Below are 140,314 nucleotides of genomic sequence, written 5' to 3'. Positions count from 1 at the left end.
TTTTAAATGCTTTTTAGCATTTTCCATCTCTTCCTTACCTTAGTAGCTCTAGCTGTAGAATAGGTAATTTCTTCCTTTGACTGATTCTATAGGAAGCCTGCTGGCTATCAGTTGAGAATAACCAGCTTCGATCATTTGAACATGGGACATCAACTAAGACCTAGAATGGGAGAAAAGAAAAATACTGACTAGTATGTACACAATGGTAAAAACTAATGCAGCATCTACTTACAGCGCATGTAAAAGCTGAAAACAGCCACAAGAAGTCAGAGCAAGAATTACATTTTCCCCATATATTGGCAAACGCTTGAAAAAATCCTCTTAAGATTTCACATTTACTAAGGGGTAGAAACTATAGCAGACGAGTTTTTTTTTTTTTCCAGTGAGCTGCCTACTTCAAATTCAAGAGATCCCACTTTTCCTCAAAATCCATGTGATACAAAGTGCCACAGAGTGGAATCACCACAGTAGTAGTGTACATGTTTATACACAGACACCAATTCCATGAAAGATCTTTTCTCTGAACCCTCTTTAGGGACCTAGAAACACCCTTCCCCAAAATCTCAGGCCCAGAGAAACTACAATAGATGGAAAGGAGGGGAAGCAATATGTAGTCAAACAGTTAATATGCAGTAATGTTTACCTTGTCAAATGTTCCAGGCTGGACATCCCCAATCTCTCGTCCATCCAATTCGGACACCTTAATTAAATTAACCAAGGGTTGTGGGACAAAGGATTCAAGCGTCTTTTTCAGCCACCTTGATCTAAGAAGATCATATTCGTTACAATGAAGATGACCTATGGAAAAATGTTATAAGTCAGCACTCTTATACTAATGAAATCAGTGTTTGGCATTTTAGTCACTAATCATTATTTTATGGCTTTTTTTAGCTCTGTCTAGAAGGAAAAGTACAAAAAGTGTACAGTTCTGGCAAGATGACATTTCCCCTTCCCTAAATGTAAGCAACAAAAATCATTACAGGTGCCTAGGCCTATCTCTCCTACAGGTGAGACCTAGGAGATAAACTAGCCCATGACTCGGGCTCTTTATGAGAATAAAGTAGCTGGAAAAAGTTGTCAGTAGCTAGGCGCTGCCAGGTGCAACCAACAAAAGATGCACCCTGATCCTGCCGCAACCACCACACAGCAGACTAGGCGCAAGAGTAAACAAGACCTTGCTGGCTTGATTGCCCTAACTGTTTTTCCAGACATAACTAAGGCACAGTAAGCTGTTAAAGATGCTCAGAGTGGACGGCTCACAAGGCAGCCCAGTATCTGTGTATTATTTCCAACTCTGCTGTTGAGTCGCTGATTCAAGCACTTAAACCCTTCTTTGCCCCACACATACTTGCTATGCTTGCTTTCATGTTTCTCTAAAATCAGAATGGGAATACTACTAGTATCCTTCCTCTAAAGTGTGCTGTAAGGTTTACCAATGTACTGTTTTGGGTTACCTAGAAACCAACAAAAACAACAACAAACTACTAAACCTGTGGGCAAGTCACTTCACTTCTCTGTGCCTCAGTTCCTTCATCTGTAAAATGGGGATTAACACTGTGAGCCTCACATGGGACAACCTGATGACCCTGTATCTCCAGCGCTTAGAACAGTGCTCTGCACATAGTAAGCGCTTAACAAATACCAACTTTATGGTAAGCAGCCCTTACCGGGTGTATTCATCTATTTATATGTGCCATAATGAAAGGGAGTGATGTACCGTTCCACGGTTTGAAATTCTCTGTTCTGGTGGATTTTTCCCTTTCCTGTGTGGTGTGTGCGGTGAAATATTGGGGCTGGAACCAAATCTGGTTGCTCTCCTCATTGTCCAGACATAGCTGTGTGACTGTGGGCAAGTCACTTTACTCCTCTGTGCCTCAGTTCCCTCATCTGTAAAATGGGGATTAAGACTGTGAGCCTCGGTGGGGCAACCCGATTACCCTGTATCTCCCCCAGCTCTTAGAACAGTGCTCTGCACATAGTAAGCGCTTAACAAATACCAACAAATAAACCTGAATCTTTTTAACACATTTAGCACTGCTTTTGAAAAAGGAAGAATGTGGCTGTTGTCACACCTTTTTGTAAATTCTAAACTGGCCTTTCTTGGGCAAAAACCAGTTTTTAATCTTGCTCGGTAGTGTCACATAACTGACCTGATCAAAAGTTCTCATTGAGTGTAAAGGGAACACCTTATGTGCTTGAGCTGTACGACTGTGTAATTCAATCGGGGAAGTGCTACTGTTGTGATCCTCCATCTGATCATGCTTTGCCACTCTGTACCTTGTTAATTCCTGTTTATTTCTGCTACAAAATGTTCCTCTTAACCCCAAAATGATGTGGTGTTGAAAGAAGTTATATGTAAAACTCAGTGCTAATTAGTCGGTAGGGGGACCGGAAAAGAGAATATGAGCGACTTAATTATAAAACCATTGTCTTCTTTTATCATTGCAAACAGGTATTTTTTCATCCAAAGGTGTCAGTACTTTGGGTTTCTTTAAGACCTAGCAGTAGGTCTGAAGAAATCTGGTTCATAAATTAATTGCTAGTCTAGCTACAGTATCATTTGCAACTCCTGTCTCTCCCAACTCCAGTCTATACTTCGCTCTCCTACCTAGACCATTTGCCTACAAAAAGCTCAGGACATGCTTCTCCACTTCTCAAGAAACTCCAGGGGTTGCCCATCTACCTCCACATTAAACAAAAACTCCTCACCATTGACTTTAAACCACTCAATCACCTGCCCCCTCCTACCTCACCTGGCTCCTCTCCTAAAACAACCCAGCCCGCACACTCCGGTCCTAGAATGCTAACCTTCTTCCTGTACCCCCATCTTGTCTATCTCGCCACCGACCCCTCGTCCAAGTCCTGCCTCTGGACTGGAATGCCCCCTTTCCTCAAATCTGACAGATAATTACTCTCCTCCATTTCAAAGCCCTATTGAGAGCACATCTCCTCCAGGAAGCCTTCCCTGGTGAAGCCCCCCTTTCCTCTTCTCCTACTCACTTCTGAGTCATCCTGGCTTACTCTCTTTATTCACCCCCTCTCCCAACCCCACAGCTCTTATGTACATATCTGTATTTTTTTTATTTATATAATTGTCTGTCTCCCCCCTTCTAGACTGTAAGCATATTGTGGGCAGGAAATGGGCCTGTTAATTTTTCTACTGTACTCTCCCAAGTACTCTGCACACGGTAAGCACTCAATAAATATGACAGAACGAATGAACTCCTTTTAAAGCTGTGATGTGCAATCTAAAGTCAAACGCTGGAGCTAGAGCTAACCAAATTTGGGCTTTAGGCTCTCAACATTAGCAAGAAGACATTATTCCCATTAGTCCCCCGTAGTTGAAAAGCTACCGTTACTTGAGCCAATGCCTCTACCTCCCTGTCCCAGTGACAAGAAAGCAATAGTAGGTTCCTTTCAGTGAGGCTCTCCAAGCCACCCAATCAAGCCTACCTGTGAAGGCCTCCTCAGAGCATCTCATTGTTCATCTTTCTCATCTAATTCCACCAAGCAATGTCTATGTGCACACATTCATCTTAAAGTTCCTTTGTCTTCAAAAAGGTGACAGAAACAATTCCTTCCTAATCTGTATTATTTGTGTGCTCCTTTACCCCGAGCATTAAAAATGCTTTGAGTCCAGAGGAGGAGTGAAAGAAACACTAAAATATTTCTAGCACTATCGGGCTAATAGTTTTCCTCCTCTCAAATGCCTTAGCACTATAACAAAATGGTACTACTTTGTTCTCACTTCATCAGCATCCTTTCTGACCTCACAACCTCCTGTCTCCCCCTGCTTCAGTCTATACTTCACTCTGCTGCCTGGATTATCTTTCTACAGAAATGTTCTGGGGATGTCACCCACCCCACCTCAAAAATTTCCAGTGGTTGCATATTGACCTCCACATCAAGCAAAAACTCCTCACTACTGACTTCACAGCTCTCCATCACCTTGCCCCCTCTTACCTCACCTGCCTTCTTTCCTTCTACAGCCCAGCCTGCACACTCCGCTCCTCTGGTGCTAACCTTTTCACTGTGCCTCATTCTTGCCTGTCCCACTGTCGACCCCTGGCCGACGTCCTACCTCTGGCCTGGAATGCCCTATCTCCTCAAATCCGCCAATCATACTTCGCCCCTTCTAAGTCCAAGCCTTCCCAGATTCAGCCCCCTTTTCCTCAGCTCCCCCTTCCCTCCCCATCCCTCCGACTCACTCCCTTTGCTCTACCTTCCTCACCACCCCATAGCACTTGTGTATATATGTACGTATCTATAATTCTATTTATTTATATTAAAGCCTGTTCACTTGTTTTGATGTGTATATAGCTAGAATTCTATTTATTTAAATTGATGCTATTGATGCCTGTTTACTTGTTTCAATGTCTGCCTCCCCACTTCTAGACTGTGAGCCTGTTGTGGGCAGCGACTGAACTGTACTTTCCAAGCACTTACTACAGTGCTCTGCAAACAGTGAGTGCTCAATAAATACGATTGAATGAATGAATGAATGAATACAAGACCACACAGCATGTTTGCTAATGGACAACCTTCATAATCCTTCACTGAAATGCCCAGACCTTTTTTAATTGGGCACTTCTGTAGGCCTTTAGGTTTAGAATCACTTTAGGACCCCAAGCTTGTCCTGTTAGACCGTAAACTCGTTGTGGACAGGGAATGTGTCTACCAACTCTGTTGTATGGTACTCTCCCAAGCACTGAGTACATTGCTCTTTATACAGTAACCGCTCAATAAATACCACTGAGGATGAGGATTCCATTATTTAATATCTGTCTCTATAGTGGCTGAAAAATCACCTTACCTGGTAAAGCACATTGCAGGAAAGCTATGGATTTCCCCCCCGGAGCAGCACACATGTCCAAAAGTCTTTCTCCATCCTTTAGCTCGAGAGCCAGCACCGGAAGGAGGGAGGCCGCATTCAGGAGATAGTATTTTTTCAGGTGACCGAACTGGTGTCTCTCTGGAGGCATTCGGCCAGGAGTTCTGCTAGCAAAGCACTTTAGTGACTCGGGATAATAAGGTAAAGATTCTTGAAACAGCTGGTGATATCCCTTCAAATGTAAATCTTTCTCCAATTCAGAAGGATAGTTGAATCGATTGAACAGGACAGCATATTGCCAGGACAATGGAGAGATGAGGATGTCCCTAGATGGATAAAAATAAAAAACACAAGATTAACATTCTAGAGGCTAATCGAACCGACGTTTAAAGACATACTGCCTGAGGAAGCTGGGAAACTCTCTGGCCTATTCTGGCTCATTAGTGGAAGAGTGGAAGCGAGGTGCCTTTTTCCTGACTTGTGCCAATGACTGAATGACTGCCTTAAGTGCCTCTCCACAGTACCTCTCTCCAAGTAATGAAGCTTAATTTGCATAATATTCAGTTTTAAAATGCTTTAGGCGTTAAGTGCTTCCTAAAATGCTATCTAAAGGCAGCAGGTATCTAAAGTATGGACCACACCAAACCTGTTTCAGTAGTTTGAAATGAAAGGCAGTGGATACAATTTCTAGAAGACACAGGGGGGAGCATCCCACAGTTGTTACCTTTGCCTCTGTTTTGTCAGAGGCATTTAAAAATGAATCAAATCCTCATTCCTCTCAGGCAAAACTACTGTCATTTACAGTACACTGTAGCAGCTTTTGTTCTCTAATTAGAAAGCAAGGAAACCCACAGAATGTCATTACCAGGGCTGACCAGATACTAAGTTGAAGTAGTAGCAGAAGAGAGATCAGCACCAAGAAGTAATGACACTGGAAAGAAATATTTGAGGCCAGACTTTCCCTTTAGATTGCATTTGCACCTAAAGGAGAATAACACCTAAAAATATGGAAGGGACAGTATTTGCCACCAGGAATTTACCACTCTTTTGCTATCAAATTAAGTCTTTGAAATTACAGTCGTTTCCAACAATGTGTGGCATTTCCACTGAAACTTACCTTTCCTAAGTTTCTCACCCTTTTTAAGCTTGATTCCAGGTTGAGGAAATGGAGCTAGGCAAGCTAAATGGTTTTGCCCAAAGTGATTTCATATCACTGACGGAGTTGTGACTGGCTATTACATGAAATGAGGCCTGCAGCTTCCCTGTTATCAAAAGTGTGGGAAGAGCTCAATCTTAGATGCACTGCAGTCTTTTTCCAGAGAAGAGTTATGTGACGATCAGTAGTATTTATTGGATGCCTACAGTGTGCAGAGCACTGTACTTTGTCCAAAGTGATTTCATATCATTGAGAGAGATGTGAGAGATGTGATAGGCTATTAAATGAAATAAGGCCTGCAGCTCCCTGTTATCAAAAGTGGGGGAAGAGCTCGATTTTAGATGCATTGCAATTCTTTTGCAGACAGAGGAGTTATGGTGATGATCAACGGTATTATTGAGTGCTTAAAGTGCGCAGAGCACTGCACTAAGCGCTTGGTAGAGTACGATATAACAAAGGTGGTAGACATGATCCCTCCCCACAAAGAATTTCAGTCAAAGGATGAGGGGGAAGAGTTTGCAGGGAGGCAAACATTAAAATATATTACAAGTAGGGAAAAGTGTTAAGCTTTTTGTACCTCAAAAAGGGATTCAAGAAACTCCAGGAGGATGGTTCTGAGTGATTCTACAGTCCTCTCTCACAGTTCCTCAGGAATGGGCTAGATTCTAAGCTGCCTAAGTGGCTAAATAAAACTGTATGTACATAGGTCTGTCACTCCTTTTCTATCTCCTCTCCTTCCTCTTCCCTCCCTACCCTGAGTGTCATGGAAAAATGTAGAAAGGCTGGAAGGAAACATCACTTTCCCTGAATATTTCCAGACCACCACATCTGAAGCCAGAGCTTTAGAACTGGGGAAACATATTTGGGAAGAGGAAAGGAGAGAGAAATTTTTTCTTCACAACCCAGAAAACTCCCCCAGTGAGAATGGAGAGAGGAAGAGGAGGTCTCTTGGGCAAAGCCCAGCCTTCCTTCCAACTGACTCAGCCTGCTCCATCTGGATTCTAAGAATTTTCAGAGGAAGCATGCCATGGATGTGTTCAAGCCAAGGATCATAATTCACTTGCCACTGAGAGGCATGGAGGGAGGATCTACCAACTCTCAGTTATACTGTACTCTCTCAAATGCATAGTACGGTGCTCTGCACACAGTAAGTGCTCAATAAATATGATTGATTATGCAAGACTGGGAGCTGCCTACTGAGTCCTTCGATATTTCCCTACCCCCAGGACAGAAATGGCGGCCAGATCAGAGAAGAAGCAGGTGCCCCAGGGCTGGCCTGTCAGGAACAGTAGTTACGAAGAACACTCTTAAATGCTACCAACATATGTTACTTCAGTAGACTTCCTTCCCATACCACCTCATCCCCTAAAATAAAGAAATATTTTAAAGCAATTGCTATTTACTCCACAGATCATGTGCAGGAGGCTAATTTTCCTATCCTACCAGGATCATTTTCTTCTCTTCTCAAACAGGCATTTGATACCACCCCTAGAACTTCTCTGAGGTATCATATAGAGGCAACTGCAAATGGTCTTTGAAAAATTTGAGACACAACTGCAATGCAAAATGGGGATTCAATACCTGTTCTCCCTCCTCAGACTGTGAGCTCCATGTGGGACACCCTCCCACCTCATACCAGACAGATAATTGCTCTCCCTTGCCTCAAAGCCTTATTGAAGCCCCATCTCCAAGAAGGCTTCCCTAAGCCCTTTTCTCCTCTTCTCCCACTCCCTTCTGCACCACTCTTCCTTACTCCTTCATTCTTCCTCTATCTCCTCTGCACATTTGTATAAATCTGTATATAGCTGTAATTTATTTGTCTATTTATATATATTAATGTCTGTCTTCCCCTCTAAACTGTGAGCTCGCTGTGGGCAGGAATGTGTCTGAGTGTTGTTATACTGTACTCTCAAGCACTAAGTACTGTGCTTTGCACAAAGTAAGCGCTCAATAAATACAACTGAATAAATGAACGATTCTGTATCTTCCCCAGCACTTAATACGATGCTTGGCACACAGTAAGCACTTCACAAAATACCTCAATGTGTTTTAATTATTATTAATATTAATAATGCTTGGTGGAGAAAAGCTGAATTCATGGGAGGACTTATGTTATCCAATAGAGGGTACTTGTGCAACCAATTCAAAGCACCGAATTGTTTGAAGTTAGGCCTACTTTTAAACAGTTGTGCCTGGAGAACATCTCAAAATGAAGACAGGGTGGCCACCTGACTGCTAGCCCACCCCATCCAGCCCCTCACCTTCACCAGAGTCAGCAGGTGGGCAGAGACCTTTGCCTGGCCACTGAGCATCTGGAATGCTGCGAAGTTGGCAAGCGGTTTATCCCGAGGATGGCCCTGCCCGTACTGGTGATGAGCTAAGAACTACCTGCTCCCAGCCCTCCCCAGTAGCAACGGGCAGCTCTTTCTGTTGAATGGTGGTTGCCTTTGCTGATATTCTGTTATCCCTGCTTCCAGGTCCCTATTCTTTCAAGACAAAGCTACAAGGTCAAATGCCCTTGTATCCACCTCAGGACTTAGTACAGTGCCTGACACATAGTAAGCGCTTAACAAATACTATTATTATTATTCATTCATTCAATAGTATTTATTGAGCGCTTACTATGTGCAGAGCACTGTACTAAGCGCTTGGAATGAACAAGTCGACAACAGATAGAGACAGTCCCTGCCGTTTGACGGGCTTACAGTCTAATCGGGGGAGACGGATAGACAAGAACAATGGCAATAAACAGAGTCAAGGGGAAGAACATCTCGTAAAAACAATGGCAACTAAATAGAATCGAGGCGATGTACATTTCATTAACAAAATAAATAGGGTAATGGAAATATATACAGTTGAGCGGACGAGTACAGTGCTGAGGGGATGGGAAGGGAGAGGGGGAGGAGCAGAAGGAAAGGGGGAAAAGAGGGTTTAGTTGCGGAGGGGAGAAGGGGGGGTGGTAGAGGGAGTAGAGGGAGAAGAGGAGCTCAGTCTGGGAAGGCCTCTTGGAAGAGGTGAGTTTTAAGTAAGGTTTTGAAGAGGGGAAGAGAATCAGTTTGGCGGATGTGAGGAGGGAGGGCGTTCCAGGACTGCGGGAGGATGTGACCCAGGGGTCGACGGCGGGATAGGCGAGACCGAGGGACGGTGAGGAGGTGGGCGGCGGAGGAGGGGAGCTTGCAGGGTGGGCGGTAGAAAGAGAGAAGGGAGGAGAGGTAGGAAGGGGCAAGGTGATGTAGAGCCTTGAAGCCTAGAGTGAGGAGTTTTTGTTTGGAGCGGAGGTCGATAGGCAACCACTGGAGTTGTTTAAGAAGGAGAGTGACATGCCCAGATCGTTTCTGCAGGAAGATGAGCCAGGCAGCGGAGTGAAGAATAGACTGGAGCGGGGCGAGAGAGGAGGAAGGGAGGTCAGAGAGAAGGCTGACAGAGTAGTCTAGCCGGGATATAACGAGAGCCCGTAGCAGTAAGGTAGCCGTTTGGGTGGAGAGGAAAGGGCGGATCTTGGTGATATTGTAAAGGTGAAACCGGCAGGTCTTGGTAACGGATAGGATGTGTGGGGTGAACGAGAGAGACGAGTCAAGGATGACACTGAGATTGCGGGCCTGAGAGATGGGAAGGATGGTCGTGCCATCCACGGTGATAGGGAAGTCTGGGAGAGGACCGGGTTTGGGAGGGAAGATGAGTAGCTCAGTCTTGCTCAAGTTGAGTTTTAGGTGGCGGGCCGACATCCAGGTGGAGATGTCCTGGAGGCGGGAGGAGATGCGAGCCTGAAGGGAGGGGGAGAGGACAGGGGCGGAGATGTAGATCTGCGTGTCATCTGCGTGGAGATGGTAGTCAAAGCCGTGAGAGCGAATGAGTTCACCGAGGGAGTGAGTGTAAATGGAGAACAGAAGTGGGCCAAGAACTGACCCTTGAGGAACTCCAACAGTTAAAGGATGGGAGGGGGAGGAGGCGCCAGCGAAGGAGACCGAGAATGACCGGCCAGAGAGGTAAGAGGAGAACCGGGAGAGGACAGAGTCCGTGAAGCCAAGGTGAGATAAGGTATGGAGGAGGAGGGGATGGTCGACAGTGTCAAAGGCAGCAGAGAGGTCAAGGAGGATCAGAATGGAGTAGGAGCCATTGGATTTGGCAAGAAGGAGGTCATGGGTTACCTTAGAGAGAGCAGTCTCGGTGCACAGAAGCCAGATTGGAGGGGGTCTAGGAGAGAATGGGAGTTAAGGAATTCTAAGCATTGATTGTAGACGACTCGTTCTAGGATTTTGGAAAGGAAGGGTAGTAGGGAGATAGGGCGATAACTGGAGGGGGAAGTGGGGTCAAGAGCAGGTTTTTTTAGGATGGGGGAGACGTGGGCATGTTCGAAGGCAGCGGGGAAGGAGCCATTGGAGATTGAGTGGTTAAAAACAGAAGTTAAGGAAGGGATAATTATCATTACTATTATTGTCGCTGGCCTGACAACCAGCAAGGTTCAAAAGTAAAAAGACTACACCCAGCTGCCCCTTACACCTAAAGACATCACAGTTGACGGTGTGATTCCTCCATGGGCATGACTACTGCTGAAGAAAAATCTGGTGCCTTTCACTACCTACAAATCGAGTAGGGCAATATTTGACAGAACAGTAGTACTTCTTTAGTAGTGGGGTTTACTTTCTAACTTAATTTAGACTCTACTCATGACAACAATACTAATAATACTAAAAACTACGGTATTTTAAAAGTCTTTACTCTGTGTCAAGCAATGTACTAAGCCCTGAGGTAGATATAAGATAATGAGGCTGGATACGGTCCCTGTCGCACATAAGGGTCACAGTAACTATGCAGACTGGGGGAATACAGGTATTTTATCCCCATTTTGCAGATGAGGAAATGGGAGTCACAGAAAACTTGGGTGACTTGCCCAAGTTCACACACTGCAGGACAGTGACAGAGCCAGAACTAGAACTTAGGTTCCCTGACTCTCAACCTCATGCCATTTCTAAAGCAAACATGGGGTTTGTTTATAATTGCAGCATGATCTATCCATTTTTTCACACATGTGGACAGTAACAGCCTTTTGAACTTAACGTGGAAATATGTGCAAAATGATGCATCAGCCTCCTCACCAGAAATTTGAAAAAAGTACCAGGTCCTTTTTCTTCCCTTTGACCCAAGGATGTTTCCCACAATGAAGGAGAGGCAAAGGAACAATATGGACTGCCTACTTCTTCTCACTAAGCAAAGACTTTTCTGCCCTAACTTAACTACAACAGGCCCTAATTCTTTCTTCCTACAAATCATTTCAGAAAAATCCAAAGAACAAATCCCATTTGAGTTCCAACCTTACCCAACTAGTAGCAATTTTCCCTTTTTTTTTTTCCAGACACTCTTGGGGTGACTGCATGTATTATCAAGAGATAAATTATAAAGACCTCACTGTGATCCATGCATCTCCAAGTTCTCTGGTGTATTGTTTGTCAAAATGGTCCAACACAACTTTGCAAATCTGCTTTGCCAGCTTCCCCTCCGTCTTTATTTTCAACTAGAAGGGGGAGAAAAGAAAGATAATTTGGGATCAGAATTTTAACAACAACACTCAAATAAGCACATTTGAGAAGCAGTGTGGCCTAGTAGAAAGAGCACGGGCCAGGGAGTCGGAGGAACTGGGTTCCAATCCAGGATCTGCTACTTGTCTGCTGTGTGACCTTGGGCAATTCCCTTGCCTTCTCTGTGACTCCATTACCTCATCTGTAAAATGGGGATTAAGACTGTGAATCCAATGTGGGACACAGTCCATATCCAATCTGTAGATCTTTTAACACCCCAGCAATTAATACAATTTCCGCACACCGTGTTTAACGAATACCACCAGCAGTTCCAGAAACCTTGCCTCCCGAGTCCCTACCCATTCATCCAAAGCAACCCAGCCAAACACCAGTACGGCTACAAGCAGTGAGGCCTATTGGAAAGAGCACGAGCCTGGGAGTCAGAGGTCCTGGGTTCTAATTCCAGGTCTGGCAATTGTTTGCTGTGTGACCTTGGTCAAGTTACTTAATTTCTCTGTGCCTCAGTTTCCTCAACTGCAAAATGGGGATTAAATACCTGTTCCCCCTCTTAGACTATGGGCCCCATGTGGAACGGGAACGGTGTCTGACCTAATTAACTTATACTTAGCTCGGTAAGCCTAACACTGTCCACAAGGAGCAATCTAGGCCTGCTCTTTAATCTAAGGCCTTAGGCTTAGGCTTAGTTGGGGAGCGAAGACGGTTCTCCTACTGCCAGCAGGACATACGATTTGAGTTATTACGATGACTACTACTACAACTGATAATAATAATGACAGTGTCTGTTAAGCACTTCCTATATGCCAAGCAATAATGTACTAAGGGCTGGTCAGAAAACTGGAGAAAGCCAGTATTCAATCCCCAGATGACGAAACAGAGAACGTAAGGGCCTTTCTCCTTTTGCTGTTATATCGACAGGTCACCCTGAACCATTTGAGTCTTGCTGACTCCCCTTGGGATGGGAGATAGCCTGTGAGATGGCCCGTCGGGGCAGTCTGTGACTCTTTTAACAGTGGGAATGCCTGGGCTTCCTACTCAATTCATAAGCCCATTTAGAGTGTGGAACTGGGGTTACTGATATGGCCAGTTCTATATAATCTCCATCTAACTATAATAGGTGCTTTCGCTGTGTGGGCCCCTAATGAGTAATCAGGGAATGTTCTTCCAACAACACACAACTTGCCTTTACAAAATGCAATGAAATACCCATTAACCCTATGTATCTCAGCATGGCTCAGTGGAGAGAGCCTGGGCTGGGGAGTCAGAGGTCATGGGTTCGAATCCCGGCTCTGCCACTTGTCAGCTGCATGACTGTGAGCAAGTCACTTCACTTCTCTGTGCCTCAGTTACCTCATCTGTAAAATGGGGATTAAGACTCTGTGAGCCTCATGTGGGACAACCTGATGACCCTGTATCTCCCCCGGCGCTTAGAACAGTGCTCTGCACATAGTAAGCGCTTAATAAATACCAACATTATTATTATTGAGCAGGGCACTGTACTGCACTGTACTGAGCACTTGGCAGAGACTGTAGATTCGACCGTAAGCCCGTCAAAGGGTAGGGACTGTCTCTGTGACCGATTTGTCCATTGCAAGCACTTAGTCCAGTGCTCTGCACATAGTAAGCGCTTAATAAATACCAACATCATTATTATTATTGAGCAGGGCACTGTACTGCACTGAGCACTTGGGAGAGACTGTAGATTAGACTGTAAACCCGTCTAAGGGCAGGGACTGTCTCTATCTGTGAAGGATTTGTCTATTCCAAGCGCTTAGTCCAGTGCTCTGCACATAGTAAGCGCTTAATAAATACCAACATCATTATTATTATTATTATTGAGCAGGGCACTGTACTGCACTGTACTGAGCACTTGGGAGAGACTGTAGATTAGACTGTAAGCCCGTCTAAGGGCAGGGACTGTCTCTATCTGTGACCGATTTGTCCATTCCAAGCGCTTAGTCCAGTACTCTGCACATAGCAGGCGCTCAATAAATACTATTGAATGAATGAGTGAATGAATGAATGAATGAGAGGACAATACGGGCAGTCCGCGCGCCCTCTAGAGGCTGCGGGGGGTAACGGCGGTTGAGGGGGCGGGCGGGCGCGCGCCCCCTGGCGGACGGCGGCTGCACGAGGCCCCCTGGCGGAAGGCGGCTGCACGTGCACCGCCCCCCTTCACCTCCCCCGGCCGGGGCGGCGCTACGCTACCTTGATTGGCATCTCCGCGGAGAGCCGGCCGCGGCGGACTTCCCGGTTAGGACGGCCTGACCGCCCGCCGCCCCTGCCCAGCTCGTGGATCGCTCCCGGACAACTCGACGGACCTACCCAGCTCCCGGGGACGGGGGCGGCGTTTCAAATGGCGGCGCGGGGGGGTCGGGGGGGCCGACCCAAGCAGGGCGCCCTCGCTGACCAATCAGCGGGCAGGATCCCGCGCATGCGCGGTGGCAGTGCATGCTGGGACTTGTAGTCCTCTGCACGTGCTTAGAGGTGCAGCGTGGCCCAGTGGCAAGAGCATAGGCTGGGGGGTCAGAGGTCATGGGTTCGAATCCCAGCTCCGCCACTTGTCAGCTAGGTGACTTTGGGCAGGTCATTTGCTTCTCTAGGCCTCAGTTACCTCATCTGGAAAATGAGGATGAAAAGTGTGAGCCCCACTTGGGACAACCTTATGAGCTTGTATCCCCTCCGGCGCTTAGAACAGTGCTCTGCACACAGTAGGTGCTTAACAAATGCCTCCCCCTCCCTTTTACTTGTCTCCCCTTTGTGGAAAGAGCCCGGGCTTGGGAGGCATGGGAGGTCATGAGTTCGACTGCCGGCTCTGCCACTTGTCAGCTGTGTGACGGTGGGCAAGTCACTTAACTTCTGTGTCTCAGTTACCTCATCTGTAAAATGGGGATTAACTGTGAGCCTCACATGGGACGACCTGATGGCCCTATATCTACCCCAGCGCTTAGAACAGTGCTCTGCACATAGTAAGCGCTTAACAAATACCAACATCATTATTATTATTGTCTCCGATCCACGGCGACCCCATGGCCCCACCTCCACCCTCAATCGTTCCCACTAGCTCTCTTCCCTCTTCCCAGCCCTCCTGAGCGCTCACCTCCTCCAGGAGGCCTTCCCAGACTGAGCCCCACCTTCCCCTCCTCCCCATCCCCCCTTCACAGCACTTGTCTCTATTTGTACATATTGATTGTTCTAAACATTTAATGATATGTATATACCTATAATTCTATGTATTTTGATGGTATTGAGGCCTGTCTGCTTGTTTTGTGGTGGTGTCTGTCTTCCCCATCTAGACTGTGAGCCCGTTGTTGGGTAGGGATGGTCTCTATTGCCGAATTGGACTTCCCAAGCGCTTAGTAATAGTAATAATGTTGGTATTTGTTAAGTGCTTACTATGTGCAGAGCACTGTTCTAAGCGCTGGGATAGATACAGGGTAATCAGGTTGTCCCACGTGAGGCTCACAGTTTTGTTTTTTATTAATAGTATTTGTTAAGCGCTTATTGCGTACCAGACACTGTTCTAAGCGCTGAGGTCAGGTTAGGACACAGTCCATATCCCACACGGGCCTCCCTCTTAATCCCCACTTTACACGAGGTACATTTCTGTAATTTTATTTATTTTTACTCATGTTTGTTTCCCCCTTTAGACTTCTCATTGTGCCCAGGGAGTCTATGTCTGTTCTACTGTTATATTTTATTCATTCATATAATCGTATTTATTTAGCGTTTGCTGTATGCAAAGCATTATACCAAGCGCTTGGCAGAGTACAATATAAAAATATACACATTTCCTGCCCACAACAAGCCCACAGTCTAGAGAGGAGATAGACATTTCCAAGCACTTAGTACAGTGCTCTGCACACAGTAAACACTCAATAAATATGACTGAATAAATATAAACTGTATTCTCCCAAGTGCTTAGTACAGTACTCTGCACACAAAAACTGCTCAATAAATATAAATGACTGTCCGCCTGACAGGTAACTGAGACACAGAGGGGGTATAAATTGTCCAAGGACACACAGCAGCCAAGAGGCAGAGCTGGGATTAGAACCCAGCGTCTATTTTGCTTTACACTGAAACCAGTTTAAGCAGCTCAGCTTCATTCATTCATTCATTCAATTGTATTTATTATGCGCTTACTGTGTTCAAAGCACTGTCCAAGCACTTAGGAGAATACAATACATACATTCCCTGCCCACAACAAGCTCTCAGTCTAGAAGGGGAGACAGACATTAATATAAATTACAGATCTATACCTATGCTGTGGGGCTGGGAGGGAGGATGAGAAAAGGGAGCAAGTCAGGGTGATGCAGAAGGGAGTGTGAAACAGTAAATGGGGGCTTAGTCAGGGAAGGCCTCTTGGAGGAGATGTGCCCTCAATAAGGCTTTTAAAGTGGGGAGAGTATCTGCTGGATTTGAAGAGAAAAGGCATTTCAGGCCAGAGGCAGGGTGTGGGCAAGGGGCCAGGGAAGAGAGTGAGACACAGTGAGAAGGTTAGCATTAGAGAACTGAAGTGTGTGGGCTGGGTAGGAGTAGGAGAGTAGTGACGGGGGACAAGGTGACTGAGTGCTTTAAAGCCAATAGTGAGGAGTTTTTGTTTGCTGCAGAGATCCAAATGCATAGGCAACATAGGAGAGACAGGGAGTAGGGGAAAAGAGGGCAGAGTAGAGAAAGGCCTCTTGGAGAAAGGTGCTGGAGTTTTAATTATTCTCAGCACGTCAAAAAGACTGATTATTTGAGGAAGCAATATGTGGTCTCCATGTTGCTTTGGTGTTCTGAGTATTGCAGGAAAAGAGGGAGGAGGCCAATGTGGTCAAAAGGCTGCTCCATGATTGGGAAAAATGTCAAGGGAGAACAAAGTCTTGGGTTTCTATATGTCATGCTCTACCGTATATTCCTCTAGGGGGATAACTGTTCCAAGCAACATAGTATTGTATTTACTCCAGTGCTTATTTCAGTGCTTGCAAAGCTCTTGCAAAGCTCCTTGTGGGCAGCGAGCATGACAACCAACTCTGGGTATAGTGCTCTGTACATAGTAAATGTTCAATAAGTATGATTGATAATCCCTGGCCCATAGTGGGCTCACAGTTTAAGAAAGACAGCATGTATCTTTTCCCATTTATGAATTAGGAAAGTGAAGCTCAGAAAGGTTGTGACTCACATAAGGCCACCCAGCAGGCTAATGGCAGAGCTGAGCCTAATCTTGTGTTCTTTCCACTAGGCATGTAGCCTCTCTGGCTGGGTGATCCAACACAAACTTGTACAAAAGGGCCTAGTGATCACTAGAATGCTTCTGGGCCTGTTCTAAGCGCTGAGGTCAGGTTAGGACACAGTCCATATCCCACACGGGCCTCCCTCTTAATCCCCACTTTACACATGAGGTACATTTCTGTAATTTTATTTATTTTTACTCATGTTTGTTTCCCCCTTTAGACTTCTCATTGTGCCCAGGGAGTCTATGTCTGTTCTACTGTTATATTTTATTCATTCATATAATCGTATTTATTTAGCATTTGCTGTATGCAAAGCATTGTACCAAGCAACAAACTAGAAATATCTCATCTCCATGAACTGTCCATCAAGTAAAAAATGATTGGCAATAATATTAATTCTAACATCAATTCTTTGGAATCAGGGATCCCTCACATTTACGAATATTCCAACGACGGCTGAATACTCATAGCGATTGCTTCAGAAGGTAGGTAGGACCTCTTCAATTGGAGGTATCCAGGAAGGTCTCCCTTTTTTGGTTCCAGGCATGGAATATTACTAAATACAATGTTGGTAGTTTTCCTGTGGCTGGAGGACAATAAGTCTTAGATGAATGGGTGTGTACACTGTAGGACTGTAAGCAATTGATGAAAATAGAAATTGAAAGCAAATGATCATTGGAAAACAATGTTCAGGATAGTCACATGTATCATCAGGTAGAAAGACCCAATAAGTTGTGCTACAAAATTCACTGTGATCCTTTGTACCTTGGTATGCTCCACTTACCTGAGAACTTCATTGAAACACTTGCCAAATGAAATTAAAGCCAATGATAATTAAGAACTGGAGCTTCAGGTTTATTGGAACAGTGATTCTGACTTCATTGAGATAGCTACAGGTAATAAAAGTCAAATAGGGGTAACTGGTCTTTCTGCTGCTAAATGGTGCGAGGTGCTTTATCTCTTCCCCAAAGACCTCTGCCAGGGCTAATTCAGCACAGTTTAACTGCTTTAGCACTCCTCTGACCTTTGCAACAAGTATTTAAAGTGAAATCTCAGCCTCTTCTTGGCTGCCAATATCAGGAGTTTCTCCAACTTAGAAATTTACGAACCTTTAGCAGGAATAAAGGATATATCATGGAATATGGAGCACATTAGCAAATCAGACAAATTTCTGTCAGGAGGCAAGTCAATGAAAAAAACCCTTCAAGTACAGAACAGTTTGGGGACTTCTATTCAACTGGATATATGTCTTTTTCTTAAAGTTCTAGGGCTTAAATTAACGCTTTGGGTTTTAGGTGACCCTCAAACAACACAATTGAAAAATTCACCAGTAATGTGGAGTTTTATCGTAATAATACAATTCACTTCAAGACCAAGTGCTCCAAATTAAACTACTAGTGGTCAAGGAGAAACAAGGAATTTTAATTATTGTCAAAACTGTATATTCAAATTAATAGTTTATAAATCATATGAGTAATAAAATTGGAGAAAGTTTGGCAAGCTGAAGCTTCAACAGTGAGCTTGGTCTGCTCTAGGAGTGCCAATGACTGAACACTTGATATGTCAATTTAACACTGCTTAAATCCAAAACTGTTCAATTACCTTAAAGTACCAATAATGTTGTAATAAAATGATACAATAAGAATGAGGAAAACTCAAACTTTCTGTGCTGCTCTAGATTCTCAAATCCTGCATCACATGAGATGTCTTCTAAGCATCCATAACGTAACAATTTTTCCTCATCCATTATAAAATGCTTTGGGGTAAAATAACTCTAAATATAAAATGGGACACAATGTAAAATGTAGCAATTTGAAATCCCAACTACAGGACTCTCAACTGTATTATTAAATCTCCAAAAGGTTTCAAAGACATAAAAATAAAATCATAGAAACATGATTGATATGCATTACTTTTATTCTTTAAATGAAATATCAAGGCTAATGATATCGTTAACAGTATAAATTTGGGACTGGCAAAAAAAAAAACGTTTAAAAATTAAACCCTATTTGTATTTACAAAATTTCTTTAAAAATATCTTGAGTTTTTCAAAATAATTATTAAAACAGGAATCACTTTATATGAGATAAATATTAAACCTTTAAAGTTCATTTTCTTCTGATGTATTGTACTTCTTAATCAGTTCTTCATTTTGTTATATTTTCAAACTAAATTTTAGAAACCTATAGAAAAAATGTTGGTTCCAGACTGACAATGAAAACAGAATATAAAGGTAACATTTGAAAAAAATGACACCAAATCATAACAATACAAGTGAAATAAGGCACATTTCAGATTAAAAACAAACCTAATCTATTATCTTGACCCAAAGCAGTGTTCATCCTCTTAAATTCAAACTGTCACCAGCTTTGGATTGCTCCAAATAATGGAATTTTTCATCGACTTGCCTGTTTCGATGCCTGTTCTCCCCACTATTTAGACTGTGAGCCCCAAGTGGAACAAGGAGTGTATATGGCCTGATAAACTTGCATTTGCCCCAGAGTTTAGAACAGTGCTTGACACGTAGTAAGCACTTAACAAATAGCATAATAATAATCATAACTTAATTGTTCTTTTCTTTGCTCAACACTGCCAACACACTGCACATGACACATATTAATGAACTCCATCAACCTACTGTGAGTAGTGACTGTAGACTTCAAGGTACTTAATCCAGAGGGTGCCACTGATCAACAGTGAAGGTAGTCAAAGTTCAACGATGTGAAATTTATTAGTTTTTAAACTGCTTTGGCAGTATTGATTAGTGTTTCTGCTTAGATGATAGCTAGTTTCAGCTTCCCATTCAAGTAGAAAGTAACTATTTCAACAAAGTTAATTTAGTCATATCATTTTCTTTAGGGTCATTCCAACCTATCAATACAGAGGTTAGAATGAACCTATAGTCAAGAGCAAAATGTTTGGTAATGTTTACATACCTATACATACAATCACACTCAACACTGGATTATTGCCTAAACTTAAAACTACGCTATGTTACTTTTAACGTGAAGTATCATCTCTATTTGCTTTATAGTTGGGGCAGTCAATATATTTGAACAATCTATAGTCCACCACCACCACTTTTATTTCTTATCACACTGCATTCTGGATGCACAGGTTACTTCCAGGTTTTAAACTGTGCTTTTCGAAGATGTAATAGCTGCTCTTTCAGGGAATTGCTAAGGTGGTTTTTGATAGACACCTTTCCAGTTGCTCTTACCCCGAAGTATCTTATCAGCAGGGCTGGAAAATTCAGCACACAGTGCAGCAGAAAAATGTCATTCAACCCTGGCTAAGGAGACTCTCCAAGGATCCTGGCTCAAAGAAGCTAGAGGATCTGATGGGGATGAAGTGTGTGGGGAAGGAGCTACAGGTCCTGGTCCCACTGGGCAGTCTCTGAACCTCACCTGAGTCTTTAGGAACATGTGAGCAGGGGAGCCCTAAAACCACTTACGCTCTCTGGAGGTTTACTGGGCTGGAAGGGTCAGTGGACCTGAACTTCTGAACTTCTCTTAGGAATCCCTAAAGAAAAATGGTGTCATCCAACAGTTTCAAAAATACTTGCCCAATTTCTCAGCCAATGGCTTTAAGCCCCCAGCATCACTGTTATGCTGTTGGCAGGGGAGACAAGTCTTAGCACTTCTCCCTTCATGCAGTAAGTAGTAACCTAGAGGCAGAATTAAAGTAGCTTTAAAAAAGTAAATATCTTACAACTACGGAGGAGCTTGGACAATGGGAGAGTCCGGCTCATTATTCTGAAACTCATTCAGGAAGGGCACTCAAATAGGAATACAGTTTAATTTATGAAAAGAAAAGGTACTGATTGAAGAAACTCCAAATTTCTTTCATTTATTAAAAAAACAGTTCAAATATTAAACACTCTTTGGGTAATCCACTGAACTAGCATAATTTGGAATAGGATATCTGTTACCAAATGCAGGCAAAGCTAGTCTTCTCATGGGAATGTATTATTATTATTGGAAAGAAAATACACAAGCAACATAAATATGTCTTACATAGAATGGTTACACCATAAGTCTGTATCACTTTCTAGACTCCATTAAGATGATGACAAAAAGAATCCCTATGGCTAGAAATCAGTATCACCTAAGTGAATACAAATTCGCCAACATAAACTTTAGAAAAAAATATAAAAATAGAGTTAAAAACTTTGTCTTAGAATTCCCAGGCTTTCCCTTACCATGCAAAGAATATCCTATAAAATTACCTAAGTACAGAAATAACTGATTATTCAACAAATGAGCTACAATGTGCAGGATTCAACGGCTCTTGGCTTGAAGGTACGTCCATCATAACTTTGGCCATTAACGCTGTTTTATAAACCCAACGGTGAACACTAAAGTGCCAGTTTGTTTCCAGTCTACACATTCACGTGAAGTCTATTATTGATTTTGTCCTTTTCCTTTAGTCTAAATCACAAAGAGCCAGCGTATGTTCTGAATGATAAGTCCAGTAGAAAAATTAAGTACAACTGAACCTGTGGTTGAAATACCATCCCGAGGGATTCAAATGTGTCCTCTTGATGTAATGGCAATTTCACTGTGTAGTGTTTTTACTGTTTTGTTTTTAAAGATATTTGTCTTAAATTAATTTCACCATTAAAAACCTGTTATTCTTGAAAAATAAATATCACTAGGGATTTGGTTAGTGGATGACATCATGGGTCTCGATGTTAGGTCTTTGTCGGATAGACAGCGGAGGCAGAGGCTTCCCATAGAAATCTTTGCGAAGAAAAAAGAAACCAAAACAGTCGTCAGATTTTCAGCATCACTCCTTCTCTACAACCTACTAATAATAATAATGTTGGTATTTGTTAAGCGCTTACTATGTGCAGAGCACTGTCCTAAGCGCTGGGGTAGACACAGGGGAATCAGGCTGTCCCACGTGGGGCTCACAGTCTTAATCCCCATTTTACAGATGAGGTAACAGGCACAGAGAAGTGAAGTGACTTGCCCACAGTCACACTGCTGACAAGTGGCAGAGTCAGGATTCGAACCCATGACCTCTGACTCCAAAGCCCATGCTCTTTCCACTGAGCCACGTCTATACAAGGCAAGCACCCTGGATGCTGGGACCGAAAAAAAAAATGGATGAAAGCATTCTACATCAATTGTGCCCAAAGGTCCTTAGAGAATTGTTTAAGTTCTGAGAACTACACTACACTCTCCAAGGGTCCTTGGGAAAGCAATTTGGCCTGGGTCCAGATTGGATGCTTCCAAGATGGCTGTGGGCTTCCTAAGGCAGATACTGAGAGGTTCCAAAGCTTAGATCAAAGAGTGTTTGGAGAGGTGCATTTTTTTGCTGATAAATGCCTCAGAAAAAAAATGCCTGGACCCATCTGAGGAGTGGCATTTTAACATATTATTCAACTACGCCTCTTACTCAAAACACCTATTAAATGAGTAGTTGATTCAGTACCTTTTGTTGAACGAACGTGGTCAATTATATTTGGAAATCTTAGCTAACTAAGGGATTATAGACTGTACCTCCCCAAACAAGATTTCCTTTGTATTCTTTTCACAGAACCCATTAAAAACAAATCTGGACCTTATCTTTGTGCTCAACTTTCTCCACAAAGTGAGTTAGACACTTTGGGAGGAGCATACATTTTTTCAGGTCACTTGGAATGTCTAACAGTATAATCCGGCCAAGTCGGATCTCTTAAGAGTTGAACTTTCACCCAAGGAATAATGAACACTATTTGGGGATTTATTATTATCACTATCATTTATTATAATAATAACAATAATGGTGTTTTGTAACTACTTATTATGTGCCAGCCCCATAATAAGTGCTGGGCTGGACACACTGGCAAATAGGGTTGGACACAGTCCCTGTCCCCCGTGGGGCTCACAATTTCGATCCCCATTCTAAAGATGAACTAACTGAGGCACAGAGATGTGAAGTGACACTTCACAACAACCAATAACTTGGTTTCTTTGCTCAAGGCTACTCAAGGAAATGAAAATTGTAATAATAGCCATAAGACAAACGGAGTTGTAACCCTAGACATTACATACATATAATTGAGAAGCAAAAACTGCTAAGAATAACAGAAATACCCAGAAATCATTACTTCTGTTAGCATCTGCCTGAAAAGTCAAGCAGCATGGCTTAGTGGAAAAAGCATAGGCCTGGGAGTCAGAGGACATGGGTTCTAATGCTGGCTCCGCTACTTGTCTGCTGTGTGACCTTGGGCAAGTCACTTAACTTTTCTGTGCCTCAGTTACCTCATCTGTAAAATGGGAATTAAGAATGTGAGCCCCACGTGGGACAACCTGATGACCTGATATCTACCCCAGTACTTAAAACAGTGCTTGGCACATAGTAAGCACTTAACGAATATTATCATTATTATTAACTGTACTACATAGGCAGGATTAGCATTTCTGGAGCCACATAACACTCCGTCCTTTATCGAAGAACCACTTTGGGGATTTCACAAGGTGGACAGGCCCAGCAGGAATCCTGAAAAACAGACAGCTAATTTAGGAAGTTACCAGGCCACCACTGATAGGTGATGACTGTGGTGGCTCTGGCCATAAAATGGCCCTGTTTCTAAAAAGTCTCCAAATGCAATATGAAGGTGCTGTGCCCTATCTGCCTACTTGCTTGCTGCACTTCACTCTCAATGAGGACCATGACTGGCAGGAAGGCAACTATCCCTCTGAAAAATCCTCCGTTCAGTTTCCCCGTCTTGAAGTCTCAGGGCCAAAGCTTGTCTTCCCATGGTGGGGACTCCACCATTACAAATTCCACAAGTTGGAAGGGCAGGAGGAGAAGAATGAACCCAAATCAATTATGCCAACAGCTCTGGACAGAATCTTGTGGTGGACCAGGCTAAAACCAAAGGCTATAAAGAAATTTGGGGATTATTTGTACATTGTATTTATCCATGTTCTCTTTTCCCTCCCTTAATACCAACTGATATTTTATGGTTACGTATGCAGACATTTTTGATTACTCAATAGCAATAATTGTCATTCAAACTATAGGCAGATAAGTAAATACAAAGCATGCTTACATAGAAACAGAAAAATGGTGTGTCATGAACACAAATCTATAGGAATGAAAAAATAACGACATTTAAACATCACAAACAAACATTTGCAAAGCTGAATTAAGTGATTTATGAAACTCTCTGAAATATATTTTCTGTATCATTAAGTTATCTGATTTATGCTTCAATTGAAGCAGTCCCAAGCAAAATCCCCCCTACCCACCCCTGCAAAGTTACTCAGTAGCAAAAGGAACACTTTATCAGAAAAACAAAATATTTTGTCTCCTCTCTAGGCAGTTACTTATCTTCAAGTGCAATGAGCCATATTTAAAGCAGTGTAATGTTTCAAGTCAACCTGAAATTATTTCTTCATTCTGGTTTGCTGAGCTGCACTTCATGCTTTCTAAAAGGTGAGAAATTAAAATCTTTTAATTTCTATGGACCTGTTTTATTAAAAATGTCTACACCTAACAGTTCTCACTGCCTAACACAATCGGGATTCAAAGAAACTGAATTCAGGACATTAAGTTACAGGAAGCTACCAATGTTATTTACAGTCAATTCTTGTTTTAGTGATTTCCACAAAAATACCTTTTTAATTTTAAGAATATTTTAACATTAACCTGTCTGTAAGTGTTATAGTAAAATTAATTCTCTAGTGAAACATAAGTTTAAAAATATTTTGAAAACCAAATAGCCTACTGGTTAGAGAGAAAATCCAAATTTTGGTTTCTTGGTTCTCTCCCGAATTCTGCTTCAGACTTGTGTGACCTTGAAGAGTTCATTTAATATTCAGCTTTTCATTTTAAAACAGGAGAGAAAACTCTATTATATTATTACCTAATATGTATGCAGCACTTTGAGATCATTTAATACTACATGCTTATTACAAAGGCTTGCTTTTCATTTTAAACATTAAGATATTTTCCCATTCCTTTGCCAGCCCAAGTTAAAACTAAAACTAAGTACAGGTGTACTTCTACCATCATACACAAAGTGGTTCAGAGAGAAAAATAGACATCACATGGAATTTTGTAGTGGAAAGGTGAAAGAATATATGGGAAAACATAGTAAAAAGCTTTGGGATTTGACGAGTCAAAAGAGGTGTTTGACTTCAACAGGAAAGTGTTAGTTTGTTGCAATTATGAGATGTCATGTGCACAGGTAATATCAAATAATGTGCTTTTTGAATTACCATTGTGACGGGTTTCACCAAGAGGCTCAAGTTTTGGAAGTCTAGTGACTTTGGGGGTTCCCCAGCCAACTAAAGGAAGACAAAAACATTTAAAAATATAACTGAACTTTCAAACAGTGATTCTCAGAGGCGCCCTTCCCCCATCAGGATTCAGTAACACTGAGGTCAAGTATAATAATGGAAGCAACGATTCTGGATTAGGTACAAGCCTATTTACAACAGTCACCTCTGTTTGTGTTCTTCCTGCTAAAAACTAGTATATTACAAGTTTACATGTATTTTTAATTAGAGATTTATCCTTAACAATAAAAACCTGGTTTTCTCATTCTGTTCTTGATTTATAACATATCCGTTCCCAGCAATGTTTTCTTATTTGTGATAGCAAAACAGAAAAATTAGTAGCATGCATTTTAAAAAAATCTCAAAAGGTAGAGGAAGATTGTCTTGTCGTCACACACATCTTGCGTCCTCACAGTGATGGCAACAGTTCTGCAATATTCCCCCAAACTCTCATTTGTTAGAATTTTTGCCATTTGTCGTGACTTAGAACACTAGGTGATCAAACTCAGCAGTGAAAGTGGCTATCTCTACCTTGTAAATTTTAGAATCCAGAAATGGATTTCTGGACCAGTCCAGAAAGCTGCACTTGTGAATGTAAGTGTGTTTAGGATTTCAGCCTAAATTATATAGCATAATAAGTAGATAGAGAAGTTTTCTTATTTTAAATAGGCCTAATTGAACCCTTCACATACCATCTAAAGTCCATGTAATTTCCACGGTATGTATCTTTGAAACATAGCTGGCGGGAAAAAAAAGGACATAAAAATTATCTTGTTCACCTCCCAGGAAATAAGGTTATGTGCTTGGGACAAAACTGAAAATTTTTAAAGTTAGAAAATTTTAAAAGTCAGAGTTTTAAAATTCTCCAAATATATTTAAGAACTCAAAATGAAACATGGCTGAAAATGACTATTCATTATATTTACTAAACAAAAGAGACATAATTTTCTTATTTAAAATCTTAAATAAAACAAGTTCATCTATTATACACCATATTTACTCACCAGGAAGAGGTGGTGGAGGTGGTGTTGGAGTTTTAGCATCAGATGCTTCAGTATTGACAGGTTCTACCCGATGGCTTCTTTTTAGTCTCAATTTCTTTGTTTTCTTCTTACTGTTATCTAAACATAAATATGAGGACAAAAATTAAACATCTCAAAAGGTACATCATGGTGGAGGAATAAACACCACTTTGTTTTCCTTCTTTTTTGCCATTTGACATTAATGAGAATTTCCATGGAGATAATCAGCAATTATTCTTAATTCAAATTCACAATTTCAAGAGTGCCAACTGAATTATATTATTACGAATGAAGTATTCCTCTAAATGATCATTTGCTAAGCAAATGCGACATTCATCAACAAACTCAAAAGTGCAAAACAGTCTGCTAAGTAATGCCTCAGAAAAACTGTTTGAAATGAAAGGAGCAGAAAAATTCCAAACAAAAGGAACCTAACTTATTTGTAATCCTAGTTCTCAAGCTGTATTAGCAGATTTTCATTTTCAGGGTCTCCGTCAGCATGAAACTTGGAACAGGATGAGGGAAAAGAAATTCTCTTATTTTAGGAGTTGTTAATCACATCCCAGTGGGCTAGCTGGAGCTTTAGGTAATCTTCCTGGGTCTACCTAAGACCCATAAAATCCAATATGCTTTACAAATTTTTTTTAGAATGCCCAATTCTAAGAACAGACCCTAATGGGTCTAATTTTTTATGCTTTCCAATGGGATTAGGTAACAGATTTCCACTGGAAATACACTCTGCTAATATCTGACTATTCACTCAGAGTTACTCTTAACAACGTGGGATAACTACTTGTAAAGGAAAAAAAAACTTCACAAAATACCACAATATGTGAGTACACATACACATTCCTGGGAGATATTATATGGCAGTTCCAAAAGGTTAAGCCTAGATTCATGTTGTGGAAATGGATCTAGCAGTGGCTAAAGTATACCGAAAAATTAAACAAAGGAGCTTCGCAATGAGACAAATTAGCTGCAGATTTTGCAGACTTTCAACACCTTGGTTGTCACCTGCCAATCAGTAACAGTGATACAGACAGATATAACATAAAACTTATAGTAAGAATTTATAGTTTGTCCAAATGACTGTAAGCTCTGTGTGAGCAGGGAAAGTGTCTGGTCACTGTTGAACTGTACCCTCCCTAGGGCTTAGTACCAGTGCTCTGAACACAGTAAGTGCTCAATAAATACAATTGAATGAATGAATTTGGGGCTAACAGACAAAACTCAAGAAAATATTTTACATTAGTATTCAGTACAAGAGGTAGGCTAGCAGTAGGGGAAATGTATTGCAGCTTCATGATCAAACTGAGAAAGACTTCAGATTAAAAAAATGAAGAATTTAGAATTTATAGTCCTTAAATATACTGTATAAAAATATTTTTATTTTATTTTTCAAACTACATTTTTTAGTATGTTTCTCTCATACCGAAGAAGCTGGTAGTTTGGTATATTTGATTGTTGAAGCTCTGCCTACAATACCCAAAAAAGATACAACAATTTGGAGTATAACAATTTTCCAACTATTTCATCCAACAAATTATATTTTAAAAGCATTTACAGTGTTCAAGGCACTGTACTAGGTTGGAAGAATACAAGACAATAAGTATATACTATCTCAGCCCTCAAGGAGTTTATAATCAGCATTTTCTTAAGGAGTATTTTGGATAAAGATGCAATAAAAAGACTTGGGAAGATCAAGCAATTTATAAGCCACAGAAAAAACAAGTGGGCAGGCACATACTCACGCTGTATGACTCAAGCACCCAGAAATCCTCCCTCATAAGGTAATGTGATAGCTTGAAAGCTAGTAACCATGTTAGTTGAGAGGATTCGAAGTTAAGCCACAAGATACTTAATGGGCAAGTGGTTAGGAGGAAAAGTGGGAACGTAACCTTTTAGGACTGGGCTTGTTATAGAATCTCCCTCAAATGGTATATTCTTAGTGTCTATACTAGTCAAGTAAAATTTAGAGACTATACAGAGATACCTTTAATATTTCGCGTCCGATATAAATGGAATTTAAGTGTTAGTTTTGCAATTCTCAAGAAATATATGTGTAATGGTTGAAATACGGGCTGGAAGGATTTGGAAGTCTACTCTACTGATACCCTCTCTAGGCAGTTGAGGAAAATGCTTGGAAACTCTCCGAAACCATGGAACTACATTGCTAATTAATGCAGACTGAGTTTGTCAGGAACAAAAAATAGTCATGTCTTTAAAATTTAGGACAAGGCATTAGCATGGGAAATGAAAAGAAAAATGCTTAAAGCTAGCATATGTATCTGGAGATTTCTGACTGACTTCCACAAAGGCCGGTGTAGTCCAAGCATATTGGAATTAAATTTAAATCTACAGAAAATTTTAATAAATAAAAAAGGGGGCAGGGAGGAGAAACAATCCAACAGCATCATGAGCTCTCATGCAAAGATTTCCTTCACTCGGGGAGAAATGGATGAGAAAAATTGGCTACTGATGATTATATCCAAAAGACGTCCCAAGTAAATTCTGCTTTAGGGCAGGACTACCAGCTACAAAGTAGCCCTGTACATCTAATGAAATGCAAGCACAAAGGTTCATATAGAGCAAATGTGAAAACCTCAAAATACCTTTGGAGAAAAATAATCCCACAGTTTATGATAAAGGGACCCAAAGCAAGAAAAATAGAACATATTCAGTATCAAGTGCGGGTCTTTTCAAATCAGAGTTATCACCTGGGTCAAGGCAATCTGAGGACTGTTGGTCAATCTCATCTTCATTCTCCAATTGCTGTGTTAATGCCATTTTATAAGTCTCTACTAGTCCACACTCATTTATTTTTTGGCTACTACAGCTGGTATGGCTCTGTGTCTCCATTTGTTCCTGCTCAGGATTAGATTTCAGAGGAGTGTCGTCTCTACCACTCTCCATCATCTGCTTTTTTTTCTCTTTTTCAGTTTTTTTTTCATTCTAACAAAAACAAAGCATATCAGTTTGCTGTGTGTGCCTCGAGTAGCTCTAGAATATTTGAATTTTAAAACGATGAGGGTGAAGGTGAGAAGGGAATATAATTAAACTCTTGGATCAAAAGCTGCACCTTAACATGTTTCTTGAACAGAGCAGAAAAAAGCAGACTTGGGGTACCAGACAACTTAACCCAGGAATGTGAACACTGGGATAATCCAAATGCAATACACTTTTCTCAGATGAAAAGCATATGTGAAAAACAATTATTGGTAGATAGGGACTTAGTATTTTAGAAATAAATTGGAAAAGAAATCATACATGGAAACAATAGCTTATGGCAAAATCTCAGTTGAAAGTAGAGTGAAGGTTTTGCTTTTTCTAAGAAAGTTATACTTTCTCAATACTGCAGTTACCTAATCAGAATTAGTACTTTAAAGATATGATACCTAGAATTTCACCAAATTACCATTTCTTTTAAACTTTATATATTTCCTATGTATCATACTATCCTACTGGTATGCTAACTTCTTAATATAGCATGGCAAACATGTTTGTGGAAGGATTATGGCTTTCTATCTAAATAGATATTACATTGGCATGCGGCTTTATATATTCATTTATGCCATTTACAAGGACCCACTTGTAGAACCTTGCATTGAACCCTCTCGATATTTTTGCTTCACTAAGCGAAAAATAAGAAACAAAAACAGACACAGTATTGAATTCAAAAAGGCAAATGAAGTCAGTTCATGTTACAAGGCTGATTTATCCACCTTAGTATTATAGCAAATGCTACATGTACATCACTGAAGGAAATAACTGGTGCAGCATTAAAATTAATAGTACATTCGGTAATACATTCAAAAAATACTTAGAAAACTATTTATGGGGTATAATATACTTAAGTTATATGTGAATACTGATCGAGCAAACATGAAAATGGCAACACCAAAATAGAAAGAGAGAGGAATATACTCAAATGGTAATAGATCTCAATTGTTCCTAGAAATAACATCAGACACTAGGAAAGGACACACTTCCTGGAAGTAATGGTCCCTTTCTGTGACCATTTTTCCTGATGAATCTTCAAGAACATCACAACATCACAAGAAAGGATGCAGAGTAAAGAAAGATTTTCATTTCACCTCGTATATAAAACAGCTGCTTAACTTTTTCTATAGTGTTTTGTGTGACTATTCAATTTAATATGAGATGCTTAGAAGCCAAGGTGACAAGTATTAGTAGTTGGACACATCCAGATATGGGTGGGGGGGAAAAACACACTGCTTTGCTACAAGTGAATTGGGATGCTGAATCTAGCAGAAATACTTTTTCTACATTAATCATACCTCAAGTATTACAGCAGCTATAGGCTGAAAGGGATTATTAACGATTGGCTCTGTTTCCACCTCAAAAGGTCTGTTTCTCCCTTCATGTTCTGCTTCTTCTCTTTCTCGTTGCTCTCTATTATGTAGAAAATCAAGAAGAAAATTGAATCCTTCAGGTAGAACATTAAGAGTCCTCCAAATGAGTTCATATTTTTATAGCATATGTAATTGCACATCACAGATATTCCACCTTTGACAACCGCATTTGAGATATGATTGTTCAAACAATAACATTGTCGTAACGGTTCTATTCCTTCTATACTAATGTTTTGGAAGGGAAGCAGGGTAAAGGAGGCCATGCCCATGTGAATCATGTGACAGATTACCCTACAGTACCAAGGCCTTGCCATTCTCATTCAAAAATGCAATGACTCAACATTTTCTTACATCATCTATGGAGGTACAAGCTGCTGAGAGCTGGGATAATGCAAGCAGGATCAGTAAATATGATCCCATTCTCCAAGAGCTTAAAATCTAGAGGGGGAAGCAGACACTAAAATAAACTGCAGATAGAAGGAAAAAAATAGAGTATAAGGCTGTGGAAAAATGCTTATGAACTTGCCAGCCTGTCACAGATTCTGTCTGTTTCTTGACTCTGGATATTGTCACTGTGGAGACATTCTGACTTTGCCACATCCAGTTTAGCACTGCCACTACCGTACTGCAGCTGGTACTAGGCCAGGTTGACACTTTAAAGGCACGTACTGAGTTATCCAAAGCCAGACTCATGTTTTCTGGTCTGCTCATAGCTCCCCCCTGGGTAAAATGGAAATTGGAAACTCAGTGAGAGGTTACGTTCAAGTTTTTTTCTCAGTTATTTTTGGTTTACTGATAAACAACGTCAGAATCTACTGAAGCTGAGAAAATACAATTTTGCTTAGTGTTCCACAAGTCAAGAATGAACAGGCTTGTTCTTTTTTTTTTTGAAAAAATTCAACTTGCCACAAGTTAAGAGAAATAAAAAGCCACGAGAGAATCCCAACAAAAACTCTAAGAGAAAAATCTAGGAATAGAAGCACAATGAGGAGTACCTGCCCCAGTTAAATTCTGGCAATGTATTAGAAACATTGCAAATGTATCTGTATCTTCCAAACTTGGTATGAATTAAAACCATAGAAAAATCCCTACCCACTGGCTTCTGTCATACAGAAAGAGAAAAGTGAATGGACAAAAACAGTAAATACCAATTATTCTGAAAGTTTTCATTCACTTGGCATTGAGATATATTTTTAAGCAGATGCACTATAGTACCTTTCTTCACGAAGCTTTTTCACTCGTTCAGCTCTCTCCAGTTTCTCTTGCTCCTCATAAGCTCGTTGCTCTAAAGTATCTTTCTGGATGCGCTCATTTAAGGCATCAAAATCTTTTGCAATGATGTGCAGAAGCCAATAAAGTCCTTTTCTTATGGATTTGTCAATCTTCTTTCCATAGCCCATAACTGCTGAACAAGGCTCCTGAAAACATTACAGTGAACTTGATGCCAGACTTTAAAATTCAAACTTACAACCTCAACTTGACATAACAATAGTATCTAAAAAGGTGAATGAACTATATGAAATAATGCTTCAGGGAGTTAGCCACAATACAGTTAATAAAAATTAATGGCATGGAAAACACGTGCTACTATAACTCTCAAAATTTTATATTTCAAAAAATCACTGAATGGAATGTCATTTTTGTATTAAATAAATTCTTTATGGCAAGACTTCTAGACAAGTAACGCTACTTGTAATGACAGATATACTGGTGGGCTGAAGTTCTACCAATAATTCAAAAAATAACACTTGCAATAAAGAATCACTCCTCCAAGAGACAAAGGCTACCAATTACTTAAATCACAAGGAAGGTACAACCACTGACTCAGATGAAGCAGAACTCCAAGTGAGAGGGCTCTGACTATTTTGTGAACCTGGGTTTAAGAATTATGGTTGAACCTATTTAACCTTGAGTGAAGCCAGTATCTTTTAACTAAGTTCACAGCTAAATCAATCTCTCTTCCTAGATCAAAGCCTTCTAACGAGATATTATTCCTTTATTCGTTCCACTGTCAATGGGAAGAGTTGTCAAAGCTTAGAAGGTGAATGTTGTCAAAGCTTGGCACTCGATTAGACTGTAAGCCCGTCAAACGGCAGGGACTGTCTCTATCTGTTGCCAACTTGTTCATTCCAAGCGCTTAGTACAGTGCTCTGCACATAGTAAGCGCTCAATAAATACTATTGAATGAATTCTTCACTGGCACAGCTGTCCAGGCAGTACTCACACTGGCATTATAGTGAATAGTTAGCTGCAATAGTGAGTACGGGCTTTTATACTTCTGGGTTAAGTTCCCAGTCTGATTCTAACCACCACCACCACCACCACCACCACCATCACTCCTTGTATCAGTGAGCATTTATCGGGCATTCATGTGTACAATGCTAGTAGGCACTTGGACCACTTACCAAATTAGAGAAATACATGACCCCTGCTCTCAAGGATCTCACAATATAACCTACTGATGAATTACAGTGCAGAATGGTAACTAAGTCCAGGCAAGCTACCTTGGTGAGAACAAAGGATTAGGTGATTTGGGGGTATCTAATTTTGAAAATCTTTGCAGGCCTCATGTTATAATTTTTAGTCAGCATTTTCACAGAAAAAGATAAGAAGTCATTTGCTACTGAAGCGTGTAGAGGGATTAAATGGCGTTGATGGAATCACTGTTAATGAATCACTGTTAATTAAGTGTACTGCCACCTTTATAGTACAGCAATTTTCATAACTGATAAAAGACATGAGAAAATACTTACTATTTGACACAGGCATTTATGTTCATTGACAAGTTTTTCCAGAGATAAACATTCTATTACATCTGCTTCTGCTAACGCCCCTTCTTTGTCTTGCTTATTTGCCAATCTAGAAAACAGAAAATTAGACATTATTTCACAAACTATCTTAACTAAGACAAATATGGATAAGGAATAAGTGGCAGAAAAAAGTGATACACATCAACCTCATTAATCAAGAACTATTTCCAAAATAGTCTGCTCATTGAAAATTGTCAACTTTTAAACCCCTTGTATTAATCCACTGAACTAGAAGTAATCCACATGTAAAACATTGTTCCTCCATTCTCCAGAGAGCCTTTGGGGGAACTCTTAAGTGTAACAGACTTTTCTATTTCTAAAAAAACCAAAAAAAATTTTAATGAACAGGGAAAAAAACTGATCTACAAGCCTGGAATGACTCCATAGAAAAAAAATTTAGAAGGAACTCAGTAAGAGTACAAAACCACTAAAAGTTATGATCCAAATCAATTTCACAATCAAATTCATTGCACATATTGTCAATTATAAAGTTTCTGACAAATAAATTTGGATAAAAATAGACAGAAGTTTCCTGGTAAAGGATGATACAAGTCCAAATACCATACATAACGTTTCCTTTTCCTTTCTTTTTCTTAATAGCATCTGTTAAGTGCTTATAATGTGTCAGGCACTGTATTCAGCACTGGGGTAGATACAAGCTAAGCAGATTGGACACAATCCATGTTCCATAAGGGAGTTCAGTCTTAACCCCCATTTTGCAGATGAGGTAATGAATGGAAGCACAGAGAAGTGACTTGCCCAAGGTCAGACAGCAGACAAGTGGCAGCCTCAGATTAGAATTTAGGTCCTTCTGATTCCAGGTCCATGCAGTAATCACTAGGCCATTTTCTTTGAAATTGATTCCTTTGAGTCATTAAGAGACAAGTTGAAGACAATGACAATTTTTATGTTAACAATATCTTCGAATATTTATTTATTGTGGCTCAACAATTCCAAGCACAAAATGGAAGACTGATTTACAGATCAAGAAATTGAGACTCAACACTATCAAATAATTTTTCAGCATAATGCCTCAGCGGTGACAATGGGCGGAAAAACCTAATATTTCGATGTTCAGTCCTTGACTTTAACCTACTAAACAACACTGATATTTAAAGTAGTTATTTTGCTTGACTTGATGGAACAGATTGAAGTGCAAACCTTTAATACGAGTTTGCACACAATATGAAATGGCATTTAGATACAATCTCTTTCTGCTCACCTATTTTTCACCAGTTTTAAAAATTAATAGAAATGTATGTCATTTCCTTTCATTCAAATTTGCCTTTCTAGTCAAATCTGTGATTTTGAAGTACAAAAGCTTTATACCGATTCTGAACTTTGAAGCCTGTATCAAATACTGAATGTGACAGTCCTAACAAGCATTTCCTGCTATTGGCCAGCTCTAATGGAAATGATCACCTTTAAGCTAAAGGGCGGCTTCCAACAGGCAGAACCGGATTCCCCAAGTGTGAAGTAAGCAATTTGCTCTTCTAATTCCACAGCCCAGAGGAGAGCCAGGCTTCCACTCCCTCTATCTTGTGAGGTAGAAACTAGACAGACTTTCAATTAAAACCACTAGAGGAGAAAGCATACCGAAATTGGAATGTAAACGGCAGCCTCTTTATTTAAACAACTTACTCAAACCAGTCAAGTTTACTCTTAAAGGCAGCAGTCCGGAACTGCGAGGAGAAAAACAACAGCAGGACAAGATTTCAAGGTACAGGATTTGGTTTTATTTTGAATTTTAAGCTGCAAGTAGTGACTGCCCATCAATTATTGTTGCTACAAAATTATCAAAATAATCAGTGTTTGTGTTGGCTAAGCTTTGGTCCTGTCACAAGTAAACACTGTGTTTACTCTTTAATATTGCTAGAGATTATAAAGCTTGATGCTTTGTGAACTTTGCTTCGGATCAAAATCAAACTGATGGGAAAGAACTTGTTTTCCAGTTTTAAGGCAAGGGAGCCTTCTTAGGGAAAAGTCGGACAGGCTCAAAACCATGCTTAAGATAGTTTCCTACCTGTAAAAAGCATCTTGAGAATGTCTAATAACATTCTGAATTCTGCTTAAGCTTTTAAGTAAGTGATTTTTAAAGGTATGAATACGGGAAAAAAAGCTCAAAGCTGTGCTTTATTCTCGACAAAAAGTTTAAACTTTCACTAGTCTACAAAAACCTTCTTGAGCATAAAGTCTCCTATGAAATCACTGGACATTTATTAAAAATATTTATTTACATGACATGTACAAAAGTGTAATAAATTTATTTTAAAATGAAACTTGGTCAAACCTTTATTCTTGATTGGTTAGGCTGAAGAATATAATCCAGTGGCATAAAAATCAGCTGTCAGAATACTTGCAGCAATATCTCTAAATGTCTTTCACTTATTTTTCCTCTGACAAGGAAAACTTTCATTATTGGTATTAAATATTCACTTTGTCCGAATTGACTAATTTTTTCTGAGGGCTAAATTTATATAATTTCTAGCAGCCTCTGGGCTTGCTAGTGGAAAGAGCATGGGCTTTGGAGTCAGGGCTCACGAGTTCGAATCCCAGCTCTGCCACTTGTCGGCTGTGTGACTGTGGGCAAGTCACTTAACTTCTCTGTGCCTCAGTTCCCTCATCTGTAAAATGGGGATCAAGACTGTGAGCCCCACGTGGGACAACCTGATTCCCCTATGTCTACCCCAGCGCTTAGAACAGTGCTCGGCACATAGTAAGCGCTTAACAAATACCAACATTATTATTGCTAGATAAATGGCTACACGTTTTTAAAATAACATCATCTACAAGTCCCTGGGGTAACCTAGATTCATTAGGTAGGTAAGAGATAATATTAGGCTCTTTAAAAAACCATAGAGAGATAAGGAGCTTTTACAATCTAAATTTAGGGCATTTAACACAAAGTAAATAAAATATGCATAAGATTCATTTTTTTCAATACTTAGTTCTTCCTATAACAGGGGTTGGGTTCTTCAAAGCCTTGCACTAAATAAAAATAGTGTAATAGTCATTGTTTGACGTGCATAGACACACACACACACACCTAATTGTGCTGTACCCAGACAGAACTGTGTTAGAAGGATACTCCCTAATTCTGCTGTCACGTCCCAGTCAAACTACAAAGACAAAACATGTGTTCCAGCAGAGTGGAGTGTAGGAGAACCACTTCAAACCTACCAAAAACTATTTGAAACAGTTAATAGGTAGGTGCTGGGGTGTATGTAATACATGCAGGTCAGGTACAGTCTTTGACCCACAAGAAGCTTTCAGACTAAGGGGGAAGGAGAAGAGATAAAATTGCTCTTAGTGAAATTTAACTGATTAAAGACAAGATTACACTGGATGTCGGATTGCTGACATTGATTTCTATATAAAGAACTGAAATTTAGTTTATGTGTCTGGTGACCTGAAAAGAAAAATCAAAACTGCTCTGATTTTATTAATAACTGAAATGAGTTGTCACTCTAATGAAACCTTAATCCAGCTCCCAAATGAAAGGTGTCTTCATCGCAATTGACAAAAAGTGGCCACCCTTATGATTAGACAACTTTTTTCATTGACTACATTTCAAAAAAAACCAAAAACAAGAAGACAGATGGACATAGTCTTATTGTTCATTTGAATAAGAACCTAATAGGCCTTCAGTAAACAACTTTGCTTATTATTCAAATTCCTCACCAGGTCCAAAGTCCTGAAATTGAGTAGAATGGTATAACAATGAACAAAGCAGTATTTAGTGGTCATATTCTATAATATTTTCAAAAATTAACCAGTTACAAGCATTCCCATTTTAGTCAAAGAATATGTATGTATATATATATATATATATATATATATATATATATACACACACACACACGCACATATATATATATACACATTTTTATGTGTTTGTGCTTGCATATATATATACACACACACAAACACATAAAAAACGGAAAAAGTCAACATCTATGAGCATTCTGACTGGCAGACACATATATTGACTCCATTGACTGCAACCAGTAATAAAAAATGTTATCACTACTACTGCTGAGGTCCTAGTGGGCAGGGAACATGTCAAACAACACTATTGTATTGTACTCTCCCAAGTGTTTAATACAGTGATCTACACCCAGTAAGCACTAGATAAGCAGCATGGCCTAGTAGATAGAGCACGTATCTCGGAATGAGAAGGTCATGGTTTCTAATCCCGGCTCCACCCTATGTCTGCTGTGTGACCTTGGGCAAGCCACTTCACTTCTCTGTGGCTCAGGTACCTCATCTGTAAAATGGGGATTAAGACGGTGAGCCCTAAGTGGGTCAGGGGCTGTGTCCAAACCAATTACCTTGTATCTATCCCAGCGCTTAGTAGAGTGCCTGGCAAATAGTAAGCACTTAACAAATGACATTATTACTAATAAATACCATTGACTGATTCAAACAATTCCAACAATAATTCGTCAATTCAAACAATGATTGGCTGAGAGGGCTGGAGTCCAAGGAGAATGCTCTCCCTACTTGCCACATTCTAACCTCCCTGAGGAAGGACTCTAAGAGGTCTGAAGGGGCTAATCACTGACTGGTCTTTTTCTTCTTTCTTTTTTCCTTTCCTTTGTTGCCCCAAATCCAGTTCCTGCATAAGCACGGCAGGATAAATCCAAATCATCCACCTTTGCCCTCTTCTCCCTGGCCCAACCAATTAGGTGTCACCCCAGCCATCCCTTCATAGACACTCTTCAGAAACTTCCCATTTGCTCAGGCAACCTCCCCATGACATCACAATGAAGAACAAGGGAGTCATGCTATTCCATCCCTTTCTGTCCAGTCTGACTACGTGCCTGATAATTTCCCTTTGTCCTAAAGCGGCTCTCAGCAATTTCTTCCCTTCTCCTTTAGACTAATCCCTTCCCTCCTGGAGCTTCATTGATTTCAGTGATTCTACACCACCTCTCCACCCTTTTTTTTCTCTTTTTGAGACATGGGAGATTGTGGGGAATTTTCCCCCACCCCTCCAAAAACCCTAATTCAGTATATTAGTTTATACCACTACAATGATATGCTCTTAGTTAAACTACGTACTCAGTTTTCCTAAAATGCAGAGGTTTGCATTCTCGCAAAATCCTACAGGAAGGAAAAATCGGGCTGTAATGTTTTCACTGTATCCAACGACACTAGCCTGCACATAAGCCATTTCTTCTACTGCCACGGTGACCTGTATCCAAACAAGGTTGGACAAACATTTTCCAATTCTCTACAAATGTTCTAGTCAGAACATGTACTAAAAATATATGTTCTGGCAGAACTGGGTACATTTATGAAAATTTGGGAGTTGAGTCATTTTTAAAGGGTAACACAGAAATTTATCTTGCAACATTTTCCTTTCCCCAAAGAAAACCTTACTCTTTTTGCAACTGCAGAAAAAATTGAAGTTCATTCTTTTATACCCACCGCATTTTTTTTTTTTTAATTACAGGCTTGTTAAACCAAACAAAATTATGACGGGTTGACAAATGTTTTAGACTGTGCTGAAACTGATTTTCAGGTCACTTCTCTGAATTCTTAAAAGACTATAGGATTATTTTCACATGCCTTCCAAAATGAACTTATTGGTGGTCCTCAACTGACAGCAAGCAGCTCTGAAATATTCCCAAAGAATATCTTTAATAAAATCATGACTTCTACTGTGGGTGACATGACTGTCATGGTTTAGTTTGTGACAATAAAATAGGAATTGTGTAGCTGTTTGAGAAAAGTAAGTTATCTGTCTGTAAATAGCCTACCTTTCCTAGGGAAACAAAATAATGACCTAAAATGACTGGATCATCACAATAAATTGAATAAAGTACTTGTAGCATGCTGGCAAGATAAGTGGCAAAGTTAATTACTTTAGCATTCGTCGGACCTTATAATAGGATCTTCCAGAAGTTCAGGCAGAAAACATGAACATGATTTACAAGCTTGCACATCGTCACTTCTCCACAGCATTTTGGAGCCACAAAAGGACCAAAAGTAGACACAAAATCTCAGCCCCAAGGACCTGCATGGTTTTGCTTATCCTCTCAGGGATCCCAGGTCGAATCAGAAGCTCTCCTAGGCCCTAGCCATGAGTCCAGTAGAGCCAGCCAGACACCAGTCTCATACAGGTTCAGCGGGGAACTTAGACTACTAAGTAGTAATGAATGGAATTAACTGAGCACCAATTAGTGCTTGTGGAAATTCAGCTGAAGAATGAGAAGCATTCTCTATCTACAAGAGCTTAAACTGTATATGATCACTGGATATAAATGCTGAGGAAGGGTATAGTTAATTAAACAGTAGTGCTGGAGGTAATGGATGGAATGATGTGATTTGTGTGTTGGGAGTTAAGTGGGGAAGTCAGAGAGTGTAGGGGGCTCTGAGGGCTGAAACGGCTATGGTTTGCCCAGCTGCTGTGCTGCTCTTCTAACCAAGAGCTCCATTCTCTGTTGCCACTTCTCAAGCAATAGCATTCCTAGCTCGGCTGGCCCATTTCTATGTAGATGAATCCCAAATCTACATCTCAGGTCCTCTATCCCTCTCCTACACAGTCTCACATTTCCTCCTGCCTTCAGGACCTCTCAACTTGGATGTCCCACTAACACTTCAAACTTAGGTCCAGAAATAGAACTCCTCATCTTCTCACCCAAACCCTGTCCTCCCCTTAACTTTCCTATCTCTGTAGACCTCACCACCACCCTCCGTCTTAAGTCTGCAGCCATGACATCATCCTCAACTTCTTTCTCTCATGCAACTCACATATTCAATCTGTGCCTAAATCCTGTTGATTCCAACTTTACGATATCACTAAAATCCACCCTTTTCTCTCCAGATCTAAAAATTTACCCTATCCCACCTAGACTACTGCAACAGCCTCCTTGATGACCTCCTTGCCTCCTGTCTCTCTCCACTCTAGACCATACTTCACTCTGCCCCCTCCTGTCTTACTTCATTGATTTCCTACTTACAACCTAACACATTCACTTAACTCCTCTAATGCTAACCTACTTACTATGCCTCAATCTCTTCTTTCTTGCCACTGACCTCTCGCCGACTTCCTGCCTCTAGCCTGGAACACCCTGCCCCTTCATATACAATGGGCTAGCTATCATTCTTCCCACCTTCAAAGTCTTAATAAAATCACATCTCCTGTAAGAGGCCTTTTCCAACTAAGCCCTCATTTGCCCTACTGCCTCTCCCTTCTGTGTCGCCCTTGCGCTTTGATCTGAATCCTTTAACAACTTGATATTCACCCCACCCTCAGTACCACAGCACTTATGCACATAACCATAATTGCTTTTAATGTCCTCCCCCTCTAGACTGTAAGCTCCTTGTGAAGATATAATTTCTACCAGATCCATTGTAAATGTACCCTCCTAAGCGCTTAGTACAGGCTGTTCACACAGACACTAAGTGCTCAATAAATAAAATTGATTGATTTTTCTGGCCTAAGCCCATACTGCTGTCACTTCGTTGGTGCTGGTGGACCCAGATGGTAAGAACAGCACATGAGCACCAAGTTCCCTCTTCCCTTTCTTTCCCTCAATCCTTCCCACTTCCCCTCCTCCTGCTATTTCCCCCCCTTTCCCACCTCCCTTTCCTTCTACTCTACCCCTACTCATACATATATCGGCCTAGTACTTTAAATTATTGCTTTTCAAAAATTAGTAATTGCTCTTACTGCTAAACCTATTGTATGGTTTGCAATTTGTTCCTGCTTTTCATCCCCATTAAACTGTCAACTCCTGAGAAGCAGGGACTATGTCTTCTACATATATTGTATGAATCCAAATGCTTAATATAGAGCCCTGCACACAGAAGACTCTCTGCAAAATTGGTGATAGTGATGTTTCCCTATTATAAACTGAGTTCAGAAACTGTGTTTATAAACTGTTCCATACCAATGCAGCCTCTAGACTACAATGTCCAAGATTTATTTAGGTAACAAAATCAGGGATGGAAAACATGAAAATCTTAGAACCAGTTAGCATTGTGAGGAACCAACTATCAATCCATATACCTTAAAAAAATACTTGAACCACTGTATTGTACAGTTCTTACTTATAGAAATTCTAGCAGCAAATATTCATTGTTTGCCTAGGTTAAAGAGGTCATTAACCACTTCATATTTTCTTTCCTTTCTGTTTTCTCTCTCCTAGTGTTCTCTTCATCATTTCCTCCTTCAATTTCAATTCTTCTGTCTTCCTGCTCTAGGTGGACAGGGAATGTGTCTGTTTATTGTTGTATTGTACTCTCCCAAGCACTTAGTACAGTGCTCTGAACACAGTAAGTGCCCAATAAATATGACTGAATAAATGAACGAGGTGTTTATGTGTGCCACTGTGTTTCACCCATGGGTGTGTTTTCGTAAGCTTACCTCTCCAACCTGAGGTTTCTGTCTGTGTGTAAACATGTTTCTGTCTCTGTACACTTATAGGTCTGTGCACTCCAAGGTGTATGCTTTTGTGTGGGCTGTGTGCTCATCTTTATTTCTTGCTTTTTAAGAAATTACAGCAAGGAGCTCAGCTGAAGCAATTCCCATGCCCCAATCTAGATGATCTCTTATAAAATATTATGATTAAAGGTATTCATGTAAATTGCATTCCATTATTCAAGGACAGAATATGTGAATATGTTTGAGTTCTCAAAACTTTCAACTGAGTAATATCATTCTAATATTACCTGAAGTTTACCAAAAACTTAATCCTTTCAAAATATTTTGTACTAATTTATAGAGGTCTGCATATTTCAGGAAATTTAACATTAAAGGCAGCATATCATTTTTCATGACATAATTTTACCTTCAAAAGTAGGAAAATAGCTGTGTTGGATTTTCTTGCCATAAAAACTGCCACTAATTTTTTTCTTTTACCTTTAACAGCATCCTTACTTCTGCCTCCAAGGAATCCATCACGTGTCCATGCTATTTCGATTTCAAGTCTCTGATGGACTGTGTGCCCTGAGGATGTCTAAGATTGAGTCATGTGAAAAAAGAGGTAATATTCTGCCTATTTCATTCCTATATGTCCCTTTTCACCTTTTCCTATTTTGGAAGGGGAGTGGGATAGTTTTACAATACATTTTGGCCATTTTTCCTCACCCCTTTTTATCTCTTTGTAAAATAAAATCGCCAAGTTTTGCCCTGGGAAGTAAATCTCTGTGTGTATATTGTTACAGGCAAAACACATATGCATATATATACATATATTGGTTTACAGGTGATAGTGACCCTGCATTAGAAAAGGAACAAACCACTGAATTCATTCTGGCTTCTTAGAAAGAGCAAAATGAAAGACCGCCTACAAGAGCTGAAGCAGCGCTCAAAGGAATTTGAACTCTCAAGGGTGAATAGTTGCATAGCTTCTGTGGGGGCAGAAGAACAAGGGGAGTTTCCACAACAAGCTGTCATTTATGAACGAGAGCCTGTAGTTGAAAGGCATCTACATGAAGTCCAAAGACTTCAGGAGAATATTAATACTTTGGCAGAGGATGTTCAAAAATTTGGTCAGGAGCAGAAGAGCTTGGTGGCTTCAATGAGGAGATTCAGTGTTCTCAAGAAAGAGTCCAGCATTGCCAGAGAGATAAAAACAGAAGCAGAACATATTAATAAGGGCTTGGATGATTTTTTGAAAGAAGTTAAGAAGTCAGAAGTGGAAAGCGGGCCATCATCAGCCATGACAAGGATTCTTAGGTCTCAACATGCTGCCATGTTCCGACAATTCCAACATATAATGTTTATGTACAACAACACCATAGCAACAAAGCAAGAAAAATGTAAGACATTTATTTTCCGTCAGCTTGAAGTTGCCGGAAAAGAAGTAACTGAAGAAGAGGTGAATGATATGCTGCAACAAGGGAAATGGGAGGTTTTCAATGAAAGCTTGTTCACAGAAGTTAATATCACTAAAGCTCAACTATCTGAGATTGAACAGAGGCACAAAGAACTTATTAATCTGGAGAACCAGCTAAAAGACTTAAGAGATATTTTTATTCAGATCTCTCTTCTGGTGGAGGAGCAAGGAGAAAGCATCAACAATATTGAAATGATGGTAAACAGTACCCAAGAGTACGTTTACAAGACAGAAGAGAAATTCAGACTAGCTGTGAGATACAAAAAGAGAAATCCCTGTCGGGTGCTGTGTTGCTGGTGCTGCTCATGCTGCAACTAATGAGCATCCGACATCGTATGATCTTAAGTCTACCCTGCAAAGATGGAAGAGCAGAAATTCAAACTCCCCAGGCATTCAATATGGAACCCTCTCACCCAATTTTTATCTTGGATTTCAATAAGTGCTTAGTACAGTGCTCTGCACACAGTAAGCGCTCAATAAATACAATTGAAAAATTAACCACGACCATCCCGGACACCATTATCAAAAGAGTGGTCCTGGAAAGCTATGTTAAAGCACTTTACTTCCAAATAGGTACAGACAAGCATTTACATTATGATTATTATCATCTGTTTCTGAAGGAAAATAAACAAGTCATGGAAGTCTGACCGCGTTTATTACTCTTGCAGCAGATATGCCCAAGGACAGATGAGCACAGATGTTAATGCCAAATAGTCTGAAATACCATAAGGACCTTTAAATTTTTCAATGAGACACCTTTAGTTGACATTTCATCTACTCTACATAAATTCTGTATTACTCACTCTTTCATAGTAAGCATTTAAGTTAAAAGTAGTTTCTAAGGAGCATGTTAGAACATGGAGTAATTATATTCTCAGTATTTCAAATATTATGACTTACTCTAACACACCTACAAATTCATAAGGAGCATTTAAAACAATGTTGGATGACTGATCTAGCTGTATGCTAACAGCTAACTTTAGAATTTGGGTCAAAGTCTGGATCTCAAAAACACTTTTACACCAACCACTAAGTCCATTTTATGCTCAAAGAGCCATGTTTCAGTTGTCTAGGAGTAGTAATAGTTATTTATTAAGCATTGACTGTGTGCAGAGCACCACACTAGGTGCTGGGAAAGAGTACATAGATGGGAATTAAACATAAACCCAATCCCACATAGGGCTCACCAACTATAAAAAAGCACTTATATGGGAGCCGCTTGCTCCAAGGGAAGCAGCATGGCCTAGTGGGTAGAGCTGGGAGTCAGAAAGTGGTGGGTTCTAATCCCGGCTCTGCCACTTGTCTGCTGTGTGATCTTGGGCAAGTCACTTCACTTCTCCGTGCCTCAGTTCCCTCATCAGTAAAGTGGGGATTAAGGCTGTGAGCCCCATGTGGGACAAGAATGCTCTCCCACCTGATTACCTTGTATCTACCCCAGTGCTTAGAACAGTGCTAGGCACATAATAAGTGCTTAGCAAATATGATTATAAATAACAGTATGTATTAAGCGCTTACTGTGTGCAAAGGACTATACTAAATGCTGGGAGGAAATACACTGGTAGGAATTACACATGCTCTCTGTCCCTTGGTGGGAGAGGAACTCTGTCCGTGTAGGCAGGAAATGTGTCTACCACCTCTGTTACATTGTATTCTCCCAAGAGTTTAATCAGACAGTCAGTCGATCATATTTATTGACCATGTACTGTGTGCAGAGCACTGTACTAAGCCTCTGGAAAAGTACAATATAAAAGACACATTCCCTGCCCACAGCAAGTTTACAGTTTAGAGGAGGTTAGAGTCTAGAGGATTTAGTACAGTGCTCTGCACAAAGTAAACATTCAACAAATACAATTGACTGATATTCAACCTGTACCTATCCCAGAGCTTAGAATAGCGTTTGACAGAGGGTAAGTCCTTAACAAATATCAAAAAAAAAATAATAATAATAATCTTAAGTGTCACAATGTAACACATTAGGCAAAAGCAGCTTAAACTGGGAATTTTCCTCATTTTGAAATCACAGTTTACTGTCCTATGTCAAGGAATCCAGAAAAAAAGGCTTTTCCCATTTTTCACTTTCTCCTAATCACGGAGTTGTAAGCATACGATTTTCCTGCTTAATTGTATTCTTACTGGAAAATCATTGTCATTATTATTCTTGGAGAATAGTGGAAGGGCAGTTCTATGATTGTATCTCTCCTTAGAACAGAAAGGATGACAAGGTCAAAGTGGCAGGCAAGAAAAATAAGGGAGCCATGCTGGATGCTAGCAAGAAGGACACCAGCAGTGGCAGCATGGCTTCGGGCCTTGGACGCCATCAGAGAACAAAGCTTCCATGTGAAACTTCCAAGTGTGGATACTACTCCCCAGCTCTCCTGCCTCCCTCCCTACCCCCCACCATACACACACCACCCACTGCATCACCCTGGGGCTCTCTCCTAATCTGCCTTCCCTGAGCTGGGTAGGGCAAGACTCCAGCAGTGACAGTGTTTCTCCACATATTTTTTTTTTAAATATTGGGGCTGTGGCTGCTGTGTCACCTGAAATCTGGGTAGCCCAGAATATGAGCCCAAGAACGCTCCTTCGATTCCAATGTTCTTGAGCTCTTATTATGCTCACCTCTCTTTGTGTTCTATTGTTTTTCTGCCTACGTATTTTAACCATTTTTATGTGATTGTTGTCAACCACCCAGCTCCCCCTCTGAGCCCCCTGAGGGCCAAAGACTTTGTCATAATTACCTTTTGTATATTCTTCCTCAATATTTAGTACAGTACATGACACACAGTAGGCATTAAATTCATAAGTGGAACAAATGAAAGTTTTAAGTCCTGAAATAATTATCTTTTCTTAGCACAGCTACAGATATACATGCTGCCTTATACAGGTTAATTTTACTTCTAGCGTCCACCGCAGAGAATTAAAAAGTGAGCAGAGTCAAAATTGTATTAAACAGAATATCTAACAAATTTTTGAAGATCTATACCAGTGAACATTGGGAAAATAATGGTTAACATTAGCTAAGCCCAAAGTGCTTCCTTAGAAAAAGGGAAATGGATTTGTTTGGATGGTGATAATAGCATCTACATACCAGGGACATCTGTCATGGATTTGTAGCTGGTTGTATTATCTATCCTCCAGCTTCATGGGGATTAAAAAGCAAGAGACATACAAAGCACAATTACGGCAATGCTAATTTTATGAACTGCCTTCCTACACACTCCATTCCAATGGTTGTTGGCATGTTAAAAAAAAAAAGGTGAAATCATAAAATGATAGAATGAATAGATGCAGCGGACCAAGAGTCTTGGGTCACAATAATATAGTCAGAGGAAATGGGCTTTCAAAGAGTTAGGGCTAACAGCCTACTACATGATTCACGACGAGTCACTATACTATGAAAGGAAGATACCTGTTCTCCCTCCTTACTTAAATTGTGGGCCCATGCAGGACAGGGCCTGTGTCTGAGCTAATTAAGTTATACCTACCACAGTGCTTAGAACAGTGTTGAACACACATAAACTCTTAACAAATGCCATTAAAAAACTCTGCTGTTCTAGTAATTTAGATTTCTTTTTTCAAGTTGTGCAGCAGTTGCATTACCTTGTCAAAAATGCATGACTCAACACTGTCTAGATTTTATTGATATACATGGGTGTAATCACCCAACAAGATTGATGAATGAGCTTTCAAGACTAAGCACGTACCTGAAGGAACTGATTCTAGTGACAGTGGTACCAAAATAAGTAAAATAAAAATATTTTTAAATTATGTACAGTTCTCTAACAAACCAGAAACATGTTTTTGGGAGTTATTTTTAACTTTAAAAAAATTAACTTTTGTCTAAAATTCACATGAGGCAAGCCTAAACTAAGTACATAATCTGTGGTGCCAGGAAGCAACTACTCAGGTTCTTAGAATCATGAACATTTTATCACCCAACAATGCAAGCCTGACAGAGCTTCAACTTCAAGCTTTCAATTCCACAGATCCATCTCTCCCAACTCACTACTACACCAGTAACTTCAGGGCAGTCTTCACAGTACCAGAACAAATCATCCTACTTTTAATTGCTTGGTTGAAGACATACCATTAAGCATTCTAGTAGAAGTTAAGTTGTTATCATTTTTGCTGAAAACACAAAAAGGTTCTCTATGTGTCTAGGTTAGCAACCTTGACATATAAAAATTTCTTTATTTTAGAAGCCCATATACTTTCTCTAAAATGTATACGTTCCGCCAGGGTTACTTACACCAATATTGGCTTTCCTGATATCCTGGGATGTCTTAGAACTTCAGTCATTGTCTCTCTTGTCTCCTCCATTCGCTCTTCATCACTGGAATCCACCACAAATATGACTCCATAAGATTCAGCATAGTAATTCTTCCAGATGCCACGAATTCTCTTTCCTCCTCCCAAATCGAAGATGGTGACTTCAAATCTTCCTTGTCTAAGGTCAATTTTGGAAAATCCAACAGTTGGAGCTACATCTTCAGGACACTCTGTTTACAATGAAAGAAAACATATACTTTAAGTTTTAAGTCACTGAATTTAATTAACATCGAACATGTGAGAATACAACATGAGTCCTCTAACAGTGTTTTGCAAGAATGCAACCCTTATGTTATAGAACTGGGAATCCCCTGTTGGGACTTCTAAAACCCTAGCTAATAATATTAGGGTAATAAAAACAAGGGCCCTCATATATACATATGGTACATAATGTATAACTGAGTAGATTAAAAGAATAAATACATAGGCTCTGGATTTTGAATTAGCCCTGCAAACTGTGGTCTACATGGGCAAGTCAGTTTTCTGAGGAAGTTAACTTCAACAATTGCATTGTATGAACTAAGTTTTAATGTGACACACTTATTCAAAACCAATGCACTGGAGAAGAAAAAAGAGCATGCCAAATTTAGCTAACCATTATTACAGCTGAATTTTGATATTTTTTAGGAAAATTAACTCTGCAAGAACAATTCCCTAATACTTAATTTAATAACACACTTGACCATACTTCTGTCCCTTGGCAGATTTAGAAGCTCAGCTTTGAGTTTCTGGCACTTCCAGAAACACCACTGAACATCAACTTATCAATACCATTCAGAGAGATGAACATTGTCAGAAAAACTTTCTCCTTAATTCTGCTGTCGTATTCAATACAAAATGCACAGTGAAAACCCATGTTTTGGCAGATCAAAGTGCCTTTATTAGATTATTCCACCTCTGGTACCAAATCCACAGCCTTGGTGTTGATTCCTACCTTTGCTTTAAATTAATCAATGGTATTTAATACATGCTTACTGCGTACAGAGCATTCACTGTACTAAGCGCTTGGGTGAGTACAATACAACAGAGTTGTTAGACAAGTTTATTGCCCACAATGAGTTTGCAAGACAAGTGATGCTCAGTGCTGCCACTCACATCTCACTTTTGAAAATGACAAAATAGTAAGTGGGAAGGAATTAGGGACAGGGGAAATGGGGACTTACATTTCATAAACAATAATAAAAATGGTCCCAACCCTCTCTAAACCTATACTGCAATACACAATAATGTGTGTTCATAAATTAGCATAAGGTAGGAAATAAGAAGGGACCTTCAGATTAGAGTCCCTTCTGCCACAGAGGAATTCAGTTGACTGCGTAATTAAATAAAAGGAAATGGGAAACTTTGTAAATAACAATAATTAGTAGTATTATTATTATGGTATTTGTTAAGCGCTTAACTATGTGCCAGGCACAGTACTAAGCGCTGGGTGGATACAAGCAGATCAGGTTGGACACAGTCCCTGTCCTGCATGGGGTTCACAGTCTCAATCCCCATTTTACAGATAAGATAACTGAGGCCCAGATAAGTGTAGCTTACCTCCTTGGATGCCTTTTGCTGTTGCAGTTTTACCAGCATTATCGAGTCCCACCATCACAAGGGTCACCTTTCTTGAAATAATAACATTAAAATAGTCACTTTAGAAACATATTTGGGTTTTAAAAATCATATTTGCCATCAAAAATTATATTTCAACTGGAGCTTCAGGATAATCTGATTTCTGAAATCAGAATTCAACATCAGGCATGTTCCATCAATAAACTCATACTTTTTTTGCAATAATGTAACCACTAATAGAAGTCAAATTAGAGAAGAAAAAGAGCAGATTTACAAAAAATACACAGATTAGCAACCAAATGAAATCCTCAAAGACATAAACTGGAAGGAATGCCAGGAAAATAAATGGAATAGGAATGGTTCCAACAAAGGAACAAAACTGGGTTTGGGTTGCATTAATTCTTTCTGTTTAGGTCTTAAATATTCAAGAGAAACACAGAATAAATCTTATTAAGAGAGGACATTCTCAAAAGCCAAAAAAAAACCAAACCAACTCAGATCTCTTTCAGCTCACATTTTCAATCCATATTTTCCTTCAAACCAGTGTGAAAGTGTACTTTTGTCCATTAAACAGACTAACAGAGGCAACTGAAATCAGAGAGGCCTAAAAATACCTAACATCTTCAAAACGGATAGGAGTCATGTTTTGGAGCAATTTATGAAAATCTCTTAGGGAAAATGAGAACTGAATCAGTTCTGCACATAAACTTCTATTGCCCTTCCAAAGACAAATAGTTTGGACTTGGTGAAACAGAGAGCTAAAATAAAAGTCTGATACTTGTTGGTTGCATTCATTTAGCTAGAGGGGTCAAGGCAACTTTTAAACATTAAGATAGCTAAAAAAAGAGTGTTTAAAGGATCTTGAATTTAAAATTATTCCCCTTGGATAGGTGTTCATGAACCATTAGATTACTAATCTCAAAGGAAATGCAGATAAATTTACACAGAATTTTGAACGGCTTGATATAACTTCAGTAGTGGCAAGGGCCCAACAAAATAAAACTGAGAAGTTAGTAGGCAAGAAAGCCAATCACGCATTTGAACACACAGTATTGCATCTTACTTGGGAATCTAGTGGTTTTAAGTATCCTGCCCTCCGATCCCTGGCTCAAAAGAAATAACTGATTTCAAGAAGAATTGACTATAGCTCCCAAGCTATAGCTTGCAGATGCCTGCTCTACAGCATACAGGATTATTTTTGGCGCTACTAGATACTAAAAGTTAATTTTTTTTCTGATGTGCTACTTGGTCACAATATCTGAGACATTCCTTGGAAAGAGGGCGCTCTGCAAATCGGACATTTAGTACAACCTAGTGGCCTGAGAGTATAAACGCAGCTTTGAAAGTTCTTGAATCAGAGTTGTCACCATTTTTTTCCCTGTAGGGATTTGGTCTTTAAAACGTTTGGAAAATGTAGAAAAACATAGAGAAGCAGCCTGGCATAGTGGATAGAGGACAGGCCCGGAATCAGAAGGTCACGAGTTCTAATCCCAGCTTCTCCACTTGTCTGCTGTGTGACCTTGGGCAAGTCATTTCACTTCTCTGTGCTTCAGTTATCTCATCTGTAAAATGGGGATTGAGAATGGGAGACCCATGTGGGACTTTGTCCAGCCGATTTGCTTGTATCCACCCCAGCGTTTAGTACAATGCCTGGCACACAGTAAGCACTTAGCAAATACCACAGTTATTATTATCCTCACCCACTCCTCTGCTCCCATGCCCCTGGGTTCTCAAACTTCAATAATGTGCCCAGCCCCGACCAACAACAGTATTAACACCAATTTCAGAAGGCAAAAAAATCCACCAGAAAGGGTGCTGCAAGGCAGGGAGAATTAGCAAAGACCTTGAAAGGTTACACAAGAGCCGTCTGAAGATTCTCTCTAGATTGGGAAAGTGGACTCCAAAGTCTCTGGAAGGAGTGTTTTGGGAAGGAGTGTTTTGGGAAGGAGTGTTTTGGGATGGAAAGGAGTCAGTGAGGTCATCTATCACCTGCTCAGGTTAGGGAAGGTGGGGCTAGTCCCAGAAGAAATGCCCTGCACTGGAGGGATGACAGGAAAGCCTTTGGATTGCATGATCTGGGCGGAAGAACGGGAAAGATACAGACGGTAACAGAAAAAAAACCTAGACAGAGCCCTTCACGCAGGGAAGAGGGAAGAAGAGTTCCCAAACTGTCATTCCGTGTAGGAAGGAAACTGAAAGCTCAGCACATGCTCCAGGTTTAGATTTGGGAAAGGAACAGAGAATGGGTAAGTCCACATCCAAGAGAAAGGACTCCGGAAAGGAAAAGAGATATGCTCCAAAATACACAACCACACATTACCTATTTTCGAATCACAGCTAGACATTGTTTCTGGGAGCTGGAAGGTGAAGTGCCTGACTTCTACAAAAAGCACCCTTCAGGGGTCTCCTCCAACCCTTGTCCCATCCACCCACACAAGAGTTGAGAGGGTGTGAGATGTAGAAGGAGCTCAAACGATAGACAGCTGGAGCCATCGTGGAAAATAGGAATTTTATTTTGCATATAAGGGCAAAAATGGATAACATCTACAATTTTATGAATATCATACATTTGTTTTGCCACCTCTAAGTCATCAAATCCCAATGAGATCCATGAAAATGGATTTTCTCCAAAAACAGAGTTGGGGCTCTTGGAAAATCTTGTTTGCTGTTTCTAAACTTTCATCAGACTATGACTTCAGAGCCATCATGAATAAATTAACTGTACTAGTAGTAATGATACTTATCAAGTGCTTACTTTGTGCAGAGAATTGTACTAAGGCCTGGGAGAGAATACACAGGTGGGAATTAGACACAGTCCCTGTCCTCGGGAATCTCACAATCCAAAAATAGAAAGGGGGAGAGGTGATAAATACATAAGGAAAGATTAAGCAAAACACAAAGAGAATATGAGGACAAAAAACAGAGGTCTGTAGGGTACTGGGACAAGAGGAACAGAATATCAAGCTCTTCATAGCTCAGAGCCCACAGTCACAACCACAGCCACAGTGACCACCAAAGCCGCTGACGCCAGGCTGTGACTACTTTTCTCTGTGCTGCTGGAGAGGTGTGAGGTAGGTCGGGATGGAGGCTTTCAATGACACAGAAAACAGTCAGGGCGGGATCCTGGGGAAGGAAGGGTAGAGGTCTGGCAGAGGATGCCGAGAGTCCTTGGAGCTGCAGTAGGGGCCTAGAGGAATCCCACAACCATCTGGTGGAAAAGTCTGGGATATGATCAACAACGGTGTGAGTCCACAGGAGTATTCTGTGGTGTACAGCCCCTCCCCCAACCCCCAATTGCAGCTCCGGGGTCCTGCTCCGGGCATTTCACCTTAAATGCTAAAATTGGGGTCTTTATATCTTCATTCCCTCCACATGATTAGTTTAAAATATCATAAGAACAAAAATAAACAACCCTGAAAATAATTAATTTAACACACTGATCAGCTGAAAAGCTGAAGAAATTAAATAATGGTGACAAAAGTTATTCAGGCTATTTATAAGCCTCTTTTTAATCTGGGAATATAGTCTAAAAATGTCAAATTCTCTATTTATCATTACAGTAGAATGCCAATTACTTGAAGCAAATGCCAATTTGAAAGTTCATAAAATACATTCCCTCCACCCCCCATCTTGTGCTGAAGTGCCTTAACTCCCATTCTCTCCTAGACCCCCTCCAATCTGGCTTCCGTCCCCTCCACTCTACCGAGACTGCTCTCTCTAAGGTCACCCATGACCTCCTTCTTGCCAAATCCAATGGCTCCTACTCCATTCTGATCCTCCTTGACCTCTCTGCTGCCTTTGACACTGTCGACCATCCCCTCCTCCTCCATACCTTATCTCACCTTGGCTTCACGGACTCTGTCCTCTCCTGGTTCTCCTCTTTCCTCTCTGGCCGATCATTCTCGGTCTCCTACGCTGGAGCCTCCTCCCCCTCCCATCCTTTAACTGTTGGAGTTCCTCAAGGGTCAGTTCTTGGCCCTCTTCTGTTCTCCATTTACACTCACTCCCTCGGTGAACTCATCCGCTCTCACGGCTTTGACTACCATCTCTACGCAGATGACACGCAGATCTACATCTCCGCCCCTGTCCTCTCCCCCTCCCTTCAGGCTCGCATCTCCTCCTGCCTCCGGGACGTCTCCACCTGGATGTCGGCCCGCCACCTAAAACTCAACATGAGCGAGACTGAGCTCCTCATCTTCCCTCCCAAGCCCGGTCCGCTCCCAGACTTCTCCATCACCGTGGATGGCACGACCATCCTTCCCGTCCCGCAGGCCCGCAATCTCGGTGTCATCCTTGACTCGTCCCTCTCGTTCACCCCACACATCCTATCCGTTACCAAGACCTGCCGGTTTCACCTCTACAATATCCCCAAGATCCGCCCTTTCCTCTCCACCCAAACGGCTACCTTACTATTACGGGCTCTCGTTATATCCCGGCTAGACTACTGTGTCAGCCTTCTCTCTGACCTCCCTTCCTCCTCTCTCACCCCGCTCCGGTCTATTCTTCACTCCGCTGCCCAGCTCATCTTCCTGCAGAAACGATCTGGGCATGTCACTCCCCTTCTTAAACAACTCCAGTGGTTGCCTATCGACCTCCGCTCCAAACAAAAACTCCTCACTCTAGGCTTCGAGGCTCTCCATCACCTTGCCCCTTCCTACCTCTCCTCCCTTCTCTCTTTCTACCGCCCACCCCGCACGCTCCGCTCCTCTGCCGCCCACCTCCTCGCCGTCCCTCGGTCTCGCCTATCCCGCCGTCGACCCCTAGGTCACGTCCTCCCGCGGTCCTGGAACGCCCTCCCTCCTCACCTCCGCCAAACTGATTCTCTTTCCCTCTTCAAAACCTTACTTAAAAATCACCTCCTCCAAGAGGCCTTCCCAGACTGAGCTCCTCTTCCCCCTCTACTCCCTCTGCCATCCCCCCTTTACCTCTCCACAGCTAAAGCCTCATTTTCCCCTTTTCCCTCTGCTCCTCCACCTCTCCCTTCCCATCCCCACAGCACTGTACTCGTCCGCTCAACTGTATATATTTTCGTTACCCTATTTATTTTGTTAATGAATTGTATATCGCCTTGATTCTATTTAGTTGCCATTGTTTTTACGAGATGTTCTTCCCCTTGACGCTGTTTAGTGCCATTGTTCTTGTCTGTCCGTCTCCCCCGATTAGACTGTAAGCCCGTCAAACGGCAGGGACTGTCTCTATCTGTTGCCGACTTGTTCATCCCAAGCGCTTAGTACAGTGCTCTGCACATAGTAAGCGCTCAATAAATACTACTGAATGAATGAAGTGCCACTATAGAGAATTTAAAGTAAATTCCCATACATGATCTCATCAATCCTCCCAGCATCCCTTAAGTAAATAGGACCAGTGATATTATTCTCAGTAGTAGACGGCACAGAGTGGTTCTGTCCAAGGCTGCTTAGTTAATCAGTGGCAGAGCTGGTACACAGAGTTTAAATGCAGTATTATCTCATGCATTCTGAATGCAATAGCACAAACTCAACTGAATTAAAATTTCAAAAGGTATACCACTGACCACATCAGTATGACTCAAAACTAGGTTCTTCTTCTAATTGGGAGTAGCAGAAGATCCCACTTCTGAAACACCACTGACATATTTCATTTAAATATATTTTCTAATTTCTCACTTCTATGTTAAAAAAAATCAAAGGTTTTTTTTTTTCTTTAAACCAATAAATTTAAACTTTTCCCAACAGCCTAAACTTAGCATCTGTAATTTGGTAATTTAGCATTTCCTATTATGAAATGAAAAAAGATCATTAATACAAAACATGAATTACTTTTGTATTACTTACTTTTTAATGCCTTTCAGCATCAGCAAAAATATTGTCTACCCTGAAAGAACTTGGTTAATAACTTGCACTTTGTAAAATGGAGCAAAGAAAAGAGACGGTAAAAACTAAAATAAAATATCAGGGCCGCAGACATCAAAAAAAAGACAAAAATTTCCATATGCTAGGAGCTAACAGTATTCTGATACACTATCCATAAATAAATCATTGAGTTGGGACTCACTAGAAGATAGAGGTTTACCACTGTCACTTCCATCTCCAAAAAGGGTTTCTAACTCTCCTATCCCAGCTAACTCTACCTCCATTCTTCAAATTTAATGAAACCCACTACCTAGGCCTTATCCATGACCCCCCTCTCTCTCTTTCAACCTTCATATAGAATCTGGTGTCAGAAATCCTCCCCCACAATAATTTCAATTGAGATCCGCCCCTTTCTCTCCATCCAAAGGGTCAGCAAGCTGGTCCAGGCTCTTTTACATACTGGCTTCATACTGCATCTGCCTCATTCCTGATCTTCTTGTCTCTAGACTTGTCCCACTCGAGTCCATACTTCATTCCACTGACTGGATAATTTTTCTAAAACATCATACTCTACTCATTTCTCCAGTCCTCAAAAAACTCCAAGGCTTACACCCACTCCTCTCCATACCCAGAAAAAATTCCTGACCATTGACTCCAAATCACTGACTCCCCCCCCAACTAATTATCCACTGTTCATTCATACTAAACCTCCAGCTCAGATTCTTTGTTCTTTCTCAAATTAACATATTTACTGAGTCTCATTCTCATCTCCCCACCTTGAAACACTTGCCTGTGTCCATTTCTCTTCCTGGAGCTCTCTCCCACTTCATGACTATCAGACCCAGCTGCGAGTTCTGTGACAGTCCAGAGCTCTGTCCACCTTCTAAGTCTTTCTGAATCACACTCTTCCAGGAGGACTTCCCCAATTAATGTCTGTTCTCCCCAGGTTAAGCCTCCCATCTAACCTCAGCACTTTGGTGCCCACTACTCACTTTGTCTTTCATCCTCCTACAGGATGTTTAAACAGGTTTTAGATAAATGTATGGATGAGGGAAACATAATGGATCTCTAGAAGAAAAGTGAGTGCTACTGAGGGGACATCCCTATCCACGGAGCCGTAGCATAGAAGGGCAATCAGCCCAGAGTTCCGCCAAACACTCCATGGCCTTTGTTGAAGACAGAGTCCTGGGCTGGATGAACCATTGGTCCTTTGCATTATTTTTTCTTAGCTCTTCACTTGATGGGGTACAGCATCAGATAATGCCTCTACAGACTTATTTATCTGAAGAATGCCTGGAATTTTACAGCACTTGTCTATAAATGAAATATAAATTTCCATGCACAGATTTATTTAAAAATAAAAGTGCAGTTTCCTCAGTTGAAAAAGTCTTGTGTTAAATAAAATGCTTCTAAGATCACAGGGTTGTGGTTTACACATTTGACAAGAGTCTTAAAAATATTTGCATTATTCTGTGAAATAACTGATGAAACAAATGAAGTTTTCCAATTTTTGCAGTAAACAGAAAAATAAAGTTTGTTTAGGTGTTTGCCTAACGCCCATTACTAATGCACATTTGAGTTATTTTCTGACCTTCATGCATAGTACAACACAATGTCATAATCTGTACTAATCAGTATGAGCTGCTTAATTCAAATCCTCATTAGTTTCTATAAATACCATGCATGTTCAGTCCAGGATCACCTGAAATCGGGACTGAAAAATACCCAACTGCACCCTTACTCAACTCTGAAGCACAAAGACAGGCATTCAGTAGCAGCAGGAGGAGCAGAAAGAGAACAAGTAGCCTTTGGTCCATCATCTCCAAAAGAGATTGAGCAAACTGTGACAGCAAGCGTTTCCCCAAATTTGAGTTCAAAGTCTTAATGGAAAATTTTAGTCCAAGAATGAAATTCAATTACCACAAAAGGGAAAAAAAATATCAATACATCTGGTCTCCCTACCCTCTGTAGTCAATTATACTTAAAAGCAGGATCCCCAATTTATTCTGTTTTAGGGTTGGTCATATCCACAGGAGAGTGGAAATGGAGGCAGAACTGGATATGATTTTTTTTTTTAATTTTGATGCTTTCCTAGTCATCAGTATCATCACTATTGGTAAATTCGTTCAGAACAACTATTTGTCCGGGACTAGTTATGTTATATCAGTGTTTATCTTTACTGCTCTTAAAATCTATATATTTCAAGAAATATGGTGGGTGTAAAAACAGATCCCACAGAATTTTACATAGGGGCTGACTGACATCAGTGCCCTCATAAGAAACACAGGAGAAAGACATTAAGTTGTGACTGTGACAGCACTAGTGGAACCAGAGTCCACTTTTAGCAGTAACATCCAGAATCTAGCAGTCTACAATAGTTTGGTCCTTAATTTTTAAAAATCAGTTTATTCTCTCAAAAAGGTATACTGGCTGTACATGAAAGTAAATGATGTACACAAAATACTCCTTACCCCATAAGAATGGCTATTTGCAAGGCTGCTAACAATAAAGATTATGGAAACATGAGAAAGTATTTGCCTTTGTCCTTTTATAGCAATCCACAACCTTTATGGCTGTGGCTTTTTTTTGTTTGTTCGTTTGCTTTAAATGGTACTCGTTGGGCACTTAACTATGTGCCAGGCACTGTATCTAAGTGCTGGTCGATACAAGATGATCAGGCTGGACACAATCCAGGTACCTCATGGAGCTCAGAATCTTAATCCCTATTTTACAGATGAGGCAACTGAGGCCCAGATATATTAAGTGACTTGCCCAGGGTCACAACAGCAGACAAGTAGAGGAACCAGGGTTAGAACCCAGGTCCTCTAACTCCTAGGCCTATGCTCTTTCCACTAGGCTATGCTGCTTCTCAATGTTGTTCATTAAAGAAAGAGATAACATTGTGAAAAGGTCAAGGTTTGAACTTCATGGAGCACAATGACCCAATCTGCAGTTGTTTCCCTCATTCATTGTTTATGCCACTCATAAAACCAAAGAAACTTTTCTAGGTAGATCTCACCAATCTTTACTTCTTGGATCACTTTTCAACTTGCAGTAAGAGTTCAAAAAAACCACACTAAACCATTATTATTTTTTTCTTTACAGTTACACATTCGAATTATTTAACCTCCGGGTTTAACCTATGGCTGCTGTGGGGAGGAGTTTAACTGTTAAAGATTTTAAGAATCACAGTACTAGAAAAAGACTGCTTATGGGCTTTTGGCTCTTTGGAAGATCCAAAATGATAAAATTATCATGACCCTTCAAATATCCAGAGGGCATCTTACAGAATGCAGAATTTTAAGGGTAATGGAAAATACAGTTTATGGAAAAGCATGTGTCATCGACTGTGAGAAATTTAATCCTCCAACATTAGGAACAGTGGAGTGAGGCCAGGAGAAAGGTTATAAAAAATAGATTTCATAACCCTTCTACCCATCAAAAAGTTCCATTTGCATTGACAGAATCATTAGGACCTGGGCAAGAGGGGAGGAAGGTGCATGCCTCGAATTGCTCCAGGTACTAAAGATGTTATCAATCACATCTGGACCACCTCAGTTCCTTCAAGCCTGATCTATAGAGGTAAAACGGAGAAATCTTTTCCTTCCAACTGAATCTGTAAAGTCAGTGTCTAGATACGCATTACCTTTAATGACGCAGTTTTTCTGTGAGTGTGCTTCAATTGGTTAAAACAACAGTTCGATTCTATACTATAATCCAAGTAGCCTGATACCCCAGAGTTCAAAACGCTTTACCATATTTTGCCACCTGTCTGACTGCTGAGGGAAACTTTAAATCAACATTTCACTTAAGGGTAGCCACTGATTACCCACTAGACACATGAATGCAGAGAAGATGCTCCCTAAGGAAACAGAACACCTTGTCTCCTGACCTTTCATTCACTCAGTTCAATCGAATTTATTGAGCACTGAGTACTGAGTACAGAGCACTGTACTCTATTCGGAGAAGCAGCTTGGCTCAGTGGAAAGAGCACGGGCTGTGGACTCAGAGGTCATGGGTTCGAATCCCAGCTCTGCCACTTCTCAGCTGTGTGACTGTGGGAAAGTCACTTAACTTCTCTGTGCCTCAGTTACCTCATCTGCAAAATGGGGATTAAGACTGTGAGCCCCAGGTGGGACAACCTGATTCCCCTGTGTCTACCCCAGTGCTTAGAACAGTGCTCTGCACATAGTAAGCGCTTAACAAATACCAACATTATTATTATTACTAAGCACTTGGGAGAGCACAATACAACAATAAACAGAGACCTTCCCCGCCCACAACAAGCTTAGAGTTTAGAAGAGGGCTTACAGTCTTGTACCACCGATTTCATGCGGCTCAGAATAAGCCTTTTAAAAGTCACTAGTTAGCCAAGTGGTGATGAGTACTTGCAATTCTATAAGTATTGCAGGACAGAAATGGGGGAAATTCAAGAAAACCAGAAGAAATAAAGGTACTCCAGATTGAAGAGAAGTACGAGAGGACCCGGGGCTAAGCTCCTAGAAATGTAAATTATGTTTTCCCCTATATAGGCACCTTTGAAAGATAGGACAATATTTCCAACAGAAGTTGGAGTCAGCTGAGCTCTCTGGATCGAAAGCTGATCAAGGAGAACTCTTAGTACCAGAGGCTACACTGCTAACAATGTTTCCGGTAGCAGTGATAAATGGGAACGGTGTAGAAGAGTAAAGCGATACTACAGTACTGCTCTGCACATAGTAAGCGCTCAATAAATATCACTGATTGATTAAAGAGTGAAAAGGGGCTGGTTCGGCACAGGCCAACAGGTTGGCCAGAAGGAAGAGTTTATTATTCGGGTTTCTACTAAACTAGGTCATCCAGGTGTCTTTGGGACAATCCAAACACCTTCCACCAAGAAGCAGGTTCCTGGCGGGGCATCTCTAGGCGCCGAAATAATAACGATGGTATTTGTTAAGCGGTTATTATGTGCCAAGCACTGTTTTAAGCATTAAATATCATTTACATCCTGGAAATCCCATGATGGTGTTTACTAAGGGCCTACTATGTGCCAAGCACTGTTCTACATGCTGAGTATGAATTACATCCTGGGATTTCCACAATGGCATTTGTTAAAGGCTTATTATGTGCCAACCACTGTTCTAAGCACTGAATATGAATTTTATCCTGGAAGTCCCATGATGGCATTTGTTAAGTGCTTACTATGGTCCAAGCACTGTTCTAAACAGTGAATACGAATTACATCCTGGGAGTCCCACGATGGCTTTTCTTAAGCGCATACTATGTGGAAAGCACTGTTCTAAGCGCTGAATACGAATTATATCCTGGGAGTCCCACGATGGTGTTTATTAAGCGCTTACTATGCGCCACGCACTGTTCTGAGCGCTGAATATGAATTAGATCCTGGGAGTCCCACGACGGTATCTGTTAAGCGCATACTACGTTCCAAGCACTGTATGTGAAGAACATCCTGGGAGTCCCACGATGGTGTTTGTTAAGGGCTTACTGTGTGCCAAACACTCTTCTAAGCACTGAGTATGTATTACATCCTGGGAGTCCCACGATGGTGCTTAAGGGCTTACTGTGTGCCAAGCACCGTTCTAAGCGTCGAATATGCATTACATCGTGGGAGTCCCACTACGGTGTTTGTTAAGCACTTAATAATAGTAATAATGATGGCGTTGGTTAAGCACTTACTATGTGCCAAGCACTGTTTTAAGCATTGGGGGGGTAAAAGGTAATGAGGTTGTCCCACATGGGGCTCACAGTCTTAATCCCCATTTTACAGATGAGGGAACTGAGAGGCACGGAGAAGTGAAGTGACTGGCCCCAAGTCACACAGCTGACAAGCGGTCGAGTCGGGATTAGAACCCACGACCTCTGACTCCCCAGCCCGGGCTCTTTGCACTGAGCCACGCTGCTTCTCTCGTATGCTTACTGAGGGCATGAATACGCATCCCATCGTGGGAGTCCCACGGTGGTGTTAAGGGCTTCCTGGGTGCCAAGCACTGTTCTAAGCGCTGAGTAGGCATCCCATCGTGGGACTCCCAGGGTGGTGTTTGTTAAGGGCTTCCTGGGTGCCAAGCACTGTTCTAAGCGCTGAGTAGGCATCACATCGTGGGACTCCCACGATGGTGTTTAGGGGCTCCTAGGTGCCAAGCACTGTTCTAAGCGCTGAGTAGGCATCCCATCGTGGGACTCCCATGGTGGTGTTTAGGGGCTCCTGGGTGCCAAGCACTGTTCTAAGCGCTGAGTAGGCATCCCATCGTGGGACTCCCACGTAGGTGTTTAGGGGCTCCTGGGTGCCAAGCACTGTTCTAAGCGCTGACTACGCATCCCATCGTGGGAGTCCCAGGGTGGTGTTAAGGGCTTCCTGGGTGCCAAGCACTGTTCTAAGCGCTGACAACGCATCACATCTTGGGACTCCCACGACGGTGTTTAGGGGCTCCTAGGTGCCAAGCACTGTTCTAAGCGCTGAGTAGGCATCCCATCGTGGGACTCCCATGGTGGTGTTTAGGGGCTCCTGGGTGCCAAGCACTGTTCTAAGCGCTGACTACGCATCCCATCGTGGGAGTCCCAGGGTGGTGTTAAGGGCTTCCTGGGTGCCAAGCACTGTTCTAAGCGCTGACAACGCATCACATCTTGGGACTCCCACGACGGTGTTTAGGGGCTCCTGGGTGCCAAGCACTGTTCTAAGCGCTGACTACGCATCCCATCGTGGGAGTCCCAGGGTGGTGTTAAGGGCTTCCTGGGTGCCAAGCACTGTTCTAAGCGCTGAGTAGGCATCCCATCGTGGGACTCCCACGACGGTGTTTAGGGGCTCCTGGGTGCCAAGCCCCGTTGTAAGCGCTGACTACGCCTCGCAGCGTGGGAGTCCCAGGGTGGTGTTTGTTGAGCGCTCACTGTGTGCCAAGCGCTGTGCACATCCTGGGCGTCCCTCGTTTCCCCAGCTCAGGGGCGGGGGCCGGGGCCCGATCGGGGTCTTCCTACCTGACGGGGTCCCGCCAGCGGTTGAGGCAGCTGCAGCAGTTGGCCATGAGGGTCAGCATGGCGGGCGGGGGGGGGGGGGGGCCGCATCCAGCCGCACTCGCCGCTCCCTCCACCCCGACCCCGGCGCCCGACGCGGCCCGGGACGGCCCGGCCACGGCGGAGCCAAACCTCCCTCCAACCAGAAAGCAGCCGGGGGGCGGGGCTTGCACAACGAACCTATGGGCGTTCCATGGGGGGGGCGGGGACGAGGGGGCGGGGCCTCGCGGAGGAGCCTATGGGCGTGAAGGGGGCGGGGCCGGGAGGAGGAGGGACTCGCGGAGTGACCTATGGCCGTTCAGGGGGCGGGGCCTAGGGGGCGGGGCCTAGGGGAGGGACCTATGGGCGTCCAGGGGGCGGGGACTAGGGGGCGGGGACTAGGGGGAGGAGCCTAGGGGCGTGAAGGGGGCGGGGCCTGGAGGAGGGGGACTCGCGGAGTGACCTATGGGCGTTAAGGGGGCGGGGGTCAGGGGGCGGGGCCTAGGAGAGGGACCTATGGGCGTCGAGGGGGCGGGGACAAGGAGGCGTGGCCTAGGGGAGGAACCTATGAGAGTTAAGGGAGCGGGGATTAGGGGGCGGGACCTAAGGGAGGGACCTGGGGGCGTCCAGGGGGCGGGGCGTAGGGGGCGGGACCTAGGGGAGGGAACCTATAGGCGTTAAGGGGGCGGGGACGAGGCCTAGGGAGGGACCTATGGGAGTTAAGGGGGCGGGGACTAGAGGGGTGGGGCCTAGAGGACGGACCTATGGGCGTCAAGGGGGCGGGGACTGGGGATTAGGGGCGGGAGCTAGGAACACCGAGAGGGCGGGGCTTAGGGGAGGAACCTATGGGCGTCGAGGGGGCGGGGCTTAGGGGAGGAGGGACTGGCTGAGGGACCTATGGGCGTGGAGGGGCGGGGAGCAGGGGGCGGAGCCCAAGGGAGGGGGACCTATGGGCGTGGAGGGGGCGGGGCCTAGGGGCGGGGCAGGGCAGCCCCATCGTGGCCTGGGAGGCCGTGGGAGTCCCACGACGGGATGCCTACTCAGCGCTTACAACAGTGCGCGGCACCCAGGAAGCCCCTAAACACCATGTGATGCGAACTCAGCGCTTAGAGCAATGCTTAGCACCCAGGGAGCCCTGAAACACCACCCTGGGACTCGCACGCTGGGATGCGTATTCTTTGCAGGCCGCTCGTTGTCCTCCCCGCCCTCCTTCCCCCCTTTCCCCGAGCCACCCCCGGGGCCGCCACCCACCAAACCCTGCCTTTGCAAAAGGCACCGCCTCTGTTGAGCTCGGCTCCTTTTTCTTTTGCTCTGCCCTCCGTCTCCCCCCTTTAATAATAATTATAATAATAATAATAATAATGTTGGCATTTGTTCAGCGCTTCCCTTCTGCCACTTGTCAGCTGTGTGACTCTGGGCAAGTCACTTAACTTCTCTGTGCCTCAGTTCCCTCATCTGTAAAATGGGGATTGAGACTGTGAGCCCCACGTGGGACCACCTGATTCCCCTGTGTTTACCCCAGCGCTTAGAACAGTGCTCGGCACATAGTAAGCGCTTAACAAATACCAACATTATTATTATTATTATTATGTGCCGAGCACTGTTCTAAGCGCTGGGGGAGAGACAGGGTCACCAGGTGGTCCCACGTGCGGCTCACACTTAATCCCCATTTTACAGATGAGGGAACTGAGGCCCAGAGAAGTGAAGTGACTCGCCCACAGTCACCCAGCTGACAAGTGGCACAGTCGGGATTCGAACCCGTGACCTTTGACCCCCAAGCCCGGACTCTTTCCACTGAGTCACGCTGCTCCACTTCCTATGTGCAGAGCACTGTTCTAAGTGCTTCGTAATAATAATAATCATGTAATAATAATGTTGGTATTTGTTAAGTGCTTACTATGTGCAGAGCACCGTTCTAAGCGCTGGGGGAGACACAGGTTCATCAGGTTGCCCCACGTGCGGCTCACAGTTAATCCCCATTTTACAGATGAGGGAACTGAGGCCCAGAGAAGTGAAGTGGAGAGAAGCAGCGTGGCTCAGTGGAAAGAGCACGGGCTTGGGAGTCAGGGCTCATGAGTTCGAATCCCAGCTCTGCCACTTGTCGGCTGTGTGACTGTGGGCAAGTCACTTTACTTCTCTGGGCCTCAGTTCCCTCATCTGTAAAATGGGGATTAAGACTGTGAGGCCCAGGTGGGACAACCTGATTCCCCTATGTCTCCCCCAGCGCTTAGAACAGTGCTCGGCACATAGTAAGCGCTTAACAAATACCAACATTATTATTATTATTAAGTGACTTGCCCACAGTCACACAGCTGACAAGTGGCAGAGCCGGGATTCGAGCCCATGAACTCTGACTCCCAAGGCCGGATTCTTTCCACTGAGCCACGCTGCTCCGCTTCCTATGTGCAGAGCACTGTTCTAAGCGCTGGACACTGTTCTAAGCGCTTCCTGGGAGAGCGGGGCAGACTGGGACTCGGGTGGGAGGTGGGGAGAGATGGGGTGGCATGCCCGAGTTGGCCAAGCTGGCAGCCACAACTGTTGCTAGGAAGCTGCAGTGGCAGTTCACAACGTGACGGAATGACTAAACACACTGCACTACTGGCAGTACAAAGTAGAGAAGCAGCGTGGCTCAGTGGAAAGAGCTCGGGCTTGGGAATCAGAGGTCATGGGTTCGCATTCCGGCTCTGCCACCTGTCAGCTGTGTGACTGTGGGCAAGTCACTTCGCTTCTCTATGACTCAGTTCCCTCATCTGTAAAATGTGGATAATAATGATAATGTTGGTATTTGTTAAGCGCTGACTACGTGCCGAGCACTGTTCTAAGCACTGGGACAGATACAGCGTCATCAGGTTGTCCCACGTGAGGCTCACAGTCTTCATCCCCATTTTACAGATGAGGGAACTGAGGCTCAGAGAAGTTAAGTGACTTGCCCAAGGTCACACAGCTGCCAAGTGACAGAGCCGGGATTCACTGTGAGCCTCACGTGGGACAACCTGATTATCCTGTATCTACCCCGGCGCTTAGAACAGTGCTCGGCACATAGTAAGCGCTTAACAAATACCAACATTATTATTAACTTTGAATGCTCTTCGGCACAAAAGGGTCGCTGACCCCAGCAAACTCTCCCAGTCTTCCCAGCCTTCCCAGTACTGTATGGAGTTTTTGCCTTTCTCTATTCCTGTCAGAAGGCCATGGGTTCTAATCCAGGCTCGGCCACTTGTCTGCTGTGTGATGGTGGGAAAGTCCCTTCACTTCTCTGTGCCTCGGTTCCCTCACCTGTAAAATGGAGATTGAGACTGTGAGCCCCATGTGGGACAGGGACTGTGTCCAACCCGATCTGCTTGTATCCATCCCAGTGCTTAGTACAGTGACTGACACTCAACAAATACCATTATTATTTTTATTATTATTACATTCTAAAATGCAGTTCAGTTCTTCTTGGTTTCATTATCAATAATCTTCTGAATGTGATTTTGGCTCAAGAATGTTTAATCGTCTAAAGTGGCAGAAAAATGAAAACTGAAATAATGTCATCAATGGCACCATCCACACTAATCTGTCCAGCACTCGATAATGCCAAAACAATAGTCCAGTCAGACATACACTATTTTCTCAGTGAACAACATCCAGAGCTATTTGCATTCACACGTGAACCTACTCTATCCATTTTTCCTAGTACAGCACTCAGAAATATTATGTTTTTTGATTACCCTAGAAGTACAACCTCAAATATCTGAGTATTTCATTTTAATGCGCATATTGTTTGGGGGTATGGGCTTCTCTTGATTGATCTGCGTGCCTGTGGGTGGGGGGATGGGGTGGGCGGAAAGGGTATTCACAGTATCTGATTAGTACTAGGAGTTCATTTAATTCCTCCCTTTACATAGCTTCTTTAAGAGAATGACCCTTCACTGGCTCCACTTGTTCTTTTAAAGTGATATCTCCAGACTGTAATAATAAAAATGATAAAAGTAACTGTATTTGTTGAGCACTTACCACGTGCCAGGCACTGTACTAAGCACTGGAGTCGATACAGCAAATCGGGTTGGATCCAGTCCCTGTCCCAGGTTGGGGCTCCCTGCCTCAATACCCATTTTACAGATGAGGTAACTGAGGCACAGAGAAGTGAGCACTTAATAAATACCATTGGTTGATTAATCCTGCAAGACCTCGCTGGATAGATAAGTACATCTCTATACTCTGCTCAATTGTATATATTTTTTATTACCCTATTTATTTGGTTAATGAGATGCACATCACCCTGATTCTATTTATTGCTATTGTTTTATTGAGATGTCCATCCCCTTGATTCTATTTATTGCTAATGTTTTTGTCCGTCCGTCTCCCCCGAGTAGACTGTAAGCCCGTCAAGGGGCAGGGACTGTCTCTATCTGTTGCCGATTTGTCCATTCCAAGTGCTTAGTACAGTGCTCTGCACATAGTAAGCGCTCAATAAATACGATCGAATGAATGAATTCTGGGCCTTGAGTAATTATGAGCCCCGAATGCCAGATATCTACACTCAGGGACTTTAGGCAGTAAGTTTATGGTTCACCCTAAAGTCAATATTAGCCTACAGTGAGAGTGGCATACCTAACGGGGTTGCTGGGAAGAACTGTTGACTGAAGTAAATGCTTCAGTACAAAAGATCACATTGCTGGCGAATAGTTCAACTTTGCCCCGTGATTCCCACCAACTGCTTTATTCCATCCTTGGGCCTTGGGTGGTCACAGGCCTGGCGTGAGCTGATGTCGGCCTCAATCATTGGAATAACGGTAGTTGTTAAGTGTTAAATTGTTAAGTGACTTGCCCAAAGTCACACAGCTGACAAGTGGAGGAGCCGGGATTAGAACCCATGACCTCTGACTTCCAAACCCGTGCTCTTGCCACCGAGCCACGCTGCTTCAATCACTGGCATTTACCGAGCGCTTACGGTGTGCGGAAGTACTGAGCTCTTGGGAGAGAGTTGGTTGACACGGTCCCTGCCTACCTTTCCCTACTAATAATAATAATGCTGGTATTTGTTAGGCGCTTACTATGTGCAGAGCACTGTTCTAAGCGCTGGGGTAGATACAGGGTCACGTGAGGCTCACAGTTAATCCCCATTTTACAGATGAGGTAACTGAGGCACAGAGAAGTGAAGTGGCTTGCCCACAGTCACCCAGCTGACAAGTGGCAGAGGCGGCATTCGAACCCATGACCTCTGACTCCCAAGCCCGGGCTCTTTCCACTGAGCCACGCTGCTTCTCTAACTTCTGTCTTCATTTGGTCACCGTCTCCCCCAGCTCCCCTCTTGTTTTCCCCCAAGTTTGACCCCCTCCCCTGTCTTCTTGGTGTCCCTTCTCTCTGGACTCGCGATGTCCCCGTGTCTGGCAAAGCACGACGACCGTCTTGCTGGGAAGGCAGTGATGTCCCTTATTACTATTATTATAATAGTGATGATGGTATTTGTTGAGCGTGCCAAGCACTGTTCTAATCGCTGGGGTGGTGGATAGAGCACAGGCCTGGACGTCAGAAGGTCATGGGTTCTAATCCCAGTCCCACCTCTCATTCATTCATTTAATGATGATGTTGGTACTTTTTTTTTAAGCGCTCAGTATGTGCCGAGCACCGTTCTAAGCGCTGGGGTAGATAGAGGGTAATAGGTGGTTCGTTCATTCATTCATTCATTCATTAGTATTTCTGGAGCACTTACTATGTGCAGAGCACTGTACTAAGCGCTTGGAATGGACAAATCGGTAACATGAGGCTCACAATCTTCATCCCTATTTTACAGATGAGGGAACTGAGGCACAGAGAAGTTTAGTGACTTGCCCACAGTCACCCAGCTGACAAGTGGCAGAGCCGGGATTCGAACTCATGACCTCTGACTCCCAAGCCCGGGCTCTTTTCCACTGAGCCACGCGGCTTCCCTCTATTGAGTGCTTACTGTGTGCAGAACACTGTACTAAGCGCTTGGAAAGTACAGTTCAGCAACAGATAGAGATAATCCGTACCCAACAATGAGCTCACATCTGCCGGGTGACCTTGGGCGAATCACTTCACTTCTCCGGGCCTCAGTTCCCTCATCTGTAAAATGGGGATTAGGTCTGTAGGCCCCACGTGGAACAGGGACTGTGTCCACCCCGATTTACTTGCATCCACCCCGGCGCTTAGTACAGTGTCAGCACATTGCAAGCGCTTAACAAATACCACAATTATCATTATTATTACTACTACAAGGTGGGCAGGTTGTCCCACGTGTAGCTCACGGTCTCAGAGCGCTCGACCCGCAGCAAGCGCTCAATAAATACCACGGTTGTGCTGTATTCCCCCAAGCGCTCAGTACAGACTCAGCCTGCAGCAAGCGCTCAGTAAGTACCCCTGTTGCGCTGTACTCCCCCAAGCGCTCAGTACAGCACTCAGCCCGCAGCCAGCGCTCAGTAAGTACCCCTGTTGTGCTGTATTCCCCCAAGGGCTCAGGACAGCACTCAGCCCGCAGCCAGCGCTCAGTAAGTACCCCTGTTGTGCTGTATTCCCCCAAGGGCTCAGGACAGCACTCAGCCTGCAGCAAGCGCTCACTAAGTACCACTGTTGTGTTGTGCTCTCCCAAGCGCTCAGTAAATCCCCCTGTTGTGTTGTGCTCCCCCATGCGCTCAGTAAAGCGTTCGGCCCGCAGCAGGCGTTCAACTGTACAATCCAAGCGCTTAGTACAGTGCTCTGCCCATAGTAAGCACTCAATAAACTGTATGGAATGAATAAACACACCACGGACGGACTGCTGGGGGTGGGGGGATTCGAACCCACGTTCTGGGACTACCAGGGCCGGTGTTGCCTCGTGTTGCCTCCCGTTGCCCCCTCCCGCCTTCCCCCGACATTTCCTGGCAATGTGCTGTTTCTGGGCTGGGGGCCCGGGGAGTCCCTCCATCCCCCCCCAACCCCCTCTCCATCCCCCCCCCCCAACCCCCTCTCCATCCCCTCCCAACCCCCTCTCCATCCCCCCATCCCCCCCAGCCCCTCCATCCCCCCTCCATCTCCACCCCCCCATCTCCATCCCCCCATCCCCCCTCCAGCCCCCCTCCACCCCCCCATTCCCCCTCCTTCCTCCCTCCCCCCTCCCTCCCCCCTCCATCCCCCCCTCCATCTCCACCCCCCTCATCTCCATCCCCCCATCCCCCCTCCAGCCCCCCTCCAGCCCCCCTCCACCCCCCCATTCCCCCTCCTTCCTCCCTCCCCCCTCCCTCCCCCCTCCATTCCTCCCTCCATCTCCATCCCCCCCTCCATTCCCCCCTCCATTCCCCCCTCCATCCCCATCCCCCCTCCACCCCCTCCACCCCCTCCTCCATCCCCCCTCCACCCCGTCCCTCCATCCCCCCCCCCCCCAGCCCTGAGGAGGCGGGAGCGGGGCGGGGCGGGGCGGGGGGGAGCCGGTCCCTCGGAGCCTCCGGGACAAAGTCCTCCGCAGCGACAGCGACAGCGACAGCGACAGCCGCAGCGACAGCGACAGCGACAGCGACAGCCACAGGGCCGGCGGCCGGGCCCGTCCGCGGGGGGACCGAGCCGTCCCCATCCCGCCCCCGCCCGCCCCATCCATCCGCCCTGGCCATGAAGACACTGAGCGGACGCTGCGTCGCTTTCCTTTGCTGCCTCTTTCTTCTGGCCCCCTGCTGCGGGGCAGGAAACTGTGAGTGACTCCCCCCTCTCCCCTCCAAAGGGGATTTTTTCCCCTCCCTCCCAAAGCCTCGTCCGCCCCCGGTGTCCATCCGGGCCGGGGGCATCGGGGTCCGTGGGGGACGAGGACCGGGCCCGGGGAGCCCCCCGCCCTCCTGACGGCTCGGGACGAGTGGGGTGACCTCTCTTTGTTGCCCAGCTGCCCTTCCCGAGCGCTCAGTACGCCCCCTCCCCCCCGCCCCCCCGCACCCAGGAGGCGCTCAGGACATGGATGGAATGATAGGCGCTCAGTACTGAGCAGCAGCGTGGCTCAGTGGAAAGAGCCCGGGCTTGGGAGTCAGAGATCGTGGGTTCTGATCCCTGCTCCGCCACTGGTCTGCTGGGTGACCTTGGGCGAGTCACTTAACTTCTCCGGGCCTCAGTTCCCTCATCTGTAAAAATGGGGATTAAAATATGGGAGCTCCACGTGGGACAAGCTGATGACCCTGTATCTACCCCAGCGCTTAGAACAGTGCTCTGCACAGAGTGAGCGCTTAACGGGTACCATAATTATCACATGGAGGGAATGATAGGCGCTCAGTACACGGATGGAATGAGAAGGAGAGGTGGGGGAGGAGGAAAAGGAAGAAGAGAAGCAGGAGAATAATAATAACGATGTTGGTATCTGTTAAGCGTTTTCTATGTGCAGAGCACTGTTCTAAGCATTGGGGTAGATAGATACAGGGTCATCAGGTGGTCCCACGTGAGGCTCACAGTCTTAATCCCCCTTTTACAGATGAGGTAACTGAGGCCCAGAGAAGTGAAGTGACTTGCTCACAGTCAAACAGTTGACAAGTGGCAGAGCTGGGATTTGAACCCATGACTCCTGACTCCCAAGTCCGGGCTCTTTCCACTGAGCCATGCTGCATCTCCCATGCATGAGAAGCAGCGTGGTTTAGTGGAAAGAGCCCGGGTTTGGGAGGCGGAGGTCGTGAGTTCTAATGCCACCTCCGCCACTTTACTCTGTGACCTTTGACAATCCACTTCACTTCTCTGGCCCTCAGTGACCATGTCTGCAAAATGGAGATTAAGACCGAAAGCCCCAAGTGGGACAACCTGCTGACCTTGTTTTCTACCCCTGCTTAGAACAGTGCTTGGCACCTAGTGAGCGCTTCACCAAATACCATCATTGCTATTATAAGACTAGGAGGGGGAGGAGTGGAAGCACAGCGTGGTTTAGTGGAAAGAGCCCGGGCTCGGGAGTCGGAGGTCATGGGTTCGAATCCTGGCTCTGCCACTTGTCAGCTGTGTGACTGTGGGCAAGTCACTTCACTTCTCCGTGCCTCAGTGACCTCTTCTATAAAAGGGGGATGAAGACTGTGAGCCTCACGTGGGACCACCTCATTCCCCTGTATCTACCCCAGCGCTTAGAACAGTGCTCTGCACATAGTAACCCCTTAACAAATACCAACATTATTATTATTACATAGTAAGCGCTTAACAAATATCATAATTATTAGTATAAGACAAGGAGGGGGAGGAGTGGAAGGAGTGCAGGAGAGGGCGTGGATTATCCCAGATCTGGTTTGGGGGACCAGTGGCTCACTCTGCTCCCCACACCCCTCTTTGAACCCTTAGCTCCTCCACCAGCCGCCCCCGGCCCCTTGTGTAACTCCTGTACTTTGAGCCCTGGTTCTCTGCATGGCCCAACTAGCCTGGGCGACCGCCAAGCATCGTGAGAAGTTTGGCTGTTGGTTTGAGATCACTCATTCACTCAGTCGAATTGATTGAGCGCTTACTGTGTGCAGAGCGCTGTACTAAGCACTTGGAAAGTACGATTGATCAGTAGACAAAATCCCTGCCCTTGACGGGCTTACAGTCTAAAAGGGGGGAGACGGACATCAAAACAAGCAAACTGGCATCAAGTCCCTCGAGCTCACGGATTGTGGCTACCAACTCTTTTGTACTGTAGTCTCCCAGCCAAAGCGCTTAGTACATCACTTTGTACACAGTGGACGCTCAGGACATACCTCGATCAAAATAAAAAAATGTTGGTATTTGTCAAGCGCTTACTACGTGCAGAGCACTGTTCTAAGCGCTGGGGTAGATACAGGGGAATGAGCTTGTCCCACGTGAGGCTCACAGTCTTCATCCCCATTTTGCAGATGAGGGAACTGAGGCACAGAGAAATGTAGTGACTTGCCCACAGTCACCCAGCTGACAAGGGGCAGAGTTCAACAGGCCCCGCCTGGTTGGTTGCTGCTCAAAGTTAGGAAATCTACTCAAACTTCATTTGCAAACTAGCAGTGGCAATTTAAACCTTGAATAAGGAACAACACCGTAGGGTTCCTAGGGAGGCATTTTAGACTCCAAGTCCAAGGGATTCCCATCCTTGACAGATGTATTCATTTGGTTTCTCAAATCTAATTATTTCTCTCAGGAGGTTGGCTGACGCGCATCACTCTAAAGCTGATTACTTAGTGATGTTTTCTAAATAGGCAGGACCATGACTAGTAATCTTGTGGCAGGGAATCAGTGGATTAGAACAGGAGACCTGAGCCTTGTGTTTGGAGCTTCCAGTGGTCTTAAGGAAGCTACTTTGTCCAAAGGTTGTGGTCACCTCAGGGGGGCCTGAGTGTCCATTAGAGAAACTTCACTCACTGGCACGGTCCATCAGGGTGGGGATGCTAGTTAGGAATAAATCATTTGAGCAGAAGTGGTCAACTGGGAAAATCAGAGGGAAGACAGGGTTGGTTTTGGACACGTGGGACAGCACCACCATCCTTTCTGCCTCACAAGCCTGTTACCTTGGCACCTTCCTTGACTCATCTCTCTCATTCAACCCACATATTAAATCTGTCACTAAACTCTGCGGGTTCGGCCTTCACAGCATCGCTAAAATCTACACTTTCCTATCCAACCAAACTGCTTCCAAGTTAATCCAAGCTTTTATCCTATCCCACCCTGATTACTTCATCAGAGAAGCAGCGTGGCTCAGTGGAAAGAGCCCGGGCTTGGGAGTCAGAGATCATGGGTTCTAATCCCCACTCTGCCACTTGTCTTCTGTGTGACTTTGGGCAAGTCACTTAACTTCTCTGTGCCTCAGTTACCTCATCTGTAAAAATGAGGATTACAACACGTGAACCCCACATGGGACAATCTGATTACCCTGTATCTACCCCAGCGCTTAGAACAGTGCTCTGCACATAGTAAGCGCTTAACAAAGACCAACATTATTATTATTATTATCAGCCTCCTTCTTGACCTTTCCTGACCCCTGTCTCTCCCCACTCCAGTCCATACTTCACTCTGCTGCCCAGATGATATCTTTACAAAAACTTTCAGTCCATGTTTCCCCACATCTCAGGACCCTCCAGAAGTTTCCGATCCACCTCTTACCTCACTGGCTACTCTCCTACTATAACCCAGCCACACACTTTGCTCCTCTAATGCCAATCTACTCACTGTACCTCTATCTTGTCTACCTTCCCGCCGACCTCTCGCTCATGTCCTGCCTCTGGCCTGAAATGCCCTACCGCTTTTTATCAATTACTTTCCCCACCTTCAAAGCCTTATTGATGGCACATCTCCCCAAGATTCCCCGACTAAGCCCTCATTTCTTCTTTTTACCCTGATTTGCTCCCCGTATTCACCTCTCTCTTAGCCCCACAGCATTTATATACAAATCTGTAATTTATTTATTCATATTAATGTCCGTTTCCCCTGCTAGACCGTGAGCTCGTCACGGGCCGGGAATGTGTCTACCAACTCTGATATACTGTATTCTCCCAAGTCTTAGTACGGTACTCTGCACACAATAAGCACTCAATAAATACAATTTATTGACTATTACTATTTTAAGACACCCCAGATATTTAGATGAAATGGAACTCTTAAACTCACCAAATAGTTATTTTTAAGGCTATAAACCTTGGATCTGACCATTCCTGAGGACAACTGAAGTCATACTGAGTGTTCCAGAGTCACCATGGAACACATCTGGGCCTACCAAAGGCCAGATTCATACTCCTAGAGTTTTCCAGAAGTTAAATGCTCTGTCATTTGATCTGTCTTTCACAGTGTTGGCTGATATTACCACGGTGGGTCTGCAGGGTCAGCGTTCTGGAAGGCTAGCTAGGAACTGGAAAAGACTAGAGGCCCGGAAGCTGGACGAGGAGATTACTGAAGTAATTATGCATGAGATGATTAACAGTTTGACTAGGGCTGTGGCTGTGGGAGTTGGAGAGGAATGGGTGGATCCAAAGAATCTTTCCATTGATAATTACTTTTTAAATTAATTGGAAAATAGTCTTTTCCTCCGTGGAAAGCCATTTATGCCCACTCAATCCCTTATTTCCTCAATCCTTAGGTGACACATACTGTAGAATAAAGCTTTGGGGGAATTTAATTGTAGACCAAAACCTGTGATTAACTGAGGGTGGAGCAAATTTAGCAAACTGGTTTATTAGCAAATCTGTTTGAAAATTTAAGTGCTGTAAAAGTGACTTGTTTGCCTTAGAGTGCCCCAAAACTAACAGTTACTTTTATGCAGTGGGTACTCATAAATTTGTCTCTGTAATGGGGGGGGGGGGGGGGGGAACGCGCCTTAGTAACCCAGAACCATTTGTTTGTGTTTTTTTTTTCTTTGGTGATGTAATTCTCGTTCACCTACTTGTCCTGGCTGAATACCGTTCTCTGAATACCATTGAAAGAATAACATTAGTCTTACATTACACTTCCCTGAAAAAGAAATCATCTCTAACGAGAAAGGAGCAGTTGAAGTGACAAACGCCCTGAAGAATGTTAGGGTGATAGATTGGGGAAGCAACTGAGGGAAAAGGAATCCAACAGGTACTGCACACCTGCCACGTACAAAAAAAACCATAATGGGTGGTGGGTATTCAAATTAAACCTAATTCCTACCCTAGGTTAGGGAGATATAACTCAGTACAAGCAAGATATGTACTTGATTATGAAATGCAATATTGTAAATGTAAGTGTTGATTGAGAGACAGTTGTGGGCCATACACTCAGCCACGGAAAATCTGGCCAGTCAGGAGGGTTCCTAAAGGTAGTGGGTTTGGTCTGTACTTTAAACCTTGTTTTATTTGTCCAGAAATTTATAAGTTCTAAGCTTAAAAATGTCAGCTCGGGGAAAGAAAAAAAATTCCCCCCAATTTTTCAGTATTCTATGAAAGCAGACAGGGCTTCCTTTAAAAACTGCCTCAAAGCTGTATTACGAGGCATGGTAGTATTGCTTCACCCCAAATTTTATACCCAATGACCTACCTGTGCTTTGCTACTAGGAAATGGGAAAAAAAAAGTTTTTAAAAGAGAAAAGGTATGTGGTATTGTGGGCAGGAGAGGAGAAAATAAACCATGCCTATAATACAACTTGGAAGGGGAGATATTAGGAACAAGAGGGCCGTTAGAAGATGAGCATGGCTGAAATGGAGAGCCTAGACTGAGGCAGAGTGGGGAACAGCAAGACAATATGGCATCAGGTGGTGGAGAACACCCCTCAGTCCCTTATGCCCTTAGCTCAGAGCTCTCGCATCAGGGCCCCCATGGCTCCTGTTTCCCTTGATCTTAGAGACTGAAACCATGAACCATAGCATTGAGGACATGGCAGAGAGGATGCTACAAGAACCTCCTCCATGATAATGATGGTATTTATGAAATATTTACTATGTGCCAAACCCTGGAATGGATACTCAGATTGAATAAAGTCCGTCCTACATAAGGCTGGCAGTCTAAGAGGGAGAGAGAGAACATGTATTTTCTCCCCATCTGACAAATGAGAAAATTGGTGCCCAGAGAGGGTAAATGACTTACCCAAGGTAACCCAGGAGGGAGGTGGCAGAGTCAAGATTAGAACCTGGGTCCCCTAATTCCAAGTCCTGTGCATTTCCCACTAGATCATGCTGTTAGTTCAAGGAGTTTATTCAATAGTATTTATTGAGCGCTTACTATGTGCAGAGCACTGTACTAAGCACTTGGAATGTACAATTCGGCAACAGATAGAGATGATCTCTGCCCACTGACGGGCTTACAGTCTAATCGGGGAGACAGATGGACAAAAACAAGACAACTTAATTGCAATAAATAGAATCAAAGGGATGTACACCTCATTAACAAAATAAATGGGGCAATAAAAATATATACAAATGACCACAGTGCTGAGGGGAGGGGATGGGAGAGGGGGAGGAGCAGAGGGAAAGGGGGGGAAAGGGGGCTTAGCTAAGAGGAGGTGAGTACTGATGTGATTTGCTCCATATGGTCAACACCTTTAGTCAGTCAGATAATTGCGATATGAAAAATAGCCATGAACTTTGGCCAGTAATGATACCCTTACTTGTTGAAAACAAAAAAGGTAATACTCTTCCCTAAGCAGACCACTGTTCTATGAGGTAAAGTGACCCTATTATTCTCTCCCTGCTTATTTTCTAAGCACACAAACATATTAGAATACCAAATTGAAGCTGTTACCAATGATCTGCCTCATTCCACAAGGAATTCTTCATGCTAACTGAAGAAAAACCAATACAGAATAGGTGTGCCTTCCAGTCCAATGAGGTGGGATTCAGTCACACTTGGAACATCTTTTTTCTCAATTTAGACCAGCAACATTCACTTACTTGGGCCACTCTGAACAGATCAAGCATATGTGTTTATTAAACTATCCTCAGTGGATTAATTAAGAATTAATTTACTTGCACTCTTGAGTGTATTGAAGTTATTTGCATCACTAATTCCAAGGTGTGCAATTTGAAGAAGACTATATTATGTCCACTTCTCTTAGTGTTAGTGTTTACTCTCTGGTAGCAGAGGTGTTGGTAATACTAATTATAATAATAGTAGTATTTTAAAAGTGTTTAGTATGTGCCAGTCACTCAAGCAAGGACTGTATTACTAGACGCAGCGTGGTCTAGTGGAAGAAGCACCGTCCTGGGGCCTGGGTTCTAAACCCTGCTGTTCCACTTGTCTGCTGTGTAACCTTGGACAAGTCACTTAACTTCTTTGGGTCCCTTATCTGCAAAATGATAATTCAATACCTATTCTCCCTTGGACCTAGACTGAGCACCCCATGTGGGACCATTACCGGGTATCTCCCCCCAGTGCTTAATACAGTGTTTGACACATAGTAAGCACTTATCACCACTATTTTTTATTATTTTTATTACTGTTTTAAAGGATCCTGAAGGGGAATAAAATGACTCTGGAGTAAATGCAGCAGGGGCCAAGGGGATCTCCTAGCAAAAACCTTTATTCTTTGTTGATTTTGGAACTATGGAACATACATCTAATAATAATAAAATGGTAATAATAATGATAATGTTATGTATTTAATTACTATGAGCCAAGAACTGTAGTAAGTGCAGGGTTAGATACAAGATAATTAGGTGAGAAACAGTTCCTGTCCCATATGGGGCTCACAGTCTCAGAGGGTAGGGAAGGCGGGTTGGGGGAGAGAAGGGGTATTTAATCTTCATTTTACAGATGAGGAAACTGAGGCTCATAGAAGGTCAATCAGGTCACCAGACTCCCAAGCCTCTTGTGTGGAGGGGGAGGGGGTTGTCATGACAGAGTCACAAGTTGCCCAGAATTGGTCCTTACAGCAATTTGGGTACCCAGAGTTAGCCATACTCAAAATGAAAAGTGGGCAGATATAAGTCCTCTCTCATATCCCAAACTGTTTCTCCTTGATGAATAAATGTTTTTCAGAGTCATTTTGATATTAATGAATCACCTTCTGAAAACTTTTCTCCATCCTGAGAGTAACAGATATTCTTCTCGTTCTCTGCTTCTAATCTTTGTATGCTAGCCATGAATCAAAGATATACTTTTACTCAACCAGTCACTAGACTGTAAGCTCTTTGAGGGTAGGGAACATGCTTTCTTCCCCTCTAGGTTTCTCTTAGAAAGACGGGGTCTCGGCCCTACCCAAACATGAGTTGAAAAACCATTTCAACTCGGGATTATTTTTACATCTACCTAAATCGTTCCCTTTTCCAGAACATCCTCACAAGGACTTCACAGGACTCAGAAAATACTGGCTTTGAAGAATGAGGCTTGTTTCATTTGGTCGTGGGTTCTAATCCCAGCTCCGCCACTTGTCAGCTGTGTAACTTCGGGCAAGTCACTTAACTTCTCTGTGCCTCAGTTCCCTCATCTATAAAATGGGGATTAAGACTGTAAACCCCACATGGGACAACCTGATAACCTTCTATCTCTGCACTTGCTTGGCACGTAGTAAGCGCTTAACAAATACCATTATTATTATTATTTCATGTGAGAGAAAGTTGATGAGAATCCTGCCCCTGAGTCAAAGGGGTAAATATATCAGATCCTACCAGGTCTGTACCTCCTTTCAAAAATTCAGATGTTATTTTGTGGTGGGCGAAGGCAAAGAAGACAATAACTGAAACCCTGGCTGAGGAGGTATTATTTTTTCTTATCCTTGAAACTGTTTCAAAGACTTAAGAACAAGTATAAAAATAACATCCTTTAACATTGTTTTGATTTCCTAAATTACTTATCCTTCATTTTCAAGGATGATACTAATAATGATGAGATCCTTTCTCTGGATGTGAGTGTGACTGACACTCCTTTCTGCATCGTTTGCAGCTAAAAATAAATCCTTGCTGTATTATTGGGTTTACCCAGTACCGGGCCCATCTCTGTTTCTGACTTTAGCTCTTGGTTGGGGACAGTACCCTGTCTTGATGGCTAACAGGCTGGTCTGTCTGCTTGCTGTGTCTTCTGGATAGTCCACTGTTATGTTTTATCATTTGAAACTGGGCTTCTCAATTGATATACCTTCAGTGAAAAACAGCAGTGGGTTTTCACAGAGATAAAGAAACAAGATGTAGAGGTCGGCGACAGTTTACTGTATGTCTTATGAAATAGCTGACCTCATTAATGGCCCAAACAAATGAAGTGTTTGCATCCCTGAGGTTCCTTTTGTTTCTAAGAGCACATCTAACTTTCCTAGTCTCCTGAATAATGTTCTTGGCTGGGAAGTAGGCTTACAGAGACATACGATCCATTTTGCAGACACTGTATCGACAGTACTGCTGCAGGATTTCCAGCAAGGTTTTGCTTGGACAAGTAGTAGAGGATCAGTTTGCCCATAAATGCTGAAAAATAACTTATTCAACCATCGCCTGACCTTATGTTCAGGCAGGTGAAGGAAATGATGTAACTACTTAGTTCACTCTTGGACGTTTGACAGTGCATCCAATGCACCACTCTTCACCCCCCTTTTCAATTTCCATCAGCAGCTGCATATGGATGGGGAAAGGAGATAAGGCCCAAATCAGCCCATTTTGCTGCAAGCTAGCCATACTGGCAAAAAACACTTGCTTAGGGGAAAATGTTGAAACAACTGTCTCAAATGAGTTTCTGCATTTTCTGTGGATTTTGATTCTGAATGTTTTTCCTGATCCCAATTGGCACTGATGGTAGAAAGTTTTCCCTACTGCAGTTGTTTCTCCTTACAACACCAACAATTCCATTTAACTGTATTCTCCTCAGAGATCACAATGGTCTCATTTTTGATAAGTAATTTCATTCCTGTTGAGGTGACTGTGAATGGCAGAGAACAAGGGAAGAAAATCTAGCTGTTCCATGTGCACAAAGGCTGTGATGCTATTGATAGTGCATCCAGTTGATATCACAGCGTTTTCAAATGGACCTTAAATATATCAGTAATCTCACTTTGGCAGAATGAGTTGGAACAAAGCATATTTTGGAAATATAATTTTTCCAGAGAAATAGAGGAACCAGGAAATGCCTTGTTTTATTCCACCCTGAGTAGTTATTTTCCATTATATTACAGTAACTTTGTGGTCCAGGCTGTTGAACCCACTTTGGAGAAAGGTGATATTTGGAGTTAGTAGTCCTAAAATTGTATAAGGTCTAGTACATTCTCTGTTCAGAGAGTGCTCTATAGTCCCCATTAGCAACATATCTGTCTAGTACATGAACTTGTTGGAAAAAAAATTGTCTACCCATCTCAGTTATGTTATACATTTTTTCATTATGACATTTCATTCATCCAAAACATTTTATCTCATTTCCTGTGAAACATAGGGCCTTATAACAATGCACAGTTCTAAAGCAAAGGCTATGAAAGATTAAGTAAAGTAGTATTTTTTATCTTTCCAAAGTTTTGTCTAAACAGCATGCTTCTGAGATCCTGGTTAGGAAACGGAGAGCTAATAGCTTGATTGAAGAACGCAAACAGGGAAATCTCGAAAGAGAATGCATTGAAGAACTGTGCAATAAAGAGGAAGCCAGAGAGGTCTTTGAAAATGACCCTGAAACAGTAAGTACTGGAAAAGGTGTTCAGAGGTGAGAATGCTGTTGGGTTCAGAGAAGTGGAAATGGGGTCTTTCTTTGGGCAAGGTAGACATGGTTGTCTCAGAGAAGCTTCAGCTAGGTATTGTTCTTTTGACAGTATATGTTTAGAAGGGTTGTGTTGGCGGGGTGGGTTGATGAGAGTGAAGTCTAAAATGTCTATCCTACCATGGGTTTAGGGCACAGATTACCAAATACGTTTGGCCCTTTCCTAAAGGGAAGATTACTACAATCATTTTTTTCATGCCCCAGGAACCCCCCCCCCCAGAAGCCTAGGGTTTGGAGTGGAGAAAGAGACTGGCCTCTTTTAATCAATCAATCAATCAGTCGCATTTAACCCACACCTGGGGGTAGTGGGATTTGGTGGAGAAGATATCTTGGATTCAAAATAATGCATCCCTCATCCCAAATTCTGCAGTTCCTTCTGGGACCCTGATGTTGTTTTATCAATAACTGGAAAGAATAGCTGAAAATCAGAAGCATCATTGTATAGTGGATAGAGCACAGGCCTGGAAGTCAGAAGGACCTGGATTCTAATCCCTGCTCTGCCATTTGTCCGCTGTGTGACCTTGGGCAAGTCACTTAACTTCTCTGGGTCTCAGTTACCTCATCTGTAAGAGGGTGAGCCCCATGTGGGACATGATTAATTGTACCTACCCCAGTGCCTAGTACAGTGCCTGGCACATAGTAAGCACTTAACAAATACCATATAAAAACAAAGTCCCCCAAATTTGGATTGGCCAAATAAGAACAAACAGTCACCGTACTTAAAGAAGAGAATATGAGAGCCAGATTTCCCTTGTTGCTTGTCCGTTTTACTGCTGCCTGTACACCCAATGTCCCACCTCTTTTGGAGTCAGGAATAATCTAGCTACTGGGCAATTGGACTAATGTAAATGATGTATAAAAATAACCAATGAAATGTCACGTTGGATAATTTCAATTATTAGTGAATATTAGTGAATATTTTTTCTCCAGTCATGTTAGGCTTAGGCCAAGCCCATGAAGGGTGCCTTCTGAGGATATGTATGTTTATGAAAATTCATTTTTAATGCCTCAGTTAATAATGATAATAATAGTTATTATTATTATTGTGGTATTTCTGAAGTGCTATGTGCCCGGCACCGTACTAAATCACAGTCTCAAACCTATTTTAAGATGAGGTAACTGAGGCACAGAGAGTTGAAGTGACTTGCCCAAGGTCAAACAGCAGAGAAGTGGCAGAGTCAGAATTCGAACTCATGACCTTCTGACTCGCAGGCCTGTGCTCTCTCCACTATGCCAACTGCAGGGCCAGGGGTAGGATAGCTCTGCAAACTGGTGACATCCTGTCACTGCCACAACAGTCACTGATTTGCCTCTGCATATCCCTAAGAGTTTGGTCTTTAGGGAGTATAGAGCAGCCAGAAAACCTGTGTGTCTTCTGGTGCTAGGAGAAAGTTTGGAACTAGGGTCTGGCACAGAAGCAGTGTGGCCTAGTGGAAAGTGCATGGATCTGGAAATCAGAGGAACTGGGTTCTAATACAGCTCTGCTACTAGTCTGCTATGTGATCTTGATCAAGTCACTTCTTCTCTGTGCCTCCATTACCTCACTTGTAAAATGGGGATTAAATATCTATTCTCTCTCCACCTTAGACTCTGAACTCCATTTGGGACACGGATTGGTCTGATCTATTTATCATGTATCTACCTCAGCACTTAGTACAGTGCCTGATATATATCAAGTGCTTAACAGTACCACAATTCTTATTGTTATTGTTGGGAATCTGTGGGCATAACTGGAGGCCTTCAGATTCTGTTACGAAGTCCCGACCCTTTTGGTTCCCAGTGTGGGGACTTCCACAGATGGGGCTGGGATTTTGTTTCAGCCTGAAGAAACTTTCCAGCCTCTACAGGGATCCCTGAACCAAGAATCGACCTGGTCTGGTTTCCTTGGGGTCCTGCTTGTCGTCCAACTGCCATGGCCTCAGTGAAACCCGAAATAGCCAAAGTGCTCTGGGGCTTGGGGATTCCAGGCCCTGCACACTCAATCGATGTGGCCTCAGGATGGCCACATTGTGAGGGAGAGCAGGAGATCCCAGCATGCTCTGGACCCTGAGATTTGGGAGGTGTGTCCTTCCCAAGGGGATTTTAATAATTTAGTGAGATGAAGGAATGGATTTAACATAAAGAAAAGTATATTTTATAGTCTTACTGAAACCTTAACCAATTAGAATCAATTTTTTAGTGAGCTGTAGTAATGATAATAGTAATAACTGTAGCATTTCTTAAGTGCTTACTATGTACCAAGTACTGCACTTGGTGGAGTAGATATAAGATAATCAGGTCTCAGATGGGGCTTACAGTCTAAACCTCTAGGCTGTAAGCTAATTGTTGGCAGGGAATATGACTATTTATTGCTATACTGTACTCTCCCAAGTGCTTAGTAAATTGCTATGCACACAGTGAGTGCTCAATAAATATGACTGACGGACTAATAGAAACTGAATCCTCATTTTGCAGATGAGAGAACTGAGGCACAAAGAAGTTAAGTGATTTGCTCAAGGCCCCAAGCAGGTACCTAGCAGGGCAGGGATTGGAACTCAGATCATTTGACTTCTAAGCCCTTGCTCTGCTGTTTCACTAGTAGTATTCACAGTATTTATCAGGTGCTTACTGTGTGCAAAACACTGTAAGAGGCCCTGGAAAAGAATACTTAAGTGAGAATTAGATAAAATAGGGCATTAGACATGCTAACCCATACCTATAATAAATAATAAAAATTAGTTATATGGGTTTTAAATTTATAGATCTAATAGGTTTCAGTTGCTGGAAAACTGCTTCCGATTGTGGGCACATTACATATATAAATATATGTTGCTTTAGATATTGGTCAGTTTTAACAAAAAAGCCAATCATATTTATTGCAGTTCTGCAGTTACATTAAAATTTGTCTCTATAAATTTTCTCCACCTTTTTCTCTTCCAGAACTATTTTTACCCTAAATACCTAGGTAAGTAGAAAATAATATAGCTCACTCACTCTATACCCACAATGTAGTGTATTTTTCATTTGTTTTTAACATTAATTTCAGGAACCCAAAGATATGGAATATAATTGCAAAACTATTTATTTATAGGCCCTTTAGAAATTATTAGGCACCTCTTTGGAATTTACTTTTGTTACTAATAGAATATGCCTTTAACATAGAGATTCTTCCCATCATCTAAATTACTCCATGCAGTAAATTTGACATTTTGGGAAAAGCAAGCCTCTAGGCAGACATTTAGTCTTGAAAATGGGTTTCTCTAAACACTAAATCTATACCCGGATCGTATCTTAGAGGCCAAAAAGAATTGAGTCTAAATCTGAAAGAGCAGCAAGGCTGAATTGAAAAGAAAAAAAAAAAACTGATAGTGGGAAGGTAAAAATATATTATGAATATATTTCGACATATTAAAGAACAAATTACCGGGCTTCATTCTTCCCTCCTAATGTAGCTTTCTTACTGCCCTCAAAGAAAATAGAAAATTGGAGGTCTAGTCATTTGTATATGCAAATATATTGGGACCATTACTCATCTAGACTCTAGACTGTGAGCTCATGGTGGGCAGGAATGTGTCTCTTGTTATAGTGTACTCTCCCAAGCGCTTAGTACAGTGCTTTGCACACCATAAGTGCTCAATAAATGCGATTGAATCTATATAGCTAGGGCTATCTGGGACGTTTCTGCTTCACTAGTGGAAGGGCAGATAGATGGGCCCCTGACTCCTCCCACTCTCTGAGAAGTTGAACGTCTTTGGAGTCAGGACCTCTTAAGCATAATATGCGAATCAGTGTTAAGTATGACCCCAATAAGACAAAAGTACCCTTGCCTATTTTTTTTTTTTAGTAGAGCTGCAGAACCAAATAGAGGTAGCTAGTTGCTACCTAGGATAGGGATATGAAGAAGTACTTCATTCTCACTCATGTCTTAGAAAGGACTAATGTTTAAAAGAATCATGTGATGCCACATAAATCTCAAAACTACTGAAGTCTATACTTTGCATTAACTCAAACAGTTTGTTGGCAATTTTCCCATGCACACTCCTGTGAATACAAGGTCATTGGGAAGGTCGAGATATCTCAGCCCTATCTATCTTTGTCTTACATTGTTGAAAGCACTAAAGATTCGGTTTGTAACCCACCCTCCCCTTATAATTTAGCGATCTTTGGAGATAAAATCAGGTTTATATGCAATATGGCTAAAGAGATAAATTAGAAGGTTTTTTTAAAATTCCCAACCACTATATTTAAACAAAATTGTTCTTAGATTTAAACTTTATATGAATATGAATATATATGAATAAACTTTATGTTCAGTTCTGATCAGAGGCCCTGAAAACATATACATAGTATCCTTAATACTCAAAGATGGCAGCCCTGGGGAAAAAATTTCCTCCTTGAGGGACAGTGGCTGAAAATGCAGTCCAGCCTATACTTAAAGTTAATATGGTACCATTTCTATTTGTAGATATGTTTATATCTGCTTTCCTCATTAGAATGGAAGGAATACGTTTCTGGTTTCTATTGTACTCTCCCAAGTCTTTAGTTACAATGTTTTGCACCCATGTGCCCAAAAAGTTCCCTTCAGACTTATTTCTACGTATTTCGTTGGAGCAGATCATTTCAGGATAACAGACACAATCTTAAGTATACTAGCTAAGTAGGTATTGAAGCATAAATAATAATATTGTGGGGGGTTTTTCAGCTTGCCTTGGCACATTTCAACCTGGAAGATTTGTGCCTGCCCGTCGATCCACCTATGCTTTCACTGACCTGAGGTCCTGTGTCACTGGTAAGCACCAATAATATCTATTTTTCACAACACTATGCATTTAAAAGTAAAAAAAATGTCGGCACCAAATTTGATACCCTTAACTGAACAGTTCTTGCACAATCTTAGGGCAATGGAAAAATTTCCAATTAGCATATCATTCAGCTATGTGAATCATGTATCATTATTTTAAAATAAAATTGGCCCATAACATTTTTGGTTAAACAGTGACATTTGTTTGCTGAGGGTGTGGAAATTTCATTCCTGGTAGTCTTATTCTTTTTTGTGTTCATACTCTCAAGAGTAATTTTTCACCTTGTGTTAGTTACTTGACAATGTCGAAGAAAGCCATGATTTTTCTATCAAATTAGCATCAAGATAGGAGTAACATTAGTGAACAGTTTCTCACTTAGCAGACCAATCATATCCCTGCCAACTGTCCATTAATCACCTCTTCATTATTGAGGATTGAGGATTTCACTGATCATTAGCTCTTCCCTGGTTGATTATCAAGAGAGATACATCTCAAACCAAGCAGTGTGGCAGCTGGTTAAAAGTTTGAGGGAGAAGCCATGTCCTCCTTCTGGCCTGGAACTCCTTCCCTCTCTTCATACTTGATAGACCACCACTCTCCCCGTCTTGGAAGCCTTATTAAAGTCATACCACTTCTAAGAGGCCTTCCCCAGCTAAACCATCATTTCCCATACTCCCTCTGCATCACATAAGCACTTGCATCTGTACCCTCTAAGCACTTTATCTTCATCCCACCCTCAGCACCAAAACCCCTATATACATATCCATAATTTACTTAAATATCTCTCTCCCACTATAGACTATAAGCTCCTTGTCATCAAAGAATGGGCCTACCAACTCTGTTGTAATGTACTCTTTCAAGAGCTTAATAAAAGTACTCTGCACAAAATAAGGATTTGATAAATTCAACTGTTGACTGAATGAACTGTGTCATGTTGTATCCAGGCAGAGATGGGTTGAAGAAGGAATGCCCACTAATTCCTCAATGGCTGTCTTATGCAGAACACATAATGAACGTGTTCATTATATAAACAACTGATTGTAATAACCCATAAACAGTAGACATTTAAAAATTCAGTCAGACAGCATTTATTGAGTGCTTACTGTGTGCAGAGCACTCTACTAAGCACTGGAGAGCATACAATATAAGAATAAACAGATATATTCCCTGCCAAAAATACTCTAATAAGCATTTATGTAAAAGAGACAAAGTATATTTTTCCCTCTGAACTACTTGAATAATTTGCACAAGAAAGGCTATCAGGATGAAGATCTTAATTTACAAATAATTTGGATGATATTTTGTGGATTCTTTTGAGGAATCAGGCTGGGCAAATGATCAATAAATAGTCTTATCCATCTCTTGGCTCACTTCACTTTCCAGTGATCAATCAAAAGTATTTATTGAGTGCTTACTGGGTGCAAAACACTGTGCTAAGTGTTTGGGAGAGTACAGCACAAGAGAATTGCTACACACGTTCCCTGCCCATCACAAGCTTACAGGTTAGAAGTGGTAAAAGATTTAAAGAAAAGAGAATCTCAAAGAAAAACATGGCAAGAGAAGGAAAAAAATATAAGATTCTTGGACTATCTGATGAAATACACCTATAAAAGCTCTTTCTGGTCATAACCACCCTATGCCTATTCCTATCTTGTGTATCTGTGAGTACGTCAAAGAGAGTTTAAGAAGGTCTTTTCTTCAGCCGCCACTTGTACCTGCCTTTGTGGCCCCTCGAGGCCTGTGGAGTCTGGTGCAGCCAAAGCAGTCAATCCAGCTGGCTTTTCCTTTTCCTTTTCCTGCTGGTGGGTTTCGGGTTACTTCCATCACTATTCCTGGGGCTTCGAGAAATGGCCTGTGGATCCCAGGCCCAGCACTGTCCAAGGATATGAGTCCGGGGAGGCTCATGACCTCTGCAGTTTTGCTGTTGCCCTTCTGAAGCCAACATTTCAGCTTTTAAAGTAGAATTAGAGAATCAGGCTGAAGGACTGAGTTCTGTAGTCTGCAAGCCTCTACTTTCACCCCAAGAACTGCAGAGTGCCATTTGTACAGTCAAATTACAATGGGGGTACCATCTGATGACCATAATCTGCAGGATGAGGATCCAAGAGACCCCCCCAAATTGAAGGTCTGCAATTTAGCAGACTCTTGGAAGAATGGAACCCAGGGCGAGCAAACAAATATGGTACTCAACAGTGAGCTCATCAACACGTGATCCCAGGAAAAGAACAAAACAGCAAAAGGAAGGATTAGTACACTGCTCTGCACACTGGAAGCACTTGATATTTTGACTATTCTGACCTCTTACTTGCATTTATTTTAGGCAAGACTTTTTTTAGCTTGGGTTCTCACATGTGAATTTACACTAACCGTCAAGACTCTTTTCATTTCCTACAGCAATTCCAGACCAGTGCTTCCCTCTGCCCTGCCATGAAGACGGCTATCTATTTTGCAAAGATGGGCAAGGCCGATACACCTGTGTTTGTAGGCCAGGATGGCATGGAGAAAGGTGTGAAAACGGTATGTATAATGACTCATTGATCTTATAGCTAAAATCAACTGTTTGCAGAGTCATAATAATAATATTGATGGTATTTGTTAAGTTCTTACTATATGCCAAGCACTATTCTAAGCGCTGAGAAAAACAACGAAAAATAGAATCCCCAGGCATGGCGTCAATTAAAAATGTTTCATTTCACTTTCTAGATATAGATGAATGTGAAGACCCTATGAATACAAATGGAGGTTGCAGCCAAAACTGTATTAACTATCCTGGAAGTTTTCACTGTTCCTGTAAGACGGGATATCAAATGCTTCTTAATAAAAAGGACTGCAGAGGTAAGGCTGTAGCGAAACCTGCCCGTTGTGTAACCAAGAGTCCTGCAATTTGCAAAAAATTATATTGTTATAGAGGAGCAGATAGAGTCATTCAAGTAGTAAAGGCCACAGTGGAGTCAGAAAGCTAGAAGGGATCAGGAGAGGTTATTCAGTTCATCACCATACTTTCACACAAAATCCCTCAGTCAGCCAGCCCTCCCCCAATCCAAACCATCTTGTTGGTAAAGGTTTCCAAAGAAAAGGATTCCACATCCTCCCTCAGGAACCTATGCACTCCATTATAATAGTTCATCCCTCACAGACAGGGAATTACGTTTAAACAAATCCTGCCTGCTGAGCAAGAGATCTTTATATCTTGTGCTCAGTCTGATGAAAACAGAATCTCCAGTCATTATTCCCTCCATAATAATCCTTCGTTTAGCAGCGTGGCTCAGTGGAAAGAGCCTGGGTTTCGGAGTCAGAGGTCATGGGTTCGACTCCCGGCTCTGCCGCTCGGCAGCTGTGTGACTGTGGGCAAGTCACTTCACTTCTCTGTGCCTCAGTTACCTCATCTGTAAAATGGGGATTAACTGTGAGCCTCACGTGGGACAACCTGATGACCCTGTATCTCCCCCAGCACTTAGAACAGTGCTCGGCACGCACGTAGTAAGCGCTTAACAAATACCAACATTATTATTATTATTCGTTCTTTCCAACCCCTTACTATCCATCCAAATGGTCACCACCCTGGCCCTGGGGCTTGTTACATCTCAGCTTGACTACTTCATTAGCCTCCTTACCAATCTCCCTGCCCCAGGTCTCTTCTTCAATTCATGGATCATCTTTCTGAAACAGCATTCTGCAAATGTTCCCCACTCTTCAAAAGTTTCCAATAGTTGACTACTTGCTGTATGAAACAGAAACTCCTGACCATTGACCTTGAAGCAATTAGCTCTCTATTCTTGGTATCAATGTTCTTCTCCCTTTACTCCCTAGCACACATTATTTGTTCCTCTGAAGCTTACTCATAATGGGAAATCTTTGCTTCACCTTTCACCAACCTAGTGTCCATGTTCTCCCTTCAGCCCGGAACTCCCTATCTCTTCATTCACATCAGGCAGCCCACTGCTTTCCCCATCTTCAGAACCCTTTGGAAATCACATTTCCTGCAGGAGACCCAACCCAGTTCATTTCTAATCTCTCCACCTTCTATTCCCACTGTTGCTATTTCAGCGCTTGAAAGCCACCTAAACTCCGAGGTAGTCATTTGCTCAGCATAGCATAGTACATATCTTTAGTACTAATATATCCTCCTAACTATGATTTATTTTAATGTCTGTCTGCCCCTGTAGATTGTAAACTATGAAATAGAAGTGACATGAAATGAAATAGAGCTCAGGGATCATGTTTACTAATTATACCAAGTAGGCACTGGATAATTTTAATTCACTGATTGATTCATGCATGTGAAGACTATTAAGCCTTCTCTATCCAGATGAGGTGATCCAAATTCCTTTAGACTTGCCTCAAAAACAGTCTTTCATCCTTAAATAATCTTTGGGATTCTTCTTGGAATTGGCTGATGCTACTTTCCTTCAAAAATGTGGAACTCAAATGGGACCAAGCATTGCTAAGTGTAGCATGAATTCTACTTCCCAAGTGCTTAGTACAGTGCTCTGCACACAGTAAACACTCAATAAATATGACTGAATGAATATATAATACAGCATGGTATGATGGAGAGTGGCATTGTACATAGTATAGCTGGTTCACAAAATATTTCCATCTGGCCCCCCGGCAACTATCAAAGCATTTTTGCGATGGTATCAGTTTAAAACTAAGTTAATAATCCTAAGTGCCTTGAAGTTGAAGGATCTAGATGATAAGAGTCTTATACATGAAACATGCAGTTGCCAGCGAAAACATTTATTTTGATCGGACAATTTTGTTAGTGGCTGTGCCAAAAATATTGGGTGAACACACTTGAGAAGCACAATTATAATAGTACAGTGAAAGTATGAGTTTGAGACACTTGAGGATGACCTTTCTTAAACAAGTCATCATTTTCCAAGCCCATATCCCATCCATAATCAAATTCTGCCTTTATCAGCCTAAACAAGGCTCCCTTTGATGCCGGATGAATGTTCTCTTCACTGAAGCGTTAGATAAGGAGGCTAGTGTCAGGATGCCAAAACCAGAGCCACTTTAATTGACTCGGTAAATTAAAATATGATATTCAATATGTTGACTTGTAAGTCAAATGCCAAGGACCATCAAGTAAAGCCCACAATGAAAAAGCAACTCACATCAGGACAAAAGTATGTGTTTTCATATACTTCATTTTATATTGCATTTCTCATGACATCAGAGTGATAGAATGCAGAACATGAAAACATATGCATAAGCTGTATGAAGTATAGGCACAGCCAAGACGTAGACAAGCACAGTATCAAATTGCCACTTATAAAACAAGAGCAAGCAACAAGGTAGCCAAAGACCAGGCCCAACAAGCGACGGAACACAAATTTCAAGCAGACGTTAGATGTCACTGTAGGGCCGGAGAATACATAGAAATTAACCTGAAAAAATATGTAAACTTTTCCCTGCATGTGCCCCATGTTGAACAATTCTATCCATGTGTTTTTACTTTCTTTCAAAATTTGGGTTTTTGTATTTGTTTTGTCAACAGTGTTTAATGATGAAATAATCAAGTGTAGCTTTAGCTTGCATGCAATGCTCATTCAGGTAGACGGGGTTGTACTAACAATTTGAAAAAATGCTGTCTCCATTTTATTTTGTCCTTATTAAATTGTGTGTGTTTTTTTAAATTCTTGATCTATATGGGCAACAATTCAGGCCTTGTTTGAAACAACACATACCCTACTGGTTCTTTGGTGACTCATCAGACTGGGGTGACCTGCAGGAATCAGGCTCTGCAGGGATTTCAGATGTGGAAGGGAACGAGCCAGGGCCCCTGCCGAGTTGAAGCTGGGGCAGTGACTCCCATCCACTCTGCTGAGCTCCACAGGGGCTGTAGCAATTGGCTAAGGGCACAGACAGACTCTGAAAGACATTTTCTAGGGGAAGATGGTTTTTGAAACTGCCCAAGTAAACCTAGCTCCTCTGCCCTTCCCTTCCCTCCAGCTAATAATAATAATAGTGTTATTTGGGAAGTGCTTACTATGGGCCAAGTACTGTGTTGAGTGCCGGGGAAGATATTAATGATGATAATAGTAATAATAATAGTCATAATGATATTTGTTAATCATTTAGTATGTGCCAGGCATTGTACTAAACTCTGGAGTAGAAACAATACAATCAGATTGGATCCAGCCCCTGTCCTGCATGAAAGAAAACAGGCATTTAATCCCCATTTTACAGATGAATAAACTGAGACACAGAGAAGACAAGTGACTTGCCCAAGGTCACACAGCAGGCAAGAGATAGAGTAAGGATTGGAACCAAGGTCCCCTGATTTCCAATTCTTTGCTTTTTCCACTAGACCATGCCCCTCCTATGCAGAAGACACTGCTGGTTATCCTTAGTACTCTTTCTTCAGGCTGCTACAGCTCTGGCAGGGATTTCTGTGTGGCTCACCCAGAAGCAGTAGATCTTAGATTCACCGGTCTGTGAAGGGAGTCCAAATGTACTGGGCCTGAAGAGGTTCTTTTGTAGGCACCTCAGTCATGTGGCAAATTTTAAATGAGGAGCCATTGAAATAATTTGCCTCTCCGCAATCACTCTGCTCTCTGTAGACTTCGGGTGCTCTCAGAGAAGCGTATATAACTGGTTGCCCACATACTGACAAATGAATACAAAAAGGCAGAGATGGAGGATGATATGTTTCAAGTAACGGAATATGCCTATTTTAATAACTATTTTCCTGGTAGGTCATAAAGACAACAGATTTCGCTCCATCACGTCAGTTTGGGAATCACATTTCTGGGGATTATATCTAACAGAACGGAGAGTCTAGGGCTTTTTTTTTTAATCTACCCCTTTCAGGCCCTTGCACTCAAGGCAAAACTGAACTCTCTACATCTCATTTGGAGCAGAAAATGCAATCTGTTTCACATGCTGGCTCACATTTTTCCCATATGGTTCAGATCAGAAAAGTTCACTCACCCCTCTGTCTCCATTTCCCTTATTTCGTAGCTATTTGTCTGGTTTTCTTCACATTCCTTTATCCACTAGCTGGCTGTCATTGACACATCATCTCCTGCCCCACCACCTCATCTGCTAAATCAGCCTAGAATTGCTAGTTCAGAAAGTTAACCAATACTGGTAAGCAAAGTCAGCTACAGACTGCTTAGGTCTAATTCCATTGTTAGACATTGTCATCTACCAGAGTATGCAATGAGCATCTACCTTGTTCAAAGTACTGCTTGGTGGGCCGGAGGAATTTACGGGAGTAAAAGGAAAGGTCTCTGCCCTTGGGGAACAATACATTCTGATTGGAGTTACTCAGGGATATTATCATCCTGTGTGGGCCAGATCTCCTGGCCCCCAGGGAAGCCCACAAGCTCTCCTCAGAGGCTCGAGATCTCAAAGGTGTAGGTCATTGGCACTGGGGAGTGCTCCAGGGATCAGTGATGGGTGTCGCTGGTCAAATAGTGCCTGCGTCTCTCCTTGGTTACAGGGCTTAGACTTAGCTTTTTTAAAAATTGTAAATGCTCCACATTTCATATTTTAATAGTGGTTGGTGGAAGCAGCAGTCTTAGTTTCAGATTGTGGGTGGTGGCTGGGTGAGTTGAAGAGGCACAAACTATGTATGTACTTCTTGGAAGCCACGCTTCGATTCAAAAATTCAAACAGTATGGCTTTGGCCCACATGTAACAGATAATGGGACCTACTGCCCCTTTCAAACCTGGAGGGCAGCTAGATGAGTTTCCTCTCAATTCATTCAAGCATATTTACTGAGCGCTTACTATGTGCAGAGCATTGTACTAAGCACTTGGGAGAGTACAACAATAAACAGACATATTCCCTGCCCACAATGAACTCCATTTTATAATTTCTCCACAGTAGATAATACCTGGCTGCCACTGGGGCTGCACTCCCTGTAATACAAACTTTAAGTGTGTACTGCACATAGTAACGCTAATAATAACTGTGCCATTTATTAAGCAGTTACTATGTGCCAAGCACAGTACTAAGCACTGGGGTAGATATAAGATAATCAAGTCAAATCCAGTCCCTACCCCATGGGGGGCTCAGTTTAAGAGGGAGAACAAGCATTTTACAGACCCCCTTTTACAGGTGAAAACAATGAGGCACAGAGAAGTTAAGTGATTTGCCTAAGGTCACACAGCAGGCAAGAGATAGATTTGAGATTAGAAACCAGGATCCCTTGACTCCCAGGCCCAAGCTTTTTCCACTAGGCGATGCTGTTTCTTACACTCTCTGCTCTTTTTCTCTTCCCTTCCCCTGATAGTGTCACAGAAATACATTTGTTAAATCTACTTGTTTTTGGGTCTGCTCTGCCCTGTACTGGCCTGCGTGATGCAATGGATGGAGGTTTATTATGCCTCCTGTCCTTAGCAAGTAGTCTAGCCAGAGGAACACAAACCACTTCTCTTTTGTCCAGTTGAATCTCTGGGGAGATTTTGGCATACACCCCAATTTACACCATGTAAGGAGCTGCTCTGCTCTCACTCAGATGCCTAGAACAGTTCTAAATGTCAAGTGATACAGAGCCAGCAGCACAGCTAACAAAGCCCCAAAGTTATTTCACTGTTGTCCTTTTTAACTGTGTGGATGTGCAAGGCAGCATGTCTTTCATATTAATCAATTGCCCAACATTGTGGGGATAAAGATTTGCTTGGTTCTCTTTTCAGACACACTGACTGACAATACCAAGGATCACACAGATTCCTGAAACCCTGGACTGACACCATGGAAGACAAAAAAAAATGAGTTTAGAGAACTGTGATTAGTAACCTACTCTCATGTCTCTCCAGGAAATTTGTAAAGAACATGGAGGTTTCCCTATACTGCTGAATATAGGCTAACTTGTGACTCTCAAAAATTGAGTTCTATTACTTTTAACTTAATGCTTTTTGGAATTATGGCCACTGAAATTAGTTTGAATTTGGCATTATAAATATATTCCAGAACATACACAGTAAGACCCCTTTCTGGTCTTAGCCTGTTGAAGAAAAAGAGCAGTTGGAATCAAGTGTCCTCCAAAGTCATTGTTTATAAAGATACAATTAAAGCTGCATTCCCCTCAAAAGACATGAATGTGCATAAGTCTAGGAACAAGAAACCAAGAGGGGAGAACAGCTTACTGACAATGAGTAATTCTAGTGACCTAGAAGGATATTATGGATTTTTAATACTGCTTTTTTTCTGGTATTCCATATGTCACACCAGATCAAGGGAATGAAAGGCAAGAGTTTATATTTCACTGGCATCTGGGAAAGTGGTAGTTTGAAGGGAGAACAGAGGTGAACCAGCTCCTCTCATTGGAAGATTTGTTTTTAACATGTTTGTTTCATTTATAGACGTGAATGAATGCTTATCACAGCCAAGTGTCTGTGGGAAGGCTGAATGCAGAAACACCGAGGGAAGTTTTGAATGTGTATGTGCTGAAGGCTTCAATTATAATCCCAGGACAAAGGAGTGTGAAGGTTAGTCACGGTGGGGGCTGAGGAGGGAATAAATGGTCAATTAGGCAGTCCAACTCGACATCTCAAAGTGTTGCTTTTATATGTTCCAAGGCAGAGTTTGGCAATCTTACTGTGCAGAATCAATCTTTAAAATAAATACTACTTATTGAACTGAACATGTATTATGTGTGGAGCACTACACTAAACCCTTGGGTGAGTACAGTGAAGTTGGTAGACACAATCTCTGTCTTCAAGGAGCTTCGCATCCTAGGCAGACACTAAAATAATTTAGACAGGAGGAAAGAGGAAAAAGTGGCTATGTACGTGAGTTAATGCTTACATAACTAGGTATGTAAGATGTGTACCTTAGTGCAGTGGGAGGATGTGAGCTCACATCCTCAGATGGCGCAGAAGGGCAGAGGTGGCAGTTGGAGGGGATATAACACTTGGGGGGGAAAATAAATTAATGGGGGAAAATCTCTAGGAAGAGATGTGATTACAGTAGGATGAAGGGGGAGGGAGAGAGTACCAGGTTAAAGGAAAATGTTACGAAGAGGGTCAGTGGCAGAAAAGACAAAAATGAGGCAAAGTGAGTAGGTCAAGCCTGAGAGGAGTGGCGAATGTGAGCTGTAATGTAGGGGAAGAAGAGAGTGGTTAAGGGCAGAAGGAAAGGTAATGGTTAGAAGACTCACTTTATTGAGAAGAGGAAGGAATAAACTATCAGAGGTTTTTGAGGAGTGGAGACATTTGGGCAGAACGAAAAATGATCTGGGGATCAGAGAGAAGTATGGACTGGAAGGGAGGTGGTTCTGGAGGCAGGGAATTCAGTGAGAATGCTGTTGCAAAAGCCAAGCTGGGATATCACAAGTTTCTGCTGGATCAGCATGGTGGCTGCTTGGATGGAAAGTAAAAGGTGGACCCTGTCAATGCTATGGAAGAATTATTAATAGAACTTGGTGTCTGACTGAATACAGGGTTGAAAGACAGGGAGAAACCAAGAATAACACCACAGTTGCTGGATTCAGAGACATTTTCAACTGTAATGGGAAAGTTAGGTGGAAGAGATGATCTCAGACAGAAGAAAAGGGGTTCAATTTTGTACAAATTAAGCCTGAGACCCTGATGGAACATCCATGTAGCGATGTTCTGGAACTGGGAGAAGATATGGAACTGCAAAGAAGAAAGGCTGGGGTAGTGAGATAGATTTGGCAACCATCTGCAGAGACGTGATAGTTGAAGCTGTGGAAATAGATGAGCTTCCTGAATGAATGTAGATTGAAAACAAAACTTAGAACAGGAGACAACCTACAGTTACGGTATGGAATGCAGAGGAAGAGACAGTGCAAGGGACTGAGATGATGATGATGATGATTATGATGGCATTTGTTAAGCGCTTACTATGTGTCAGGCACTGTACTAAGTGTTGGGGTGGATACAAACAAATCAGGTTGGACACAGTCCCTCTCCCATGTGGGGCTCACAGTCTCAATCCCCATTTTATAGATGTGGTAACTGAGGCCCAGGGAATTGAAGTGACTTAATAATGTTGGTATTTGTTAAGCGCTTACTATGTGCAGAGCACTGTTCTAAGCGCTGGGGTAGACACAGGGGAATCAGGTTGTCCCACGTGGGGCTCACAGTCTTAATCCCCATTTTACAGATGAGGGAACTGAGGCACAGAGAAGTTAAGTGACTTGCCCACAGTCACACAGCTGACAAGTGGCAGAGCTGGGATTCGAACTCACGAGCCCTGACTCCAAAGCCCGTGCTCTTTCCACTGTGCCACGCTGCTTCTCTTACCCATGGTCACACAGCAGATAATTGGAGGAGCCAGGATTAGAACCCATGACTTTCTGGCTCCCAGGCCTGTGCTCTATCCACTACGCCATGCTTGCAGCCAGAGAGATGAGGACAACTAGGAGAAAACTGTATCAGTAAAACCAAGCTTAGGCAGTGTATCCTGGAGAAGGGCATGGTCCACAATGTTGAAAGCATCTGAGGAGTCAGAAATGTTTAAGACAGAGCAGACTATGTTAGACTTGGCAAGGAGGTGGTCACTAGTGACTTTAGAGAGTGTCTAGGTGGAGTGAGCAGGGCCAAAGCTGGACTGTAGAGAGTCAAGGAAGAGAAATGGATGAGAGGAAAGTGGAAGTAGTGTATGTATACCATCTGTTTAAGGAGTTTGAATAAAGATGGGAGGAGGGAGATGAGGTGATTGCCAAAGGGTGCAGTGAGATTCAGAGTTTTTTGGAGGATAGGGAGACATGGCTATGTGTCCCACGTCTCTTCCTGGCAGCAATGGGCTAGATAGATCTTAGTGGCCCTGTGTCTTTTGCTACTGCTTTTAGGTTTGCTTCTCTTCTAGACAAGCTCACTGGGGGCAGGGAATGTGTCTGTTTATTGTTGTAAAGTATCCTCCCAAGGGCTCTGCATACAGTAAGTACTCAGTAAATATGACTGACTGACAGTCTTCCCATAATCCAAGAAGAGCCAGTTGTGGCATATAGCCATAGGTTACCGATCCCTAATCAAGGAACTAGTAACCACATTTTTTGGAATGGTCAAAATACTGAAGCTTGGCTCACCTGATACAATAGATTCAGTTGGTTTGTATTCCAGGATAAATGTATGTCAAACATAGAGTGGCTATTCCCTCGATTCCTTTAGATTACAGATGGAAAATATCATTCAACAAAATTGAAAGCTTAAAACAGATTGGGCTCAAGTCTCTCCTTTGAGCATAGGAGGGTATAGGATATGGGTCTCCCATATGTCCATCATGCCACTAGATGAACCAGAGACTGTCTGAGTGGAAGCTATTTGCATCAAGTTGGTAGACTTTGCTTTGGAGAAGAGTTTAGTTTGCCACTTCAAAATCACTATAATGAAACTCTTCTGGGATGAGTAGGACATGGCTGGCTAGGCAAGAATCAGAATTTCCCTTTGTGTAATGACCATGGCTCCAGCCACCCCCCCCACCCCCACCCCCCCCCACACACTGGAGCCATCTCCTCCAAGTGAAGCACCTGGGATGGCTCAGACTTTCCCAGGGCCACTCAGGCCAAACTGGCCAAGGATTTTCTTAAAGTCTGTAGAAACATATTGAAAGCATAAAGTTCTATCAGTTTGTTATGATTAGAGTGAGCTCATTAATTGGGCAGCAGTAGAAGGGGAGAAGACTGGTGAGGTGGAAAGAATGTGGTGCCCTTAAGAGAGGGCCCTTGAGGGCAGAGACCATGTCTACTAAGTTTATTGTATTCTCCCAAGAGCTTAGTTCAGTGATCTGCACACATTAGAGACTCAATAGACACTGCTGAGTAAGGACACTCCAAATTAGCCCACCATTAACCATCCCCATCATTCCATTAACTCAGGGAAGACTGGAACTTTGGCAGTACTGCCTCATGGAAACTGAAGCCACAGTCCCAGCCAGAGCTAGAATGAAGGACAGGATCTGACCAGGGGTCCCCCAACCACACTCCTGACTGTGGTGGTCATCGATGGAGGCAGTGCAGTACTGGTGCCTAATAGGCTATTCCAGGATGATGTTCCCCCTGGATGACCCAGTGACTGTTCCTTTGAGGCTGGAAGACCTATGTCTCCACCACTGCTGTTGCCTGCCTCCTTTGGCCTCAGAAAGGCCTGCCCAAGCTAGAGTATTAATGTCTGTCTCCACCTCTAGACTGTGAGCTTGTTGTGGGTAGTTAATGTGTCTGCTATATTGTTATACTGTACTCTTCCAAGCAGTTAGTATAGTGGTCTACACACCGTAAGAGCACAATAAATATGACTGACTGACAGGGCCCATGGCTACTCTGGGACCAGCAGGACTCCCTACAGTGTCATCTCTTTAGCCAGTGCTGGGCCTCATTTAGCAACCGGCCCAGACTGTCTCTAGTTCCCTCTTCCCACCTCCAGGCCCTTTCCCCTCCTCTGATGCTGACTGTCACCATCACTTCAAATCCTAAAGCATACCATGAAATAAGGTGCCCTTGGCATGAAAACTGAACATTAAACTGCAGTCTCGAGCCCTGTGGTTTGTTTTGTTCCAGATGTGGATGAATGTGCAGAAAACATGTGTGCTCAACTTTGTGTCAATTTTCCTGGAGGTTACTCCTGCTATTGTGATGGGAAGAAAGGCTTCATGCTTGCCCTAGACCAGAAGAACTGTGAGGTAACATTTTACAAAATTGAACTCTTCTCTACCTTCTGGTTTCAAAAATGACAGCTGGATGCTTCTCCCTGAACAGATGAGGCATTTTAGGAAATTCCAAACACATGCTTAATGGTTTGTACAGATTAAAAATGGATCAACATTAGTTGTCTAAGTTAGAATTGCCAAAACTAGGAATGGTTAGGAGGCTTCAAATATAACTACATAATGATTTACATAAACTGTCTGTATACTTATGCCCGGGAATTCAAACTGATTTTATCTGAAGGACCTCCAAATTTATTTTCTATATTTTTTTTGCTATGGTGGAACAATATAAATAGGTGACATAGCTGTACATTTTTTCACTATTACTATAATGAATATAATGTAGTATAACATTGAATTATCAATATTTATAAAAAAATCAGTTATCACAGATTAATATCTACTTAAAATGGGAAATAGAAACAAAGTAAAAAAATGTTTTTTAAAATGTTCAAAGCCTCTGAACACAAAGAAAGTCAATATGGAATTATAATTAAAAATTGTCCTATTTTATTAATCCTATTTAACGGTATTCAATAATTTGGTTGCATTTATTGAGCGCTTATTGCACTATACTAAGTGCTTGGGAGACTACAATATATCCGAGTTGGTAGATACACTCCCGGCCTACAGAGAGTTTACAGTCCAGAAGGAGAGACAGACATTAATATAAATAAATTGTTACAGATATGTACATAAGAGCCATGGGACTGAGGGAGGGATGAATAAAGGGTGCAATTCTAGGCAAAGGTGATGCAGAAGGGAGTGGGAGGGAGAGCTTAGTTGTGGAAGGCCTCTTGGAGGAGATGCATTTTTAATAAGGCTTTGAAGGTGGGGAGAGTGAACATGTGTTGAATATGAGGAGAGAGGCAGCTCCAGGCCAGAGGCAGGGTGTGGGTGAGTGGTTGGCAGCAAGACTGATGAGATCAAGGAACAAGTACATTGGCATTAGAGGAGAGAAGTTTGTAGCCCAATTTGTTGTAGGAAATCAGGGAGGTAAGGTAGGAAGGGGCCAGGTGATTGAGTGCCTTAAAGATGATGGTAAGGAGTTTCTGTTTGATGAGGAGGTGGAGGGGCAACCACTGGAGATTGCTGAGTAGTGGGGAAACATGGATTGAATGGTTTTATAGAAAAATGATCCAGGCATCCGAGTGAACTATGGGCTGAAGTGGGGAGAGACAGAAGGCAGGGAGGTCAGCAAGGAGGTTGATGCAGTAATCAAGGCAGGATAAGGTAAACTCTTGGATTAATTTAGTAGGTTTGGATGCAGAGGACAGGGTGGATTTTAGTGATGATGTGAAGGTTGAACTGACAGGATTTGGTGACATTGAATATGTAGGTTGAATGATAGAATGAGTCAAGGATAACTCCAAGTTTACAGACTTGTGAAACTGGGAGGATGGTGGTGCTGTCTAGAGTGATGGGTAAGTGAGGTGGAGGACAGGGTTTGGGTGGGTACATAAAGAGTTCTGTTTTGGACATTTCAAATTTAATTTGAGGTGTCAGCAAGATATCCAGGGACAGAGAGAACTGAGCAATTTATATGTATTTTTGAGTCTAACATACTCTTATTTTTTCTTCATTTGCCTGTGATCTTTCCCTTTCCTTAAAAGAGCAGAAGACCAACTCTGCATTTAAAAGTGAGGAATATTTTAAGAGTGCCAATATAGCAGTCAAACTTCTGACTGTGCACCTGGTTAAAGGTTAACCGGAAGGAGAATTTTTGAAGTAGCATGACTGATAGAGTAACTAAAATTCAGAAAATCTGAAAGATTCTGAGGAAGGGGATAAAGGCTAATTTATATAGTCAAGCCCTACCTATTCCACTGTGTTAGTTTACTCCCGGCTCTCCTTTAGCCTTTCTGTAACACTCTTTTGGAAGCACTGGAAAAGCAGGTTAATTTTTTAAGTCAAAATTTTGGTCTTCACTATATCATTTTCTTTTTTTTAATGGTATTTTTTTCAGCACTCACTATGTGCCAGGTAGTGTACTAAGTGCTGGGGTAGATAAAAGCTAATCAGGTTGGATCCAATCCATGTCCTACATGGTGCTCACAGTCTTAATCCCCATTTTACAGATGAGGTAACTGAGGTCCAGAGAATGAAATGACTGGCTCAAGGTCACACACAGCAGACAAGTGGCTGAGTTAGGATTAGAACCCAGGTTCTTTGACTCCCAGGCCCATGTTTTTTCCACTAGGTCATGTTTCTTGTCAGTGTACTTACCCAACAGCTATAATATAACCAGCTCACCATTCCAGAATTAAGCAGCCCAAGAAGGGAATCTCAGGGACAGGAAAAGGTGGAAAGAGATGGAGAGAGTCAGGAAAAGCCTGGGCTGGCTTCCTAACTGCCCTCGAGCACCACAGTTAGCAAATACCATCCTGCTCAGCCTGTGATATCTTTCCAGAGCCAGGGAGGTTTAAGGCTTATGTTGCTTAGTGAAAGGAACTACTATACCGTGGAGGACTTCAATGAAAATATTTTCCAGTGAGTGGTTTTCTTTATCCTGCTTTAGCAGGATTGGTCATGCCCTAGACAGGTTCATACTTGTACCAGGGTTCAACCAACTTCAAGTGGAAAAAAACCACACCTTGAATTTGTACATCTTACTGGAGCTGATGTTTATCAAAGATCTTTAAAGTCTGTTGCATTCTTTTATGGTTTTAGCTATCATATTTTGGCTCCAAGCAGCAAATCTATTCTCCCCTCGTAAAAGATTGAGAGAGGACCAAACTTTTTTTTTCAAGGAAGCTAGCAAAAAGCATAAAATATATTCAGGGTACTATATCACTCATACTAACATTTCAAAAGCTTCTCTTCATCTTTGACCTGTTCCCAACTCAGTCACTGCTCCTCCTCACTATCACTGAAACCTGACTATCCCCAGCTCTCTCTAAAGGAGGATTCATCTTCACCCACTCCCCCAGACTCACAGGGTATAGATAAGGTGACGGCTTCTTTCTTGCACCCCAATGCTGCTTTCTCACCGTTTCATCTCTTCCATTCCTTTCCCTTCCATCAAAGTCCATATCATCTGCCTCTATTACCCACCCCAGATTCTAGTTAACAGTCATCTACCAACCTCCCATACCCTGCCTGCAACTTTTTGAACCATTTTAATCCCTTTCTCACATTACTTCTCTTTTTTTTCCAACCCTTCATTGATTCTTGGGGTCTTTGATATCCACATAGATGTTCCAGATGAAACTTCTACTGCCCACTTTCTACTATTCCTCAACTAAAACTGATCTCTTGCTCCATTCCAGCTCATCCACTCATCAATTTGGACACACACTCGATCTCATCATCTCTATCCACTGCACAATCTGAGCATCTCTGAAATCCCCTATCTGAACACCACTGCACCTACCTTCTTTCCCACACACCTCTTTCTGGGAAAATCTGTGCTGTTCTCCAACAGAGAGCACCAATCTTCTGATCTCATCCAATTTTCTCAACTCATCATGCCCCATTTAGCCTCAATACCCAAACTCCCTACCCTTGATGACCAAATGATGCTCTCAATATCACCCTCTCTAATGAACTCAGCTCACTTGCTCCCCTATCCGTGAACATTTCTGTAGAAAAATGATCTGGGCAGCAGAGTGAAGTATGGACTGGAGTGGGAAGAGCGATGAGGCTGGGAGGTCAGCAAGGAGGCTGATACAGTAATCAATGTGGGATAGGATTAATGACTAGATTAATTAACATGGAAATAGAACCAGTATGCCTAGTGGATAAAGTACAGGCCTGGGACTCAGAGGTCCTGGGTTCTAATCCAAGCTCTACCACTTGCCTGCTGTGTGACCTTGGGCACATTGCAATTTTTGTTGCTCAGCTTCCTCATCTGTAAAATGGGTATTCAATAGCTGTTTTCGCTCCTACTTTGACTGTAAAGCCCATGTGGAAAGGGACTGTGTCCAAACTGGGGATCATGCAACTATCCCCAGGGCTTAGACAATGCTTGGTATTAAGTGCATAACAAATAACACAATCATTATTATCTAATACAATGTCATGCATTGAGTAGAGGCAGAAATGCATTACATAAAATTTACGATACAGTTAAAAATGAATATGGCATTATACGGCCCTTATGATGCACCTACTAGATAATAATTGGGAGCAGAACTAAACATAATCCTAAACTGAAAAATAACTGGGAATCAAAACTCCACTCCCCAATACTATGAGTAATCCCCATTGTCCATTAAAGAAATATGGACTCCACCCTTGGCTAGTTTGCACAAAAGAAAAAGGATAAAAAGACCAAGTATCATAAATTTTAATGGCTTACTTATCTTCTATGTAAGCAGCAATACCATCTGAATGCAAGAATTCTGCAATTTAATTTTGGTGCACTTTTTGTCTTACTACGTGACTTTCAACAAATCACTTGTAGTTTCTACTTCTGTGTCCAAAATGTAGAACTTATCTGCCTTTCTGTGGTGATGGGAGATTCAACTGATGTGGTTTTAAAAACCTTTACTTTGTAGAGATGAAAGCCACTTTCTAAGTTGAGATAATTAATTCTGAGATGATCAACTAAGTTAAAGAACAATATCTGTGGGACACTTGTTGGAACAGGAAAAGGGAAGTTTTACTTGTGATTGAGGAATTGATAGTCAATTGGATAAAGTCCCTCATATTGAGTAACACTTTAATCCCCCTAAGTACTCAGAATTCATGACTAAAGGAACACACATAAATGTGAAAGAGATATTATTATCACTATCAAGGGGATATTCAAGTTAACCAAGCATATCATACAGGATGCATCTGACAAGAATCACAATGAAACAGTCATGCTGTGTGTCACATGACACAATCACAAAGCAATAACATATGCTTTTTGTTTGTTTGTTTCTATTTCTCCAGCCAGTTCCAATGTGTCTGCCTCTGAATCTTGACAAGAATTATGAATTACTATACCTGGCAGAGCAGTCTGTGGGGATCCCCAGTCTGTATTTACGATTTCGCTTGCCAGATATTACCAGGTGAGAAGCATGAACTCAGATTTGGTTCCACTGGACAATTCTCCCCTTGACTTTAGAGACTGGGGGGATGAGATGTGCGAGAAGGGATATGGAAGAGAGACCTTGAGCACTTAGTGGCTCTAGCATATCACTTTCCCTTGGGATCTGTTAGGAGGTGTACTGAATTGAAACTGCTTCATAAATTCACTCTAGAATGGGCTTATCCACTTTGAAGAGGGATTATATTTGGAGCCAGACCAAACTGAGTTTTGTAAAGAGAAGTGCCATGCATGATTTTGGTTGACCTCCTCAGTATTTTGACTCTGGATGCTTCTTAGGTGGTTTCTTCTATTTTTAGGGCAAATGGTTATAATTTAGTTGCCACAGTGATATCAAGACTAAAATAATCTTCCTGTTTCCCTTTGCTTTCATCAAAAAATAGGAGCTGGTAATAAGGAATTACATTTTTTCCTCCTTTCATTGAGCAAATCCATTCTCTGTCCCACCTCCAGGCCTACAAAAACAATCTTTTCTCATCAGTGCAAAACTCTTGAGAAAGCACTAGCTGTTCCCCTTTATGATGTTGATGATTTCCAGAAAGACAATGTTTGGAGCATGACCCTTTGTACTGTCAGTTCAGTCTGAATTTGCAAATAGAAGGAAACTCACTATACAAGAGGGTGAACTTCTGGAAGATATTGAAGGCACACAGAGCTGGGATTTGGCCAGGCACTACTTCACATCAGCAGAATGCTGAGATGGTTTATGAAAGAGAAGGAAAATCTGTCTCCTTTCCAATCCAAATGGTCCTGTTTTGAACAACCTATAATCATATGCAAATCTCCTTCATGCCTTCCTAACCCTTCACTTTACCTTCCTCTGCACATTTTTAGCTTCTTTGGTAACATTTCTGTTGAAATTCTAATAATGAATAGCAGTTGAAAAGGAAGGAGGCCCTGCCTTGGCACAAGTCATTGAGCGAGGCTGGGCTAGGGGTTCAGTGCAGTCCCTGCTGAAGCACTTGTGCTGTGGTAACTGCCAGAATTTATCCTCACCATGTCCCCTGGCTGCCCCAGGTTCCCAAAGGTTAAGCCTTCCAAGGATGCTAAGGCATATCCTGTTGGGATCACGGCTGCTCCATAAAGGAATCTGTGTTCAGCCACCACAACTGCTATATTCAGGGTGACCTCTAAGACACCACAGAATGCTAGGGGAGGTCTTACTGAGGGAACTACAGGACTGACAGGAAGTTCTGAGAATCTTGGCAGCATCGACCTCTGGCTCATGTCCTACCGCTGTTCTGGAATGCCCTCTCTCCTCATGTCCGCCAAACTAACTCTCTTCCCCTCTTCAAAGCCTACTGAGAGCTCACCCCCTCCAAGAGGCTTTCCCAGACTGAGCTCCCCCCTTTTCCCTCTGCTCCCCCTCCACTCTCTGCTCCTCTCCCTTCCCCCTTCACCTCCCCTCATCTGAGCCCCCTGTCCCTCTGCTCCCCCTCCCCTCAGCACTGTGCTCATTTGTATATATGATTTATTACCCTATTTATTTTGTTAATGAGATGTACTTCCCCTTGATTCTATTTATTGTGATAATGTTGTCTTGCATTTGTTTCGTTCTGTTTTGCTCTGCCGTCTGTCTCCCCCGATTGGACTGTGAGCCCATCATAGGGGAGGGATTGTCTCTATCTGTTGCCAAATTGTACATTCCAAACGTTTAGTACAGTGCTCTGCACAGAGTAAGCTCTCAATAAATACTATTGAATGAATGAATCAGAGGATACCTTCTGTACATGGGAGTTTCCATCTCGGACATCTGGGTCACCTAGGAGCTCAGACTTGGGGCTATAACACTGCCCATGCCCACATCCACTCCAGAACCAGTTGCCATAGTGTTCATTGTACTAAGCTGAAGGGGTAGATAGTGTTTCAGTGAAGTGGTGACACTTGGCAGCCAATGATATTTCACATTCCCTGTTCCCTAAACCCACCAAGAACAAGGACTTGAGACTGAGAAGCGTGGCTCAGTGGAAAGAGCACGGGCTTTGGAGTCAGAGGTCATGGGTTCGAATCCCGGCTCGGCCACTTGTCAGCTGTGTGACTTTGGGCAAGTCACTTAACTTCTTGGTGCCTCAGTTACCTCATCTGTAAAATGGGGATTAAGACTGTGAGCCCCACGTGGGACAACCTGAATGCCCTGTGACTACCCTAGCGCTTAGAACAGTGCTCGGCACATAGTAAGCGCTTAACAAATACCAATGTTATTATTATTATTATTATTACATAGTAAGCGCTTAACAAATACTAACATTATTACTATTATTATTACCTAGTAAGCGCTTAACAAATACCAACATTATTATTATTATTACTGAGATCCCATGCAGTCTAAATTCAGACTCCTTAACCTTAAATCTCTTCAACTCTTCATTCTATGATTTAACATCACTCCCTCTTCCTGCCTGTAAGAATACTGCTACCAAATGGTATAGAGGCACATATTCACAGTCTCTGTCTCTCATGTATTCTGGGAAGCACACAATATAAAATCATACCCTTCTGAACACTCATTTGTGGGAGGAAGGCCATAAAATATAATTTTACTTTTGAGTAAGATTAATAATTCCAGGGAGTGAGAATAAATCTTTGACAACGCCTACATTTCATAACCCACCTAATCAATTGGGTAATGTATTTGTAGGGAGAAAATTCCTTACTAGCTTGTTCAGCAATTAGCTAATACCCTGAAGCTTCAGCTTTAATTATCTTTATCTTGACCTAACTCAGATGACTAATGGTCATAAAATTATCCTCCTCCTCTTCTAATTCCATCCTAAATCCCTTTCCAGGCATTCTGATGAACTTAGTTGGGGGCTCCAAATCTGTTTCTCATTAAAGTACCCTAAGTACATCTCACATTCATATGTGTGCTATTTTATAGTAAATAAAATAACAGCAAATAGCCAATAATGTGTCTTCAGATGTATAAGCATAAGGCAGAGTTAAATATATTAACTAAAGCTAAAGGTGATCCAGTGATGAGTAGCATTTTAATAAATAGCACAGAATGTATTAATAATAATAACTGTGGTATTTGATAAGCACTTTCTATGTACCAGACTAAGTACTGGGATAGATACAAGATAATCAGGTCCACGTGAAGCTCAGAGTCTAAGATAAGGAAACAAAGGCACAGAGAAGTTAAGTGACTTGCAAGTAAGTGGCGGAGTCAGGATTCAAACCCAGGTCCTCTGACTCCCAGACCTATGCTCTTGCACTAGGTCATTCTGATTCCAGTAGTTAACAGGAGATCAAACATGTAGGCTATAAAAAAAATACTGATGATAAATCAAGTGAAGAAATTTTTTTATATAGAAGAGTCAGCAAGCTGTAACATACAGCTCTCTGGAAGGAACGTTATTGAGAACTCCTCTACTCCTTCCAGGTGTGGACTTAGAAAGTCAAAGCCTTTTATACTGAAAAAAAAAACTTCTCATTGCTTTTTAGAATCTTAGAATCATCAACTCTAGCAGGGAGCATTCCCAGAGCATGTGAATTAGATCATTGTGGCTTTTACAAGCTGTTGGATGTGAAGCTGACAAATGCCTCGCAAAACTGCATATTGTTTTGGGCTAGCCACATTTGAAATGTTTAATTACTTTTGTAATTATGTAAATACTATCTTATATCTCTCCTTCTGGGCACATATCTTCCTTTCCAGGCTTGAAATCATGGGGGAATGATAGATTACAAGGATAAGTACAACACAAACTCTGTTGTCTTTCAGAGAAAGAATATGGGTTTGGCAGACACTATATACTATATGCCCCGCTCAGGATTGCATCTGGAGAGTTTCCAGTACTCTACCAGTCTCGGCTACGGGAGGGAGAGTCAAGCAGAGGCATTTCTATTACTAGCTTGGGCAATGGCTAGAAAGTGGAAGGCAACCTGATACAAGTCAAAACTCATATGTGCTGGGCAGCAGTGGCATGGGAGAGAGTCGAGGGCGGAGACTCAAGTTTACTGCGTGGAAGAAGGCAACGGTAAACCACTTCTGTATTTTTACCAAGAAAACTCTAGGGGTACACTACCAGAACGATTGCAGGTGTAGGTGGGCTGTACTGGGAAAGGTGTGTCCATGGAGTCACATATGGACACATATGTTTATATGACAATATGACTCTCAATGTGAGTCATAGAGAGTCATATTGTCTTATGAATATATGTATATGTGTGTGTGTGTATATATGAGTTTGAGGCTTTTTACAAAGACACATATGTACGCCTATGATGGAATTTAATGCTTACTTTCACAAAGAAGCAATTCAGGTGCAGCCAAATAGAAACACTATGGAATCTTTACCAATCAATAAATGGTTTTCACTGAGTGCTTACTGTATGCAGAACACTGGTCAAAGTACTTGGGAGAAAAATAATACAAATGATGAGTTGCCAACAGAGAGAAATATATCCAACTGACTGATTCTGATGTTCTATGTGATAGAAAAGCAGCGTGGCTTAATGGAAAACGCATGGGCTTGGGAGTCGGAGGATGTGGGTTCTAATTCTGCCTCTGCCACTTGTCTGCTTTGTGACCTTGGGCAAGTCACTTAACTTCTGTGCCTCAGTTACCTCATCTGTAAAATAGGGATTAAAAGTGTGAACCCCACATGGGACAACCTGATTACCCTGTATCTATCCCAGCGCTTAAAACAGTGCTTGGCACATAGTAAGCACTTAACAAATACCAAAATTATTATTATATTATTATTATAACTAGAGTGATAAGCTTTTGAACCTATAATTTTTGCAAGCATAAGTCAATCATATCATCTATATTTCACTACAATGATTTCACCCCACTGCTTAGGTTTTCAGCAGAATTTGATTTCCGGACATATGATTCAGAAGGTGTGATCCTGTATGCTGAGTCCCTTGATAGCACAGCATGGTTCCTACTTGCCCTTCGAAATGGGAGACTTGAAATCCAGTTCAAAAATGAACATGCTCAACAAGTCACAAGTGGTGGCAAAATCATTAATGATGGCTTATGGAATATGGTAGGTTTTCATTTTTTTATGAAAGAACTGCATGTTTTGATGCATTTGTGAGAATCAGCAGTTCCTTTGAGTAATAAATGTACACTGCTCCTATAAATGGACTTTAAGCTTACTTCAGGTTCACAAAAACATTGTTTATGTGAAGCGTATGGAAATTTTGTTGGGTACCACTGAAATACTTGGGAATTATTCTATGGAAAACGTTTTGTTTTAATTTACACAAACATTTTTGTCCAGACATATATTTTTGCTGTTTGGTAATATCCACTATATTTTATAGAGAAATTAATATTTATAAAAAAGAATTCAATTACATTTCATAGATGTAGACACTGGATATACACCTGGCATCAGGAAGGATATTAATGGAATTAGAGAATACCAGCTATTGCTTAGGTGGCTGAGAAGCACCTAAAAGAAAGAGAATGGGCCTGAGAGTCAGGGGACCTGGGTTCTCATCCCAGCTCAGCTATTTCCTTGCTGTGTAACCTTGGGCAAGTCACTTAGTTTCTCTGTGCCTCCATTTTCTCATCTATAAAATGGAGATTAAATAACTGCTCTCCCTCCTACCATTTGGGACAGAGACTGTTTCTTACCAGTTTATCTTATATCTGTCCCAGTGGTTTGTACAAAACTTGGTACATAGTAAGTTCTTAAGTTCCACTATTATTACAGTCATCATTATTGTTAGATGTATGTTACACAACAGCACTAAATTCTGCCCAAAAAAGAGGTTGTTTCCAGTGGGTCTCTTGAACCTTGCTGCACTTACTCCTAGGCTATTGAGTTGCCCTCCAAGGTCTCTGTAAAATGGATGCAACTTCTGAACTGTGGAACTCGGTGGTAGGAGCTGTGAGGGAGGGAAACTGAGTACCTAAAATAAAGGTACTGAACTGGCGCTGTGTCAGTAACAGACTACCTGAAAACTGGACTGACTGTGCTGTAGAAGTCAGATGAATAGCCACCCTTCCTGGCACAGGTTTCTGATTTGAGATTCTTGGAAGCAAATTCCACTGGAAATAAATCTGCAGTGCCGAAATCTGCCTTTTATTTTTAAAAAAATCATTCTCATGTCACTAATTACACATGTTCAAAATGCAGACAATTGTTAAATTGAAACCAGTTACCAAATTCACTAGACTGTTTCATTTTATTTCCAGTCAACTTCATATTTTCATGCACAAACCAAGTCCTTGAATACCGAAGTTAAGACTAACCAAATGTTAAATCCTAAAGAGGTGTTTACATTGGTGTTTTTTTTCTTAACTTTAATTTTGGCTCAACTATGTTTCTTAAATCACCCTTTTTTTTTTGATTAGCATTTTAAATGCACTTTGGTCTGTATCCCTAAGCAATTTGATACTCAACCTATACCCACAACACTTAAATTTATAGCCTTATACTCCTCTGCTTCCCCTACATGTAATTTATTTTAACGTCGGTCTCACCCATTAGTCAGTAAGCTCTTTGAGTGCAGGGATCATGTCTACCAAGTCCACTGTATTGTACTCTCCCCAAAATTTACTACAATGCTCTGTACACAGTCAACACTCAGTATATACTAGTGATTGATAAATGGCTTAGAATAGATTTTTCAGCAAAATTTTACTGAAACTTTTAAAAAATATAATGCCATTTAGGAAACCACTTTTCAAGATGCAAATATTGATTTGCTTTTTGTTCACAGGTGTCTGTTGAAGAGTTGGAAGGCATCATTAGTGTAAAAATAGCCAAAGAAGCAGTGATGAATATCAACAGGTCTGGAAGCCTTTTCAAATCCACCAGTGGTTTTCTGGAAACAAAAGTGCATTTTGCAGGGCTACCTCGCAAGATGGAAAACAATCTCATTAAATCGGTAATAATTCAAGCTTTGAGCATTCTGTTTCAACAGTATTTTTTCCCTGAACGATTTTTAAATTGTTATTCTAAACATCATTAAGTTTTTTTGGGGGGGGTTTGCTGAGGTTCCAAACTGGGAGGAAATAGATAAGTATAGAAAAATTAAATAACAGTCATGATTTTTGACTGTTTTAAAAGAAAATAAAAATGTTCTGCATCTTGGTAAAATGCAGTGGAGGCTTTGAGTCCACAGGTCTCTATGGAGATGTTTACAATTTAAATTATTAGGTGCTATTGCTATTCAGTGGTCTATAAAATTAGTGCTCTTCAATTCAAAGACAAATGATAAAAACAATCAAGAAAGTCAGTAAGTCTCAGCTACAGAGACAGTGTGGCCTTAATTTAGCTCTAGAGCAAACCATAGGGCTACAAAGCAACTGGAACATTCAGCCTTCTTTGTGACTGAGGCCTGAACTTACCATAATCACCACCTTAGACTTCTAGAGCAATTTCATCAATGCTACTTGCGGGCCTGACTAATGGTTCACTAGCATGAGAGGTCACCAAATCAGTGAGGTCCTGGAACATAGACACACCACTAGCAATAAACCAATGCTTACTGGTTTGCAAACAGCATAAAGGAGCCCAAACAATTGGTAAATGGTGAACTCAGGCAAGAAAACTAGGTAAAACATAATTTTTAAGGGCAGAGTGCCACAAAATCTCAGAAAAAGGGACACAGATATAGACAGCAGAGAAGAAACAATAGCAGACTGTCTTGGCATTCAGCAGTTAGAATTATATCAACTAGTTTAGAGAAAAGTCCCTGAGATGTAGCAACACAAATAGAAATGTTGCCAACCAGAGTGGCAAATACATAGAGCACTGAGGGACAGTCTTTATAGGCACATGACGAAGACTGGTTTGCCAATGCACTGATTTAATCAACCACACCTACGTACAGATTTAATTTCATTATCTGTATTGTAGCTTTTAAATCATGAAAACAGCCCTATATTAAATCCCAAATCCCTCTGACTGGTAATATGTGGACAAATGATGAAGCTAAAGGGTCTTATTTTCCTTAATAGAGGAAATACACATTTGTCTACCTATATGTGTGCATATATTATACATACACATGCATTTATAGATATATGAAGGTGTAATGTTTATCTGCCCACAAATTTATATGAAGGAAAGACATTAAGTTTAGGTTTTTACTGCATGAGCAATGAAGATCAGCTGTCTTCTCTTGCCAATTGAAGACAGAACAAGAGGAAAGAGCTTAAATTGCAACATGAAGGACTAAACTTAGCTGTACCTAGGAAGATTATTGAACACTGCAATGGTTTACTGAGAGTGGGTGGGGAATTTCCTTTGGAATTTTCAAAAACAACAAAGATTTTTCATCTAGTTGGCAAGTGGCTTTGCCAGACCTAATGACAGTGGGATGGCCTTTATGACCTCTAAGATCCTTTTCATTTCTGTTATTTTCTGGTACTAAGTAACACCACAGGGGAAAAAAATCCATAGTGAATGAAAGTTAAACCTTATTGCTTACCAGAACCCTTCAGTGCTGTAAGTGAGAGCTGAAACACATTTGAGCCCTGGCTCTGCAATAAACCATCCTACTAGTCCCAGTTAATATTTTTCAAGTCAAGTTCTGTCAAAAGTAGATTTTAAACAAGATCAGAGTTGACCCAGACCAGGCCCTCTGCACAATTAGAAACACACATCTAATCATCATCCTAGGCTGGCATATATGAAGCTGCCCTAACTATTCAATTAAACTGTGATACAGATCAACACTGTGAAGAGCAGAAACTGGCCTTTCACATTACCTGCCATGTTAAACCACCTCTTTTGGGTGGTCTTTTTCTTTAATCAAAGAGTTAAAAGCAAGAGAACACATCACATAGTTGCTGAGCATCTGATGAATGTAGCTTTTTTGAAATGAAGCCCTTATGGTGAGACCAAAAATATTTTTAAACCACTGCCGATCTGTTTATCGCAATTACTGCAACCTTCAAGGGTTCAGGAAGTTTTAAGCTTGAGGAGTATATTTTTCTTTTAGAAGAAAATGAAAAAAAATGTAGGACTCCCTAAAATTATGGATTTTATGAGATATAGATTACATAGCTAAAAGACACTACTCAAAATTGATTTACCAAAACCAGACGACCCTAAATGTCAATAGAGCCCTAGTAGTAGAAGTAGTATTAGATAGAAGTAGATGCATATGGGAGGGCCAGCAGATACCACTCTATGTATGTGCCCCTGAAGGATGAAAAATAATAGTTGGGTGTTTGAGTTGCTCAGAGATTAAATTAAATTTACATCAGAAATTGTGGTAACAATCTACTCTCTGGTAGATTAACCCTCGCCTAGATGGATGCATTAGAGGATGGAACTTGATGAATCAAGGAACTTCAGGAGTAAAGGAAATCATTCAGGAAAAGCAAAAAAGACACTGTCTTGTCACTATGGAAAAAGGCTCCTATTATCCGGCTACTGGAGTTGCCCAGTTTGATTTAGATTATGGTAAATTATTTCTATTTATATATTTCTCTTTTCTGTATTGGTGATTTCCTCAATCTATCAAATCCACCATTTATGTTGTTGTTGGAAAATAGTTCAAAAATTCACTGGCATTCTTTTAAGAAATGGTGTAAAATTATTTAAAAAGTAACAGATGTGCAGGTTTTTGGGGTTTTTTGATAGAATTTCAGTCTTGATAGTTTATTAACCCAGCTTTTTAAGGTTAATAGTACCACATTCTTACTTTGAGAAAAATAAAATCTCAAGCATATTTCTTTGAAGCCTAAAAATAATAACTGGCAACATAAGAGATAGCCCTCTGCTACAACATATGATTCCCTGTGTCGCTGCAGAAATGTCTTTTGCTGGTTATGTTTAGGGAAACTAAGCACCCCATGTATTTTGGTGGTCACCTAGTGAAGACCAACGGATGTTTTTCTTTTAACTTCTTTAAATGCTATCCTGTGTGATGCAAGCTTTTTTAATTAAAAAAAAGTATTCTTATAGTGAACATAGGATATATGGGATTAATGACTGAATTTATGAAGATTTACTAAATTTGGAGCAACCAAGATGGCTTGTATTCTTGAAGTAAAAAGGGGAAGGAGTATTTATGGCACAGGTCACTGTTCTATGCAAATATATGCTGGAAGTAACTCAATTTTTTAACCAACTGACTCAGTGTACTTGTGGGTAGGGTGACTTGTCCTTACTTTGATATAGCTTTGTATGCCTAGAGTTTCAAGATTATCACTTCCAGATGCAAGTGTCCTTCATTTCACACTGAGTTTGTATTAATCTTTATGCTGGATACAGCCAGCAGTTTTGAATTTAACTTCCAGACCCTATTCTATTTAGTTTGGATCACAATGATGGGTTTACTCTGGATCTCTGCTGGCTAGCAGAGAAACTTATGAAAGGGAATGAAATGAGAAACAAAGATTTGTTCAGGAAACTCAAAGAGGAGGTAAGTATCTCTAAACAGGAGAGCATCTTACCAAAGGAAATGAAGAAAGCTCCTGGAAGTCTCAGGAGTTCAGGAGGTGGTCAAGAATTGTGAGCTCTGCCAGGGCCCAGTGACAAAGGCCTGCATGTATTTGTCTTTCTTTGTTTCCTCACATTCTTCTGAATTACGATAACTACAGCCAGATCGCTGTAGGAAAATATGGTCCAGCTGTTGGTGGCTCTTTGATGACACTGTGCCTTTTAAAAGTTCCTTGCAAAGGACAAATGAAATATCACCCAGTTCCCTAGCTTATTAGTAGGATAATTTACACTGGAGGAGAAAATAGAAAATAAGCGGGGAGGACATAATCAATCAGTCAATGGAATTTATTAAGAGCTTACTATGTGTAGAGCACATGATCCTCAAATATTTCCCATACTTCTCTTTAAAGTTAGATTAGCCTTATGCTTCAGCAAGAAGTATAACCTAAACTATTATTTTTTTTCTTTTAAATATTTATTATTAACCATCTTCTGGGCTGCTTCAGTTACCACATTTTTGTACTTTTCAGAAGAGTTAGATTTCTTTTCAAGTTTTGTTTTCAGGTGGGGCAACACCTCATTCAAAATCTGGATGCCTCAACTGCCCAGTGATGGCTATGCTAATTTTAAACCAAAGGGCTGTGTTTGAACAGCCTCTCAGTGGATGGCCCCTGGGAAAACTCAGATCCCAGTAATGTACAAACACTGCCTTCCACATCTCATATTAACTTAATCAAGCAAGACAAAAAGTTTTCTCTCGAAAAAAGACCAAAAAATAAGGAAGCCTAAAGAATTCCTAGAGAAGCATAAAATGGGCAGGCTGGTCAGATGGCATAATTCCTGGGAGCCAGTCAAGAGAGAAGAATACCATGATAGAAGTGAAAATCCAAAACAAAGCAGCACATCTCACTGTAACTACCGAAGGTGGCAAGAAATGCATATTTTCCAGCATGGAAAGGACAAATAAACAAGCATTTCCTGATCTACCCCCATTTTTCTCTTTTCTTCTGTAGCCCAATTTTTCAATGATACTGAATAGGCCAACCTTTTAAGTAAATGGTAACAAAATGAGCTTTGGGAAATATTACCGTGAAAGTTCTGCAGATGCGTTGTAGTTTACTCATTTATTCTTCTGCTTCCTTTTTGTCCAGGTCATAGGGTCAGCAGTCAAGAATGGCAGTTAAACCTGACCCTGACTATCCGCCCATCCACAAGCACTGGTGTAATGTTTGCCTTGGTTTCTGGTGAGAGAGTGCCTCTTGCTTTGTCTTTGGTAGACTCCAACTCCTCTCATTCTCAGGTGATCTTCAAAAGACTCTTAAATGACCTGGCCATAAGGGTCCTGGGAGAAAATGAAAAGCCATGCCAAAGTTTTTCTTGAATGAATATTGAAACTGTTAGCATAGTTAAATTGTCAGTGGGCTGATGGAGAAAGCTAACTAGTCTGTTCAAGTCTTCGGATGTCTATCCAGTGTTCACATGTTGGTTTGCCAGCTAGATTGTCAGGTGGCTGATGGGTGGAGTGGGTGGGGATTGCCCACACCCTATCGCTGTCTCTCCCCACTTTCCAGGCCACATAATGAGTTTGCATCTTTCCAATGACAGGCAGATCAAGACACTGAAATTGAGAGCATCTTGAAGCTATATCCACCACAATCTTCCCTCTCCTCCCTGGTTTATTAATGGACAGTATGCTGGGACTGTTCAATCCCAGGAACGGTTCGACCTGTTTGCAGAACCCCACAAATTGTCTCTCATCTCATTTCAACCTAGAAAGTTATCCCACTGGTGCAGTGTTTGGATACATGGCATCTGCTTTGCTTCTTTCTGAGGAGCTTAAATGTTATCCTATTAACCTTCATCATATCCCTATGAAGTAGTTAAATGGTTTAATAAGAATCATTGCGCTCGATTTTCCTATCTGTGGACGGAGTGAGACACAGGTGTGGTAATCCTTGCTCTGGGATTCCATGTCTGGTTTTCTATTTGGTGCTCTAACAACGCCACTCACTCAAAGCACATGCCTTAGAAATCAGAGTGCCTGAACATCTGCTGTCTGAATTGACCAATTTTCAGAACCCAATTTAGTTGGATATTCACAAACAGAGCTTAGATAAGTGAAATAAATTGGGTAAGGACATACCAGAGAAAGCCAAATTTTTGTTCACATCTCAGATGGGTCTGTCCCTATAAAACTGGAGAAGTGGCTACTGAAGATTAATAGGTTTTTACAGCTTGACCAAAAAACTTGGCAAGATTAGACCCAGTTATTTGCCACTTGGCCAGTGCCAGTGACTAATCTGTCAGTCAATCATATTTATTGAGCACTTACTGTTTGAACAACATTGTACTAAGCACTTGGAAGAGTAAAATAAAACAATAAATGGACACATTCCCTGCCCATAACAAGCACACTGGGAAATGGCTGTGGTGGACAGGGCCTCTGCTACCTTGGATGAAGCATGTTCTACATAGCCCCTTTCCCATTGTGCAGCCCATTCCCAGTCCAAGGAACAAAGGTGGTGGGTGTACTGACCAGCCTGTGAGGGCATCTGCAGAAACATTCTTGGCCACTGGTCAGGGACAGGCTTTCTTTGAACACTGACTCCAAACTGAAATCTGTCTCTTGCTTCAGGCAGCTCCACATCCTTAATGCTCCTGCTTTTGAGGCTCTGAAAGTTCTGAAGGTAGTAATAATTGGAAGAGGCGGTGGCGGCTCCTTTGTGCTGCAGAGAACAAACTCCATTTTAGGTCAGGCGCATTCAAGTACTGCACTTTTTAGGTAAAAGGGGCTGAATGCCAACCATGATACTAGTTAAGATGATAATTACATGACCGCTGAGCACTTCAGTCTGATGTGAAGATCATTTTTCTACAAAACTGTCCAGTCCATGTTTCCCCACTCCTCAAGAACCTCCAGTGGTTGCCCATCCACCTCTCCTTCAAACAGAAACTCCTTACTATTGGCTTTAAAGCACTCAATCACCTTGCACCCTCTTACCATACCTCTTTGATTTCCACCTACAACTCAGCCTGTATGTTCTCTCCTTTAACGCCAACCTACTCACTGTACCTCGACCTCATCTATCTTCTTGCCAACCTCTCTCCCACATCCGGCCTCTTGCCTGGAATGCCCTCCCTCTTCATATCTGATAGACCATCACTCTCCCCACTTTCAAAGCCTTATTAAAAACATATCTCCTCCAAGAGGCCTTTCCCAACTAATCCCTCATTTCCATTTCTCCCACTCTCTTCTGTATCACCCTTGCTCTTGAATTTGCACCCTTTATCACCCCACCTCAGCCCCCCTGCACTTACATTACACATCTGTAAATTATTTATGTTAATGTATATCTCCCCCTCTAGACTGTAAGCTCCTTGTGGAAGGGAAAGTGTCTCTCATGAGGGTAGTACAGTGCTGTGTACATAGTAAGTTCTCAATAAAGACAAATGATTGATATTGTTAATTTCAACTGACCGACTTGGGAAGGCATCACTGAAATGGGAAATTGACACTTGGACTATACCCACATTGCTCCTCTAAGTTAAAGAGTTGTAATCTTACATTTAGATTTTCAGGTAACATGGAATATCGCTGCCTTTGAAAAATGTCCTGTTCATGGGTCATGGATTTGGAAAAAGAAGAGGTTTCAAATAGATATTGTTAGAAAAGTAATATGGCTTTTCTCAGTCAAATGCTCATAAGTGGAGAAGTCCTGTGACTTCTTTTTGCTCCTGCCTAAAAAAACTGAGATCCCAGTCTACTGCACAGATTTTTTTTTTTTTACCTGTGATTCAATCCCATCATAGGTCACCAGCAGGTTACTGTGGGCGGTGGAGCATTTTTCTTACTCCCTGTTGGCCTAATGTAGAGGTCTGTGGTAAAGTGAAGCAAAGGGACTAACCAGGTTTTCCTTGCTTTGGATAGCCAAGATAGAACAGACTCATCACTGTCTCCCTGAGGCTAATTCAGAAAGCAGTGAGCTCCACCCTTAACAGAAATTCTTTGAAGCTGTGTGGGAACAGTTGCAGAAGATTCAGGTTCTGGGCATTGAGAAAGAAAGTAGATCTGATTACAGATCCCTCCGAACTACAGTATAAGGACTTAGTATTTGGGTTTCATACAAACTTGGTCTTCCCTAGATTTTGCTGCCTACCATTGGGTTTTTTGACCAATTATCTCCTCAGCATTTATGTACCAACTGGGCACAACTACACTAAGCACTTTTGTACTTGCCTTACATAATTAATACTTAATTAATTAATACTTAATGCCTTACATACAACTATTACTTAAGCACTATCTGCTATACCTAATACATATACACATATTTACATATATGCTTTTCTTTCCTATTCCTTTCTGAGAATTATTTTAGTATTTATCTCCCCTGACAGATTGTAAATTTCTTGAGAGTAGAGATAATGTCTGTCAACTCTGTTGTACTCTCCAAAGCACTTAATTCAGTCCCCTGCACAGAGAAAGGACTCAATAAATACCATTGATTGATTTGACTATCTGGATGGAAAGAGGTGTGATTCTGAAAAAGAGGTCTAATTCTGAAATCTGTCCCCTTGGACACTGATTAAGAGCTCTGGTCAGGGGATTGGATTCATTCAATAGTATTTATTGAGCGCTTACTATATGCAGAGCACTGTAATTTGAAACAACTGGACAAAATGAAAGTTTCAATTATCTAGGGATTTTAATAGAACAATGCTTTGCACTTGTATACCACTTCGAATTTTCAATTGGTGCTCCCTCACAGCAGAAGACAAGGATTAAACAAAGGCAGAGCTAGTAGGACTCTGTTACAGTCTGTCAGACCAGGATAGAAAAGATTGGGATATGTTTTGAAGAAGAAACAGTGACAGCCACTACGTTTTCCAGATTGTGGCCTTCTATATGTAGTGTTTTATTATCCCTACCTAGATTGGAACCTGGCAGTTGGCTCTGTTTTCCATTTCACTCCCCAAACTGCTTCCCGAGTATTTTTTTTTAATGTTAATTGTTAAATCCTTACTATGTTCCAGGCACTATCCTAATTGCTGGGGTAGATACAAGCTAATTTGGTTGGACATAGTACATGTCCCATATGGGACTCACAGTCTTAATCCCCATTTTGCAGATGAAATAATTGAGCCCCAGAGAAGTTAAATGACTTGCCCAATGTCACACAACAGGCAAGTGGTAGAGCTGGAATTAGAACCCAGGTTCTTCTGACTCCTAGGCCCACACTCAATGTCCTCAATGGAATACTGTCCTTTGTAAACAGCCTTCAAAGGTTGAAGTTACTTTAGATGAATTGAAATGGAGAGGAAGTAATGTTTCTGGGACAGGATGTCATGGAAATTGCTTAAGTATGTGACTGAAAGCCTGAAAGCTTACTGTTTGACCTTGGAAAAGTCACTTGCCTCAAAAAGATTTGCACCTAAAGACCTTTTGAAGTGAAATAAGATCATACAAGAAAGTTTGTTGAATTTAATCAGAAGAAAAGATACCTGGGGTATAATGATATTGTGTGTGGCCTAATGGGAAAAGCATGTGATTTGGAATCAGAAGACCTGAATTCTGTTTCCGGCTTGGCAGCTGGCTTGTTGGGAGTCCTGCTGTGTGATCTTGGACAAGTCACTTAACCTCCCTGAGTCTTAGTTTTCTCCTCTTGACAATTGTAAAAAAAAGATAGAATTTGAGCCCTCTGTGGGGCAGGACTTGGTCTGAGTGATAGCTTTTTATCTTCATCAATATCTAGTACGTAGTAACCACTTAATAAATTTCATAATTATTGTCAATCTTGTAAAAGCCTCATGTTGGTATTTCATGGTTAAGTTTTCTGAAGCTTACATCACTGCATTTTCCAGCTAAATCCTGTGTTTCAAAGTCAATCTGTGAACTTCTTCTCTTTAGATTGAGGGAATAATTGGACAGTTTTCTTTTAAAATGAAAATTCCACGTTTTAAATTTTTCCCTTCAAATGCAATTAAATATTAATATTCAAACTGAAGAGAATTCCATCTACAATAAACATAACACTGGTCTATTTTGTTTTCCAGGATATTGTGCTAAATATTGAAAATGTCACTGTTTCCCGGATAAAGTCCATACAATTGTGTACCCCACAAAAATCTCAAGTGGACCTCAGAGTAAATGCACACTTGTTTGAATTGAAGAGCAGTTTTCCAACACAGACTATTTACTCTGAAAAATTACAAGAGCAACTTGGTGTCTTGAACAAAGCAATGCAGGGACCAATTTCAACTTATTTAGGTGGTATTCCAGGTAACTATTTTCTTTATCTTTATTTTAAAATTTTGACCAATTTGACATTTTATTTCTCAAAGTATATGGAAAAGAGGCTGAAGTAAAGGGAAAAAATCTTATCACTTTTCCCCCACTACAAATGGATTATTGGAACATTTTTTTCTATGGATCATGGTGCATTTGGTTTTTTCTTGACCCTCTTAAAACTAACAAGGTTTCTCTGCATTTACCAAAGTAACTCAAAAGAATTCCTTTCTCCATTGTGTAGTCTTGATTTAATTTGTTTAAATGTTGTCTAATGTTTTAGTGGTTTTGTTAATAGACTGGACAGATGGAACTGCAGATAAAATGCTTAATTTTTTTCTTTACTTTTCTGTTGGCAACCACTTACAGTTTTCTTGGTGAATTTTGTAGAAGGAAGTTTAATTTCTTTACGCTTAAGAAATAGCTGACGGGAACTGTTTGGTGTGTTGGAGACTTTCAGAGGCAGGGCATTTGTTAGGCAATCTTAATTTTAGTAAATTAGTATTTATTTTCATTTTTGTGGGTTTTCATTTAGAGCGCAACATGATTCTAGTTCAGACTCTTCAGCAGTCCATGACAGCCTATTACAAATACACAGCTCTTTGACTGTGCCTATCAACTGGCTGAAAAGACTTTTCACCCTAAGTTATTTCTAGGTATATTCCCAGCCTGTTCCTATTCATGTATTCATTCATTCAATAGTATTTATTGAGTGCTTACTGTGTGCAGAGCCCCTGTACTAAAAGCTTGGGAAGTTACAATACAGCCATTGAGAGAGACAATTGCTGCCCACGAGTCCTATGTGTTTCTTAATTCCACGCCACCTCTTCCCAAGACTTCAAAGCCAAACTCTAATACAGTGCCTACTGTAGCATCAATCTTATGTGGATGAGTAACTTATCTTTCCAGTTAGACTATTCATTTGTGCTTTATGTTCTCCAAAATGGAGCTCTTGAAATAATTGTGCATTAAAAGGTAGCACCCAGGCTATCAGGAATGTTAAATATAGCAAGCTGCTGAAGAATAAAGAAAACTTAAAAGTGCTCTGTGCCACCACTGTGGCTGCAGAATTGGACTAAAGAATTCAACAATTCATGAACAGAAAATAAGTGCTTCTCCAAAACACAATCTGTACGTATGACAAGGAGGCACCATCAAGACTGATGAAAATGAGTCTGGGATTAAAACTGTCTGTAAAGTAGTTTCAAGAAAGCAGTGATACCCAGCAGCTCCTTAAGATTATAACACACAGAGACAGGCAAAGGCTTGTTATGGAACTTGGAGATTAAATTAAATTTGACCCTAATACCAAAACTATAGGCATATGCTGACTGCCCCTAAACAAATAACTTTTTCTTAATCAATCGTATTTATTTAGCACCTACTGTGTACTGAGAACTGTACTAAGCTCTTGGGAGAGTACAATATATTCAACATTAAATAAGGGCCACATTGCCCCATCTTCATTACCATAGCACCCCTGGTACTGAAGAGGACTGGTCAAAACATCCTTATCATTGGTAAAGAGATTGTCCCCACAGATGCTAACAACACTACAATAGCTAATGGAAAGAGCTCGGACCTTAAAGTCAGAAGACCTAGATTTTAATTCTGGTTTTGACATTTGTCCAATGTGTGCTCTTCGACAAATCATTTAATTTATCTGTACTTCAGTCTCCTCATCCGTAAAATGGGGATTAAATTCCTGTTCTCCCTCCCCCTTAGACTGTGAGCCTCACAGGGGAAAAGGTCTGGGTCTGGACTGATTATTCTGTATCTATTAATCGATAAATGGTGTTTATTGAGTGCTTACTATGTGCACAACACTGTACTAAGCACTTGGGAGAGTATAATACAACAGAATTAGCACTTTCCCTATCCTTATCATATTTACCTTTATGCTTAGTAGAGTGCATGGTACGTAGGATGCACTTAAAAAACACCACAATTATTATTATTACTTGGATCTTTTGAACATGCTTTTCACCACTGAGGAAGAGGAGGTCTTTTAATATTTGGAAAACAGGTCAGATAGTAAACGCTTGTTCTACCTTCACAAAATTGCTAAAATCTGCCCTTGAATCTCCATCCAAACTCTTACTATGTTAATCCAAACATTTATCTTATTCCCCCCTCCTGACTACTGCATCAACCTTCTTGCTTGATCTCCCTGCCCCCTTATTCTCCCCACGCCAGTATATACTTCATTCTGTGACCTGGATCATTTTTCTAAAAATTGTTCAATCCATTTTTTCCCATCTGTCAAGAACCTCCAGTGGTTGCACACCCACTTCTGCATCGGAAGAAACTCCTTCCATTGGCTTTAAAGCCCTCAATCACTTTAACCTCCTATCTTACCTCACTGATTTTCTACTGAAACCCAGCATGCTCACTTCACTCTAACACCAACCTACTCATTGTACCTTGATCTCGACTATCTCGCTGACGAACCTTCATCCTGCCTCGGGCCTGGAACTCCATCCCCATTCATATCTGACAGAAGATCACTATCCCCACATTCAAAGCCTTATTAAAATCACATCTCCTCCAAGAGGGCTTCCCTGACTAAGTCCTCATTTCTCCTACTTCCTCTCTCTGCTAAATCACCCTCATACTTAGATTTGCACCTGTTATTTAACCCACCCTGAGCTCCATAGCACTTGTATATATATGTAATTTCTTTTAAATTCTCTCTTGCCCCCTAGACTGTAATCTCCTTGTGGGCAGGGAACGTCTACCAGCTCTGTTGCATTGTACTCTCCCAAACGCTTACCATGTTCTGCACAGAACAGGCTTTCCAAGCAGCACCTAGTGGTGAGAGCCTGGGCCTGGGAGTCAGAGGGCATGTGTTCTAATCTCAGCTCCATCACTTGTCTGCTGTTTGACCCTGAGCAAGTGATTTAATTTCTTTGTGCCTGAGAGTCACCTCATCTGTAAAATGGAGATGAAGACTGTGAACCCCATGTGGGACAAGGACTGTGTCCAACATGATTGGCTCATACCTACCCCAATGCTTAGAACTGTGCTTGGCACAAAGTAAGCACTTAACAAATACCATTATTATTATTGTTATTATTATTATAAATACAGTGGATTGTTTGTTCTGGGTTCCACATTCCAAGGAAGCAGTTTCTGAAGTCAAAGCCATGACAAATGGTTAAACTGTCATTACTGCAGAAATCTACAGGTAAGGAAGGTCCCTATTTCTCACTTGCCTGTGCAAGTTATTTCATAATTAGAATATTGAATAAATGACCCAAGACTTTAAATATGCCACTGTCATCATCATCATCCCCAGGAAGAAAGTAGAGAAAGCTGACTCTGGAAAATAGTGGTACATCTTACTGCTTTCTGTTGCTGGAAAGAAGGTAATGAATGTCTGCTAGGAACTAGATGACAATGTAACATTAGGAGAAGAATCCTGGAATGGAGTCAGCTCATCAGGATTGAAGAATGTTCACAGCAATGTAGTGTTGCTGGTCTGGACATAGGCAGGTCAATGGAAGACAGCATTATTCCCCAGCAGCTTCTGTATGGTGAGTTGATTTAACTAAATTGTAAGCTTTTTGAGAGCAGGGAATGAGTCTACCAACTCTATTGTATTGTACTATCCAAAGTGGTTAGTACAGTGCTCTGTAATACAGTAAGTGCTCATTAAATAGAATTGATTGATTGATGGATTGAAAGGGGGTATATGCAAGCCTAGACGACAGAGAAACAATTTAAATGTATAGTGCAACACAGACTTAAAAACAGTCCTACAACAATTGAATGTTGGGAGGATAACAGCAGGACAGTGATCTGGCAGACAACTAGGAAAGGGATTGCTCTCCTTGAAAAGAGGCTTCTCCTAGGTAGGAATACCATAAACAATTTGATGAGAGTGAATGAAAAGGAAATCCCACACAACAGCCACCTTTGGTACTTTATATATCAATTTCTTTATTTTGTTGTTGTTGTTGTTACCATTTGTAACTTTTTACCCCTTGTCCCCACTGAATTTATACTGCCCCTATCTCTCTATCTCTGTAAATTCCCTGGGGGCACCATGTTTTCTACTTTTTAAATTTGCTCCATTTGCTCCCAAGCACCTGTCTCAGCACATAGAAACTGAATGATGATGACAACTAGAACAAGGAGAGGGGAAACGGGTGTGGGGATAGTGTGTCAAGAACCCCTGGGTTCAGTACCTATCGTGTTGAAGTTCTTCCAGGGGTGATTCCCTTTGCCAAACCCTCTCCTCCCCCGACACACAGTGAAGTCTGCCTGACCCCTGATGCGAGTCTGCAGAAATCTGAGGCCGCCCTTCACTTTTTGCCACTACTCTGATGGAGAGGCTCAGTGTTAGGTGATGACTTGATTATGTCCTGCTATCAGGGAAATACAATGAAGATTGTACAAGGATGGGCTGATAAGGCCCAGTCTGGAGGAAATAGTAATTATGAAATCAGGTGGTCTGAATTACTGGTCTTTCTTTGAGTATAAGTACCTGACCAAAAGTGAGAAGTATCAATGTTTTCCCAAATCTGTAAGATAAATACAGATGTTGAAAGCTATGGCCTGATGATGTAACATGTTGTTTGTGCAGATGTTCCAGTCACTGCCACCCCAGTGAGTGCCTTTTACAATGGCTGCATGGAGGTGAAGGTTAATGGGAGAGAGTTGGATCTGGATGAAGCCATCTTCAAACAGAATGATATTAGGTCACATTCATGTCCAACAGTTCTGGAAGAAAACTAGACTTTCTAATGCTATTTTCCTCTCTTCAGATATAATTTTGTGTTTCTGTGTTCAATTATTCTCATGCTGTTATGAAAACTAACTGAAATATTTTACTTGAATTGTACCAGGAAAGACTCATGACTGACTATTTTTATTTTTATCTTCTTAAATTAGGAAACTGAACCTATTTTCAGAAAGAAAGGACCACTTATTGGAATTTTTTTTTAAATTAGCTTCATTTGACATTAACCATTTAAAGCATAAGGCATGAACATGTTTTAAAAATTTAATTTCAATGTATGTGATTCGTTTCAGTTTCATAACACTTGAAAAAGGAAACAACACTTTTAAAGCAATGCCACTTTTGGCTCTTATTATTTCACCTAAGCAGGTGATTGTGGAAAAAAGAGGAGGAATTTCTATTTTATTTGCCATCCTTTTTCTTCCTGAAACAGAAACCTCAGGAAAGAGGACAATCGTATTGCAGAAAGATTGATTCAATTGATTTACATCAGGGATAGACAGTAAGGAATTCTGCCTATTTTTCATATACATCCAGAAATATAAAGGGAACATAAAACAAACAAGAAATGAGTTTGTATCCCAGATGGGAACATTATTTTACTGTTCATCATGAGGCTGAAACCAAATGCAATAATGCCCTACAGGATGTACAAAATACAAAAATTTCCAGAACAATGAGTTCTTTTCCCATTTTTCTTTTGAAGTCTATTCAAAAGAAATGCCAACAGAAAGATACACAATATTCAAGAGTATAAAGTTTAGGTTAGGGGTCCTATATAGAAATACAGTATAGCAGTCTGGTTTAAAGCACTTATTGAGAATAGTTTATGAAATAATGCAAAAGTGGCATCAAATAAAGAAATCACACAGAATGATGACTTATTTAAGTGCCAAACACTTCCCTGCCTAACTTGATTCTTTCAGAGAATAAAACTGAATACTTCCTAAGTAGATATACAACTTCCTCAATTACTTTGCATAGGGTTTATGCATCTTAAATCTCTGAAAATCTTTTTACAGGTTTCTTGCAATTTTGCAAATACTTTTGGAAAACTATACCTGAAATTTAGAACCTAAACTGTCATATATTATTTCTGTAAATAAGTACAAGATTTTAAGGTATTAAGAGCCAATAAGAAACTTTCATTAAGTATGAGAATTGTGATAGAAAAGAGGAAATGCTAAGAAAAACCTATTAAACTGTTAATTACAACTATGTAAAATTGTCAAAAGCTTTTATAGAAATGTTTTACCTTATGTAACAAGCCAATAAAATGAGTTGCAATTCACAATGTGCCTTAATAATTAAATTACAAAATTTCCATTTAAATACCCAGTGCTGAATGAGGTAGCTAGTTCCATAAATATTTATGGATCTCAAAATGTGCTACTAAATATAATCCTTGAGAAGAATGGTTTGCAATGGAATTTAAAAACACACAAGAAGTGGCATTCGTAGCCGCAGACATTTTCCTATTTCCATTGATATTAAAATAAGAAAACACTGTTGTTAGAAAGCAGCAGCCGTTTAATTTGGAAGAGACTCAGGAAGAGAGACCTCTTCCAGGTATTGGTACCCCATCACATGCTATTCCAAAGATGTTCCAATGACCCCTTTGTGAATCCATCCTGAATTAAGAGCTGCCTTATATTTCAAATCATTTTCCTTCTGGGGTTTGAGTATCCTCTCCAATCTGAATTAAACATTTTCTGCCTTCCCTGAGAAATTATCTTAATTCTGAAGTGAAGCAGAAGTGTGATTTTGTCCTTTATTCAACAGGCCCAATTCATCTATCAACATGTTCCAATAAATACAGTGAGTCAAAGAAAATTGGAGGCAGTTTATTTGAAGAATATTGAAAGACTACAAGTACCCATTCTTACTCAATAGTCTGGGCTCAAACTCATCTAATCCACTCACTGAATAAAAGTGTTTGACCAGTAGCCAGTTGTTCAGTGTCTCACTAATTGGTTAAAAGGGCAGAAAGTTCTCCCCTATTTTCCAATTTCCAAGAAGTGTTCTTTTTTGTTTGTGGTATTTAATTGACTAATGGACCACTATAGACCACAAACTGAATATTCAAAGGGTGAAGCATTCGAGGGACAAATCAATGGTGATGCCCTAGGGACAAAAACCAAACACCATAAGTACAAAAATGATAGGGAATTTTAAGAACATACTATGTTTCAGGCACTATATTAAGTGCAGGAATAGATACAAGCTATTCATGTTGGAAACAGTCCACATACTATACAGAGCTCACGGTCTTAATCGCCATTTTACAGATGAGATAACGGATGTCAAGAGAAGTTGACTAATATGCCCAAGGACACAGAGCAGACATGTGGCAAATCCCAGGTCCATGCTCTCTGCAGTAGGCATCACGACTTCTCTAGTGGGGTAAGACTGGCAGGGCAAAAGGACATCAGATAAAGATATGGGATGGGGAGGGCTTAGTTAACTAGAAGCTGAATATGAGTCAATGATGCGATGTTATTGATTCTGTTATTGAGTTTGCTTGATGCGCAAAATTGGAACCTCATCCACTAGATCCTCTTCCTAGAGGTGAGAGATGGAATCCCTTTTCCACTTTAGCTGACTAGAGACAACTGGAGACTTGAACATTCCCTAACCGTATTCCCTAACAAGCTGTATATTTAAGGCATACTGTATTAAAAAAGATTAGTTTATACATAGACCACTCCTCATTTCCTGTCTGCAGCACCCTTACCCATGACTGACTGGTCATTCATTGCATGACTTGCAGTATAAACTGTCTCCCTGTAAACCGTTACTTCAGCTATGCTATATTCTGCATCACCTACTTTCAAAATGGGATAGAGAACCTGAAGACCCCCAAAAGAGCAGTGAAAATTATTTAAGAAATGGAAAATTTGCTTCACAAAGAAAAATTATAGGAGTTAGGGTCTAAAAGACTCAGAGAGAAGACTAAGGGCTGATTTAGTGGCCAAACAATTATACTTTATGGAAGGGAGAGTGATCAATTGTTCTCTAAATCCACTGATGATCCAATTAGAGAAAATGGAAAGATTTTGGTTGAAGATAAAAAAGAACTTTGTGTTCTAGACAATAAAACCATGATACAGCTGTGGAGCAAGATTGAACGCTCACCAATCTTGGCGACCTTGAAGATATTCTGGGTGGTTTAGCCATTTGCCTCAAGACAGGAAGTTGAATCAGATCATCTGTAAAGGTCCCTTCCAATTCAATTAATACAGAGCATGATACACAGTAGATATGATGAATACTACTGCTACTGCTGCTGCTACTACTTCAGGAGTCAATGATTCTATAATGATTGGCTTCGATGCCTGACACCAATGGATGGAAGCTAGAGTCACATACTATAATATAAGACAGTTTGGGTTTCTCAATCTCCTCTTTGTAGGGCAATTAATCTTTGGCATTAAATACTGTGCAGAGTCATCAGAACTTGTCCTTTGACAAGTCTTTTGGTTGATCATTTGCCACTCTAGAAAAAAACCAAATCATCCCTTGGTGTGGATTTTCTGTCCCATGTGCTCTGCCATCTTAGTTTCACAAATATCATAAAAGGTATCCAGACTCATCTATGGGGATGCAGTGTGTCTTAAAAGGTAGAGAGATCTATTAAACATTCATTTTAACCCCTTTCAACAATATGCATTTATATTTCTTGTGAATTACCCTTAGAGGAAGTTAAGAAATAGAAGAGACAATTAAGTAACACAATTCAGAGCCATTTCCCCTGGAAATATTAATTTCTATGTCATTAGAGAACATTTTATTACTTTTTATATTTTAGAGTCTTTTATGAAGTCTTTTTTTGGATACCTGAATGTGTAATTGTCTCAAACAAGAAATAAAGGAAGTGATACAGTTCATATTTATTTTTACATCCTTTAGCATGATTTTGATTTATATTTAGTATAAAAAATTTTATTTGCTGTACAAATGGCATATAAGAAGAACAAGGAAATTGATTTGGTTTTAAAGACAGCGTATTACCTTATATTACCTAATACCATATTAGGGGCACAGATTAAATGTATAAAGTCAATGCTATATTTATGTCTAATTTCATCTTTACAGTTATTTGAGTTGGCTGAGAGCATTATTCAGAAAGTTATGTTTCTACAAAAGCCTAGAGTTTTTGCTAAATAAGCTCAATAATCCTTACACACAACAGTTTGGGATTGAAATGATGTGACAGAATTGAGAACTTTAGAAGGGTGGTTGCAAGGTGAGTTTGAGATATATTCAGAAAGATAATTTGTATCCTCAATTCCTAATCTGATGTTTATCGAGAGCTCTATAAGGTACCTAAAGTATTATTGGCTCTTCATTAACAGAGAATAGACAACCCAAGAGAAAGTTTAACTGATTTTTATGTCCAAAATAAAGTAAAATAATTTAGAGAATTGAGACTCAATAGGAATTTTAAGCCTCTCCTTCTACTTGTGAAGTCTTGGTCACATTTTAAAGTGGTCTTCTATATAACAAACTACTAAAGTCACTCTGTAAACCTCGAGGTTATTTAGACAGCAGTAAAACAGAAAACAGTGCACAAAAAGTCATATTAACTCCAGTAAAACGATGAAAAATAACCAAATTTTCTCTTTACTGAGCACTTACTGTGTGCAGAACACTCTGCTAAGCATTTGAGGAGTATAACAGAGTAAGTAGAAGCGATCCCTGCCCACAAGAATCTTATGATCTAGTGAAGCAGCTTACAATCTAGACCAAAATAGACTAAAGCAATTCCACCAGGATTAACCAATATGTGGTAACCACTCAAAATATAAAGCTTTCACATACTTATATAAATACACCTTTTCATTGTGCTTGACAATATTGCTCCTGTTGGTGTGAGGTATAACTGAGAAGATTGAGACTTGGCTGAGAATCTCTTCCTTAAATTTCTTAGAGATAACTTGTACACTCTGTGGAATTGAAAATCTATCATTTGCTTCCAGGTTAGAGTATATTATACACTAGTGGCACTTCCTGAAATAGGTGCTGAGAGGCTGAGCAACTCTCCCACCTTACTCTACTGATCAACTGCAAGAACACTAGTCATAGTGGTTATTGGTACAATCTTTCTCTATCTTGCACGTATGCCCAGGGCATCTTGTAGGCTGGTTGATGTTTTATCTTGAAGCCTTAAACAAGTCATAAGGGCAAAGAGACGGGGAAAAAATGAGAGGAATGAATGCTGTTAGGTAATTGGAAACAATTAGATCAGAAGGATTAGCTGAAACAAGAAGAAGGAATGATCTCCTGATTCCATCCTCTCCAAGTAGATTGGAGAGTGAGGGGTAACTCAGGGTCAAGGCACACAGAGCATGGTTTAACTTCAGGATAGAAGGAAACATTGAGGGTCTTTGTCCTGTAGAGTCACAACAAGGCAAGGTAGAAGTTCTCTCCTCTTTGGGGAGTATAGGCAATCTCTACTCAAGAGAACAAAATAATTATTTAAGGCCAAAAGCATATTATTCCTTGTAGGAAAGAAACTGGGAAGTAAAGATGCTTAATATTTTTCACCTTATTCTTGGAATTTTGTATTGCTGTCATGAAGGTTATTCATATTTACTTAAGAACATCCCACACCAATAAATCTTGCCAGAGATGTCTCATGGGGAATCACAGGCTTTTGTATTAACCTGGTCATGGAATTATTTGCAAGACAACAAAAGGATAAAAATCCCTCATGTTTCATCATTCTTTACTCTTACTGTCAGAAACTGAAATGAATTCTATTCAGTCTCATAGGAACTAAGCCACTTATTTGTTATTTGAAAGTCTTGTTTCATTCTCCTGCTCCGAGCATAAAACCCAACCAACATTTTTTTCTTTGCTGTCCATCATGTTATTTTACGCTGTTGATCTTTTTTCCTATTCAGTTTAGAATTTAGTACATGATTTTATTCTTTCAGTTGGTTGTTCCATCATCATTGCTAAGGTCAGCATAACTTTGAGGTAGCCCACAATCCAAGATGGTGAAGGACTAGGTCTTTGAGAAACTGGAGGCAAGAATCAAGATGGCCTCCCTTCCCACGCTTTTCTATTTTTTCTCTCACTTGTGTTAGAACAGAATCAAATCAGAGATATCCAGAATTGTGGGGCATATATATGTGAGCTTGGGTAAAATGAGCTTGGGTTAAACTCTAGTGGGAAGTAGCCTATATATTGTAGAGAGCTTGGATCTGGGAGTCAAAGGACATGGTCTTTAATCCCAGCTCTGCCACTGACCTGTTGGTTAAACATGAGAAAATCACGTAAACTCTCTGGGAATCAGCTTTCTCAATTGTAAAATGGGGGGGGGGTGGTCATAATCCTGCCTCTCCCTACTGACAGGACTGTTTTGAGGATAAAAAGAAATAATGGATATGCATTTCAGGAAATTTTAAATTCTATACAATTCAAAATAGTATCTTCACTTTTAGTCCTGTGCAGTGCTACTTTTCTATAAACAGTTTGTGAAGCTGTCAATTTTAGGGTTAGAATCTGATTGTGAGTAGAACAGGAGTAGCTGGTTGGGCTGGAGTGACCGTTGAAGGGAAAAGGGGATATAAGGGGCTGAAAACTAGAGGGGATAAAGCAAGACAGCAGGAGTGGGGGTGGGAAAAGAGAGGGGAAGACTCCTTGATAAATGGGGCTTTCTGCATAAATACCTAGTGTTTTTAGTATTAGGGCAGCTTTAAAAACAATTCCTTACTCTATTTCAGACTGAGGTAACTTTTGACCATCTGTTGAGCCCCTACTGCATGTTTTAAACCTCCCCCATTATCAATCAAATCTTCCTTTAAAAGAAAAGGTCCTTGCTTTTATACTATATTCATCAATTCAGACAGTCTATAGTTGTCTTTTAGTGCTTGAAACTCAAATTATATTTTCTCTGAGATCCCACAAGGTGGCAGCTGTTACATTACATTGTTCTGAGTTTTAACTATGTTAACTCTGTTCTGAGCATTATCTTACTGATACCCAATTTTTCTTTAATTTTTCCCTTAGCATCTATGATTAAGCAAGGTATAAAAGCTTCTTCAAACTTAGTTATTTAACTATTTCGAGTTAAATAATAAATATATAGGTTCAAAGATCATTACCCTAACAGTAGAGAATTACCAACCCATTTAGATGAATTTGCAGCTATTTTTGAAGATCTCCAGCTCTTTCAGGAGCCTTTCCAGAAGTCACAGGTGCCAGCACCATGGGGGAAAGAAAATCACCCTCACAACTTTTTGAGTTGGGCTCCCAGCCATGCTCATCCCAGTTTCTCATACGGCATGAGAGTTTTCAAAAAGTCACGAGAAGATCCCAAATGTCCAAAGAGCTAGTTTGTTAGCTCACTGAAGTCTGTTCTCTCCCAGTCCAACACCACAAAAATCCCAGCTCCTTTTCCATTAGTGCCCTAAACCTGAAAAGTTGGCTTCCATGCCACACTATACGTAGTTTAAAAAGCCTTACAAAAATGATTGACACAGAGAAGTGGCGTGGCTCAGTGGAAAGAGCATGGGCTTGGGAGTCAGAGGTGATGGGTTCGAATCCTGGGTCTGCCACTTATCAGCTGTGTGACTGTGGGCAAGTCACTTGACTTCTCTGTGCCTCAGTTACCTCACCTGTAAAATGGGGACTATGACTGTGAGCCTCACATGGGACAACCTGAATACCCTGTATTTACCCCAGTGCTTAGAACAGTGCTCTGCACATAGTAAGCGCTTAACAAATATCAACATTATTATTATTATTATTATTATCTTCTCAGGAATATAATAATGATGATGGGCTTTATTAACTGAGAAATGGCCGTATTTAAACACTCTTTGAACAGCGTAGTCTAGTGGAAAGACCATGGGCCTGAGAATCAGAGGATCTTGGTTCTGGTGCTGGCTCTGTCAACTGCTTGATGTGTGATCTTGGGCAAGTCACTTAACTTCTCTATGCCTCAGTTTCCTCAACTGTAAAATGGGGATGCAATACCTGTTTTCTCTCCTACTTAGCATATGAGCCCCGTGTGGGACAGAGACTGTGTCTCATCTAATTTCATTCTATTTACCCCAGTTCTTAGTACAGCATATCTAAGAGGGAGAAAGAACAGATATCTTATCCCCATTTACAGATGAAGAAACTAACCACACAGAGAAATTAAGTGACTTGTCCAGGGTCACACAGCAAGCAAATATGGCGGAGACAGGACTAGAACATACACCCCTTGATTTCCAGACCCTTGTTTTTTTCTCTAGGCAATGCTGCTCTAGGAACTTGCTGTAGGTGGAAGGACTAGACCGAGAACTGAGACTATTCACTTGCTTGAGCCTACCTAGGAAACATCCTAGCCAAATTGCACCTATGTTTCCAGACCAGCTTGGATACAGTAGCAACTACAACTGTGGTCCCTGGCAGCTCTTGCAGATATTGTATACTAAGATGTATCTAATACAGAAAGTGTGTTAGGCAAGGTACACAATGTTCGAAATGACATCACTAAAAAAGGTTTGCTGAAGTCTGCCCTAGAAGAGGGCATTTCTCAGGGTCCTCTGTGCTACCCCCAAACTTGTTCCAGGGACTTGGCATTCCCCTTCCAGTTTCTTCTGGCATGAATGTTGCTTCTGAGCCACACTATATGGTGACAGGAGCCAAGGCAGAGGGAGGCTGGGCATTTAAAATAAAAATATATCATGTAAAAGGACCCCAATTCTCTGCATTTGTACTAGACAAGGAATGGACTATCTGGTATAAACCTGGAGAATGAGAATCCTAAATTATAACTACCACCCCAACACATTGTTTGCCTGTTCCTTGGCTAGCCATTTCCAAGTTACTGTTACTATTGTGGAATCAAGTGCCACAAGATGGAGCTAGGAGAACACAATAACAACAAAAAAATGAACCCCAATGAACTATGTCATTTTCTCTTCAGACCAATTCAGCAACTTAATGACTAAAATAATTTGAAACAAATCTGCAACTCAAATGTGACTGCAGCTAAATTTAAATCATTTATCCTAGAGATCCCACCTTGTCATAATGGTTGTTTATGTGGTTGACAAGAGGGAACCAAAAAGTTAATAAAATGCCTTTCTTCTCATATGAATGCATCCATTTGCCTTTCACTGCAAAGATTTTCCTAACTTGAGCAATTTTTCAGTTTTGTTTCTAGCACATGTAATGAAAAGGCATCCACAGAAAAACTGAAGTGAACTTTTTCCTTGGTAACACCCCAAAATAGCACCAAAATTATTATGAAGTGTCAATATAGCACTTTATACTTGCAATATGCTTCTTCACCATTTTAGTTATTTTTCATATTTCCATGAGTTAGATAAATCACAAATGTTCTTTCTGTTTTTTGGATGGGGAAACTGAAGTACAGATAAATTCAAAGGTGTTTCCCAGTATTTCAGTAGAAGGTACTGGGATCCAATAGTATATACCTGTCTTTGGAAGAAATTTCGGGAATAAAGGATTGCATGCTTGTCTCGTCAACAGTAGGAAAATATTTGGGCATGATCATATTTAGAAAAAAAATGCCAGGTGAAAAGGGAAGCCACAAAATCAAAATCAGGTAGATTTTTATTGTTGATTGTGTAGTTAAGCATCACAATCTGGCCTCTGCTTTTGTATTTGCATTAGAGAACCAGATGGGTTAGTAATGGAAAAGATGTATTTAGCTCACACACACACATCCCTCATCTGGTTCAGGATTGTTCTCCACTAATAAATTTTCAAATATTTCAGGCATCCAGTTTTTAAATGACTAAAGCAATAGGGTTTCCAGCATTTCACTTGGGAAGTAATTCCACTGCCTAATAGATCACTCTCTAAGACAAATGTTTCTGCTCGCCCAGTTAAGCTGCCTTTTGATTAATGGAAATCCCAGTTTCTAGTTGAATCCCCACACCCTATCCCACTCTTCTCCCCATGCTGCTTATCCTACAAATACTTGAACAAAATGCCATATCCTGTCTTACTCATTGTTTGGCTGCACTTGCACATTTCATCTTTCCTCAGCCTTTTTGTAAAGTGGAAATCAAATGTTTCTCTGAATTTCTTTCCAATTTTCTAAACCTTCCTGGACTGGACATGCCCTGAACTCTCCATGTGATTCATGGAGTTCTTGGGAATTCTTCAAATAAAGGTACCCTGTGCCTCTTTTTCCTTTAACTAATTACCTGGAAACAGAAGCAGTAATTGATAATAGTGTTGGCCATTGAAAAACAAGAACAGAACAAAAACAACTTTGTTTTGCTCCTCTCAAATCTCATTGTATTCTTCACACTTGTTCTTTCAGTATTTTGCTTTCTCACCTGCATCCATCATTCAATGTTATTTATTGAACCCTTACTATGTGTAGAGCACCATACTAGGAATTGAGGAGAGTACAATACAACAGAGTTGCTAGGCAAGTTCCCTGCCCACAAGGAGCTTACCTGGATGTGCAGGAAATTGGGAGGAAATATTTTCTGAGAAAATTATGTATGATAAATGCAAAAAAAAATGTTATTACTAGGTCAGCATTATAGAAACTATGGCTTCTATAATTCTGGGGACCCTTTCTTCCCTATTTCCATGCCTCCCGCCAATTCTTCCTCCACCTTCCCAGTTACTCTGCTGAAGTTTATACTTATCTTATGATCTAGGCTATTGATAGCAAGAGTGGAGAACAGAAAATTTTACTGAAAATTAATCACAACACAATCAATGACCAAATTTCAATTTTCAAAAATTGCTTCAGACCAGATTGCAGGCTATATAAGCCTCACATAATACAAAAATTTGCAAATAAATTATGCAAATAGGGTTAGGAAAGTCCTTGTAGAAAAACTACTGAACTACTAGCTTCTCTTCTTCTAAAGTTACACTGAATTTTTCTCCTGGTCTAGCCATGATCATCATACTGGAAAGAGTTTAATCACCATATCAAAAAATTATTTCTTTTATCAAGCAGTTAAAAAAATGGTGTTCACACTACTTGAAAATGGAACTCAAACTTATCTCAACTGAGTTTTTTGGGGGTATTTTTACAATATTTGTTAAGCACTTATTATGTGTCAGACACTGCTCTAAGCACTGGAGAATGTACAAGTTAATTAGGGTGGACACACTTCCTGTCCTGAATGGGGCTCACAGCCTAAGTAATAATAATAATGTTGGTATTTCTTAAGCGCTTACTATGTGCAGAGCACTGTTCTAAGCACTGGGGTAGATACAGGGTAATCAGGTTGTCCTATGTGAGGCTCACAATCTTAATCCCCAATTTACAGATGAGGTAACTGAGGCACAGAGAAGTTAAGTGACTTGCCCACAGTCACACAGCTGACTAGTGGCAGAGCCGGGATTCGAATCTATGACCTCTGACTCCTAAGCCTGGGCTCTTTCCACTGAGCCACACTGCTTCTCTAATGTTGGTATTTGTTAAGTGCTTACTATGTGCAGAGCACTGTTCTAAGCACTGGGGTAGATACAGGGTAATCAAGTTGTCCCACAAGGGGATAACAGTCTTAATCCCCATTTTACAGATGAGGTAACTGAGGCACAGAGAAGTTAAGTGACTTGCCCAGGCACACAGCTGCCAAGTGGCTGAGCCAGGATTTAAACCCATGACCTCTGACTCCCATGCCCGTGATACTTTCCACAGAGCCACACTTTCATCCCCATTTCACAGTTGAGGAAATTGAGGCACAGAAGAAAGCTGAGTGTCTTGCCCGAGGTCACAAAGCAGGCAAGTGGTAGAGCTGGGATTAGGACTCAGGCACTCTGACTCCCAGTTCTGTGCTCTTTCCAATAGGCCACACTGCTTCATCCCCAGTATTCTCATCCACTTAGACGAGTCCAATAATAAGGCCTGTAGCTTTCATCTCTGCTTCTAGAACAGCCCATGTTCCTATGATGAAAGTGTGTTTTCATGGCATGGCTCTATTTCCTGATCTTTAGGATTGTATTATTGAGTTTCATTTTTGGCTGAATCAGAGCAGCATAGTCGAGATTGTATTTCATTAGTTTTATTGCCACTTGTTAAAGTTTTATTTTCCTCCCTGTTTTACATTTTAGGCTAGCATCATTTGCCAGTAGAATTAAGGTGCTGACATGAAATACATGAATCATAACTTTGAGTCCTAGGAGTATGCAATTTATACACAAAAATATGTGTCAAGAAAGTGGTGTTTTATGATGCCATTAAACTTGCATGTTCACTCCACAGCCATCTAGACTTACAGGGCTTTATTTTTAATTTTATTTTTATCCCTACTTTGTTATTCAGAAATTCTCTCAAGTGGTACATAGTATGCACTAATGCAAAGTTCATTCATTCTGAATTACTCTTCATCAGTCACTTGATCTCAGGGAGACTTGATCTGCAGGATACATTTAATGAGCTAATGCTACTAAAGCAGACTAGTAATTAAAAAAAACACCTTTCGAGACCATTTGGATCTTCATCCACCCACATAACTTCATTTCTCCTTACTTAAATGGAAGGGGCTATAAAATTACAGGCATAATTACAGCACTAGCAATATGTGGAGGGATTAGAAGGACCAAGATGTAGACAGAGCGGATACTTCTTCAGGTCCTTCAGTACTCATATAACCTTTCTATGCTTCAGTTACTTATTCTGTAGAATGGAGTTCAGAGATATTGTGAATATGTAAATGTTCACATTCATCATTATCATCACTTGAAATTATCATCTGCAGCAAACAGGCTGAAGTTTGCCAGTTATGTAGTATTAATTTCTTTATTTCATTTAAAGGCATTTAGAGGAGTCCATACCTGATCCTGTGATCAAGTTTCATTCCTTCATTCATTCAATCATATTTCTGGAGCACCTCCTGTGTGGAAAACACTGTTACTAATCCCCTGGGAGAGTAGAATGTAACACTAAACAGACACATGCCCTGCCCACATTGAGCTAGGGATGATGGACAAGTTTCTGTCCTGAAACTTCAGGAGCAAAAACCTGCACAGGGCATTTCTCTGCTTGGGGAATTGATTATAGTAATAGTGCTTTGCTTAGAATCTCTCACATTTTTTCATTTCTGTCAGGCAGCAGTGTTCTCTCTACTGGACCAACAGCAGATATAACTGGCTCTAAGATACTATCACTTAATCAATCAATGGTATTTACTGAACACTTACTCTGTGCATAGCACTGAACTAAGCACTTGGGAGAGAACAACACAACAGAATTAACAGACACATTCCCTGCCCAAAACAAGCTTACAGTCTAGAGTACAGTCTACAGGAAATATCCTTGCCCAGAAACAGAGCATGCTAAAGGGCAGCTGAGTTTTCAAATGTTGCAACTAAAAGCTGCAACACAAATCAGGCCAATAGGATTTTGAGATATTAAGGTTAACAAGACCGCATTCTGAAAGGTTGAAAATGTGAATATGATTACACTGAACCCAAGATGAGGTTTTTTTAATTAGACAGTACTATAAAACAAAGATTTGTCTGAAAAGAGTGGTCTAATAATTGCACTAAAAAATTCTAATAGTTACAATTTTTTCACTTTTTCATCTCTTTCCCCACAAAGACCAAGAAAAGGAGCAAATTTCAGGACAGGGAGAGTAAAACATGAGATCCATATTGGCTTTTCTTCTAGCCACTGAGTGTCCACACCTCTACTAAGGTGGCCATCAATAGCCATTGAAAAATATAAACCGCCACATTACATGTGACATCTGTTGGTCAGAATTGGCTGGGAACTAAAGGATTTCTCTGAAGGACTCTGACCTCACCATGTGCTTTTGAGAAGCTTAATCTGACCCAGAAAACATGGCGGCAGGATCCATAGCACAGGGAGGCTGGGTGCAGTAAACCAAGTCATAATTCTTGTTGTATGAACTTACACACCCTCTAATAGGAAAGTCTTAACCTCTGTATTGCAGTATTCTTTAAACTGGTCCATGACACAGTCAGAAAGGCCATTTGGGAAGTTCATTATTTAGAGATAAATTTAGCACAAGAATAATATGACTCATGCAATTGGTACCACCATAATCATAATCAACATCAGGTTGAAAGTGAGAAATATATTTCATTAAAGAAAGAAAAAGAGATCGCATAGAATCCTAAGGCTGGAAAGGACCATTCCCCACAAGGCCTTCTAGGCAAGACCATATGCAAACCATCATTTAATATTCCTAGTCAAAAGTGTGAACTCAGAGTTTAGGAAAGAAAGCAATGGAAGATACAGTTCTGTCTCTCAATCATTGGTATTCACTGTTTACTGTATTCAGAGCACTGAACCTAGCAAGTTGGAGAATACAAACTCCCAGTATTGGTCTCATGCAAAAAGTTTAATGGCAAGAACTTTGCCCTTAGGCCTCAAAGGTCAAAGCATAAGATTTCTAGTTGCAAACAAGGTGAATGAGGAATTGCTTCCCTAGTCACATTATCGCTGTATTAGCCTAGACTGTTTAATAAAGAAGTGGTGTAATGGCCTTGAATAGTGTATTTGTGTGGAGAAAGCAACATCTCTGGTTTCCGTAAGATTTTAAATCAATTGTCGCACGCTCTCATTCATGAATGATGCAGTGTGTTAGGCAAAGAAAAAACTATATTTACAAAATACGCCTGTAGAATTATGGGAGTTCCTAAACATTTCATCCATGGATCCTATTTAATGTTCACCATTTTAATTAAGTTAGGACCTTTTTATGTTTTATTCATCATTTTACACATAATTAAATTTGGGGTCAAGCCATGGTCATGCTAACCACATCATTTGCAAATGTTCCCATGACAGGTTTTCAATTCAACATGGCATTATTGAGGCCTGTTTTTTTTTTTTTGTTTTTTTGGAAGACAAAAAAAAATCCAAGCATCAATCAGGGGACAGTCACAGTGACTTCCTTGAGGGCTTGTAACATCAAACGGATTGATTCTCAAGTAAACATGAGTATTGTGTTTTTAATCCAGCTATAATTTTCTGTTTGGTCTCATAGAACACGTTTTGTCCAGTAAAATTGATGAATGGAAGCCCACTTAAGTTAGATAGTAAATACCTTCTGAGTAATGTGGATTGAGATAAGGGATTCACATTTTGTGAGTCAGGCTGCAATAGGTTGGTCACTAGCTCTCTGCTAGGGAGACTTTCAATAAATCATAGGACTTTTCTAGGCCTAAATTTTCTTGACTGCAAAATGGGGCTGATATTTTTAGTTGACCCATAGCGGGGAAGGTGTAAAATTTACTATCCACAACTCGCTTCAAGTTCTTCAGGTCCTCTGGGTTCTCTTTTTTATTACATTAAGCAAAAGGCTATTGAAGAATTGATTATTTAGTTTACTTCACAGAGGTATCAGAGCTCCAGTGTACATTAAGCACCATTATAAATCTGTTCTTGGCAATCACATTATATGATTGCATATAAAAAAGTCCCTACCTGAAGAGCAACTGGCCTCTTTCCTGTTAATTGCAGTGTTATTGGCTGTAGTATAAAACACCCTGTCCTTTTCCTTGAGCTTTTAAATGCTCTAACTGCTGTTCTCTGACCAACAAAGATCTGTAAATTATTGCTTAGAGCTAGAAACTTGACTGAAACAATGCTTTTCACATGGCTAAAATGCTGGGCCTTTGGAAAAGAAAGGGATTCTATCAAACTGGAAGATAAAATAGGGGTGTTGCTGCTCACTCACAAAATAAAA

At 41.5% G+C, this 140,314-nt stretch overlaps 4 protein-coding genes across 10 annotated transcripts in view; 2 read left to right on the top strand and 2 right to left on the bottom strand.

Annotated features, from left to right (window-relative positions):
- The window catches only part of NSUN3 (NOP2/Sun RNA methyltransferase 3), a 60,788-nt gene extending 46,909 nt beyond the window's left edge, over positions 1–13,879 (bottom strand). The window contains exons 1-5 of one of the 2 annotated variants that reach the window (XM_029081898.2): positions 13,847–13,879; positions 11,395–11,499; positions 4,814–5,157; positions 644–798; positions 39–160 (exon numbers count right to left, since the gene is read on the bottom strand). In XM_029081898.2, the coding sequence (XP_028937731.1) occupies positions 39–160; positions 644–798; positions 4,814–5,157; positions 11,395–11,408 (635 nt within the window). In that variant the 5' untranslated portion in view covers positions 11,409–11,499; positions 13,847–13,879. The other variant, XM_029081896.1, reaches the window with a different exon arrangement.
- A 4,760-nt stretch (positions 13,880–18,639) lies between these two features.
- Positions 18,640–61,943, bottom strand: ARL13B (ADP ribosylation factor like GTPase 13B). 6 transcript variants are annotated; one of them, XM_007666621.4, is made up of 12 exons: positions 61,759–61,901; positions 48,941–49,011; positions 47,322–47,571; positions 33,165–33,270; positions 31,627–31,829; positions 30,337–30,451; positions 28,756–28,990; positions 26,021–26,137; positions 24,957–25,025; positions 24,117–24,164; positions 23,786–23,821; positions 21,394–21,482 (listed from the first exon to the last, which is right to left on the bottom strand). In XM_007666621.4, exons 1-11 carry the CDS (start codon positions 61,815–61,817, stop codon positions 23,808–23,810), a joined length of 1,287 nt encoding a protein of 428 aa, XP_007664811.2. In that variant the 5' UTR covers positions 61,818–61,901; the 3' UTR covers positions 21,394–21,482; positions 23,786–23,807. The 6 variants fall into 6 exon arrangements, with proteins under 6 accessions (XP_001514970.3, XP_028937727.1, XP_039770406.1 ...); XM_007666622.4 differs by lacking the exon at positions 24,117–24,164; XM_001514920.6 differs by lacking the exons at positions 23,786–23,821; positions 24,117–24,164 and having other exon boundaries at positions 18,640–21,482.
- Positions 34,521–43,717, top strand: STX19 (syntaxin 19). Its single transcript, XM_001521826.5, has 3 exons — positions 34,521–34,941; positions 42,103–42,217; positions 42,440–43,717. Exon 3 carries the CDS (start codon positions 42,509–42,511, stop codon positions 43,388–43,390), a length of 882 nt encoding a protein of 293 aa, XP_001521876.1. The 5' UTR covers positions 34,521–34,941; positions 42,103–42,217; positions 42,440–42,508; the 3' UTR covers positions 43,391–43,717.
- Positions 61,944–69,260: 7,317 nt separating the features above from the next.
- On the top strand, positions 69,261–125,946 carry PROS1 (protein S). The gene is made up of 15 exons (XM_029082139.1): positions 69,261–69,436; positions 79,575–79,732; positions 82,732–82,756; positions 84,494–84,580; positions 86,988–87,110; positions 87,297–87,428; positions 93,915–94,040; positions 98,072–98,193; positions 103,102–103,220; positions 108,066–108,255; positions 109,943–110,110; positions 112,470–112,638; positions 114,774–114,922; positions 119,677–119,902; positions 124,497–125,946. The coding sequence occupies exons 1-15, from the start codon at positions 69,358–69,360 to the stop codon at positions 124,646–124,648; spliced, it is 2,025 nt and encodes a 674-aa protein (XP_028937972.1). The 5' UTR covers positions 69,261–69,357; the 3' UTR covers positions 124,649–125,946.
- Positions 125,947–140,314: the final 14,368 nt, after the last annotated feature.

The sequence above is a fragment of the Ornithorhynchus anatinus genome, chromosome 17, assembly GCF_004115215.2.
Source record: "Ornithorhynchus anatinus isolate Pmale09 chromosome 17, mOrnAna1.pri.v4, whole genome shotgun sequence".
Lineage (NCBI taxonomy): Eukaryota > Metazoa > Chordata > Mammalia > Monotremata > Ornithorhynchidae > Ornithorhynchus > Ornithorhynchus anatinus.
The sequence above is the reverse complement of the archived record's forward strand: the minus strand, read 5'-3'. Positions and strand labels throughout refer to the sequence as shown.

Coding starts and splice junctions, on each gene's coding strand:
- ARL13B (XM_001514920.6), bottom strand. CDS start 61,817: ATGCTGACCCTCATGGCCAACTGCTGCAGCTGCCTCAACCGCTGGCGG. Junction 26,138..28,755: donor CTCAGATTGCCTTGACCCAG/GTGATAACTCTG, acceptor ATTTATGTTTAG/ATAACAGTAAGAAGAAAACA. Junction 21,483..24,956: donor TGGTGAAACCCGTCACAATG/GTAATTCAAAAA, acceptor TTCTTCGCAAAG/ATTTCTATGGGAAGCCTCTG.
- STX19 (XM_001521826.5), top strand. CDS start 42,509: ATGAAAGACCGCCTACAAGAGCTGAAGCAGCGCTCAAAGGAATTTGAA.
- PROS1 (XM_029082139.1), top strand. CDS start 69,358: ATGAAGACACTGAGCGGACGCTGCGTCGCTTTCCTTTGCTGCCTCTTT. Junction 82,757..84,493: donor TTTTTACCCTAAATACCTAG/GTAAGTAGAAAA, acceptor GGGGTTTTTCAG/CTTGCCTTGGCACATTTCAA. Junction 108,256..109,942: donor ATGATGGCTTATGGAATATG/GTAGGTTTTCAT, acceptor TTTTGTTCACAG/GTGTCTGTTGAAGAGTTGGA.